The following is a 114,318-nucleotide window of genomic DNA, read 5'->3' as shown; positions in this document are numbered from 1 at the left end:
TAGTATTATTTTAAATATCAAGCCCGTGGCATGACGACTAGTTTTTGTTCTTAATTCTTTAAAGTTATTTGAATTGATGGAAAAATTGTAAATATAAAAAAATAAAATTAAAATGGTTATTATTTTATATTGCTTAATCATAATCTATGAATATGACTGTCGGAATTTTGTCAGATTACCATTATGCCCTTTCAGATTTTCAGGTCTATATATGCAGTTTTGAGCCCTAATTTCAAACCCCCTCCTCCTTGCCCTTTGAAAATCGCAGCCCAAAAGCTAGAGAGATCTCTCAATTCGTAGAGCACTTTTCAAGCATTTTTTGAGCATTCTTTAAAGAGATCATTTGTTTCTAACATCAATCCAAGTCCATAGAACTTGGAATCATGGTTTTTGGTGCAAGGTATTTCAAGATTCTCAAAAAGAAGGCTGGAATCTGAACTTCCCATATCCTCGACCCTGTGATAATTTTATAATTTTTAGCATATTTTTTATGCTGATTTTGAGATTTTATTCTACATACAATTGTTGATAATATCCATTAAAAAACCAAAAAAAATTTGAATCGCGTCATTAGGTTGAGTTTGGAAAGAGTTAAAGGGGTTTAAAGTTTGACACTGAGGAATCAAGTTGTGAACAAAGGATGATGAAAAATTGTTCTCTTGAGATTTCTCTGATTTGTTTTGGAATACCTTGTGTGAGATAACAGTCGTGAGAAATTTTGTTATGAAACCATTCCAGGTAGAATCATTGAATTTGGTGCAGGATGGAAAAAGATATTGGAGTTTTAAGCATCAAAGGTCAAACAAGAATCAAGAATTTTATCCAAATAAAAATGTGGAGGAGAAGAGGACTGAAGAAAGAACAACCACAAACAAGGGGGTACTACTGAAGGGAAGTCATAGTTATATTTATGAATCTTTATATCTGAATTAATAAAAAAATTACATAAAATGTTTCTTGTTGAAATGCGTAAAATTAGTCCTTATCTTGAATACTATTTTTAGTAGCCATCAATACTAAGTGTTGTTGAGGAGAATACATTATTCAGAACTATACTGTTATTGCTAGATCTTTGTGATCACTTAGGGTAAGGCTTTTTGGACCATAAGAAGAAGGCTTTGGGGGCTAAGTTGAAGTGGATTAAGCAACGTCATTCCGTGGGAGCCTTTGAGGGTTGAGGATGACAAAACTTCATCGACCTTTTCTTTTTTCTTGGTATCCTTGTTCAGCCCTATTTCTGAGTGATTTGCTTGGGGGGAATTCACACAAACTTGGTTAGGGCACATCATCACCTTGGGACGGATACCCCCGAACAGCATTCAGGATTAGCTTAAGCTGTCTAAAAAAAATAACTATGTCTCTCATTTTCCCTACCTCATTTTTAAGATAGAAAAAATCCTAGGCTAATTAAAACGAAAATATAATATATATAGATAACCTAATTCACCGCCCCTCTTAGGTTATTTCTTGGCCACCTAAACTAACATATATAACAGAAGATGTTGTAATTATGTGTGACTATGGAACAATTTAAGTGACCTCACAAGAGGTAGCAAGTCTTATAAAAAAAAATATTTTCACGAGATCCCGTTCTTCAATCAGGATAGAATTATTCATTTTGTTTGTAATTAAATAATCAATCCCCATTTTGTATAATACTTCCTCTTCTTCCACACCGCTTCAATCATATCATGTGTGGGGTTCCACATGGTGGGGGCATCTTCAATGTTAAAATTTGTATGTTCCATGCCCAACTCACATTGTAAGTTTGAATAGTGATGAATCTTTTAAGGTGAAGCTCCAGCTGCAATGAACAGTTTTCAAAGGCTAAAAAGAATTTCTCTAAAAAAAATTTATATGGTATTCGTGGTACTGTTACTTTCATCACCATCATCATCCTTTGATCTTATAACTACTATAAATGTGCAAAAAATGTACCTCACAGTTTAAGGAGTCAACAATCATTAATGGGTAAGTAAACATTACATATTGGATATTTCTAGTGGTTCCACATTACGAAGATAGCTGGTTGATCAATGGTAGTTAAATATACACTGTTTTTCATATTTATCAAGGTGAATAAAATATTTTATTGGGCCCAACTTCTTCCACTGTTTTCAGTTATTGTGAGGAGAAATTCTATTAACTTTTATGAACAATAACACTATATATTTTTTTTGTTAATTTTGGGAATTTTTAAGAGACATAAAAAGATTTATTAATCTCAATAAAATTGTTCATTATTTGTGGTGTATACAATCACCATATTCAGGATTTCCCTCCCATTCTTTTCTTTGACTGAGGCTGCTATATCCTAGAAAGCCGCTATCCATAATATTGTAACAAGTCATGGTGAGACACACTAAGAAGAGGGTTCAGATTAGTGTTTTTCTGAAATGTTCCTTATCCTTTTCAAATTCAGTCATTATATTCCTGGGAAATTTCTTGCTACCCTTCTCACCCACAATACAAATTTTAATAAACAGAAATTTTAGAAATGTTCTAAAATATTTGATCTAGTTGCAAAAGAAAGGAACTTTCCATTATTACTTTAAATGCAGATAGTTAAAGATTAGAATGAAGACCTTATAATGGGAAAATTTAAATTTCAATGTTGTAGAAAATGATAAGTAACATTTAAAGATTAAGGCTTAGTGTTAGTGAAAATTTCTGAAAATGTGTTTTTGGTGAATGTCCAAAGAAGGTTGGGCCAAATAAACTGTCAGTCCATGGGTTTGATATCAAATAATAAACAATTATTCGTATCAGGAAGCATACATATGAAGAGAACCAATTTCAGATGGTTCAAGTTGCAACATACACACTTACACTCGATCCTACTGTCATGTATATAAAGACATCTTGTGCCTGGCCATATGGTTAACAGGTCGAATGAACACTATAGGCCTTGAGATTTTGATGATATGTTAATAATCATGTTCTATGTTGTTTGTAAAATGAACATGTTGACCACACATCATTTCTCCAATGAAATGAAATGGCCAATGTGGACTTATTTACCTACCATATATATTTATAGCCACATTAATTGATTATTTTATAGAACTTATGTTGGGATCTAGAGGCCTTTTTTTTTTAATGGCAAAAAACACGGTGCCGGGTATGGCCAAACCCAAGGATTGTGCCCGTAGACTGATCCATCCGTGCCCTGGACGCCACCCATGGGGGTTTTATTTATAAAGTGGAGTGTTTTTCATTGTTTTTAGGTGAGGAACGAGTATATATATCCCAATTACACTCGGATCCAACTCGTCCACGCCCATTTTAAAGGAAAGAAGAGATACATGGATGATACCTCGCAGGCGCTCAGGAAAGTGTACTCGCCGTCGTCCCGCCAGAGCCGCTCCGCGATGACGATGTACTGCGGGATGTGTCCTCTCCGTCGTGGAGAGGGATCGAGAAAGTTCGTGCTGACGCGCTAGTCAAGGCGGGCACTGTCCACGCCTCTAGCTCTAGCAGTCCACGCAATCCTCCAATCCCGCGGGCCTGGTGTCACGAGGATGCGCCGTGTGGGGATGGTGGGCATGCCAAGACGATCGAGGCGATAGCAGCCGCGAGCCGTGGGGGGGAGCGCCTGCCAAGTATGAAAAAGAGAGAAGGGGATGCGTGCGTGTACCGCGTGGTTGGCGAGGGCATCGGCTGTCTGGTTGCCCTCTCTCAGCTGATGATGAAAGCAGGCTATGCGGGAGCGGCATCGCATGATGTCTTCCCACGCATGGCTGAGTCGCCACTGGGAGCATGTACCTAGACGAAGCATATCAACCAATATTTGTGAGTCCGATTCTATGACGACATTGTGAAGGTTTCGTTCCTCACAGAGGAGTAGACCATCACGAATCGCCATAGCCTCGGCTACTGTATTAGTTTGTATGCCATAAAAAGAAGAGAAAGCAAAGAGTATACTCCCCGTATGGTCTCTAAGGATACCTCCTCCCCCTGCTGCCCCGGGGTTCCCTTTAGCCGCACTGTCCACGTTCAGTTTGAGAATGCCTATTGGCGGTGTGAGCCAATAAACAACTCGATACTGGATGCGGGTGGCGGCGGGGGTCGCCGGGATGCCAATTGAGCAGAGGAGATCTCTCGCGAGTGCTCAGCGGCCATCTCGAGAGGGAAGCAGAGGTTGGATGCGCCGAAGCCACAGCTGAACTCGTCGCATGATGTCCACGGCGCGCATGGGCGAACCTGCAAAACAAGAAGAATTTCGCCCCTTCCAAATCTCCCATAGAAGATAAGCTATGGTGATGCGGAAAATGGGGCGCCGTGCAGAGCGGGTTGACGAGAGGATAAACTTGCCAAAACACTCAGACGGGGTTAGAGGACGAAGGCGATCGGTGATGAGGCGCCAGCATTCCACAGCTATCTCGCTATGGAAGAAAAGATGGTCCATCGTTTGCGTGTGTGGGAGGGTGGGACAACAATGGCAGTGGGAACTAAGAGAATGTCCGATCCGAGTCACTCGGTCATCAGTCGGGAGGCCGCGGTGTAAAAGTCTCCAAAGGAAAAAGGAGATGCGCGTATGGATCGCTGGATGCCATATGCGGCGACCCCAGTGCTGTAGGGGGGATTTCACACGGAAATGCTCCCAAGAGGAGCGGCACGTGTAGGCTCCATTGGATGTGAGTGTCCAGATAGCACTATCAGAACTAGAGTCGATTGGCGTAGTCTGGACCTCGGGTAGGGTGTCCAAGGGAAGACCGTGCTGCTCCCATAGGTGTGACGTGTTGCCTCTAAGCAACTAGGTCATAGTGAGTCTCACTCGGTGCGGTACAAACTATGGGTGGGAAGCGAGTGGAAAATCAGCATACCAGGTATCGTACCATGCACTAATGTCCCCTCGGCCGATATGCCAACGTGTGACTTGAACCATCTCAAGCCAGTGCCGCTGCCACGTTCGCCATCTCTTAGGGCCCCGAATATCTATCTCGTGACGGGCCCATTCACCGTATTTGGCTAAGATGAGACTCCCAAGAAACCCAATGGTGGCGGCTCTCTCCCTCGAGGTGACCAGACCATAGGAAGCGCGCACATAGGCGTTCCACAGAGCGGAGAACAATAAGAGAGAGTGAGTGGACGGCAAGAGTGTGTAGCGGGATACTCATGAGGACATGTCGGATAAGCTGGATCCGTCCTCCTGGGGATAGGAAACAAAGTTTCCATCCCTCTAATTTCTTTCTGAGCTTGCCTAGCACGACATCAAAGTAGTGATGACGAGTAGGGCCAAGAAAGATAGGGCATCCAAGATAGTCGAATGGGAGGTGTCCTCGTGAGTATCGTGTATAAAGTTGGAGTATCTCAAAGCGCTTTATAGTGGTGGAAGGTCCCACGATAAAGCTACTCTCCGAGGCGTTGACGAGCTGGCCCGAAGCATGCTCGTAAGCTGTAAGGACACTCATAAATTTCTTAATGGATTTTTTAGATCCATTGAGAAACAATATGACATCATCAGCGAATAGTGAGTGCGAGAGAATCAGGCAACCCCTCTTTGTAAAGTATGGTTGGATGAGGCCTTGGTCGATCGAGACCTCCTCCATCAATACTAGCACCAAGTTAATGCCTACAATATCCCAGCATGCCGTATAGAAATCAGCGGTGAATCCATCCGGTCCTAGGGCTTTGTTACGGCCCAAGGAAAGAACTATCTCTTTGATCTACGCTCGTGTTGGGGGGGCTAGCACAAGTGCGTTGTCTTGGTCGGTCACCAGGTAAGGTATAGAGGAAAGAAGATCCTCGCTCATAACTGTGGGTTGTGAGGAGAGGAGTGAGTGATAGTACTCCACTCCGGCGGCTGCTAGCTGGGCAGGGTCCTGTCGTCGCATGGCATCCTCAAGCTGCTCTCTGAAACGTAGCTGGCGCTCTCCCATATCATCTGTCCAGCACTCCTGTAGTTGGCGGTCAACATCAACTAATTCCTTCTTTAATTCTTCGACCGGTGAATGAACGTCTCCAAAGACATGACGATTCCACCATTTGAGGTGAAGCTTGAGATTCCTCAGTCGATAACTGAAGTTCTCCATAGGTGATGTAGAAATAGAACCATGCCGATGGCTACGCACATAACTATGGAATTCTCTATGTTCTAACCACATGTTCTAAAATCGGAAGGGTGGTCGACGGACCCATTGACTCAAATCTGGGAGGAGAAGGATCGGTGTGTGATCCGAATAAAATCTCGGGAGAATCTCGATCGTCAACGTGCAATGCATCAAAGCACTACTATTGGTAAAACAACGATCAAGTCATTCGTACATACGCGCATCCGTTTGACGTTCATTGCACCATGTCCACTTTTCCCCTATGGTAGGCGGCTCCACTAGTGAAGCCTCGTGGATAAAGTCGTTGAAGGCTTGCATAGAACGTAAACGAGGTGCGCGGCCCCCCTATCGCTCAATGATGTCCCGTATGCAGTTGAAGTCTTTGGCTATAAGCCAAGGTCGATCAACCGATTGTGAATGAGAACGGATATGTTGAGCGAGTTCCTCCCATAGGGCCTCTTGCTCGGTGGGTCTGTGCGGGGCATACACGACAGTAAGTAGGTAGGGCTTTGGGGGGCATGATACGTCGAAGGTGGCGTACTGTGTCCCTTCAGCAAAAAATGTAATCGGATATTCTCGCTTCCAAAGAAGTCAGAGCTTATCCGATGAATGGCAATAAACATGATCCATCCCGAGTTTCCTTGCGATGTAATGAGACTGATCCGATGTAATCATCGGCTCAAGAAGTCCCACTATACTTATGTTATGCCTATTGATAAGGGAGAGCAGATGTGTTTGAGTGAGAGGGTTGCCAATCCCTCTACAATTCCAAACGAGACTGGGAATCATAAATCTATTTGCTCTCGTGACGCACCCGAGATCGGGTGTTGTATGTGCGGCGTGGAGGTGAAGGGGAGGCATCCGAGCGGCGTCTCGGATAAGGGGAGGTATCCATATCAGAGTCCTCAGAGGAGAGACATCGTCCCTCCTCACCTATGGAATCCCGACCACTGGTACCAGCACATGTCCTCCGAAGTAGTGAATGCAGCTTGACAGTTTGTCAAGAAGTCCACATGCTCGGAGGGTATATGTGATGGGTGAAGGATGGGTGTGGAGGTGGGGGGGGGGTGCGAGGGGGTGGAGGGAGGTGGATCACGGGGTGGTGGAGATGGGAGGGGTGGCACACAGGGTAGTGCAGAAACACAGGGTAGTGGGGAGAGAAGAGGTGGGTCATGGGGTGATGGGGCGGGTGAAGGGGGTCGGGTGTGAGGTGGTGAGGGGCGGTCAGGGGGCGGGGTGTGTGAAGGTGAGTGGCTCGAGGAAGAAGGTGGGGGACGAGAAGAGCTGAGCCGGGAAGATGGGCAATGAGAGGGAGCGAGAGGAGAAACATGGGAAGGTGCACATAGGGGGGACGTGGGAGGGGGGATGGTTGGTCTAGGAGAGGCGGTAGGTCGGGTAGTGGGAGGGATGGTACTAATGGGACGATCATCCGTAGTGAGGATGCTAGCCTCAGGGTCCTCAGGTACCGCCAATAGGGCAAAAGTATTCGAGGTGAGTGTGGAGACACTGACCTCCTTGTCCTTACGGGAGAAGGCATCTCGAGCCCGTGGTGGGGTTTTGGGGCGCTTCTCAGCACCCTTCTTCACCCACTGTGAAGAAGAGGGGGCAGGCTTAGCCGTTTGAGGCTTAGCTACCCTGCTGGCTCGTGGGAGAGAAGGTGATACGACGGTGGGTTGCGCCGATGTAACCACAAGTCGCGAACTGAATGACGGTCTCGCGGTAGCTCGTCGCCCTTGGGTGACGGAGATCGTAGCAGCGATGTAGTCATCGTAAGCCAAGGGTTGGAGGTATTCCTCCTCAGTGGTAGAAGTCTGCGTCGCCTTTTGGCAACATGTGTGGAGGGTATGACCTAATACGGTGCAGTGTGTACAAAACCTCGGAAGGTTTTCGTACACCACAGTCTGACGGATCATCTCATCGCCATTTCGAATGAGTATCATACAATGTAGGGGGGCGAGTAAGTCAACCTCAACATTCACTCGTGCATAGCCGGGACGACTAAAAAGTTGGACATCCTTGTCCACATGTATGAAAGTGCCGACCGCGCTAGCAAGAGATTCCAAGGCCGTAGGTGTGAATAAATGCGGTTGTAGGCCAGGAAATCCTATCCACACTAGGACGGAGAGGGGAAAAATGTCGCGTGAGCTCCCTGTCTGTTCGGCTGTCCAGCGGTAGGTATGCATCGTGGAGTCATTGATCGTCCATGTGGTGCGGCTCCAGGCCCGTCGGAAGTCATCCTCAAGCTCAAATCGAATAAATACGCTCTTGTGATTCCTTGCTCCAATGACCACCGGTCCAAGGAAATTCCTTGGGCGCTGCATAGATTCTCGTGATGTCATCTATTAGCGCCCGCTTCGTAGCGAACCTCCCGATCAGTGTATAGGCGAATGGCGGTGCCATTCGCGTTACCTCCTCGTTGGAGAAGATAACTAAGCGTACCCCCTCAGAGTCAATGTAACCCCTACTCAGGATCGATTCATCATAGAGAGGGGGGAGTGTAGGTTTTGGAAGTGAAGTAGTGGATGGTGTATGTGTGACGCCCGCCACTCTCGCTGCCCAAGTCATCTTCGGGAGTGATCCCGCGCCGTTAGAAGATACTGTAGCCTGTTTGAGGGGGTCCTCGTTGGTGGGGTGGACATGGGCTCCCGTGTCCGGTTGATGCAAATCCCTCACGACAATGCCTGTCCATGCATCTAAATCGGTGGGGGCCGGGGCAACCAATACGGCGAGTTACTGGAGTCATTTTTGTTGACTTGGTCAAGGTTGACCAAGGCACAATGTGTGACTCGAGTAGACTCGATCAAGTCGAGGTGCGTAGGAGTGACCAAGGGGTCAATCTGTGCAGGGTTGACCGTGCCGTCAATCTGTGAATGAGTAGAGGTCAATTCTGCACTAGGATTGTCCAAGTGGGCAGTTTGGTCAACGTTGACCGTGGAGTCAACTCTGTCAGCGTTGACCTGGGGGTCAAACTGGACATGGTTGACCATGAGGTCCACCACCACATCACGACCCGAGATATCCGAGTCGGCATGGGTGACTTGGGCCAGTTTGACTGAGTCGGCTCGGTCAACATTGGCCAAGTGCTCAGTTCGTGATAGGTTGACCAAGTCAAACTGGTCAACTCGTTCAATGTTGACTTTTTGGTCAATGTGGGTCGGGGTTACTCTGTCCATCAGGTTGACTCGGTCAATATTGACCGAGTCAACCAGCTCTGTTCAGTCAGTATTGACCGAGTCGACCTGGTCGACTCGGTCTGGCTTGACCTGGTCGACCGGGTCGACTGGGTCCTTGTCGACCTGGTTGACTCCTGCGTGAATCGCCAAATCGACCGGGTCGACTGCGTCGTTCGCGACCCGAACGACTCGGCCTGTACCCACCGAGTTGCCGGGTGCTGAGTCATCTGAGTCGACAGCGTCGACTGGGATTGACTCAGCCAACGTGTCTGCCTCGTTGGCAGATCGATGCGGACGGGGTGATGTGGTTAAATCCTGGTCGTCAGTCGAGTGGTCCAACAGTTCATCTAACGGTGATGACGTCTTGGAAAGGTCAAAAATGGCGGGCGCTGGTGGCGTGGAAGGATCATTAAATGGGGGTGCTGACTCAGGCGGCGTGGAACGGTAAAAAAAGTCAGGCGTCGACGGTAAGTTCACCGCCAACAGTCCCTTTTTTTGAATATTCGGGGGGTCCATCGGTAGTCCCCCATCCGGACCGTCCTCAGCGTGACACCTGTCGTCACCGACGGTCTGGAGAAGCGGACAAAAGACGCCCGTAGTAATGATGGCGGGCGTCGGCACTAAATCTAGTTTTTTTGGGTTTTTTTAAAATTTTTGTTTTTTTTGTTTTCGAATTTTTAGGAACGTTAGATCCATCCAGGCTGTCAATTCCGACGGCCTGGATGGATCCATGCGGGAGTGCCTCTAGCTCGCCCATCGATGACGTGTCATGCACGTCAGATGGGCAGCTGTGTTGGTCCCGCTGGCTGCCTGACGTGTTGGACACGTCAGGCGGCCAGCTTGGGACCACAGCTGAGTCAGCAGCCCGCATCGGATTGCGGGCCGCGATTTATAGCTTTGTATTTTCTCGGCGAGGGCGGCTTAAAAAACAAAAATTACACAATTAAAAGACGTAAAAATAAAAAATAAATTGTACCATAATATTCTCCTCCCCAAGATGAACAGTTTAAGCCCAAATTTCGTAATATTTCCTGTTCTATATCGTTCGTATTTTAAAAAATAAAATTCGGAAATGAAAACTTACCTCCGATCTTGAGTTCTCTCTAGAACGAACTATACTGATCCGTTTGAGGCAATTTATGAATCGATTCCAATAGATTTCAGCCTTCGAAATCCAATGAAACTGGTTTCAGCTCATTCCAAGATTGGGCGCAAAAGTTATGAGCAAATCATCTAGAGGCCTAGATATGGATGAAGATTTCACAACGATTTGTAGTGGAAGACTTAAGCAAAATCGTAACGGCATCGATAAAACATTGAAACAAAGAACCTGTGCACAGATAGCATTCGTGATTTCTTGGATCCCAAAGCAAGCCGAGTCGAGCTTCTCAAGTGTGCAGCCTCTAGAAGTATCCACGCGGTCCTTTGCCCCTCGAATCTCCTCCTTCTTGCTGACGAGCCCTGTTCAATCTGTGTTGTCATCGTTACGCAGTCCCGATTGCGTCGAGAGTGGAGAGGAAGTGTGGGGACAAAGGAGAAGAAGAAAAAGACCCCTTAAAAATTCTGGCCTGGGTGAATTTTGTTCAGGGGCTTCCCCTATTTATACTAAGTGGGTATTTTTCATAAAACCCCCAAAACTTAAGTATATCTTCTGACATCCAAAATGCCATTTAAGTGTGACCTTCTAGGCTGATGTGTCAGTCTAGTTAACGACTCCAGCAGCCCAATACCTTTATTGGGCTTCCAAATTAATAAACTATATCATCATATAGATTAACTAATGTCGGATTGATTTAACCCAATAGATATGTGAAGTCTCCAACACTTGGGGTGCCAAACTACACCTCGTGCTCTAGAAGATACATAGGAATGTGCATCAACTCACTCATGGAACCTATTCATCATCTGTTACCGTGTACATATAATCCCTCATCTACTTAAGCTGCGGTCAATCAAACCCTTATCGATCATCTGACTTAGTACTGATGCGTTCAAAAATCATCGGAGAACTTTTCTTTGATATATACTACCTTTGGCCAAGGACTTCATCACATCGTCTTCCTTGAGTTGTCACCTCTTATACCGAGGTTGGAAAATCCTATCTTGACCACTCAATCATCTTCGTGAACTTCTTGATGCACCCAAACTAAGACTATTTAGAATCCCATGATTAGGGACACATAGGTCATAGTCAAAGTACTACTAGCCGTCCATAGGACGTCTTTGGTGTCTCAACTCTAAGGACCATTTACACAACCGTGACATGAATCAACCTGATTAACAGTTTGGTATAATACCAATCAGGGATTCATACACATGAATTCAGTGAAATATTTCTACTAAAGAGCACCCACTATCTATCCTTATTGTCTCCGCACTAATGGCTACGAGACCGGCCATACTCATCATATGAGTGAGGCTAGATAGTGTTATTCTATCAAGATACTTCGACGTCCTTCTCGTGTATCCTTTGAATAGGAATATATAGAATGCATGCTTAAAGATAAGAGATCTCTATATTACGATCTCATCTTGATTCACTAAGTGTGATCATGTATTCATGGACTTCATTATAAGCATCACACATGCATTATACTGGATATGTTCTATTAATGACTATAGAACGAGATGTGGAATGTGTGATTGGCTTGTTGGCTACATATATTTCCATCATCTTAAACATATACAAATTAAATTTAATATTTCTAATATTATGAAGAAGATAATTTTAGATAAGTACCAGAATTTTTGGGAAACTTTTAAAGTTAAATTCTTGGAGGAACTGCAGTGACTGGTTTTACCTTTTATGGGTTATGAGATGAACTAAAAAATTTTAATTATGCCAGCTCAAAATGAAAGCCAGTACCCTATACATTTTCTCTTTGTCATATTAAATACATTTGATTGTTTTCTATTTGTAAAAATTACACATTTCTCCCTTTCAATTTTAAAGTCTATATTGACATATTTAACCCTAATTTCAGAACACCTCTTCTCTAAAGTCATACCAAGTCCCCAAGAGTTTTTTATTATGTTTTCTGGCTTAGGTTACAAGGGAAAAATTGTAACATAAAAATTGTGGCGTCACTAACCTTGGCCATAGAATCATCACTTGTAGATTCATAAAACCAGTTATTAATTTTTTATTTAATAATAAAGTTATATTTAAAATCAAGGAAATCTATGACATCTGGACTTGTGGGATTTCATGAAGGATTAAGAATTTATTTGGAAAAAATACAACATCGAGAAATTTTAGAGAGAATAAAATAACCAACAAGAAGAATTTTTGCGATATTCAATCATTGATTAATCATGAAATGAACTTCTGCTTATTGTTCAGGTTCTCCTGAGTATGTGAATGACCTAATTGTATTCTTTATTGTAGTGGTTTGAAATTTAATGGCACAATGAAGGAGGAAACATATAGAGGTGCTCCAATGAGATTTTGGGTGAGGAATTTTGATGTATATATCTGCAAACTGGTGATGACTTTGATCATGAGGAGTAAATTTGCGTAAACATAGAAGAGGACATAGTGAAAACAAGGAAATGAGATCATTGCAAAATAGGTAAAAGGAAAGTATTTGAAATATTTCAGTCAAAATACGAAAATACTTGAGTTAATTTAAATGTTGAAATATTCTCCATTGGATGATTAATTTTCATCTATTGAGTACACTTTGCGGGCTGAATCAAAGGAGGTCAAGTGCAGTCATTTGGTGGATGACTTGGGCATGAAGATGACATGAATTCAGGAACATTTTATATTCTTGATGTCTTTGCTAGGCCTTATTTCCAAGTACTTTTCTTGGGGGTCGGATTCACACAAATATGGTTAGGGCTCATCATGACCTTAGGCTAGATGCCCATGAAAAACATCAAGGACTATACTAAGCTGTCTAAAATCTGAGCCTACCGTATCCTTTATCTTATTTACAAGATAGGTGGACCATATATCACCTATTTATCTTTATTAGAGCAAATAAAATTTAAATCATCTAATTCAGGCACCTCTTAGGTCATATACCTTAGCTACTTAAACTGACAGTCTGAATTTAGCAAAGCCAAAGGTCATAACTAATATTCAATCACAAAAAGCAAACAACTGTTATGCATATTTGAATTATATGTTTTAGGAATCAATGAATGAAACATAATCCACTTCTGGTTCATATTTATTTCTAAATTACACCAGAGTTTTAAATGTTTAGCAAGAATCTTCAGAGATCTATTTAATGTTTAGATCTGCATAAAGTTGTAGAAAGAGATTTAACTTTTTAGGGAGTAAAAAGTTGCAGAGATTCAATTTTGAAATTTAAACATTAAATAGATCACATATTCAACAATGTAAAGAATTGTGGATAAAAATCTGATTTGGTGCTATAAACAATTTTTGAACAGGGATTATGAAATCAAGAATCGGGTAATCAGAAAGGGACCTAGAATATCAACTTCTTAAATCCCGTAGATGTATTTATACTTCTGAACCCAAAAATATTTCAAATTTATGTACAGTTTTAGAGAACAGATAACTGATAAAGATGACAAGATTGTTCAAATATTTTCAGCCAAATTGTTTCGATTTTATATGCGGTTCTTAAAAATCGAGCATTCAAGGAAACTATGAGGTGTGTATGTGGTAACATGGTGTATGAACTATTTTATAATGGACTATGTAGTATTCATTTGAATGGTTATGTGCGTGGTGACTGGAGTGTATACAGATATGAGAGATAAATCACAAGTAGATATGCTTTTGTTCTTGGCTCAAAAGTTTTTCCATGAAGATCAAATAAGCATGAGACTTTGTATAGTCTTCTTCAGAAGTTGAATATGCGGTTGCAGCAATTGCCAGTCAATAGAGCATTTGACTCAGGAGAATTCTAAATGATCTCAGTATGGATGAAGAAAGATGATTTGACTTATTTCGTGACCGCAAGTAAAAAAGGATTACGGCCGAGAATCATATGTTTGATAAAAGAACACATGATATAGAGATCAAACATAATTATATCAGACAGCATTTCCATTCTGGAGTGATGGATATCCAACGTTGCTCAACTCATTATCAAGTAGCTGACGGATTCGCCAAGGCTTTGGGTCAGCGAAGATTTGCGAAATTCAGAGATCAGCTTGGAGTGGAGATCTCAACATTACTGAAGATATGTCACTGACGTTTACTTCTGGCGGTGGCGGGTCCACAACCTTAGATCTAGTCACCGAATTGAATGTCGTATAACTATGCGTTTGTTTTTCTTAATCGATTGTTTGCTTTCTTCAGTCTTAAGTCAGCCTTCTATTTGATGTGGAATGAAGTGGCTCTCGTTTAGTATTTTGTTCTGAAACTCCATGTGTAAGCAGTAATGAGGATCTTCCCGGGTTCAACAAGAGTTACAATTGCCACAACACCAACTCTGGAGTTTCACCGGTCATTTTGGAAGATCTTACAAAGGATTGATGGTCAATCTCAAGAAACTTCAAAGAGGATTTCACATAGACAAGTCAGTCGACCCAGAAACATACATTTGAGACAGGATAACACTTGTACACTAGAACTGCGAAGAAGAACAACACAGGTTTCCAACACCAGATAAAGCAAAACATCCACTGAAGTCAATGTCCCAGGGGAGACATGACTTATTCATCATCATCATCGACTTTCTTTCTCTCCGGAGTCCCGCAGATGAGATTAATCCGCCGTTTGCTCAGCCGTGGTGGCTTCTCGGCGATGGCAATGGAGAGGTCATTTGGAAAGAGGTCTCCCAGAACGAAGGCGTGGATGATGGTGGAGACCAGAAGAGCAGTCACAGTGACCGTGGAGATGGCGGAGAGACCGAGCGAGAGCACCTGGGTGAACGGGTTCTTCACTACGGCCGAATACTCGATTGTCGCGATGGCAGCCCCCGTCATCGGAAACGTGTACGCCCACCACGCCAGCGAGAACCTGCACAGTGAATAAGTTAAGTTCATCCGCTTCGACTCTCGTCTTAACCAGAAAACACTAGAGAACTCACCTGACACCCCTGAAGAAGTTGATCCGGACAACCTGCGAAGCAGAAGATATGAGGGTAGTCTACTCAAGGAAATCAAGAAGTATAGAGCGAGAGAGAGCAAAGACTCGAGTAGATGTATTGATCCGCAGGCTATGCGGATCAATACTAATCCATCGTTATTCAAGTTAAAAGTTGATGGCATTGATAGAGATAATTATCATGCCGTTTGGCTTGATCCTAGTCCAAATATAATCCAGACTGCAAGATTTAATCCTCCTCTAGACGTAATCAAGACCGCTAGATTTAATCGTATCCTCTAGAGTCGTTGTTTACCAGTTGATTGTGTCGCGAATAGAACTCCATTATAGTGGAGAAATCAAAGAGGAGAAAACTTACGAGAGAGGCGTAGAGGAACATGGCGATGAAGTAAGCGATCCTCGAGACGGTATCAAAGTGGCCATGGATAGTCGCCCAAGCAACGCCAGCGACGCTGGGGGCCGCCACGAAGAGGAAGAAGACAGGGTGCAGTTCCTTGGGTAGAGTTTCATTGGTGGGCAGCCTCTGGTAAAGAGTGACGAAGAGGACGATATAGTGGGCTAGGCCCACAGAAAAGAAGAAAATAGGCCCTTCCTTGAGACCCATTGAAGCTCCAAGTAAAGCTCCCACGAAATTACCGACAATGGCGAGGTGATTCGAAGGGTTGGCCACCTTAGATAGCCGTCGCTCGCCGCCGGACATCCACTGACCGTAGATCTTCAGCTCCAGACCGAAGATCGGCGCCATGAGAACGTACCAGAGCTCAGAAGGAAGCTTGTCAGTGATAGACGGCGGAATTCCGATGCACAAGAAGAGGCAGGCGATCCACGGGGCGAAGAAGAAGTTTACTCGTACAGGGTGATAGTATTCACGTCGAACTGCTTCGAAGTAAAAGACGACCTTCATTGCGTACGTAGTGGAGACGCAGAGCGTCAACGCTAAGGCAGTGCACCAGAGGGCGAAGTTCACGAATTGGGTAACGTGGAGGAACATGGTTGGTGGGGAGGTCGCTAGGGTTTTCCACAGAATTGCCTGGCTGCTAACCCCCAGGCATATCCCAAAGGATGAAATGGGGAAGCGGAGGAGGAACGGCCATAACTTGTCTTCAGGAAGGACAGAGTGCTCCAACGGCTGCTCGTAGAGATGAAAACAAGGAATAAGAATTACTGGTATTAGTCATGACGAAAGATAAAATCACAAGTTCTTTGGATGTCGTTTTCTTCTTGAGAAGTGATTTAACGTTAAGTTAACATTAACAGAACATGTTTTAAATGTATTAGCAATAATAAAGGATGAAATTATTCTTATAGTATTCTTTTATCATGTTAACTGAATAAGTACTATTGATATTAACGATAACGAAGTATAACATTAAGACCATTTTTGAATGTATCTTTTGTTTATAGAATTTACGGAAAAACTAGTACCGATATTAGTTATAACTAAAAGACAAAAACACAATTTTGTTAGTATAGTTCGTTATTATATCTTTGATGAAATTATGAATAAGACTATGTTGATGTGAAGAAATAAATTGGTGCACCTTCAGCTTGTCGAGTTCTGGGCCGTGCAGGGCGTCGAAGTACCGAGCCACCGGTGGAGCTGCAGTGTGTTCGCCCTTGGGCGAGTTGCGGTCCTCATCTTCTACGTCGTGGGTTCGCCCTCGAAAGCCAGATATCTGTCTTTCTAGTCTGCCAGACCAAGTTTTGAAGCTGTCAAAACGTTTGTCTCTGAACCCATGGACAGCACTCAGTCTCTCATCCCCTCCAAAGAAGCCGTTTCGCATCGCCTCCGCGTTAAGTCCCGTGGGCGTGGAGGGCATCGAAATTGTGACGTGCGGAGGCTGCATGAACATAACAAATCAGACTCCTTTACCGGATGGAAATCGACTAAGATAAGCTTAGACTTACTGAATGAGGGTGAGGGGTGGGGTCTGGGTAGTCAAAAAGGCGTTCTTGGTTCTTCTCTGCGACTGGTTCTTCCAAGCGATCCTTGACTTGAGCCCCCATGGTTAAGGGCTCCGGTTGGTTTGGTTTCGTTGAGATTATTACTCCTCCGCTTTCCATGGATACCAAACTATGCGAATAATAAATGTGCAGTTATTCAATAGCGGAAAATTTACCATGAGCATCATCATCATCATCATCATCAGAAGAAGAGGAAGAAGAAGAAGAAGAAGAAGAAGAAGAGGAAGAAGAAGAAGAAGAAGAAGAAGAAGAAGAAGAAGAAGAAGAAGAAGAAGAAGAAGAAGAAGAAGAAGAAGAAGAAGAAGAGGAAGAAGAAGAAGAAGAAGAAGAAGAAGAAGAAGAGGAAGAAGAAGAAGAAGAAGAAGAAGAAGAAGAAGAAGAAGAAGAAGAAGAAGAAGAAGAAGAAGAAGAAGAAGAAGAAGAAGAAGAAGAAGAAGAAGAAGAAGAAGAAGAAGAAGAAGAAGAGGAAGAAGAAGAAGAAGAAGAAGAAGTATAATAATAATCAGAAGAAGAACAACAACAAAAACAAGTACAATAACAGTAATAACAAAATTAATGATTAATGATAACAATAAGAACAGTAATAGTAGGAATAATACCGTCTAGAACCCAGACTAGAAAGTTTAAACTGTGGCTAAAAGGTAGATTGGATTTGTAACGATGCTGCGGACGCTGCTCCCCAAATGCAGCTTCCCCAGTTGAAACTGGAGAACGTAAAGCTACAGCACCTCCTGGGAGGAGGAGAGCAGTAGGACCTTCCTCTGATGTGTGGAGGCAGATAAGCTCTCTACACAATCATCCAGATTTATAGACTTCACAGAGAGAGAGAGAGAGAGAGAGAGAGAGAGAGAGAGAGAGAGAGAGAGAGAGAGAGAGAGAGAGAGAGAGTGGCGACACTTGGCTGGCCTTCCCACGATAGTGGACGAGACGGCGGACAAAGAGGTCGAGATATGGAAAGATAACAGAGACGATGGCTGACTCATCCACTCTTCTGGATGACTCAACCTCTTTCCTGCCTGCGCAAGCCGATAAACCTTCAGTCTTCATGATCATTCGCCCGCTGACTCGATCTCTTAGTGGGTTTGCACAAGCATGGGCAAGTGGTAGAGATGGAACGCACGATGGAGGAACTAAAGGTGGAGAAGCCATTGGGGAACGCGCATTTGATTTCAGAGAACTGTAAAAACAAGTCGGTTGACTTCGACCTGCCTGACATCTTTTGCCCATTATTGAGATCGATCCCCTCTGTTTTGATTAGAAAGGTACAGATGAATGTGTGGCGGAGGACGGCCATGGATGTACCTGCTGTACATTTCTAACTACTCCCACGACAATAGCATCGACTTCACCCATGTTAAAATTATAACTTTGGTCTTTCTCTTATCATTTTACTGTCCTCAAGAACCTTAGCGTATTGGTACTGCCCACGGCAAAGTTGTAGGAGGTTACACTGACATAACATGGAAAATAAACGTGTAAAATCGCTAAATTGCTTCCATTTTTCTAAGCTAGTCAGGCAATGGGTAGGAGGATTCAGTTTACCTTATGACCCATGTCTAAACTACATTAGACATAAGAGGGTTAAAATGGACTCTTCTTAGTATCTTGATCTCGTGATACATTTTCTTGTACAGAGGGGACTTTTCTTGAGTTAATGAACTTATATTGTACCTTTGAAATAATTATGTTAATATGCAAAATTAAAGTAGTTACGAATATGTGTTTATTAATTTCTAGATAATTGTAGTATCCTATGAGAAAGGGATCAAGCGGGCATTTTATATTTTATGTAATTAGTAAGTAAAGATGTGTACCGTGTTAATATGTTCAAGCGGGAATGATACAATTTTTTTTCCAAATTTTGACCTACTCCCAAATTTGTTCCTGGGTACTTTGTTTCTCAAGAGGTTTACTTTGTCACTATGCCCCTACCAAGTGACTAGCCCACCAGTGACTTATTCCAATTAATGAGGGAAAACTAGACGACTTAAAAAACTTAACATCGTCATTTGGACAGTTAAATTTTCTCATCCATGGCATCTAACATCTTGGTTTCTGTAGCCCTTCCTAGATCATTCTCTTTTTACTTCAGTCACAAAAATCTCCGGCTGATGCTTCTCTACCAATAGATCTAATTTTTTCCCCTCATCTAGAAACAATTTCTCAAATGTTGTTTTCTGGTAAACTTTTAGCAAAAGAGAAAAAATGATCTACTTTCAGATATAATATGTGATGTCTCCTTTTTCAGTTTCTGTAGATGAAATCAATTTTTTTGTCATGTTGTAGTCTCCTTGACTCTATATTCGTTAACTTCCCTTTCGGTCATTAATGCATGACTAAGAAAAGAAAACATCCGACATCATATCACCATAAAATTTTAATATGTTAAAAAAAATGCATAAAACTTTTGAAATATGTAAAAAAATCCATCAATCTTCACAATCCAATCACACAACTCCTCAAGAGTTAACCACATGAGTAAAAGTTCAAATGTAAAAGTTCCCTTAAATAATATGATTATAGTTCCCAAATTTTAACTTAATGAAGTATTAAATCAACATCTCATAAATCACCCTCAAGACAATGGTTAAGATATTATTCCTTCACATCTTCATCCAACATTATCTCCCAAAGTTCTTTTCTCAATGAAATCAATCCCATAGTTTATTCCAAGTATCTAATCCAACTCAAATACAGATACCAAGTATTACACGATGCATATGAAATATATTTTAAAATTCATTGTGAGTTCACCATGTCAAGATATATGAACTTCCAGAATATGGTTCAAGGTAAGTAGGGATTATAAATGATCAGTCCAAGTTAATCACATTTAGACAAGTCATATGATTTTAAGATTATATGGAATAAAAACTTTGATATCAGGATGAAATATATTTTATAATTATATAAAATAGTCACAATCTGCTACAAAGTTTTTGCTCTAAATTCAAAAGTATACCAAATATTGATATAATATAAAAATTATGCATCAATGGTATCAAAGTAACATCAATTTTGGCGATTCATTCTATAATTTTATGAATGGTAGATAAAATGTTTTTAATTCCAACTCTGGTTTGAAGTTAATCTAATTTTTTGATATATTTACCAACATTCAGAAAAAAATAGATCCTAATAAAATCAGATCCAAATATAACTTTATTTCAATTAACTATATGAAAATATGATCTGATAATAATGCATAATGAAAATATTTTTAGCATATTTGCATCACAACAGAAAACTTTAAACATATGAGAACATCACTTTTGATCACAAAATTTTAATTTTTTTCTCTAAAAGATTTATAGGCAAAATATTTGATAAACATTACTGTGTGAATTATTAATGCAGTAGATATTTAATGTAGAAAGAAGAAAATATTTTTTTTGAAAATCAACTTAATAATATGTGTAATGGATGAACTGATTTATCGAGAATTTGAAGATTACCTAACGGGATAACAGAGTTAACAGATACACTTTCAATTACTAGGCATGATTCCTTACATGAAATTGATAATTATGAATATCGATAAATGATTTGGATAGCATTTAAATTTTTTTATTTAAATTTAAGATCTGTATTTTTCAAAAGAATGAGGAATATTTGTGAAATTAATAAATTTTCTTAGATTTACTAAAAACATTATAAGGAATTTGATGAAGACCTGAATCATGGGACTCCAAAAAATCATACCTTGGATACAGTAAAAATTCTACGAAGTGATTATATGCTTAAGATGATATTGTATACCCTTAGTAGGAGTGGATACACATTGTACGAAAATGGTGCATTGATGTTTTTGCTCACAGTAGTGGAAGTTTCAAAGTACTTTTTTGAACGATTTCCTACTGCATCAGTTGAAACTTGGATGACCATTTATGGTTTGAAATTTGACAAGGACCTTAGTAGTTATAGTATTGTCAACCATATCTTGGGTTATAACATTACCGTAATGATACTAATTTTTTAACGATAGGTAGCCGGCACATTACCTTCCAAGACATTTGGTGTAATGTAGCTTGACACCTAAAATGTAAGAAGCTCAATCTATTGATTGGGTTAAATTCATCCATGATTAAATAAATCATGCATGTTATATAATTAAATATATGCACTGGAAACTGAGTAACTAGAACTATTGATCCATTAACTAGATGCATAGTTGAACAAAGAGATAAATTATAAATGAATAAGTTGGGAGTTTGATGAACAAAAACACATTATATAAGGGCCCTATGAAGGTAAGGTTTAGGGAAGCACTAAAATCCCTTACCTTTAGTCACACTTACCTTATCCTCTCTCTCCCTCAACCCCATAAAACTGGTGATAGTGCAGAGATCGCTGTGCTAGAAGGCAATATCAATTTTTGAGGCATACCACCTGTAAGGAGAACAAATTGATTGTGAAAGGGAACACATGGTTACCAATCAAGATTGAGCACATGTACAGCTTATGGGATCACACTCAATGAACCCACAAGTGATGGATCCAAAACTGAGAAAGGTAATGGCCCATTGTTTTTTCTTGTGGTTATTTTCTCATATCCCAAGATTGTTGAGATTTATTAAATTTTCTGATGTGGAAAGCATTATTATTTACTGATCATCACAAATATATCTAAGAATGGTGTTACAGAGGCCTGAAGATTGTACACCCCTGGGTAGGCATATGATAAACTCAAATTTAGGGTAAAATTACATCGTTGTGGATTTATGAGTTTAACCAATAAACATTATAAACATTTACTCATGAATAATGTGACTAGTTAGTGATGAGCAAGGGTTGTCTCCACAAGGAAAGTATATTAGGGTTTAAACACACTTTAAATGATGATTCAAAAGGAATAAGAGGAGATACATAAAAAGTAGGAGAAAGTGAGATAAGAGAAATGGTTAGTTGAGAAGGGGATAATTACTGTTGAGTAAGAATAATGAGTATTGATGTTAATGGTACATAGTGGATATGAACAAAACAAGTGAAAATAGGAGAATGAGATGGGCAAATACATGAAGGATTAATGAAAAGAGGGGATGATGAATAAGAGAAGAACGTGAAGGAGTGGATGAATTAGGGATTGTGATTTATAATGAGATGAGACAAATAGTTGAGATAGAGATGCTGGAATAGGTAGTGGTGATGATAGTGAGATGGAAAGATATGGATCTAATTAAATAATGTGTTGAAGAAGGATCAAAATATGGCTAGGGATTAACCTTAGATCCCATGTTCCACACAGATCAAGGAAATTTCCTAATTCAGATCAGCCTTCCCACTTCTCTGTTTACGTTCTTCAAACACTCACGACACCAAGAAGCCTTGATGGATCTTCAAACACCTCACTCTCTTCGAATCAGCCTCTATAGGAGGAAGCGAGTTCAAAAATGTTTTTGAAAAAGATCAGGACCCTATTTTCTAAACCCAACTGTATGGATGGAAAGAGAAGAGGAAAAAAAAGTTGCTCTAAATCAGCTTGATCACCCTTATGGATCATCAGATATCAACCCCGAAGTTGGATGATTCTGCATCATTGATTTACTTTGAATATTTCTCTCTCATTGCTGTTGCCCCCTCCCTTTACACACCGTATCTAGGGTTTTTATCTTTAAATGCTGACATTTAATGTGATGATTGGCCCAGATTTGTCCTCATCATGCTCGACTAATGGCTCTAGATGTGCCACGTATCCTTGCGCCAAATACAACAAAAGAAAATCATTAGTTAAGAGTGGACATGAAACCAAGTTAGTGTGTGCCACATTTTTGCATATTTGTTGGGGCCAATATTTATTTAGCCACATAACCACCATCCATACACGATTTCACCACATGTACCCGTTGCATTTTGCTTTTCGCGACACGTGGGCGCAGCATCATCGTTGACTTCTCCAAATCCAAGAAGAAATATAAAATAAACATTATTTAAACATCAATCCATGCACGACACTGATCACAAATTAAATCACACATTTTTCTGATTTGGCCATATCATCGCTTGCTATAAAAAATCAAAATCCGTTAATTCATCATTGGCCATTATGGCATTGTGATTTGAGATGCCATAATGGTATCTTTAAAAAATGATTAGCATCTAATAATTTTGGAAAGAAATGATTGGTCCCCATTTGATGAATCGAATGGCAACACATGGCATGGCAGTAATAAGCTCAAAAACCGTCATTAATTCACATACATTCTCATACAAGTAAAAAAATATAAAAATATATGTTTTCTGACTTTAAAAAGTTATATGTTTATAAATGTAATGCCAAATAAGTCAACAAAAATTATAATCCAAGCAAAAAATAATTTTCTTCTAGTGTATGTTGTCAGAAAAGCTATAACAATACTGAAAAATGCACAAAAATTAGAAAAATTCATTCTAAAAATGTTTTTTATTATTTTAGGCTTGAAAACAGGCATATATGATCAATTTAGTGCAAGTTAATCTGTAAAGACAGTCATATTATCTCACTAAGTATGTGTGCTATCGGCAGCCAATGTACATAAAGAGCAAGATGGTGAATTTTTTAGCAAATAAACATGGAGTGCTGGTTGAAACCATGGACTATTAGAAGTTGGTGATGTGGCGGTGAAGTGGGTTGCCAGGAAAATGGTTAAGTGGTTCTTGAATAATGGGAAAGAGGAATGAAGATTGATCCTTGTCAATATTTTATTAAAGTCAAAATTGAAGGCATTATGAAGTTGTGAAGAGGAACATCAATAAAAATGAAAAAAAAATCAATAAACTCATGTCAATCACTTGTATCAACCTGGATTCTGAAAAATGTTGTCATTATGGTCAGCTAATGATCGACAAAAAATCAGATTGAAGTGATACTTAAAGCATGATAGTATTTATACATATAACTTGATTTATACATAATTTTCTTCCCTTGTTCCTTTTCCGAAATAATTTTTTATTCGTTGAGGGCCACAAAGGTTGAATATTGTGATTCCACTTTAGGAGGGAATTCAATGTTTAGCTGTTTCAGTGATCATGTCCCATGAACTTTCTCCCTAAATAAAGAGAGGTAGCTGTACATTAAGTTGAAGAGGAACATGCGTCACTCAATTGGATGCGATTCTCAAGTTGCAAATTCATGTAACACTATAACTCATAATTCTTGAATAAAAGGACTTGTGTAGTTAAAAGTCTAATTATCGTCATTCAGAGGATAATTCACAATTATGAGTGGATTATTTCGTCATGGATATTCACAAGATTATATGGTATTTATCTAATGATTGGTTTTGGGTCCCCAAAACATTAACTTAATAATCAATATAAATAACAACTCAAAATATTAAGAATATTTTTTTTTCATTTTTATAAACCCCAATTTAATCACTTAAATTGGGGTTTTTCCAAAAAAAACTATTCAACCATGTACATATGCATCACAGTGACTTAAAAATGATATTTAATATTTATCAATTGGTTAATATATCCAAATAATAGAATGGGGGTAGAGATACTAATAAATCTAAAAAATGGTTTAGTTTATGTGAATTAAATGTGTTATTAATATTTGGATGTATGAGATAATATGTTTAATGTTACCTTTACCATTCTATAAAAGATATAGGATGAGAAAGTGGCTGGCCCAGAGGGAGGCATTTTTCAGCCAAAAATGGGGAATTTAATTTTCTTAAAAAAATATGAAAGAAATTATGGAATAAATAAACATTTATAGGAACTTTTCGGGTTTCAAAATTTTATATAAGCTTTTTTCATATTATATATTCCACAAAATTTCTGTTTATGTTTCCTGATAAGCTTTTTAAACTGTTATTAACTTGGCTGATAAGCTTTTTATACAGTAGTATTTGTAATGAACCCTCTATAATAAGATATACATGATGAGTAGAGGGGTTGTCAACAGGGAGCAGTGTTTTAAGGATTTAATTCAATCTATTCAGAACAAAGTTTAAATAGACTTAATCTTGATTATATTTGATCTCCAGGGAAAATCAAATCTTCATGATTAAATAGGGATGATCTCTATTGATTTCCCTTTTAAATAAAGGGGTATCCTTACATATAAGAAGGGAAAATAATTCATAAGAGGGAGTAGGAAATATGAGAAAATATGAAGAGAATATAGGTCCTCTCTCCATTCAACCTGATCCTCAAACGAAGATCCAGAATCATAAGTGAAATCAGATTGCAAGATTACTTAATACAGTGTTTTTAAACAATAAGGGTTGATGAATAATGTACGGATTGAAAGGGAGGTAAGGGATATATAATCTAACTAATTTTTAGGAATTTTGTATGTCTGATGATAGAATATGGTCATTAGCTCACTTCCTTCTTGAACCAAGATAAGGGCTTGTACATTTCGCCATAGCCGAGGCAATTTACAAGAACACAAAGGAAAATTAATGAAAAGAAACATCAAAAATAAAATACAATACCAGGATAAATTTTAATCCACGGGGAGCTCCCCTTTGAGTGCAGAGTGTGGTCGAGAGAGAGAAAAGTAGGAATTTTATACCAAGGGTATAGGGATAAGATAATTCCACTTTTTCCCAATGTTTTCCCTAATTTTGTATATTTGTAGGACTTTACTGTAAAATCCATCCATCCATATGGAAATAGGATAAAATGAAGAATTCTGTGTTAAAATTTGAGCTCAATCTAACGTCTAGATTTTCAGACATCAGAATTTAAATTTGGAGTAGTCAAAGATATTGGATTCTTTTTCCCTTTCCTCTCTCCACAAAATTTTCAGAAAAGTCTGTCTGCTTAAGTGATTTTTTATTTTTACTCTGGTCTTAGAAGGATATATGCCCTCTACTTCTCTATCACTTTCATTATCTCTCCCATCTTACCTGAAAATTTTTGGAAAAGCTCTCCATTCATCCAAAAATAGTTACAATATCAAAATATTTTATGAAATTGGAGATTTACGCTCACAAAAAACTATCGAGAGCAGTGTTAGAGCCCTTTCCTTCATGTTCTCCACTCAATTATTTCAATTAAAATTGAAAACAATCAGTAAAAATCATAAAATTTCAGGAGAATACACTAAAGACAAATTTAATTTAATTTTTACTATGATAACATGCAATTATAACGATTTTGTGCAAATAAAATCCAATATATATGAAATTAATACTATAAATTTCATGCTATCATTCCTCCCAATGGTTGTTAGAGGTGTGGGATGTTGGGTGTAGAACAATTGCAGGGCTCTGTTCCAATAGGACTTCATAGAGGAAGGATTTCAAGGCGTAACCAAATTTTGTCTAAGTCCAGAAACCACTTTTGAGTGTATCAGGACATGACGGGATTATAAAAAAGATCGACAGGGAGATGTTAGAATTTATGAAATGAGAACAAAAAAATATGTATTTTATGGAAATGAAAAGTTTGTTTTATCATTTTGTATGGACTGTTGAAATATTATGAAGTTTATGAAATTCAAGGGACTAATAGTAGGAACAATGAAATAAAGGACCGGGAAAGATAAAATAGAGAAACTTATCTAGAGAGAGAATGTGGATAAAATGGAGAAAATAATTGTTGATGGGAATTTCAAACTGATCTAGGAATCTAAGTTATGTATGTTGATTGGAAATATGGTAGATAATTTTTTTGGTCTTTAAATTGTGTTTTTTAATGAAATACAAGGGAGATGTTAGAATTTAAGCATGTGTGACCCCATCCCTTCACATTTTCGAGATGTCATTAAGAGGAAATATACAGTTTCACTTAAAGATTCACATAAATTTTGATCCTAAAGCAGGTTGTGTCTTTCTTGGGTCTTGGGAAACTAGATTAGGGAGAGCTTCATAGTTTTTTTCTCTGTGCTGCCCACCTCTCGAATTCAATGCAAAATTATGATTGATAGAGGGTCAAACAATAAAATTGCCATTCAGTTTGGCCCCCAATCGGATGACTAGATCTCCTGATATCACCCTATTTATTTGGAAAAATATCAACCATTGTTTTGTTACTCCCTTTAGCTGCCACCTGGATCTGATTGGTCGTTGCTCCTCTCATTTTTTCCATTGACCTATGACCTTCTCTCTCTTGTCCATCTGAAAGGAGTATAAAGTAAAGATACTACTTTGTCATTTAAATTTATTGTGACATATTGCAGATCGATAACTGCCACATATTACTTATCCCGTCTTAAAACAAGTTGCATAATGCCACATCTACAGTTGCTCAAATATTTAAAGTAAAAAATTAACCCCTCTATGGCCCCAGTTTTAGCGCCATAAAGGTGTATTTTAAAGAAACAAATGAAATCATGCCATATGCCTTGGTGTTAAACAATTTAAAATATATTAGTAAAAAATAACGCCTTAATGGCACTAATTTCAGCGCCATAAAAACTATGTTTAGGCAATTTAAATCACACCACATGGCCCCAAGGAATTCAATATTTAGTACAACCTTGTGATAAATTTATGGCACCAAAAAATGCTGAGATTTTTTCATTCATCACTGTCTATGAGCGCCTTAATTTCATTTAGTGTGAAAATACCAGATATTGAATTTTCAAGTTTATTTTTTATTATGATACTTTCCGAAGAGTATCCAAACTAATTATTAAAGGATAAAAATTAATCTCAATTATCATTAAAAGAAACTAATCATCAATACAAAAATCAGTTATTGTTCATAATAAGTAACAAAAAAATTACTGACCCAAAATTATTAAAATATATATATTGAAAAAATTAAGTTTAAGTAAACTTTGAGCACTACACATTCAAAACATTTTAATTTTTATATTTTTTATGTTATGTATCTTTTACAATGTAGTTTTGTATTCATTTCAATCAAATTTAATAATTCAATCAAATTACAAGTTCTGAAGAGATAACATTAACCAATTTCAGAACAAATGAAAATGAGAATTATTGAATAAGTATATCAAGATTTATAATGAATATATGTAACATCACTTGTTTAATAAAAATGTAATTATTATGATTGTAAACATATGTGAAGAAATGTTTACAAACACTCTTCCCTTTACCAAATTTAGTTTTTGCAAATTATTTATTTGATTCCAAATACTTTTATATTTATTTATTATATTTTACTGTAGTTTGAAAAGTATCCTCTACTAAAAGTTTCAACATTTATTCAAAACACTTCCCTCTATTCTGATCCCAAATTTGTAACTCATATAATATATATATATATATATATATTATATGTTTTGTATTTCCAATGTAAATATCAAGTTCAACTTATATTATACTACTCCTATTAAATGCACCAATTATATTTCTTATTTTTTAAAAATAAATCATCCTAATTAAGAAAATTAGAGCGGTTTAAGGTTTTTTATTTCAGGCTTCATAAAATTCAATTCCCTTATTTATATTTATCTAAAAAAATTTATCCTCTATTTAATTTTTTATTTTGCATAAACCAATGTAACCAGTTAGAAATTTTTTCCAAGTCATTTGACAGTTGACAGTTGTATTGGTCATAAAGCATCCTTGATATTTTTATTTTTACAATGTAATTTACTATTTTTATTTGTGTTTTGCAGTTAAATATAATTTAATAAAAATTATAACTTAAATTAAATATTCGTTTACTATCCTCAAATAGGTATAATTATATGGATTACACATTAACCCACCCTATAAATAGGTGCATCTATCATAATTTTACTTGAATTTCAAATATCAATCACCATAGACCTTTTAAAGTCCAAAGCCCTAAATCCAATTATTAGAATTTTAAGATTATAACCTTTATCATGATGATAAATACATAGTTATTAATTATAAAAAAATTAAAGGGGAAGGATGAAAAGATGCCATTTGAAGAATCCTGAAATACAAAAAAGAATTCCTAGTCAGCTCTTACCCTTTTATATTGTTTAGTTTATTTTACCTTAAATGTAACTGTTATTTCTTTGCTCACCACGAGAAGGTTCCGCAAGACTTCTACGACTTCGAGTGCCAAAGTATTTTAGTTTTTATTTACATTCTTCTGAATATTCATGTTTTTCGGATGTTTGATATTATGTATGACACTTTCACGATTTAATAGACCACCAGTATATGGAATATTCATCCACATATAACTGATAGTCTTTTGTTAAATTTTCATTACTTCTGTCATTTTGTATGCCCAGAGGAAAGCTTACCATTAACCACCAGTGCCAAACAGAATAATTTTGGATCGAATGGATTCTTAATTTATTTTGGAGAGGTATTCAGTAGAAAAAATATTATCACATTTGGTTTTATCATAAAATATATTTAATTAAACAGGTAAACATATAGTCCATATGAGCATTGATCAGACAATTTCAACTCGATTGAATTCAGATATTTTATAAATTTTTTCATATTAATGTCATATCACATTAATATATATATATATATATATATATATATATATATATATATATATATATATATATATATATATATATATTCATATTAATAATTTCTTGTGACGATATATGATGTTTTCCTGCTTAACCTATGATAAAAGTTAACTTTTCCTCAAGTACATAAGGATACTAAGGTTCAACATAACCCTAAATTTTATTTAGAATTTTATCTTCACTACATGATGTCTTAAAATATTATAAACATATATTTACTGATTAACTTGACTTTATGAATTTCATAAGATGGTTGTAATTATTTCTAAATATTTTAGTGCTTATTTTTTAAAATAACATTTATTGTTAACCAAATTTGTCACTTCTAAGTAAGGACACGGAATTGGTTCTTCACGAGTTTTAACTTATCTTATTTTTTAAAAATAATTTACCATATATCACTACTCATATACTTGATAATTTATTCATGCTAATAACCAATTTAGAGCTACTTATTATATAACTCTCATGATATATTTTTCTTTAGTAAATTATTTATTAATTCAATTTATCCGTGTATGTTTATTTCTGTATTATATTTCTCATTGAATAAATTATTAAACGTATAAATTACGGAAATTATGCATTTTATTTAATTTTAATAGAATTCATTAATGAATAAAAAATGACGATTCTCAATCATCCAAACCTAATCATCAATATATGTAGATTTTTTTGAAAAAATAGATATTTGACAGATTAATTCTGAAAGGTTCCTTTCAATATATGATCATAGTTTCATATAAATAAATATTACTCATTCTGAGAATAGAATCCATCATGTCATTTATATTGTATTTATCAGGAAATTTTAATATTTATAAATTATTTTTGCCATCAAATGCTCTGTGAATACGGGGAAAAGTTTTGTAAAACTCATATTCAATGTGATCTTAGAATATGTAAACTTATTTTTATTTGTGATTCTTTTTTGGATTAAAGTATTTTGGCATTGGAAAATTTGTTGGAAGTAAATATGTATATTCATTAAAAGATAAACTTTTTTAAATGTATATTAATTAAAAAAATCATCAAAACTGGTGGAAATTTGCCAATAATAAAATAAAGAACTTTATTTGTAAAGTTTTTTGTGTGGTGCAAGTGAAGTTATAGATTTATCTCTTTTAATTTTGCAAATTTTTAATGGGAAATGAACAATAATAATATAAATAATATGATATATAGAGGGTATGAATGAAAGTTTCTGAATCTCAACATTCATAGTGAGTTTGATTCAGGATACATCTGATCTCGTTCTCAATTAGATATGGGGAAGATGAAAAAATCATTAACCTTGCAAGGCATCTGACTAAAAAAATAACTTAATAGAGAATGTATCAAAATAAACTGATTCTTGCATGATGTAGAAATCATTGCATTCATCCATGATTGCATACAATTTTAATTGTGACACAGGATACAATTTTACATAATTCTATAAATTATAGATGAATTCATTTTATTTTTAGTATATTCTTTGAATAACTCTGAATTTCTCATAACATCAGTTAATGTACATTTTGGGATTTTTAACCAACCCTATTTGACTTTGATGTCAAGAAATTTTTATTACTGCTGAATCTTATTAAGTCTCATATGTGAAGAAATTCACAGGAATGAACTTGGACAATGATCAATGGGCTAGACCATCCCATGAGATTTTTAGAGCTATTTATTTGGGCTAATGGTCAAATTAGAGAAATTTTGGTTTTGGGCTTCAAAGCAGCAGTTAGAGAGGTGTAGGCCATGTCGCAGGTCCCTCCACAATTCCCTCTAACTTCTCCATTAATGAGCAGCCCAAAATTCAAATGAAGGAGCTCCACAATATCAAATTCAGCCAATGGAAAAAGATGAAAGAATTACAAGCAAAGAAAATAGGAAAAAGTAGCAGACCATTTTATATTATGTCCTATGAATAAAAAAAAATCTTACTCTCTCTATCTATCTCAACCTCATTTTGGGGGTTCTATAGTGGTGGATAGCCATCACGACAAGGCTCTCCAAGATCATAGTTCTTCATCCTGGTTGAAGTGTTTTTCCTTTGCTCATCCTTTTCTGGAGCATAGAAAAATACCTGATCCCATTGACACATTGAAATCCAATTTAAGGAAGATGTATTGGGAATCTAGACATGAGCATCAACACTTTAGGAGCCTAGATATAAATTTTGATCATCATCCCCATAGATTTCACCTAATTTTTCTCCATTTTTCATTACTCTCTCGCAATCTGCCTATTTTCTACCATTTCTCTCTCTAAAATCCAAAATGTTTTCACTACAAACTTTGAAAACTATCTCAAGTTTATTCACCAAAATTTTCTTTAAAAACTTCACCTATTTAGCCTTCCAAGTTGTATCTATTCAAATGCCATTTCATCACGTTTCATCTCTATTCGAATCTTTTTCAAAATTTACTCTGCTTTTAGAATAACATGTCCCATCCTGGTATCTACACTTGGACAATTTTTGGCTAAGTTTAGGTCACTCTAGGGGTTTCCTTGACCCAGGAGTCCATTCCTAGATAAAAAAATATAATTTATTTAGCTTTTAGCATAAAACATTGAATAAAATAGAAAATGTATAAAATCAGGCTGAATATTTCTAGCTATTTTAGTCTTCAAATAAATTATAGATTATATATAATATTTTTTTATTTCTAGTTGTTTTTTTTAATATACTTGTATGAAACTTTATCAAAATCCAAATTTTAGATATCTTGTTTCTAAAATTGATTAAATTTAGGATAAAATATAATAAATATTTTTAATCATTTTGCTAAAGTTCTACTTGGATATAAATTCTATAAAATCCAAAAAAAATTCCTAAAAACATATTTTGACTTTGAGCTTAGTTATTTCATTTCCAAGCTTAGAAAAAATTGTGAAATTGAATTACTGCTTTCCTACGGATCGTTATGTTACTTGCCTTATATTATTTTCACAGTATCATGTGGAAAATTTGTTATAAAGTATTGTTTATGGAGGCTAAATTCAAATGACATAGGGTATATGTCATAAAATCCTAAACTTGAGATTATCAGATTGATTGTTTGAAACTAAATAAAACACATACTGATGATATAACAACTTTGCACATATTATAATCTGCAACCATTTGGTTTCTCAAATTATTCATCTCAAACTGCATGGAAGTATTGATGGAAATATATCTGGCCGGCAAGCCAATCGCACATTTCGTATCTCGTTCCATGTTCATTATAGAACATATTCATTATAGTGCACGTGTGATGCTTATAATGAAGTCCATAAATATATGATCGGACTATGTGAATTATGATGAGATCATAATACGGAGATCCCAAGTCTTTAAGCATGTGTTCTAAATATTCCTATTCGAAGGATACGTGAGAAGGATATAAAAGTATCCGGCTAAAATAACACTATCTAGCCTCACTCATATGATGAGTATGGTCGGTCCGGTAGCCATTAGTGTGGAGACACTAAGGATAGATAGTGGGTGCTCCTTGGTGGAAAGAGTTCACTGAATTGATCCATACAAATCCCTAAATGGTATTATACCAAACTGTCAATCAGGTTGATTCATGTCACGGTTGTGTAAGTGATCCTTATACCTGAGACACCAAAGACGTCTTGTGGACGGGCGATTGTACTTTGACTATAACCTATGTGTCCCTAATCATGGGATTCTAAATAGTCAGTTTGGGTGCATCACAAAGTTCACGAAGATGATTGATTGGTCAAGATGGAATCATCCACCCTTGGTATAAGAGGGGACAGCTCAAGGAAGATAATGTGATGAAGTCCTTGGCCAAGGCAGTGAAATAACGGGAGAAGAGTTCTCCAATGATTTCCAAACTCAGATGACCAATTAGGGTTTGACAGTTGACCATACCCTAAGTCGTCCTACGAGCGTCAAGTGGATGAGGGATTACGTACAAGGTAACCGATGAAGAACAGGTTCCTTGAGTGAATTGATACACACTCCTTTATATCTTCTTGAGCACGAGGCATAGCTTGGCACCCCATGTGTTGGAGACTTAACCTATCAACTGGGTTAAATTGGTTTGACGTTAATTAATCTATATGATGATATAGTTAATTAATTTGAAAGGCCAATAAAGGTCATTGGGCCACTCGAGTCATTTATTAGACTGATACATGGTCCTAGAGGGTCACTCGCAAATGGTATTTTGGACGTCGGAAGATATACTTAATTTTTGGAGGTTTTTTGTAAAAAATAACCACTTAGTATAAATAGGGGAAGGCCCTAAAAGAAATTCCCCCAAGCCAGAATTGTTCAAGGGCCTTCCCTTCTTCTCCTTTCTTCCCATGACTCCTCTCCACTCCTGATGTGATCGGAACGTCGTAACGATGACCACCGAGATTGAATAGGCTCATCAACGAGAAGGAGGAGATCCATCGTGCTGATTAATGCATGGATACATCTAGAGGCTGCAGACTTGAGCAGCTCGACTCATCTCGCTCAAGGACCTAAGAAATCATGGATGCGATCCTTGTAGAGGTACTTCGTTTCAATGACCTTAATGATGCCATTTGATTCTGGTTCATGTCTTGCGCTGTGTGGAATCCTCATATTCATCTAGATCTAGGCATGTAGAACCCAACATGTATGACCTATAGTCCTTATCAAGTTGGATCTCCAATGGAAGAGCTGCCAAGGATGTGTCGAATATAAGGACATTGAACCCTGTTATACTTCAGTTTTTTTGTAAATCCCTTACACTAAAGTATATATCAAACATCAAATGAACCCTAGTTGTGTGACCTATAGGCCCATCTACCAATCTAGTAATGATTGCATTACTCTAAAAAATTTTAAATTGGTTTATCCATTATAGTAACTACATCTAACATAGTTATTAATTATTTTTGGATTGATTTACCTAATCGATAGGTTGAGTAGCCAACACATGTGGTTAGAGATGGTCCAAACGTGCAATCAAATCAGTTTTGCATGATTGTGCAGTGTGGTGCAGTGCAATTTTTGCATCGCACTTTGGACAGCATATGCGAGAACCGCACCACACACCACACAGACCTTTGTGCGGTGCGAATGTGCGATTTTTTGATGACCCATTTGGAACAGGGGATTCCCAGTCCAAACCCAAGAACGCACGCAAGAGCATTGAATGCTTGTCAACAAACCCTGAGCAATTTACTTCTCTCTTGCGTGACTGCTCATATGAACGAGTTCCAGACGAGCTACTTGTTTATAAGAGCTGGCTTTCCAGGCCTGAAACTCGGAGAAGGAAAGAGAACTGTTGAGAAAGAGAGCATGGCTTACATGGGCTCCCACAGCGGAGATTTCTACGGGATTTTTGTGTCGCTACTTGTTCTAAGGATCTCAGGAGGAAATGCCCAGCTTGTGTCGGCGATCATTTTGTTTGACGATTCGTCTGTGGACGTGGGCAACAACAACTATCTTCCCAAACTCTTCAGATACAACTTTCTGCCTTATGGAAGGGACTTCGTGATGAAGAGCCCTATCAGGAGACTCTACAACAGCAAGCTTGCCATAGATATCACCTATTGAGGTTATCGCAGAGGCTTCTCTTTAAAGAAATGCACCTTGCTCTTCGTTTCTTGAAAGATATGGTTCTTAACTTACGATGCAACCACGTTGACCCTAATAAGTCTTCATGTCAATAGTGATGCATGGCGAAACTTTTGTTATTTTAGACAAAGTTCCAGACATTTATCTCGCATTCTCGGCAGAAATACATGGTTCATCTATCTCGCCCAAGACATTAAAGCTTAATAGAATGGCGCCCATAAATTAATTAAAAAATGTGTTGCTGTCACATTAAATCTTAAAAATGACGTCGAAGACGTAAAATATCACACGTAACGCTCCTAAGGTTTTTAGTTTTATTTCGACTTGTCGTCTTTTATAATCAAAGATTTGAGTCTCGGTGCAGAACACGATTCCTTTGTCCCAGCAGCTGAGTACTACAAGGAGTACAAGTCAAGGTTGGAGCAGGTGGCTCATGAGAACACGTCTTCCATTATGACTGAAACTCTTTACATCGTGAGCACAGGGAGACCAGACTTTGTGCAGAACTACTATGTAAATCCCCTAATCAACAATGTTTACTCCCCCGAAGAATTCTCATCCTTCATCGTCAGCATCTTCTCCGTCTTCATCAGGGTGAGTTTGTTCTTCCCCTACGCAAAAGTCTCAAAGTTCATTGTCCTCTTCATAATCCTCGGTGATAAATGTGCCAAAGACCAGCCTCTACTACTACTACTACTAGTGCTCCTGCTTGGAAACATTTGCTTGTTTTTTTTAGAAAGGATAAGCCAGATACCAGTATGTGCGAATTTGTGTGATGTGCGATGTGTATTACTGCACGAATTCACACCGTCCATCGCACAATGGCTTTCATGCGATAAAAAAATTGCACAAATGGTGCGAAGTTTTGCACCGCACTGGACGGCCATCTCTGCATGTGGTTCCAACCTAGTATGTGGCATCTTGAAGGTAGAAAGGACCTTATCAATTCTTTCATGGAACATTTATATCATTGATTACCTTTTATCTATTATCCCTCATATATGATACACTCCTCAAATGACTTAGTGTATGGTTAACTATTTAAACTCTATATTAATACACCCTAGTTAGGACTGATTTATTGTGAAATGATCAAAAAACTTGTTTTCTGATATTTTCACTTCCCTGTCCAAAGACTTCATTGCACATCATGTTTGAGTTTAACTCCTCTCCTACCAAGGGTAAAATGATCCGTCTTAACCCCATAATCACCTTCATGGATTTGTTTCTGCATCCAAGCTAATAATTATTTGGAATCTCATGATTAGAAACTTGTAATTCATACTCAAAACACAACCATTCACCCATAAGAGGTTGATTTCTCAGGTCCCAGGAATGGTTAAAATTATGACATAAATCAACCTAGTTGAAAGTATTTGTACTAATAAATTCATAATAATCTTTCCCTAAAGAACACCCACTACATCTTTGTAGTGTCTTTACACAAATTTTAAGGGATAAATGATCTCTATCATATGAGAAAAAAGGAGATAAGGTTATTCCTATTAGATATTTTGATGTCATCCTTAAATATGTTATGAATATGAATGTTAGGCATACGTGTTTAAACCTAACTAATCACTAATGTACGTTACAATCATATGTAGCTTCATCATTATACATATTCTTGAACCAGATAAAATAATCTTCTGTGAGTGAAATTCCTAGGTAAATGTTTCTTCAAAATAATTAAACATTGTGACTGGGATCCAAAATCATTTTGAGCGTCTAGATTTTTGGTGTTAATTTTTCATGAATAACATTTTGTTTTTTAAAACTCAAGGAAACATCATTTTATCTTATTTATCAGTTTGAAAGTAATGTTTTTTTACCATCAAGTTAAACATGGTGGTCTAGTCAACATTAAATATTAATTAATTTCATTCATTTTCTTGTACTATTAACATTACATAAAATGAATAAAATTAGATTTCATTTTATACTAATTATTTTCAGCTTTTAAGGTACAGCCCAGACTGATCATGGTGATCATGTTTTCATATTGATAAAAATTCAGAGATGATGGCCTTGAGCAGCTCACTTATTGAATGGATGCCCAATAAGTTTATCCATGTTCACAGGGGAGTGGCCTATGATGCACTAAATAAATGGTTTTGACCAGCTCTTTAAACCCTTAGACATAAATGACAGCATTTTATCAAACCATCAGATTATGACTGGATGATGCATGCTTATTTGACCATATTATAAGATTTATGTTAGCCAGGAAACAGTCTTGAGTATTTGACCAAACTTGAGTGTATCCATGGAGATTCATAATTTGTTTGTGTCACACTACTATATGAAGAAAATATCATTGATTGGATGTTTTTTTTTCACAATTTTGTTATTCAGATTGATTTCATTAGACGATGAGGCTTAGGATTTGGAAAACAAGGCCAGGGGAAAATTATAATTCATTCATGGCGGGCCTCTTTCTTTTCTTACCTTTCTCACCTAATTGAGGATTTAATCTTCCAATTTTGTGAATTCTTCTTTTGTGACTTAAGGGTGAATTCTTATTTATCTTTTATTTTTCCTCTTCAGTGGATTTAAATTTGATATGTCTAATGTTGTTCCTTATTGCCATTTAAAAAGATCTATGATATAATTTAAACATCAAAAGTGAACAACTCTGTAAACATAGAATGGTCCCAAAACAGAGGCTAAAGAAGTTAGTGATACCAAAGGATTACAATGTTTTAAGACCATAACATAAAATGATTTATCATTAAGATCAAGCGAGTTTTTAGCAGATTCAAGCATCTGGCTCCACCTAGGTGTCAGAGATGGATCCAGAAAAGAATAACTTATGTTTGTTCAATGGAGTAAGAAAGAATTACATGTTATAATCAAATCAAGCTAAATTACAGGACTTGGAATAATGCCAAACAATCCACAAATCTTTAGCTTTTGCTTTTTTTAACTCATCCAGCATAAAGAAATATCTATTCATGGGTCTGATGAAAGCAACAGGAAGCAGGTCTTCCAGAACTAGTCTTATAAGGCAGGTCTCCCAAATACAAGAAAAAGGGGCCATATCTCTTCCAATTGCCAGTTATCATGTTTTTTACCACAGAAAATAAGACCCCATCTCAAGCGATCATAACCCAGATCACCCCGCTGACAAGGAGGATGAGATGAAGCGGGTGAGAGGGGAGAGGGATGGGAGGAAGAGAAGAAAAGAAGGGGGCTTTAGGAGCAAAGGATGGGGTATAGGTGGTCGAGTGGAGAGCAAAGACCCAGCCGTCTCCGTCCACACATCCATTTTCCCTTCTTGGGGAGGCCCTGTTCATCCTTTTTCCCCCTGTTCATCTCATCCAGCAGCGAGGATTGCAGCAAGGACTGCTGTATGAAGAAGTCCAGAAGGAAATCCTGATGAGGGCCGGCGTCATGGCGGACTGGAGGTGCTCCCTCCCCGTCCAGTCGCCTGCTCCCGCCGGTCCTTCGACCCGGCCTCTCCCTCAGTACCCACAGTCCGCTTCTCCTGGTGAGTTTTTCCCATTTTGATGAATTCCCTCTTCTCTCCTGGGCATCTCTGATCTGGGTTTCTTCAGCGAGGATGAAAGAGAGTTTCTTTGAGGCCGCCAAGGTCTCGATTTTGCGCTCGATCCCGGAAGAAGGAGGAGTCTTACACGCTCAAGTTCTGAGATCTTGCGTGGGTCAGTGCGCATCTCCGCAGAAAATTCGGCGCCTGCCCGTTCAAAAGGAAGAGGTTAGCAGGATAATTTTCGATGCGATTTTGGTTATTGTTTTGATAATTTTGATTAGATTGGGCTTTCGGGGCGATGCAGAGAGAGGAGGAGGATGATGGGTCGTCCTTGTGCAACCTGCAATTCAGCCTTTTGATGGAGAATTTGGGGGATATAGAAGAGATGCTCGTCGACTCGGCCGCGTTGAGTCTGCAGAGAGATATTCTGGCGCAAATTGAAAGACTGGGAGCCTTGGAGCTCTTCGATGACTGTCTCTCGGCTCCGAATGAAGACGACCCGGGTGAGAATTCCAAGCTTAGAGTGAGCCAGGAAGTCGTCCGATCGGGGAGGAAGGAGGAGAGGAAGTCAAGGAGACAGAGGCTCTCTGGAAAAGCTGCTGATGGGCCCGTTCTGGCGAGGACAAGTGAACGAGAAGCTCCGATTTCGCCTTCTTCTGGGAGAAAAAGACTGGTTCTTGCGAGGAACGAGTCACGGATGTCGATGGGGGTCAAGGTAATGAAGTCTTGAAAAGGATCTGATTGTGCCACTTCATTTATACAGGAATTCCTGAATCCCAGAATTAAGAGTTACAAGTTTTATGATACTCCAAAGAGATAATTGCTTAGATTAGCGAACTCGATTTTATTTGTGGATTCCTACACAAAGCTTTTATAAATGTGTCTCTGGGCTACTTCTTTATCACTTCGTCCCACAGAAATTCTCCTAATTCAATGAATTCTCTAGAGCATCCTTCTCTTGAATATCATTCAAAAAAAATTCCAGCATTGTGTTGTTTAGGCAATCATTAATCCAAGATTCCAGACCCACCCTGAAGAAAAAACACTATAGTGTGCTGAATAACGTTGATGTTCAGGAAGTTGCAAAGTTGGAGAAGATTCGGGACGAGCTGGAGCAAAGGACAGGGAGGGTGGCGAGCTTTTCGAGATGGGCGGAAGAGGCTGGCATGGCTGAAAAGACCCTTCATCAGAGATTGCACTTTGGCTGGCACTGCAAGGACAGCCTCCTGAGAAGCACTCGCTCCTTGGTCATCTATCTCGCCAGAGGCTATAGAGGCATGGGCATTGCCTTTGACGACTTAATCCAGGTCCATTCACAACTCTGCAGCTTCTAACATTTTATTAATCTTAAGTTCACTGCAAAGTAGGAAAAGGCGAAACGATCTGATTAATTGAACGATCAATTGGTTGGTCAGTCAGATGAAGAGATCTGTTTGATAATTGGATCGATTTTTGGTCAGCTAGCTCGATTGATCTACCAGGATAGATAGATCAAGTTTCCTGAATCATCTGATCAATTGCAATCGTGATCTGGATCATATGTGGAACAGTCAATTGATCATGTAATCAATCATGGGACAGATTGACCGATCCACAAATGATCCGGTTCCCAATTCTGATCAGTAAGATTGTTCAGCAGACTTGATCTGTCTATCCAGGTAGGTAGATCGAGCTAGCTGACCAAGATCAGATCTGATCATCAAACAGTTTGTCAGATCAGATAGTATAATCGGTGTGTATCATCGAGGTCTAAAATGATCATGAAGTAGGCCAAAAAACTTGGTCTGTCTTTCCACATTTTCGTCCTGCGGGACATGGCATCTCTTTATTGATATGTGGCAGCTCGCTATTGGACAAATGTGACCTTCTGTTCTAACCCTCTAAGATCGATCAAATCAAATATTTCCATGTGTTGATCATTGCAAGACCAATGGTTGTCTGGATCAGATCAGGCCATGAGCACGATCAAGATCCAGAGGAAATGATCTATTGAATCACTTGATAACGTTGATCTTGATGGTCAATGGCAACTTGATTCGATCATATTGGTAAAATTAGTAGTACTCTTCATTCCAGCAACAGCTTTTATCACAGTGGTAGGCGCATAACTCCAGCACACACTACAGGCCGGAAATGTGGGGGTCTTACGAGGCGCGGAGAGGTTTGACTCCAGCAGAGGGTACCGGTTTTCAACCTATGTTCAGTACTGGATTAGAAAGTCGATGTTAGCCATGGTGGGGCGATACTCTCGAGGGATACACATTCCTGTAAATTCCTCGTACTCTGGGTAGGTTGCTGTGTTTGTGTTGAGTAGTTGTGTTTAAAGGGGGAGTTCTGTTGTACAGGCGACGATGGAGAAGACCATCAAGGAGGTGCAGAAAGCGAGAAGGACCCTGTCTTCATCTGATCACCGGTATCCCCGTGATGCTGATGTGGCTGAGCTGACTGGCATTCCACTGGCTAAGGTTAGACTCGCTGGGCGATGTGGGCGAGTTGTGGGCTCCATTAATCAGAAGAAAGGGGACGCCTTTAACATCAAAGCCGCTGTAAGTATTAAATTTAAATGTATCCATGAAAAGAAAAATCCATATAATGGGAATATCCAACAAAAAAATATTGTGCAGGAGACTATGGCAGATGCAAGTGTCATGACTCCAGGTGAAGCCGTTATGAGGGAGCACATGAAGAATGATATATACAAGCTTCTGGAAGGACTCCATCCGAGAGAAAGACAGGTGCTGCTGCACAGATATGGCTTGGTGGATGGCCGGCGCCGGTCTTTAGAGGAGATTGGCCAGCTTTTGCGCGTGAGCAAGGAGTGGATCCGAAAGCTGGAAATTGCAGGCCTGGCCAAGATCCGAAAAGAGGACATACGGAAAGAATTAGAGTACTATGTCCATCCAAGATCTGTTTAGGTGGCTCCTTCTGCTTCCTCCTCCAGTCACTTCTACAGTGTACATAGGATATCACGCAACCAAAGAACGGGATTTTTTTTCCCATGTGAACATGGGAATGAGCATTATATCAACATATTCCAAGAGAAAAATGTTTCATCCCAAAAAAGAATTAAGTCATGGGACATTTTCTTCCATCTATGAAATTGTTTTCTGTACATGATGTGTCAGTCTATCCAGTGAGGAGATATACTTGGGTGTGTCATTTTCGGTGCAATGGGTGAAGGAGATAATGAATTACTGGGGGTGGTGGGAGAGATACCCAACAGGGGGTTGAGATTCTTAAAAGATCTCCAAAGCCACATCAGTTCCCTGTTATTCTCAAACCCTGCTGTTGCAGGTCTAGACTGGACTCCATTTTGTCTTTTGAAACCTTCAGTGGCTTGGAGTTTTGGCTGAGTTTTGTCTGTTTGATCTCTTGACTGAGGACTTCGCATCAGTTTCCATCTCATCTTGCTCCATCTCAAGGATTTCCATGTACCCAGTCATCTTTGGAGTTGTCTGATAATCTCAAATTATAATGTTTTTTACTGGTTTTTACTAGTTAGTCGTGTGAGTATTGAGACGATCAACAATTAAATTAACCTCACAGCTATAGAGTGAGTAAGGTGTCGAACCACAGGGAGCAGGTAATGAAATAGTAATTCCTTTCAGTTTAGCTTGTCGTATCAACTTCTTATAATTTATATTAACAGTAAATTCTGAGATCTTCAGTAATACTCTGTAGAATAATCTCAATGCGATTTAGAGAATTTCTTCAGAAGAGCAGATTTAGAAAATCTAATCCCTAGAAGATTATAGGCTTGCGCCCGTAGCTCTGGGCGAGAACTAGCCAAGCGCGCAGCCTCTTGGCTGCGCGCGGGGCGTGTCTGCGCGCGCCTTGCGCGCGGCCTTGCCTGCGCGCAGGGCTGCTGCGGCTTCCTGCGTGCAGGGCTGGCTTGCCTGCGCGCGGGGAGGCGCGCGGCTTGCCTGCGCGCGGTTTTGGCTGCGACAGCTTCCTGTGTGCAGGGATGCGCGCGGGTTTGCGCGCGGCTTGCGCGCTGGCTTGCCTGCGCACGGCGCTCTGTACGCAGGGGGTTGTGCGTGGCTTCTTGGCTGCGCGCGACACCCTGAGCACAGGGACTGTGCTTAAAATCTTTGGGGGTGGAAGACGGATTAGGAAAAAGATCAAAAGAGAACACGTTTTGAACAAACAAACCTGAAATTAACCTAGAACGATGAACAATTTCAGCTGGGATTGTTGGAAAGTCATTGTTGTGCTTTCCAACCCAACCTGGATTGTCTTAGAGGGAGAAGTTCACAATTACTGAAACTCAAGCAATCACACCAACCTTGTGTCACGATCCTTGCGGCAAGGTGGTGATCGTCTTGCTCAGGCTACTCCTCAGCTTGCTCTTCTCCCCAGCTCCAATGCTCATCAGCTCTTGGAGGGTCTGCAGAACTCTCCTCTTCCAAGCCCTAACCTGTTTAGGCAGAAATTCTAGACAGGCTAAAATGACTCTTTGAAGGACTGTTTATAGGTTTCCTCTCTTGGGCTTCTTGGGCCTTTTGGGCTTCTTGGGCTTTTAGGCTGGTCCAAGTGAGTGACCTTCAGTATTTTGAGAATTTGACTTCTTCTTTTGAATATTGTAAGTAAATATTGCCTTCTTTGTTGGATTTCATCTACACCTGTACTCATTTAAATGAAAGATAAGATCTAATCCACTTGATTCTCTGAACCAAGTGGGGTTAGTAAAAATCATATTTGAAATGGTAAATATGAAAATACTGCATGCAAATAATGCTTTGATTAATAGCAATTCCCTGATTATTTTATGACATAATTTAAGTCATCAAATACCCCCCAACTTGGATCATTACTAGTCCTTTAGTAATGAAATGTGAGTACGAATAAATGATGATCACTAGTTGAGTCTTTGTTTTTGATAGTTTTTATTCTCTTGCACATCTAGAAATGTCTTCGTCAATTGAACATGATCAGCTTAGGGAAATTCCCAAGAATCTATTTCCGCCTTAACCCAAAACTAAGTGCACTTCTGATCTACAGGTTACATATAAGTAAGTACATATTATATGAGGTAAGGTCGAGTTAACACCCCAAGCGCATTACTGAACAAGGCGTGGAGAGCGGTGCTAATGCGGGCTCAGTATTAATGGCTGTAATACAATTGGCTCAAACACATGGGAGACAGCTTTTCCACTTTTTTTTTTATTTCACATTTGCTGCATATTGGTCATATTTGATGACAATCAACTTTGCTTTCTAATATTCAAGCTTTTAAGCTTGTAGTACTTGATGCAGCTTCTTTGCTTTGCATTAAGTGGCACTTATCCACTACCCATATGCTGTCCTTAGAAGATCGGCAGCTTATTCCCCCGAAAAGGTTTTGTATCCCTTTTGGTTCATGGAGTTTCACTCACATCAATAAGTAATAATGCCTTTGAGCCAACACTAGCCCTACCCTCCACTAAAGCTAAAGGTTTCATGCATGTAAGTGTTAACTCAACCTGAAGTGGGTGACAAGATGAGAGAAATATGATGATAAGACTTGTGAAATTCAGCTAATATGAAAATCCGTGCACTTAGCTAGGCTTAATTCACCTCGGGTATCCTTGGCTGTCAAGTCTTTCAACTCCACTCATCCTTGAAAAGGATTTGACTGCTATATCTATCATTGCTTGAATGTCCCCTAAGATCATCAAATATCCCTGGTTTGATACAGAAAATAAAAAATTTACATTGATGTCGATAACTTTTTTATTATACCTCCTCCCCTTTGAAAAGATGGCATGTTCCTACATGCCGGTAAGTAAAGAACTTAAATGGTTAGTAAGAGAAAGCAAACCAAGGAGTGAAGGTCTTTAAAATGGCAGAGTTCAGTCCAGTTGGTTGCGACTTGTCCGATCCGTTTTGTGGTTGGCTTGGGTCTTGAACAGTTGATTCTGCAAACTTAATAAAGAAAACACAAACAAAGCACAAGGGAAAGAAAGCAATGAAACAGAAACTAACTATTTTTTAGATCATGCTACTATCATTAGGAGGTTTTTCTACAGAGATGTTCATGGGTCCATGCAAATCCTCATCCTATAAATATGGTTTGAGCCTTTGTCCATTAACTGTGAAGCATTTTTGAGATTGGGGATCTAAAATCAAGACTGCTCCATTTTCAAAGAATTCTTGCACAATGAATAGTCCATCCCACCTAGTTTTCAGCTTGCCAAGAAATAGTTTTAACATCGAATTGTAAAGCCAAACTTTTTGATTTTTTACACATATCCTTCTCCTCAGACTTTTATCATGAAATGTTTTCATTTTGGCTTTATAGATTTGTGAATTCTCATAGGCTTCATTCCTGAGTTCTTCCAACTCATGCAATTGAATGATTCTATGCTTTCCTGCTTCATCTAAAGTCAAATTGAGTTTCCTAACTGCCCATAAAGTCTTGTGTTCTAATTCTAGGGGTAGGTAGAAGGCTTTCCCAAAAATTAGTCAAAATGGGGACATTCATAAAGGGGTTTTGTAGGCTGTCCTATAGGCCCATAATGCAGAAACTAATAAAATGAAGGGGAATTAGGGGAAATTGGGAAAGAAAAAGGAAAAAGACAGGGGGGGAAGGGTTAGAGAGAGGCCCATCCCCCTCGATGGCAAAACGACGGATGGACGAACGTGTCGTAGACGCGACAAACATGCGACGAAAAAGAAACGAGCGAGAATGGGGAAAAAGACAAAAACACGAGAGAGAAGCGAAGAAAAAAAAAGATAAGTGAGCGTCTATCACCCGGTTTTCGACGTCGAGGGGGGGTGACGCGGATGACATCGTCGACGAACTTCGATGGCGTGCGCCATCAAATACTTTCTCTCATCTGGTCATACCTAATTTTGACTTGATCACTTCTGATTAATTGATTAGTTTATTCAATCATAACCTTGATTATAATCGACCAACATTATTTTTCCATCATTAAGTAACTTGAAATCGATAACATCCATTATTCTAAATTGATCACATTTAATTCTAAAGATTGATTTCAATTGATCGTATTTGATGTTATCATTGATTTAATCACAACTGATCACATCCGGTATATCTAGTTTGATTTGATCACATTGTGGTCAAAATTTAATCAATCAGTAAAATTGACTTGATTTTGACTTTATCAATTACTTTTGACCATTCATAACTGATTGAAGTAAATCGAGATTGTTATTAGATTTTGTTTGATCACACTGAGCTTATTATCTTTGACTTGTAGTCTTGAATTAAATTTGAATTTCCAACAGATTTCATTCTATGATTCTGATTTGATTGAAATTGATTATTAAGATTCCGTATTTGATCCATATTACATTAGATAATATCAACCTGAACTTGATTGGAAGTGACTTATCATTCTGCTACTCTGAACTTGATAGTCTAGTAATTTTTTGATTGATTTAGTTAGGAAATATATTTGGACTGAAATTGGTGAACCTAAGAAGTTAGTGTGTTGACCAAGGGTTAACTAGGGAAGAATGGGCATTGTTCTATTGCAAGTAGGTGGTCACCGAGGCTGAGAAGATTAGCTTGGGTCAGGACAATGAGGGTGGATGTTAGGAGCTCCGTGGTGTTGTGGAGAACATGTCTCTAGTTTCCTTATTATTGACTTAAGTGTAATTTTAAGGCGAGAGTGACGCTCACCCCGCATACAGTGAATTACAGTTTTTATAGGATTTTCACTAGGCCCTTGAGCCTGTGACTGTCCCGAGATCTAGGCAATCTCCTGCGGCTGCATTAAGGGCACTTTTGTGCCCCCAAGCAGAGTAAAATACTGTGTTAAGTTTAGAGGAGTGGTTGAGAGACAATATTAAATAACCATGGTAAAAAGACAATTAGATAACATAAATACAAAAGTAGACTAGTTCAACCCCCTCTTAGTCAACAGCTGCATTTCATAAGAAGAAAATAATTTGTAACACATAAATTGAACTTATCTAAATGAACTATAAAATGTAGATTTTGTCCCACTTCTTCTCTATCAGTTTTATCTTCTTACCATTGCACATACAGGTGAGAATCTACTGCTCTGCTCCACGAATAAGTATTGTTTTCTCTCAACCCTGGTCTTCAAAATGAATCGAAATGGATAGTGTTGGCAGAATCAAGTTTTTTATGTTTTTCCATTGTTTTGTCACTATGCCCAAAATCCTTAGTATTTATATTTATATCCTTACACCAATGGATAAGTGGAACTTATAAGTCTCAGACCTACTTTCCAATGGATAGTGGATCCGAGATCATCTTGTATAACTGAAGGCTTTAGAAGTAATAAAAAATATTGGTTTTTGGTGTTCTTTCCATTTTCCCCTCTCTGACCTGTTGTGCCCTAACAAGTATTGGGACAACTATTGTTGACGACCTTTGCGATCTCCTTGGCTTGAGTATGCATCATCCTAGAGCCAAGTGGTATCTTCTCTTCTTCCTTCATGGTATCAGAGCCAAGTGGCAGGTTCAAATCCTAGAGCCAACAAATTGCAAGCTTGGCCCATAAATAAGCCAGCAGCAAGTGTTTCAGTCAAGTATTGAAATACAATATCATGCTTAAAGATGAAAAGTGGCACCCTTACTATCAACTATAACTTTAAGCACGGGTGGTAAGGGCTTGAATCCAACATGGTATCAGAGTAGAATACCCAGATTTCCTCATTCCAAACCTATACACATTTTGTTTTCTGATGAACTCGTTGCACAATTATCATTCCTGGGTAGAGCCATAACGTACTTAAGTTGTGGAGATTTAATATCCTCCTATATAATATCCACAAGCCATGTCCCTTGGATTTTGTGGCCGTAAACCTCCTTGACAAGGAGTGCCTATCACTTGTTTGGTCATAGTTCTGAGTGATGGAAGTGCCATTTTTTCTTATGATATTTGTTGTTATGTTTTTTTTAGAAGGTATTGATGAACTCAAAATTTAGTGTGTTGATATCAGTTAATAAAAGTAACTCATAAACCTTTAATCATAAAATAAGTTGACTAGTTAGTGATGAGCAAGGATCATCTCCAAGGGAACATAGATTAGGTTTTAAATATTATTTAAATGATGAATCAAGGGGGATGAGCGGAGATATGTATAAAATAGGGATTGTGATGTGTTCAATCAAAGGTGGTGAGAGGGTCATAATATTTTTTAATAAGGATGATATGAATAATAATATGAGGAATAGGTAGGAGGACGTGGATCATCAAATCAGAGAGCAATATAGATGAAGACGTGAAGAGATGATGGATGTAGAAAATGAATAAGAAGATAGGATGATGAAATGGGTGAACGGATGTGAGTGGATGTGGATGGATGATGGTGAAATAGAAAGATTGAAGAAGAAATGACAATGATATAACAAATGGATGAGATGGAAGAATGGATCGGTGATTGTGAGATGGAGAAGACAATAATGGACTAGATGATTTAGGTTTTTTTTGGAGAAGACGGTGACAAGATAGAGATCGAGATTGAGATCTGAGATGGATATGGTAGGGTGAGATGATAGAATGTGATGATTAGAATGAGATAATGAAAATAAGGATCTAGATCTAACTAAAGGGATGTGATGTGGAGAGAAACCAATGCAGGTCAAGAGAGTAACCTTCCTATGTTTCTCCAAGATCAATGCATTCTACTGATGCAGATCAGCCTCCCCACTTCTCTGTTAGCCTTATCGAAGCACTCAAGAAACCAAAAACACTCTTGATGGACCTTTAAAAACTTCACTTTCTTTTAATTGGCCTCTCTAGGAGGAAGTGAGCTTCAAGACTATTTTCACAAAAATATGAGGCTATATTTAAAGATCAAACTACGTGGATGGAAAGATGTGGGTAAAAGAAAGCTCCACTAAAAATTTCAGCCCAAAACCATTTTGACATCACATATCGTGATTTGAATTTGGATCATTCTCAGCCCTACAATTTTCTCTCTCCTCCAATTTTGGGAGTCCAGAAAAAGCCAAAGAACCATTAAATAATTATATATATATATATTCATTCATAAACAAATATTATAAATATATATTTTTGAATGTGAAAAATGATATTTTTTTGAATGTAGATCCAAAAACTTCAGGAAAAATTATATTAACTCAAAAATTATGTTCTTTTAGAATTTGATGTCATAAAAATCATTTAAATTAGAAAATTCATAGAATTCAAATGAGTAATCTTAAAAATAAATTTAATAATTTTAGGCTTGATAACACAAATATATGACCAATATAATACAAATAATCATGTAAATATGCTCATATTAACCTACTAAAATGCATGTTAACAGGTTGATCTATTGTTTGGTCATAGTCTTTAGTGAGGGAAGGGCCATGCTTTCTCTTTCAATATCTGCTGATGTGTGCTTTGGAGTGTGTATCACTTTTTTGGTCGTAGTCCCTAATGAGGGAAATGCCTCTTTTATTTTTTCTACTATCTGCTATTCACTGATCTTGAGGCGCATGTTGGTTGTTTGGTGAAAGTCCTATCAGATCATGCTGACTATATTTTAAATTACTGATATTTTTTTTGTCTATAATGGAATCACACTTAATACCCATTCGTGTGCATTCCTTAGTAAGGGTATGTTGAATAATGTTTTGATCTGCGTAAAGTCCCTAACCCTCTAAGGCTGAAAGGATCTAACCTCTTATAATGGTATAAAGATGCTGAAATGATACTGTTTTATTAGAGGAAATTTATGAAACTGACTGAGCAACCATTAACCCCTACATAAGCGTTGGTATGAGGACAATCTCTTACTTACAAGCATGGTTGATCAAGTCGGTGGATATTTACTCTGGTGCCCATTTGTCAAGGATGCATGGGAGAAAATTTGTTAGGTTCACATTCTGCTTTTTTAGTAATCCTTTCATGCATTTTATGGGATTATTTTATTGAAATGATTATAATTCCATGTTCTTAATTGTTAAAATCATTTATTAGACTTTTAGAATGAATTTCCAATTCTTCATGATTTTATGGTATTTTAACATAGTTTTCTGACATAAATAAATAATTTTAGAATTCATAAACTATTTATTTATATTTAATTAAATATTACAGGATTACATTTTTAAAATGATATTCTGATTTTTCTGGATTTTCTAATATTCTTGGAACTTTCTAAATTTAAATTCACAAAGAAAATATAATTTTGAATTTTTAAAAATATTTTTAATGGATTAATTGACTTTTTCTGTTCGTAGAAGTTTGTACCACACCAGCAAACCACCATACAGTTCAGAGGAGAGAGGAAATCGAATGGCTCAATTTTCTCCAAATTAAAACGATGATATCAAATGATTCAGAAGGAGTTTTGAGATGAAATTTTGTGGGTAGTTCCACATTTCCCTACTATATCATTCCACTATCATGGATATATAAATAAAATCCCATCATTGTAAAAAAAGATCCTTGGATTTTGTTTCTCATTACAATTATCAGAGTGATTTGTTCATTCAAAATCTCGTTAGGGTTCATATACTCCAAGAGTGAAGGATTAAAGGAGTGACACTCAGATCAAGACACATGAAGAAAAAATACCACTTGTCCCATTGGGCAAGTGATGATGAGGCTAGTGTGATCTTCATCCTTTTCCCAAGGTAATCGTCGATAGTCTACGTTTCGACAATCATACACATCACCTCCAACGCCGCCACTCGTCGACGAGTATCTGCCATCATCTCCATCTCAACCAGCATGATATATCTTTCATCTATTCCACTCCATTCGCGTTCATCTCGGTTAATCATCAAATGGCACTGCAGAAGTGCTAGAGAAGGTATTTTTATTTCAATTAATTAATATTATTCTATTAAATTTTATTTTAAAGTTCCCACAATTATCCTATAAGATTTGAATTTATTAGGTTAAAGAGAATTAATATTAATATTCCAAGAAGTATTTTTAAATTACTTTTCACTAGTTGGCTTTCATTAGATTACTTTTTTATAAAATAAATATAAAATCCTAAAAAATAGAAATCAAAGATAAAATTCACCTATTCAATATTTTCTCTTTATGGATTGGACCCTTTCTCACCCTGTGCTCATAAGGAAACTTATTGAGATTATTGTATAAATCATAAGCCTTAAATAATTTTTTTAATCCTAACTTATGTAGGGTTAAGAGATTAGACTCACTGATTTTTATACAGGTTAGGGCTAGTGCCTTACTCTAGTCCTAGGGATACCCTAGCTTGATGTTCAATGAATAACTAACCTGAGTTCAAAGGCCCTCTAAGCCAATACCTAAAACATTATATACACGGATATCAAAGAAAAAGAAAACTTAGTGTCACTTTGATGTCCTCGGGCCCCTTTTCCTTATCGGGTGATTGAGACTTCCACCTCCTCTCCTTTACACCACATAGGGAACTTTACTTGTCCCCATTACCCATCATTAGAGGTAACCAAACCTCAATATTGACCACATAGGTCACTTAGTTGGCCCCCTTAATCAATTCTAGAAAATTATAACAACTCTCTAAAGTACTTTAATAATTTAAGTAAAGTAAATAAATAACAATGCTAACATTATACGTAATTTCAAATTATAATTTTTAATCGCATTTCCTTCTTTGTCATCGAAAGCCAACATTTGACTTTGACTAACTTTGACTCACTATTCAACTCCTTTGAATTCTTATAACTTTTCAAATTTAACCTCATAGAAAGAATTCAAATAAGATTCAAATCTTGGGCCAATAAGAACTTAATGTAGGCCAACTAAAACTATCCAACTTTAACCCCCTAAAAACTTATAACTTTGTGCAATAAAGTTCAATTAAGACAATGAAATAATTTTCCTTTATAGTGAGCCTAATGTGATACTTAAATTTATTTTATAAATATGCCCAATATAATTCCTGACATTAACTTAATTTTTTTCTTTAAAGTGAGGCCAACATGATTTGGGTGGAGGCCCACAAAGATGTATGATAGGAAACCCAAATAGATCCTTCAATTAGCCCACTTAATCCTCCCTTAAATTCATTCCTACATTCCTCTCTTAATCATTCCAATTAGATGTTTTTAAATCAAATCAATATACTTCTAATGTTTGGCCCAATAAATCAACTCCCATTCTAAAAATATCCCGCTAAGTTCTTTCCTTGATCTTCCTTGATTCCACAATCCCTCTCTTTCTAATCCAATCAAATATTTTCTAAAAATCTCTCTTCTCAGTCTATCTCTATGTAATGCCTGGATTCCCCTCTTCCCTTTCAAATATTTATTTACTTGTTCTTAAAAATATCCTCTATTCAATCGAAAGATTTCCCTATTTTCTTTTCTAAAAAATATTCCTCCTTCTCACAACTATTCTCTATTGAATCAATTAATTTCCGTATTTCCTTTCCTTTAGAATCTTCTGAAACTCCTCCCACTAGTCCCCTCTCTTTCTCTTTTTCCTATTCAATTTATAAAAATGTAAAAATGGCAACGTGCACCTTTTGAGGATTAAATCCTCAATATTTTCCTCTTCTCTTTTACCTTTAATGCACCTTCCATTTATCCTTTTCATGCCCAGATTCTTCTTAATCAACCATAAATCAATGCACAAAAAAAGGAAACCCAAACATAGCAGAAATGAGGACTGAATCCAAGATTCTTCATCATCTCTTATTTACATTATGAGAGATAATGGATGTTTGAATGCATTATTTATCTTTCTTGTAGGTGGCTGTACCTTGGATTAAAACTTTATTGAAGAGAGGTGCCCTATGACTTGCCAAGGTGGCCCATAAATGTGCCTTTTATATAAGATAGAGAGTGGGAGAGATTAAGATGATAAATTACGTAATTAATCATTTGATTTTAATGTCCAATAACTAAGCTCATTAATTTCTCACTAAGAAGTGTGTTTTTATTCTTGTCCCAGCATTAATAGCTCATTATTTTCATCAATAATCATTTGATTTCATTATTTACCTTGGGAGAAAAGTGATTGAGACGTTTTTGCATAGAAGATGTGCAGCTTCCATAAGAGTTAAGTTTTTGAATTAAAATAAAATGCCTTACCTTAATGACCATTCTGCCTCTTACCAGGTCATAATTTTCATGGCGGGGATTTTTGGTTGACCTGGAAAACCCTATGACGTCCACGGGATGATGTCATGCTATCACATCAACAATTAAAAAATAATATAAAATAATATGCACGAAATATTTAAATCATTTAAAAATAAATCAAGGTACTTTCATGTGATGTACCAAGCATGAACACCAAAATACAATTCCAAAAATCATAGAATTTTTGTAAAGATAATTAAAAAATAACAAGTTTTAGTTTTAACAGCATATACTATTTCCATCTGTATTTTTGTGCATTAATATCAATTCCATAAACCTGAAATTTTCCCGATTCATTTGACTGGTCAAATGAATCTGACAATCCAAATCTTTGGTATTTTTTCACATACTTGGTCCAGGGTTTATCCATCAAAATACGGAGTCAAAGTACACACCTTTTACTAATTGATCTACCTTCAATGTCAGGTACATCAATATATTTTCCTGGCCTTTAAAATATACGAGCATGTATTGAGTGTACTCGAGATTCTAGTTTATCTGAAACTATATGTAATTGATGTTATTTGATTTTCCATGTCCTGAGAATATGTTTCCCCTAGATTAGTCTTATGTTGACTAATATTTTTACTTTCAAATAGAGTACGGTATTTATTCCAATAGAGTCACAATTAATTGTTTACTTGTAAATTAATAAAAATCACACATAAGTTCATAATGGAGGACCATCTAGGCGATCACGTGCAGACTCGCCACCAGCCACTTTGTGGAGCCCGAGCCAACGTGAAGAACCCACACTTCCACTATCAGGTTTGAGAAGCGGCATCATCATCTTGCTTCGTGTCGTGTGTCTTTATGTTCTTTTCTTTTTTTTGTTGTCTTTGGATTGTCGGGAGGCCCCTCCTGCGTACGTGCTTGTTACTTACTTGTTCTTGAGATTGTGCCTTTTAGGGGGGAGAAGAGTCCACATAAACTCCTCTTTTCCCTCTAAAAGACCCTTTTAAGGGGAGCCCAATAAGCTCCCTCTTAAAAAGGGGCCCATTAGCCTCCCCCCAACTGCCACTATTTGATTATAAGTAGTGTGAGAAGGGTGGACGCGGAGAAGCATGCTTGTTATTTGAAACCAGATCTGAAATTCGAGTAGCAGTTATTTTTTTTTTAGAGAAGAGAGGACATCTCATTTTGCTTCAGGATTGTGTTCTTCTTCTCCTCGTTGGGTTATCTACACAATAGGTTGCATCCTTCAGGACAGAATTCCCACCGATAGGAGTCTGACTTTGACAATCTGAAGTGGAAGATCCATCTCTCAACGCCCCCAAGTCATTCCTGGCTACTTGACGACCCAAATCTTCCTCAACCGCCGTTTGTGAATCGTGACGGAAATCCACCGGTTGATCGATCAAAACCTTGTCGACGTACAGTTACTAACCAGCCATGGCCCATGAAGCAACAGAGTCCGAGTTGTTTGTAAGTCGTGGCATTTATTCCCCTCCCCGGTTGATCAGTCAACATCTTGCTGACGCAAGGATACTCATTCAAGCCCGATCATTATCGGTCATGGATAATTTCTACATCTACGACGCAAGGATAATCTGGATCCTTACTCGTGACACAAGGATAATTTCTTATCGGTTGATGCAAGGAGAATTTCTGTCATCGTGCCATGCCTTTGTATCTACGAACTTGGAGCTGCGCAGAATGTGGCCACCTGATTTGTCTAACTGCGGGTTGCCATTGGTGACTGATGGGGGGCTATCCTGCTTCGAAGACCCCATCAAACCAGTTCTTCGAGCGAGGGCTCATGCGCGAGACCAAGCCTTCAGAGTACCCGGCCTCATCAACGGGCCACAAAGGTTTGACGTTATCTTTCCTTATGTTTTCTTTATTTAGTAGGCCTTGTATGTCGGTCGCATATGTGTCTATTTTCTATTTTTTTGCGCGTGTTTAGACGGATGTATGGACCTACACATTTGCGAGTGTGTGAGCCCATGTGTGGGTGTGTTAGTGGGTTTCCCTCTCCTATTACGGGGCCCTAATTACTCTTAATTGGGCCTTCTCCCCTTTATGTCTAATGGGGAGGCCCGTTGCCGTACCTAGTCGCGTACTTGCGCCGCTGCACCTACTTGTGCTGCCGCCTACTTGCGATACCGTGCTTACTTGCACTGCCGCACCTACTTGCGCCGTCATTACGCCTACATATTTCTCGTCTTCCACTGTTGTCGAATCAGACACTGCCCGTGCCTACTGCTCCTAGTATGCTTATCAATTCCCTTTCGGCGTTATATTATTTCTTTCAGTGCCTCCGAACGTTTCTCCACCGCTGGGGTTAGATTAGTGATAGATAGGATTCACGTTCTAAGGACTAGGATTTTAATTGGTGCGTCCTTGGTTGAGACCATCCAGGGCATGCGCAAAAGCGGCAGTAACCGAGCTCACACCATCGGCCTTCAACCCGACGTCCGGATCATCAGGAGCCTAGTGTCATTTCCAGGTCACGTTTACCGTAACTGAATGGTTTTTGGTATACGTCGACACCAGATTTATACTTCTTAGTGATTTCATCATTGCATCATCACTTGCATGACGTCCACGTTAGTCAGCTTCCCTACATGACATTACTGCCCTCGCCCTCCCTGTGGTGTAACATGAGTCGTTCAATTCCAGTGACCTTGTTGACACTAGGCTCCCTGTGGTGTTACATCAGTGACCTTGTTGACTCCATAAGCTAAATGTGTCTCCGTTCGCATCTTGCCTATATCTGGATCCTTACTCGCCTTGGACCCGCCGCTGTAATCCACCACTGTTGCCTCAACTCGGCCTTATAGAATGAAAAAGGTGTTGATCCATATGAAGGGAATTATAAAAATATTTGAGATAAATCTTTTATTAAAGGTTTTTATGAGAATAGGGAAATAAAAAAATATCGATACAATAATTTTTGATGAATTTCTATAGTTCATCTGAATTTTATATATTTTAATAACCTTTCAAAAAATATGAACTGCACCGTATCAAATTTGGAATACATAATAGACTGGGATTATATCAAATTTGGAATGGGATCTACTCAAGGTTTTAAATGAAAAAAGTAGAATAAAAAATGGACATTTTTTATGGTTTTAGGAAGAGATGATAGATAAGGAATTGATTTTTTTAGCAATAAAATTCCAAATATAGATAGAGGAAGTATGGAAATTGATCTAGGGACATAAAGTGGAGAAAATAAGGGGAATTTTATTTTTCAGAGGATTTGAACTGGATCAAGGAATGTATGGATGGAGATAAGAAACTAAGTTGAATAGTTTCATGGATTTTAACCTTGATTTTTAATGCAATCCAGTGTTATTAACCTCAAAATTTTTCCTAGGGCATGTGCATTTTGTCCATGCCTTGGAATTTTGGCAACATTCACAAAGGAAATCAAATGATTAAGAAGAAACATACAATTTGAACCCAAGATGCAAGAAAATGTTTAACTCTAGAAGCAAATGTGTCCTTCCTAACTAACTAAGGTTGAGGTAAGATTCCTTAACTTTTTATCTGTCTTCCTAGAATTCTTTAATAAATCCAACCATGTGCATGAATAGAGGACAAAAAGATAACACTGCCCTCAAATTTTGGGCCAGATCACACATTTTGATCTCCAAGTATGGTGATTTTAATTTTTGAGAAATTTAGTCTGTTGGATCACATTTTTCTCCTCCATGCATGTGCTACCTGGGTTTAAGTCTGTGCTCCAATTGTTCCAAACCCATTTGGCTGTTCTTTTTGCTGAGCAACAGTCGAGTCACAAAATATGATGTAATCAATTTTTTGCTCTTTCTCCTCATTCATTGCACAATGTGTGCCTGTGATTGAGTTAAATATAATATTTCAATCATCTAACTTATAATGACATAGTGAGAATCGTGAAACAACATGTAGACTTTACTCCCTCCATCAAGCCAAATTATGCCACCAATACATGTGCTAAAGAAGTCAAGATATTAAAATATTTAAATATTTTTTAGCTATAATAATCATGCCATGTGGGCCATGGATTTCAAAATTTAATAGTAATTTGTTCATTTATATCTCTAATTTTGTCATCCATGTATGTAGGCTTGCATAGTGGTTGCATTTATTCCAAAAAAAGTAATATTATTTTAATTCATCAATGCCACCAAGACTCTTAAATATATGAAATACCAAAAGCTCATTTTGCCACCTTTCATTTGACTCAATATACCATACCAGATCCAATCATTAGGTAATTTTTGGATCTTGAGGCATAATAATTCATCTTGCAATGATTGGATTCACTAATCTTTGGCCAATTTGTGGTGAAACAGATGTTGAGAGGTGATTAAATCTTTTGAAAATTATATTAAAAACATTTATTAAATATAAAACCATTTTTTAGACATCTAAAATTAATTTATTAATAAACCTGTTGCCATAAAGTTCTGGAAGAAATGGATCACTTCTGAAAAAATAATTACAGGACTTTAGTAAATAAAAAAAATTGTATGATATTAAGAAATAATTTTTTTAATGAATCTTAAGTCAGAAAAATCTGTGAAAAATCATAAAATGTAATTAATGCCTAATCAATAGAAAAAATATTACCTAACTTTCAAAAATAAATTTACTAATGAATTCAAAACCAAACAATATATGTAAGAATATCATGGAAGCTTCAAAATCATATTTAATAAATTTGAAGTATAATAACATGAGGATATAGTCATTTTGATGCAGATACTTGAGCAATATGCATGGTACTGGACATCAGAATTCAGGGATCTATAAATAAAGAATGAAGCCTTTCATGGTCGCAAACTAAATAGAAGAAATGTCTACAAAAATAAAAAATTCTGGCTTGATAATTTTGATTTAAAATTGTGTCAAGGAAGCTTAGGAGAGATGGGATGGACCATTTGTTTTCATTAAACTGTTTAATTATGGAGCTGTTTTGACTTGAGATTCAAAGACACGTCAGTAGTTTAAAGCAAATGGACAAAGGTTGAAGCCGCACCTGCAAGTAGAACCTCAACCGATAGAAGATGTAGCAAACCTTCATCATGAGGTAGGATTTAATCTTGCATTAGTAAATTAACTTTAATAAATATACATTTTTTCTACATGTTTTGTTTATTTTAAAATTTTTTTCTATTTTCATCCAAAATAAACAGCTATTACATAGCCCATCTGATCTCATCAACTATCGTCCTTGACATTTTAGTTTACCATAAGATTAATAAGGAGGATGACATTTTAATGATCACAAGGATCCAAGGCAGGAGCAGTAACATAAGCTAAATGGGCAAAGACATCACTGTTTGGCATCTTGTCTCCTCCAATTTTATTTCTTGCATTAGTGACAATGAAGATTTTAGGTTGGGGGTGAGTATCATTAAATGATTTCTAATCGTGTATACATGCTTCCATTCAAGAAGGGGGGAAAATTGATTTTCTAAAAAAAATCACTATTTATTTTCCCAATATCTTCATAAAATGGTCCACCATTTTAAAAGGGTTCTTATATCCTTATTTTTTCTACACCCTCCCGCCATATTCTGATCATTCATCTATCATTGGGAGTAAGCCATATCTAAGTATTTCATATCCCTCTTTTATTCCTTCCCTACCCTTACCCATTCTTTTGAGCCATCCACCATTCTCTTCTTTCTTTAGCCTTAGATAGATGCTTCACCATCCTTGTCAAATTTCTTATTGATACATTTTATTATTTTTAATTTCAGATTCCACTGTTTAGAAAAATATTTTCTAGATTTCAATCAAAGCTGAAGAACCCAATAACAGTTCCCTTATTTATTTACTCTTAGATTATGTATCTTATGGGACTAAACTACATTTTCCTTATTCCTAGAGAAGGGAACAAGGTGAGCAGGATGTCAAAAAATTTTGGGAGGGAGATCACATCTTTAACATTTGTTCAAACAGAAATAAAATTTAATGAACATACCTAATAGGATTGGCCAAAAAATGGAACACTTCATGTCCAAAACCTCATCGAAAGAATGAGACCGATGTAGAAGAACTCGAGTTGAAAGTGTGCGACAAGTAAGAGCATGTGACCAAGTTTTCCCATATCGATTGAACCACCTTCATGGGAAATTAATGCTTAACAATACACGTCAGTTTGTCTATCACTTCCCCATTCTTCTCTGTGCCTCTCTTTGCATCTATATGATAATTAAAAATTATGGCTGCTCCTTATCCATAATGGATAACTTAATGACGACGGAAAAAACTCAATTTTTTCCTGTTCATTGTCTCCCTGTTATGGTTGTTTGTATTTTTGAAAGGCAATGAGACAAAGATTTGTTGACAATTCAACCTAATTGCAACACAATGGTCTATGGTGGCTAAATTTTTCACACTCCTGCTGCAAATTTTATATATTCTATATTCTCAGTATTAAGATAGTGTCCTGATGTTGTGACAGCCAATTGAAACAGTTTTCTAATGAAAACAAATTATCTGTATTATTCTGTGATTAAAAGTATTTTGATGGCCTATTATTCATCATATGAGTTCCTTGGATGTATTTCCAGAGAAGATAGAAGGAGGTTGTATCCATGGACAAAAAATTGGAGAGGAAGTAATTGAAGGCAAGAGGGAAAAAAGACAATTCTCCTATCAATCTATGAAAATGATGCATTTATGTAAGATTTGGTTTCAGCTTTATTAAATGGATTAATTTTGTATCAGTCTTAATTAAAAATGAATGATTTAAATTTAAGCTGCATTTCTCAGCTAGAGATAAAAACGAAGTGCATAATTTTACCATATTTTACTAGATTGCTCGATTATACATTTCTTCTTCATCCTTCCGCTTACAATCTATCTCTACACCCTTCATTCAATTCCAACTCCACCTTGATTTTAGAGTTTAATTCCCATTGAATGAAGATAAAATCAATATCGCGCACCCTCACTACCCTATTAGGGATATTGAGTAGTTTATTTATATTTTGGCTTAATTTTCAAACCAGACACATTCATGACAATCTTCACAAATTTGAGTTATTAATGTCCAAGTATGTTGAGATATTTAAATTAACCGTTTGAATATTTTAATTCATCAAATTGAGAAAATATTGGAACCCATCTATGATAAATAAAAATTAAATTATTTACTTTTTACACATGATGATTTTAGCATATTTTTATATAATAATCATATGACATAAATATTTAATAAGTTAATTGCCTATTACCAAATGTAATGAAAGTGATATGAGTAATGGAAATTTATTTTAAAAATTTTAGATCATTTAAAAATAGTTAATTTATATTTTATATTTCCTATTACATACTTTTGATATCACCTTGCCATTTGCTATAATACTTCATTTATAAAAGATAAGTTAAAAATGAGAGGAAGTGAACTAGTATTAAACCAATTACCTTTTAAGAGGAATTTAATATGTACTTGGTAATTTATGATGTTTGTGTAGATCTAAATAAGAGATTACATTATATTTAATGATGTCACAATTGACACAGGTTTCTGTTGATCCCTATTTTGTCCTAGGTACTATCTTCTCCCCATATCCTCGCTCATACAGTCCCCAATAAAAGAAGGAAATACAAAAATTAAAAACTAAAATGATATCATTTTTAGTAGAATGTAAGTCTCTTTGCCTCAGTCTTTGAGACGTCCATAGTACTTAGATATGCATATTTCTGTCTATCAGAAATCTATTTATCCACTGGAATGTCCATATTCTATTAGCTTAAATATCCTTAAATTTATATTGTCTATTTTTCTGAGAATTGATATTGGGGAGGAAATGTTAGTATTAAACAACCAGTGCAAGACTTTTAAGTTCTATTTTCCCTTTGCTTTCAATTTTAATCAAAATCTCAAGTGAACTTCTCAATTAAACCCTATAAACAATTCTAATTTACTTTTATTTTATAAATATCTCGGCTTTCCATCTGTCTAACATCATGAATTCTCCCAATTGCCTAATCATTAATATCTTATCTATAACATCTACATGAATACTTTTTGCTTTCATACAGATCCCAATAAATTGAATGGATTTCAAATGGATTTCAATTGGATTTTTTCAAAGCAATCTAATTTATTTAAAAGGAAAAATGTGCCAGGAGAAGCAGACATCATTTTAGAAGGAAGAGACTCAAGGAAAAATTGCATTTATAATTATTTACCTATAAACAATATTCTTCCTTGAAGTCTAGTACTTTTAAATATAAACAATACTCAAAAACAATATTATTCTTGAGTTTTAAAGACTGAAAAGACTTAGGTATATCAAATTTTAGTAAAATGAGGGATTGGTCAAGGATAAAAGAGCCATAAAATCATGTGTACGAGTCAAGATTAATATATCCGCTGACATAATTATCTTTAGATTATTATATTGATTGAGGAATAATCAGTGAATTAGTTAGGAGCCATATCCATGTTACAAGTGGCACTAGAATACTTCCAGGGGGACCCATGAAAAGTTCAAATAGGTGCCACCTTTTTACACAAATCAGATAATGTAATTACATAAGGAAATACATAACAAAATGAAATGGACAATATTCACGACATAAAATAAGGATTAATGAAATGGAACCTGCTGCTACTTTGGAAAGAATTGAGTGACTTCACATATCCAACCCCATGTTTGTTCCAAAATACTATGAGTCAACATATGAAAAATATCACACAACTCCACAATTAAAATGAAATTTAGGGGGAACAACTTAATAGTTCTTAAGAAAGTTATAAGGGCATTACAGTTTTCCACTGTCATAGTTATATCAACACTAAACATTTGATGCTAGTAATCTACTTTTCTACTATAGATGATATGTGAGAAACAAGAGATGGCATACACTAGTCCACTCACACGTAAGAGCGCGCGCGAGAGAGGGAGAGAGACATAGATAGATAGATAGATAGACAGACAGATAGATAGATAGATAGATAGATAGATAGATAGATAGATAGATAGATAGATAGATAGATAGATAGATAGATAGATAGAGAGAGAGATGGAGAGGTGGAGAGAAAGAGATGGAAAGGTGGAGAGAGAGAGAGATGGAGGGAGAGGAAGAGAGGGAGAGAGAGAGATAGAGAGGATGAGAGGGAGAGAGAGAGAGAGGAAAGATGGAGAAAGAGGGGGAGAGAGAGAAAGGGAGAGAGGGAGAGGAAGAGAGAGAGATAGATAAAGGGAGAGGGAGAGAGAGATAGAGAGGGGAAGAGAGAGATAGATAAAGGGGGAGAGGGAGAGGGAGAGAGAGATAGATAGTTAAAGGGGGTGAGGGAGAGAGAGATAGAGAGAAGGAGAGAGATAAAGGGGGAGAGGAGAGGGAGAGGGAGATAGATAGAGTGAGAGAGATAAAGGGGGAGAGGGAGAGGGAGAGGGAGATAGAGAGAGGGAGAGAGATAAAGGGGGAGAGGGAGATAGATAGATAAAGGGGAGAGGGAGAGGGGGAGAGAGAGAGATAGATAAAGGGGCAGAGAGAGGGACATAAATATAGAGAAAGAGATTGAGGGAGAGAGATGTAGAGATAGAGAAATGGAGAGAGGGAGATAGAGAGGGAGAGGGAGAGAGAGAAATTGAAAGATGAAGAGGGAGAGGGAGAGAGAGAGAGGGATATAGATATAGTGATAGAGAAAGAGGGAGAGAGAGAGAGATGGATATAGATATAGGTGTAGAGAAAGAGAGAGAGAGAATATATATATATATAGAGATAGAGAAAAGCAGAGATGGAGATAGAGATAGAGATAGAGAGGGAGAGGGAGAGAGAGAGAGGGAGATAGATATAGTGATAGAGAAAGAGGGAGAGAGAGAGAGATGGATATAGATATAGGTGTAGAGAAAGAGAGAGAGAGAGAATATATATATATATAGAGATAGAGAAAAGCAGAGATGGAGATAGAGATAGAGATAGAGAGGGAGAGGGAGAGAGAGAGAAATTGAAAGATGAAGAGGGAGAGGGAGAGAGAGAGAGGGATATAGATATAGTGATAGAGAAAGAGGGAGAGAGAGAGAGATGGATATAGATATAGGTATAGAGAAAGAGAGAGAGAGAGAGAGAATATATATATATAGAGATAGAGAAAAGGAGAGATGGAGATAGAGATAGAGAAAAGGGGAGATGGAGATAGAGAGGGAGAGAGATAGAGAGAGAGAGAGATATAGAGGTAGAGAAAGGGAGAGAAAGAGATAGAGAAGGAGAGAGATAGAGATAGATGGAGATAAAGAGAGTCAGACAGACAGAGACAGAGATAGAGAAAGAGAGACAAAGATAGAGAAAGAAAGAGATGGAGAGAGAAAATTCGTGGAGCTTAATTATTGGTCAACATCTACAGTTCACTATGAGTCACTGCCGTTAATGCACTGGATTATCAATCAGATCGAACAGTAGCCCACCACCCTTCCCCATCAAATACATTTGTCTATTTCTCAGACCAAATCCTCCCCCCACAAATAAACTCACCCCACCAGGAAGCAAACCTGCCTCCCCACCACACTCCTTGTCCTCTTCCTGCCCGATATTTCCCCCGGTCACCGCTCCCTTACGCTCACCCCCCTCCCCCTATCACGTGACCCTCTCCCCTTATCCATAAAATAAAACTAATAAACCCCCCAGTCAACCCCATTAAAGCCGTGTCAAACAACCGACCCTCCCCCCGCCACGTGGCGCCACGCGTCGGTAGCAGCACGTGCGGGACCAGCCCCCCCACACGTGTCCCGTCAGTACTAACCCCGTCAGGGGTTTAAATACGACGAACAGTCGAGAAGCGCGAGCTTACAGCTGAACCCCCCCCCCTGTCGCGAGGTTGAAGATGATGATCGGAGAAGGTCGGAGGGATTTGGAGGCGATCTCGCCGCCATGGCCGCCGTTCTTGATCAAGCGACTTCTCCCGGCGAGCGAGGCGTTCGGATCGGACGATTCGCCGGCGGAGGAGGAGTTCGATCACGCGATTTCGCCCCCGGTCGACGCCTTCTCCTGCGACGAATTCCGGATGTTCGAATTCAAGGTGAGGCGGTGCGCGAGGGGGAGATCGCACGACTGGACCGAGTGTCCCTACGCGCATCCCGGCGAGAAGGCGAGGAGGCGCGATCCCCGCAAGTACAACTACTCGGGCGCGACTTGCCCCGATTTCCGCAAGGGGAGTTGCAAGCGAGGCGACGCCTGCGAGTTCGCCCACGGCGTGTTCGAGTGTTGGCTTCACCCGACTCGGTACCGGACTCAGCCTTGCAAGGACGGCGAGGGCTGCCGGAGGAGAGTCTGCTTCTTCGCGCACCGCGCGGAGGAGCTTAGAGTTCTGTCACCGCCTCTCCAGCCGCAGAGCCCCACCACGCCGGATTCCACCGGCTTACCGTTCTCCGCCCCCGAGTCGCCGTCTGTGAACGAGGTTGTCGCCTCGCTGAGGAAGCTTCGGCTGAGTAAGAGTGGGTCTTGGGGGCTCAGCTCCCCCCCCGGGTTCAATCTCAGCCCTCCGTTGGCCTTGTTCGACGGCTGGGATGCGCTCCCCGAGCGGGTGGAGTCTGGGCGGGGCCTCCGTGCTAAGATGTATGAGAAGCTCAGCAAGGAGAATTCTCTCGACAGGGTCGAGCCTGAGGCCGAATCCGACGGCCATGGGACCGCCAAGCCTGATCTGGAGTGGGTCTCTGATCTAGTCGAATGATGGGCTGGATTTTTTTTTGGCCAAGGGAAGTTACCTCATACATACCTGGACTCGTTGCATTTCATGTATTTCTTGTATTTAATTGCTTCCTTCGGATATGTGTTCATACCTGTATTTTTTTTTTTTTTTTTTTGCCTGGGGGATTTCTCCATAAACCTGCGATGAGATCCGCTTATGTTCACGTATTGCTCGATTCTGTTCTTCAAATGTTTCCATCTTTCTCTGTGGTGAAACTTCAGGGGAAATCCATAATTTATTTTGATTAGCTCATCGCTTCCTTGATCTCCACGGATGCAGCTTTTTATTAGTTCTCCAGTAAGCTGCAATTTGAAAACCCACATCATGAGTCGATCCATATTAGTGAAGACATGATTTAGGACTTACTTATATAGGTAGGCGCCGATTCCCAGGATAATACACATGAGAATGATGTCGATGCAGAAGTTGCGGCTGCTTCTCAGCTAGTAAGGGGATCGATCATCTTAGTTTTTTTTTTGGGAGGAAATATTAAAATTTTTTAAAAAGTCTGAATAATTACCCCGTGGATAGTCTCCTTGAGCCTCACATTTGTATTTTTTAGGCCTGCGGTTGCTTTGTCCACCTGCGACGTAGGGGAGAACTCTCTTGACAATTATTGTAGTAATTCTCGAATTTAAGGGTATTTGTAATTTGGACCTTAGATTCAATCTCATCCATCAATGGAACTTGCATGTCTAGTTCCTGCACCAAAATGCATTTTTTTAATAAATAAAGCACTTCACTTACCAGAGAATCAAATCAGCTAGAAACCTCATTCATGTCGGTAGCCATGTTCTTCAGGACGTTAAGACCTTCGGATATAGCATCCAGGCCTTCATCCTGTCAATTTAGCCTTGATTAATTAATCATAAAAGTATCTTATTAATAAACGGCAGGCTTTAAAGGATAAATTTATCGTAGGAAAATTGTGATTCAGAGAAAATATCGAAAAATATTTTTTTAGTTGCCTGCTTCATTCGGCGCATCTCGTATTCCTGCCTAAATTGCCGCGATTCTTCAGTCTGCTGAAAGTATTCGCTCTCGAAATTACCATCTGAAATAAAACAATAGGAAAGTAATTGATCAAAGAGTTGAACACGAGATTTGAGTTTTTTTAATATTTCAGTAAATGAAAGTAAAACTCAAAAGAAAAGAGTATAGGGGGAATTATATATTCTCTGCTTTTGGAATGACTCAAAAAAAATTATTTATTTTTATGATTAATTAAATCCGTCAACTTAAAATTTGGATGCCCTTGTCCCGACAACAACAGAAAAAGAGTAATACAAGTAATTCCGTAACGACAAAGTTAAAAATCATCATTCTGAATTATTTATAAAGTTATATTCCCACGATCCTGAGCTTGGGGTTGACTTCATTTAACAAATGCAAACGAACCTTAAAATTTTCACGTATATATCAGCTAGTGGATGGCTTTTTACTTCCATATCTAAGATAAGAGGTATTATTAAAACCTTAGGAGCACGATGAAATTACGACAAAGAAATAATGGTCTAAACTCTTGATGGATTTTCAAGAAAATATTACCATCGGTGGAATCTATTTTGATATCTGTGGGAGAAGAAGTAGAAGCTGACCAACGAGTGGCCTGTTTTACCGCTCCTGGCATCCCATCTGGAATCTGTTTGATCCTCTCAAGAAGAGAGAGAGCCAAATCATTCCGTGTAGCGAGCTCTTCTTTTGAAATTCCCTTGACCTGAAACCCACTTAGAACATAATTTATTGAAAAAGTATGACGAAAATAAAGATGAAAAAAATTACATTACACCATCGGAATTACGCGGGGACAAGCCAAGCGGAGATGAATGTACAACAAAAAAACTTGACGAATATTCCAAAAATCAATTAGAATGACAAACGATTGGCAGTATAGGTTTCATAGCTGCGTGTATGCAGTTGCAAGATTTGGTTATGTTCTTGAATAGATGGTCCAAGTCATCCAAGGGTATTTAAGGACAATTGTAGAGTAGAAGTATGGGCAGTTCGCCTCTGTAGAATGTCTTCAACGATGACATCTTAATGGAGGTGTGTTAGGACGTGTTGTAGCTTAGCTCTGCCCAATGCAGCCAGGTGCTCCTTCACCTTGGTTGGTCCCCTACAAAGCAGCGAAGGTATGTCTTAAGAGATCGGTTGACCACTTCGGTCTCGCCGTATGTTTCAGAATGATATGCCATGCCGTGTTTCAGCTGGGTGCCTTGGAACTTGTGCAGTTCTGTCCAAAAGTTACTCAAAAAAATGTTGCTGCAGTCAGACACAATCGTGTGAGGCATGTCATGTAGCTTCACAATTTCAATTGTGAACTTGTCAGCTACACCTCGGGACGAAAATGGATGGCACAGGCAGATGAAATGACTTTACTTGCCGAGGTGATCGACAACAACTAGAACGCAGTAAATGCCGCCCGATTTGACTCGGACTTCTTTGAAGTCCACCAAAATGTCCTTCGCCGTATAGGTAGTGGTTCCAAGAACCTAGCTGAAGAGAGCAAGGATGCTGTGAATCTTTGACTCTGGGAGCATGCGTTGACATGCCAATAGAATTGTGCAGCCACTCGCTTGTAGGTTTTGAGGAAGCCTGATATCCCCAATGACACTGTCGTGCAGTTTGGCCAAGATGTGATGAATGGTCGGTGATCCTGCCGGAGAGACAAGTTGACCTGTATGCAGAAGTGTATCTTGAGCCAAAGTGTGTTTCTCCTAACTGGCCGGTGCTGCTACTAGCCCTTGGATTACACTCTACAGCCTAGGGTCTCGTCCTACTGCATATCAGACCTATGCAACGTCACCCCACTTGGATAGAGATATAGCACTCAATTGGTTTGAGTTGACACGATAGTGTGTTGCCACTTGGTTTGAGTTGCCCATCCTGTTCTGGTTGGAGGAGTGGTAACCTATTAGCTTAGTGAGTAGATGATGATTCTCACCATGGATCTTGTCACTCCGACAAGTGTTCGAGGCTTCGTTGATCTGTGCGGATGAAAAAATGCTGGAGACATTAAATAGTAGAGCCATTTTTTGACTTCTAGTACCACTGCCACCAGTTCTCTGTCGTAGGCTGAAGAGGCACGCACAGGAGGTGGAAGAGCTTGGCTGAATAAGACGATGGGCCTTTCGTGTTTGCAAATGCCTGATGTATCCATATCGATCGTGAAGGGTCATGTAAAATCTGCGAGGGCAAGCACTGGAGCCAATGATAGGGCTTGTTTTAGCCCGCCAAACCCTTGCTGGTCTTCTGTAAACCATGTGAATTTCCCCTTCTCCAATAATTGTGTCACAGGCCAAGCCTTGGCTGAAAATAACCAACGATGAATCAGCAGTAACGGGGAATCACCAGTGCGTTGGCAGACGTCTGTGCCTTGTTTTGAACTGTTACCATAACGGATGTGTTAAGGGATTATCGTTCATCTTGCCAAGTTTTGCTTGTGGCCCAGCGTGTCGTCAATGATGTCATTGGATGCGCCCGAGTCGATGAGAATGATGATATATAGGCCATGGATGCTGCCTTTGAGTTGGAGGGATTGTGGTGCGGACACGGAGGTTCAGTCGTCAGAGTTCCTTGGGGTTTTCATCAATGAGGAGTGTCTTGTCTCTCATCTCGCCTTCATCATCTGTCTGTATCCCGGTCGAGCCTTGAGTTCATAACTATGGATATGTTGAGAGTTTTGCAACAGGCATGCCCAGCGTGAACTTCCCATTACATTGGAAACACAGCCCTTGCGCTCTTCAATTGGCAAACTCTGCAGGGTTAAGTCAAAATTGGCTTGCAGGGTAGGATTTCCCTTCGTACCGTGGTTGGAGCCACTGGCGTATGATTTCTCGAGTTATCACCCATAGACCTCAGTCTTGTGCCACTTCGCCTTGTTGTTGTTGACTCTAGTTGGGACAACAGCCTCTCCACCTTAAAAATGCAGTCGATGAGTTCCTAGGTGGAGGGGGGTTGTTGTCAGCTGATTTCAACTTAGAGAGATGAGCGTAGTGCAGAATAGAAAGTGTGCATGGCCATCTCCTTTGACAGCTTCGGTAGGTAGCCCACCAGGTCCACAAAGGCAGAGATGACCTCATATACCAAACACTTGTCGTAGTTTGAATAGTTGGTGATAAGCCTCTCAAGACTGTAGCCCAAATCAGTGATACACTTGACGTTTGAAGTCGTCCCTGCTGACAGAGCCCGGTTGATCATCCTAGAAACAGAACCAGGCTGATGCCCTCCCTTCCACATAGGATGAGACGACTGAGAAGGTAGATCAGAAACTTATCCAACTGCAGTATGTGTATGCCACTCAACAAGTAGCTGATCTGCTCCATAAAAGTCTACCTGCAGGCGCCTATCAGCAGAACATTCCAATATGGGAGTCAGAAGCATCTATCTACCAGCTTGAGGGTGAGTGTTAGTTGCAGAATGTCTATTTTTAGCTTCCGTGTAACCTGATTATTTTCATATTCAAGAATTATAACATTAATGAAAAAGATGGCTAATGGATTTTTGGAAATGTATCAATTTTTGACTCATTATAACACATAGGATTGTCAACGATTGCAACTAACAACAAAACACTGAGAGAAGAAATCTCCAACGGACCCAAGTAAATTCTGGCAAGGAGCTCTCAGCAGGTTCCCTATATTTGGAAGACACGGGAACTCTTAGGTTAAGCGTGCTCTCATGTGTTACATCTTCTCATCTTCAAGGCACCGTGCGAGCAGTTATGACATTATTATCACAAACTGGACAGCTGTTTCAAAAAAGCCTCAAGCAAAAGTTTCTGACATACAACAAAACCATTGAAGAAACTTTGACCGAGGCAAGCTATTGAACCAGTCTAGCATTCCACAAATGCAATCAACAAAACGACCGTTTTCAAGCGTTTCTAGAATTTCTTTCTCTTGGTGTACAATATAGGAATGCTTATATATGCTTTCAGAGGAAGTTGATTGCGCATAATTGTCAGAAAACCATTTAGTTGGTTGGGAAATGCCATTTCCCGTGTAGAAAATACAAGGAAAATCCAGAGTAGACCCCATGGATGTTTTACCATTGAATACATGTAAGAAAACAGCACGGGAGAAAAACACTTAACCTCGGATAAAAAACACATGACATCTAAATACGAGAGTTCTTGGCAGAGATAATTCATTCCAAGTACCAGAGACCCATAAAAAATTAGAAAAACAGGCCAAGACATTGACAAGTGTCAACCTTTTTGAGAGCAAGCTTCTGTAATCTGGGAATTTCCTCCATTAGCCGTGACTTCGTCCTTCTGATTTCGGCGTTCATGGTCACGGCGGCCGCCCTGTTCTTCTCTTTCGATGCCAACTCGGCTTTCTGTAATCAGCAACATACCATCAGAAAACTAAACAAAGCGAAACACATGAAAATCAAACCAAAGCAGCACGAACCTTGAGAAATCCCTCGATCTCGTTCTCCACATTGGTGTATAGCCGAGCGAATGCATCGTTTCCCGCAACATTAAGTTCCTTTTGCCTCTCGACATCGTACTTCTCGTACTGCTTGCAGATCACATTGACTCGCGTGAGGATATCTATCATACTCATCTTCGATCAACGGAATCTCTTCTTCAAAAAACTCGATCTCTCTCTCTCTCTTTCTCTGACTCTCCTCCATGAACAATGCAACATCGCAGATGAGATCAAATTGTCGACGATCTGATCGTGGAAAATGATCGGTTCTCCCCTTTACGCGGAGAGACGGAATTGGCGGGACGATCGACACGGGAGGCTAAGAGAGAGGAGAGAAAGAGAGAGAGACTAAGAGAGAGAAGAGAGTGAACAAGAGACGAGAGAGAATGATGAAAGAGAGAGAGAGAGAGAGAGAGAGAGAGAGAGAGAGAGAGAGAGAGAGAGAGAGAGAGAGAGAGACTAAGACTGTATGGCTCCGGATCGTCCCGGACGTGGACTTAGGACGGGACGCGACGAATTTCGTCCCGTCTTATGTCTGATATTAGCGTAGGACGAAGGACGGGACAGTTTTTCCTCCACCGACAAAAAACCGTCCCGTCCAATACTCTCGGGACGGTTTTCCGTCCCGTCCTTCATCCCCCATGAAAGAAATCTCATATATTAATATCTATAATTTGAATATTTCATCTTTGAAACATAGTTTCCCGCGCACGAAACATTTAGGGCTAGTTTTGGAAGTTGGAACTCTGAAGGAAGGAGAAGGGCAACCCCTTCCCGCGCAAGGCGATCCTCCACTGCTTCCCCGACGTCGAGGTATGTTCGTAGCTTCATTTGATATCTGAATATTCTCCTCCGTCTCTCTCTTTCAATGGCTCAATTATTCCATCTGTGGATTGCATCCCGATGTTTCATAATGCGATTGATTCCGTCCCTCCACGCGATCAGGCGATTTGTGCGTTTGTTGTTCGAGAAATGGATTGACGATGAAGTTGTCACATCGAAATTGAACCCACTCCCAATGATCAGGAGTCCTAGGTTTAATCCCCTCGATTTATCTCGGGAAGATAACGATGATGACAAATGACAATTGTGTACTCGTCATTCTGGTCACAGACATGGATGAGAACAAAGATTACTCATCATCATCTCTTGTAGAGGACAAACTAGTCATCGTCGGAAAACCCACTTCATGCAGACTTTTCTGTAGGATCAAGGCCCTAGTAGCTCTTCCCTTTCCCACGAAATTATTCTAGATGCTCGTTTTCTGAAAATTTGCTTCAGAAACTAGTCATCATCCGTCTTCCCTCTCCCCTCTCGTTTTACTGAAAGTTCTGCTCTATGTTGGGGGGACACGAGTGAAGGGTTGATAATTTCCAATTCTTTTTAATTTCCAATTCTTTTGTCTCTCGTTATGCAGAGAGTTTCCGAAGAGGAAGCTGCCACATCAATATCAGCTCAGTCGCATCTGACACTTGTATCAGTTCAGTCACTTGCATTAACATCCTCACAGGAGTCGGAGAGTGCCTCTTAGAAAGAGTACGAATTTTCATAAAAATAATATTTTTCTTGGTTTATATTTTACAATGTGAATTTGACATTTGTTCCATCTCTTTTTAATGAGTGCGGGTAGTCAATTTAAAAGTTTGAAAAATGACCCAAAACATATTTTCTGTTGCTAGCATTTCTTTTTTCTCTGGCATTTTAAGAAATTAACAAAAAACCGTAGACAAAGTAGCTTTAAGAATGAAGTGAGGCAGATTGAATAAACTGATGAGACCTAGGTAAAATTGGTTTTTGAGTCACATCAACGGGACAAAAACAAGGATCATTCAGAATCATAAAAATAATTGTACACACCATTCAGAATCATGAAATGAAGAATCTTTCATTTTTAAAATCGACTGTGAGGAATGACTTTAATCTTTCATTTTTAAAATTGATGATTTAAAAATGATTGTGAGGAATGATTTAATCTTTCATTTTTAAAATCGACGATTCGAAAATGACCTTCTTCCATGGAATTTAATGTAATGGTGTTGTGCCAATTCAACTTATTAATTCATTCTCTCTTAGTTTACTTTTTTTGTGGATGAACTGATCTGGAGGACTTTAATCTTTCATTTTAAAATCGATGATTTAAAAATGAACTTCTTCCCTATGCAGTCTTCCCCTTTCGCGGGTACTGCCAGGTTGTGGTCACGCTCTTCACCTAGCTAATTGGCCTTGGCTCCCCATTCTTGTGGCCTGGTTTGGGACTGCAATTGTTTTGTAATCAGGTATGTGCATTCTTCTTCACGATCTCATTCGGCTGCTGTTATAATGGGTTCATATTTTTGGGTGGTTGATTATCTACTTTTGGTAGATTCCTTTTCTTTGGAGAATTGTATTGTTTAATTTTGATACTATTAGTTTTGTTAATGATTGGGGTGTTTTGAAATTTTGAGTTGCATGTATTATTCTACGTTAGGAATAGTAATGGTTATGAGTTTATTTATCATGAAAAGGAATCTAGAAGCCAGTATGAAGGCATATACTTAAGTAACTTAATTAAATTTGTACTAGGATTATTAAAACTATAAATTGTTTAAAAATCTGAATGGGTTTTCAACTATGTGTGAAATCATTTAGCTTTTTTGAAAGATGTTATGATTTTATAGGATTATTGTAAATTTAAGTGAACCAAGCACGGTAATCGTAAATGTAAGTTGCTAAGAGTAGTACAACAGCGTTATTTCCTGTGCTTCTTATTTGTTTCTGAACTTCTAGTTCGACGGATTTTAATTGTAAATGTAAGTCACACGTATTTTACAAATGATTGGGTCTTGTGAATGAACTTGGTACAGTGATGGATTCTACATCTGCTACCACTCCAATATTGACGGCAAGGGCTACGCCGCAAGTGTCCGCAGAGTGCATCCCAGTAGAGGTTGATGACAACATCTCAACTCGTAGGAGAAGATGCAATTGGTCTAAAGTTTTAGGTCGATTTGTTGAAGTTGCCCCGCACGAGTACCAGTGCACGCTATGTCAAGTAGAGAACCCCACCCGTAAGGTCATCATCAAGAGGAATAAAGATAAGAGCACAAATGTATATTGGAGACATTTGGAGAAGACGCAGCGTAAATTTCACTATGAAATTAGGGGAGACAAGATGAAGCAGAGAACCATTCTCCACTATGAAATATTGCCCCTCAAGTTGTACTTATACGACATCACTATGGTGTAGACAAATGAAGAGTTCGCTAGGTTCATCTGCAACATCGATCTTCCTTGGCATCTTTGTGAAGAAGAAGTCTTTGCGAAGACTATGGTTCTACTGGACACAGGTGATTGGGGACTTCCTTGGCCTGGATGCGGGCAAGGCGACGGCTAAAAGGATGTGCCGAGAAGTCCAAAGGAAGCTGGTGGAGATGTATGCCAACGTCTCTAGCGTCTCACTTATCGTGGATGCTCGGACATCCCAAAATAACCTTGCCCTTCAAGGGTCACTGCCCACTAGATCGACACTAACTGGAAGCTATGTGAGCTTCTTCTTGGTTTGCGACAGATCAAGGGACCCCATAGCAGCACGAACTTAGAGATGATCATTGTGGAAGTTGCATATCAATACGATATCAAGTCGAAGTTGTGTGCCATCACCATGGACAATGCGTCCAACAACAAAATGATGATGTCCTACATTGTGGATCAACTGAAGACAGTAAATCCCCAATTCACTATAGATCGACATGTACCATGTGTTGCCTATGTACTGAACCTCGTAGCCAGGCAGACTCAAGGTCAATTGCAATCCAGAACCTCCTGGAAGTAGTACGCTACGTGTCCGAGATCTTTGCCCAGATATACCGTTGGGCACGGACGACCCAACCAATTCACAGGTCAACGAAGATACTGCGACAACAGTTGCATCTTTGGGACTAGCAGTTTCACGTGTGAGAGCCATTGTCAATGCCATTCAGGGATCCACGCAACGTATGGAGAAATATGCTGATATGTGCAAAATGTTTGAGCTCCTGGATTCGAAAAAGATAAAGGTCGACTGTCCAACGTGTTGGAACTCCACTTTCACTATGTTAGAGCGTTCTCTTGCCAGGAGAGAGGTTCTGGACCATATGGTTTTGAGGTTCCTTTTGACGTCCACTAGAGATTACGGCCTATGTCAGGAGGATTGGATGTTGATTGATGAATAATTGTGCATCCTCGGCCTGTTGTGCCATGGTACTGACTTTGTGTGTTCGGTGAAGAAATTGCCAATAACTGAAGTAACATAATTGGTCGTAGAGCTGAAGAATCACCTTGAGCAGACTATGAACAATGCAGGGGCAGCATTGGATGCTGAGCGGCGGGATGCACTGCGGTCGGCGTGTGGTGCTATGCATAACAAGTTGATGCAATATGCACTAGTACTTTGGGGGAATAATACTGTCGCTACAGCGGCGACATTGGATCCATCTCTAAACTACAAGTTGTGCATCTGTCATGTCGTGAAAGTGTGCTTTCCTATCTCAGCGGTCTTTTGGATTATGCATCTACTACAAAAGCCCATGAATGTGACTCAGAGCAGGGAGAACTGTCAGAATGTCGTCATCGTCTGACACAATATGTTTCGTCCAAACGGCAATATACACATCCGTACAATCGTCACCGACTATGCTCAACGCCCAGGCGAGAGCTGAATAAGTATCTAAACATCCCATGCATCGAGGAGAAGGATAATCCTCTAAGTTGGTAGAAGGATATCGGGATGCGGTACTTTCCGAATTTGACAACAATTGCTTGCCAATTTCTTGCCGTGAGTCCGACCAGCGCACTAATGGGGCGGCTTTTTTCAATCAGCCGAGGCATCACCACGTATCGAAGATCACGCCTAGATGCAGAGAGCATTGAGATGCTGATGATGCTTCGAGCATGGTTCGGTCGTGTGGACCGGGACTCCTCTGCCTCCGATGATGACTCTGACGACGATGACAGCTCGGGTGCTGGTGCGTTGTGCTCTATCACTTTCCACCTTTTTGTAAGCATGTTTCTTTTTTGTGATTCTCTCTATTACATGTAATAGAGTAAGGGGGAACAACATAATCGCAGTGGATAGGTTTCATTTACTGATACACTCGAACGTTTAATGTAAGTTATGTGATGCAGGATATCGTCGGGACGTCGTCTGATCAACACCAAATATGATGGTTCGGTGTCGATGAATGATAGTGGTAGCGAACTACGGTGTGGCATCGTTCAAATTAAAAAATCCTAAATGGAAATTTGCTACAAAGCAATGCGTGACGTGACTAAATTTAGTACGTGCAAGTGCCAACTAACAGGGGGTGCCGATTCCCAGGCTTAACGGAGTCGCCCGATAGTGGAAAGGTTGACCTCTCGAGCCTTATCAGTAGGGACGAGGATGACTACGGCGCCAAACGGAGTGAATCCGTAGGGGCCCATACGTGACGGGCGGGCTTGACTCGTACTAAGGAGACACTCAAGCTTATCGTAGTTGACGCTCAGTTTGTCTATCTCACCAATGTCTATCCCAAGCGCGGTGAAGGCAATCTGAAATTGTACTGCAGGAAGTAAGAGACGGGCTGGCGGAGTGATGATGTACCTCACATGTATCTATGTGCCAGAACCTTCTACGTCATTGTGTCTGGCCCACGCGCGGTTGATGTCGGTGTCGGGAGATGCCGAAGAAGGGGGCCGGCGAGGTATGACAGCCACGGGCTGGAGCGGACTAGGGAGCGGGTTGGAGGAGTCGGCGCCAGCAGGGAGCGGGAGCTGATGCCCGTGCGGTGCTCTGGGTGGGGAATTTTGACCCGTTAGGCTCCGCCCCAGGTAGGGTTTGGTTAGGGGCGGGACACCGAATGGGTAAGCCCCGATGAACCACAATCTTGACCCAACCAACGAGACCACGCTCAATCGGTAAGCCAAGAGCAGTCAACGCCGGCCTGCTCAAGCTCGAGTGGCTGAGAATCGCCAGCGTCAGGGAGGTCCGACAAACCAAAAAGGCACCACGAACGACGGTGCGTGGCAGATGGTTACGCAACTTCAGGCGCACCAAGTAACCCGTGTGCGCGGGCTAGATTCGACGCACTCGAGGTGCTGTTGGTCACCGTCCGGTTATGAGACAACGTTCTGGGGGTCAGCGCCTGTGTTGCACCTAGCGGCGGCGGGAAAACCTCTGGCGGCAGGAGACGGAACACGTCGGGAGCCTGGGGCACTCAAACCTTCCCACCTGGGCGCAGGGTAGGTTCGGCACGTCGCGACGCTGCTGGTCACCGTCCGATGAAGAGGTGGCATCCAGGAGGCGATGTCCGAGTGCAAATGGCGACGGCGGGAATACTCTGGTGGGAGGAGAAATACGTGACGGTATCAGGGGGTATGAGCGTTCCCTCTTTCCTGCCTGATAGATCTTCTTCCTCCTGGTTTCAATCCTCCATTCCTTCACCTTCTTCTTCTGCTAGAACGGAACTTGCGTCTTTCTTCCAGAACAACAATTCTTCTAAAACAAGTTCAAACTGTAAGGGCACCCATCCTTTCCTTTTCATAGGGGAGGACGTGAATGGGCCCCTAACAACCCAAAGGAGAGGAAACAGGGAGTTTAAGGCCCATTAGGGAAAAGGGGAGGGGAAAGTCCTTATAGAATGGACTTCCCCTCACTATGACGCAAAAGGAAAGGGGAAAGAAATAAAAGACAAGAGAAGGGGGACAATGATATAAAAGACAAACGCTAACGGTGGAAAACGCGGAAAACATGGATAAAGACTCGGATGAAAACAACAGAAAAACGAAGATGAAATGCCCCTTACCCCAGATATTTGAATCCGGGCATTTGCGCCGTCGCCGTGGCTTGCGGGGCAGGCTGAATGCGAGTCAGCGGTGGTGTCGTTGGCGACGGCAACGTCTCTGAATGTGTTCCTTGAGGCTCAGGCTGCGTCGCACCATCATTATGCTTCTTCGTTACTCTCTCTATTTCATTTTCTGATTCATTCCATGTAACTGAGTACCATTTTATCCGTTGCGTTTTAGACGACTGCATACGAACGCGCACTCATTTCTCTATGAAATGATATCTTTATTTCATATCTTTTATGCTTGACAGATCTCGATCAAGGAGCCTAATGAAAACAGTCTTCATATCTTTCATGCTTGACAGCTCTCAATCAAGGAGCCTAATGAAAACAGTCTTGATTCCATGCGAGAAGATCTTGTCATATAATTTTGTTCCCTTTTTAAGCTGTCCATTTTGATTCATTTTTTTTGTTGTGCAAATCTTGAATAATTTTGGGCTGTTGTTCATGGCAGGTTTTTGAGGAGTCCTCTCGCTGCATGTGCTGCCCTCTCCCAACCTCAACTCGCCTTGTCACCAGCCCTCATTCAAACATCTTCCCATATGGTGAATAGGAGATGCTCTTTTGCTGCAACTTTTACTCAAGCAAACAAACTATTATTGCCGACTCGATTTTCCCCAATGCAGTTATTCCCTTGAGAAAGATCTAGTTTTCATTCGTACCCATTATGATTTAGGGACTTGGATTTGGTTTATTGCCGTCCTCTCTCAAGAAAGCTCTGAAATTTTATGGGAAAAGGTGATTTTCTTGCTTTATTTTTTATGAGAAAACTCAGAAACTCTATGAGAAATAACCCTTTATTTTTTTGATTTTCCACATTGCCGTTTTCTCTAATAAGTGCTTCCCTTATCTGACAGACTATTCAAAATGATTATTAATCAATGGAAGCCAAAAATATCTACATAGTTTAATTAACTTTCCCTCCAAAAACATCTGTACCCAGTATGATTTAAGGGCTTGGGTTGGGTTACTTGCAGTTCTCTCTCAAGAACAGTAAAAAAATTTGGGTTGGGATTACTTTAGGATTTTCCACATGAACATTGTGTTGTATAACTTTTTTTTTCAGATTTCATTGGTGCTCATCAACCAGATCTTCAAGAACTGGCCTGGGAAGTATAACTTTTTCAACAAGGGTTGGCGCTGACTTTCCAAATGTAGCATCTTTTTTACGAACTCTATAAAACAACCTTCTTTTTAAGGAATAATCGCCAATTACAAGTTAATGACCAGATAAAGTGCGATTAAATATGATTCAGATTACCGGTATGGATCCAGGGAGTTGTATAAATTTGTCAATTATTACATTTTTCTCCGATGAACTCTACAAAGAGAACCCATGAGATTTCTCCCCATATCTATAATTAAATTTGATTAATTAAACTCGGCAATTAAATTTGATTCATTAAATATCCAAAGGGGACTCAATTGTAATAAATAAATATTACATTGCAAGGGGAAGGAAACGACATTTTTTCACATTCTTTGAAAAATAAATCCAAATAAAAATGCCATTCTGAAAATTTTAATTTACCCTATTTATACATTAAACTATTATTTTCACGCAATGAATTTAAAAAATAAACATAATCTTTCCCTCGTTTGTTTCTTTTTGAGGGACAAAATTTTTCGTTTGTCCATCGTCTGCATCTTGTGAACGGACGAATTTTTTGTCCAATGGGACAAAAATTGTCTTGTCCCATCATCACCTGGACGATTTTTCGTCCAGAAAATTGTCCATACCCCCTGGACGGGATGAATTTTTCATCCACAGACAAAAAAACTGACCACTCCGCGTCCCTGTGCTATAACTAAGTGTTAGGCCCCTAACTAGTCGTCATTCCTTGCCCAGAGGCCTGCGTGCTTATTGGGAAGGATTGCCCTTGTATTTGGCTCACGACATTTATAAGGACTGAGTCATTATGGATAGTGATATCCAGATACCTGATCTATTAGGCCATTGCCACTGCCGGTGGTGATTCATGGCAAACTGCACACGTGCCCGTCCACGCCCAAGGTGGGACGGATCAGGTACGGTCCGTGCGTGCTGGGCGCGCGGGCTGAACGGCACAGGCACGAGCGCGCAAGCGCTGCGCGCCAATGCCAAGCGCCATGCGCAGGCACCAACGCTACCCGCCAGTGTCGAGCGTTACGCGTGGGAGCGGGAAGCGTTGCGCGCGGGTGCGGGACGCACAAGCCGGGCAGCATGCCGTTGCCGCAGCGCACGGGGTTGTGCGGGATGCTGCGCAGTGGCCGCGCGGGCGGCGCGCGCATTGCGTGTGCGGGGCGCGCGGCTGGGAGACATCCCCGCCAGGAGACTAAGGCATGTGGTGCACAGAGAGCGCCGAGACGGCACAGTGGGCGCGTGGCGCCCCTGCGGGTAATGCTGGGCGCACGACGCCCAGCTCGGGGACGTCGAATGCGGCGGCGCCGTGCAGGCTGCGCGCTAGAGTGTAGACATGGGTGTTGGCGGCGTGTGTGATCGTCAAAGCAGGGGTGGCGTGTGTGATCGCCACACCCGCAGGCGTGCGCGTGCTCGGCTTGGCGTACGGATGAGCGGCAGAGCGGGCGCGCGCATGCGGAGCGGCGGCCCTGAGGCGGTGTGGCGACATTACCTCGGTGCAAGGCGCCTCATCTCGTTCTTTGTAACACCCCTCGTCTTCCCCCATGTATTCTATGATGTACTCTTCACGATATTAATGCAATGACCCATTCACTGACGGTGCCTAGCACCAACCACTCCTCTAACCCCTTCTATGCAATCTTAAGCAATCCCAAGAGCTTCCGCTGCAAGAGATCAAGGCTGCTCAATGTGCTGCCCAAGCACTGAGGCCGTCACACGTCAATTCTGAGCCACGAGACTTAGCTCGAGATTTGACCGTGTGACACTAAGGGAGAGAAGAGAGAGAACAAGAGACCAAGAGAGAATGTTGAGTGAGAGATAGGGAACGACACATCCGGGACGTGATGGTCCAGGCATTACGGGACAGAGGACCTGTGGTGACACACAATAGCGATCAGTTCATTACGTCTCCCGTCCTATCACATGTCCCAGGATTTTGAAAACAATCCATCACTTATGGATTACAAGTGACCACATCCATCGTTCTGTCATCATCCCGTCATTAGACGGTGTCACCGTCACACACGAGGAAAATGTATGAATAGTCATAAAGACATGCTTGGAAGAGGGAGAGAGGGCGAGCATGAATGTTATGGGGAGATTTGGAGGCGAAGTTGCAGAGATGGAGTTGGGGAAGATGGTACACGGTCCGGGAGGCGGCAGAGCGCTGGAGGACAATGAAGGGCTTGGCCGAATCATGGCGGCGCTGCCGCTCTACAGTGGCAAGATGTCGCGAGTTGCCAGCAGCATGGGGCTCCCGCTGCCGTCATAGAAGGGTGAGGGATGTCACACAGATTTTCATGCTTTAAAATTTTCGTTACAAACGTCATCCGTGACGTCCTTCCCATCATGTCATCCGTCTGAGACCTTCCGTCACCATCACGTCACCCATCATGGGTATTCAGTCACTATCACAGTCACTGTCACGAGACAAAAAATGTCCCCCGTCACCGTCATGTCATCTGTCATGAATATGTCAAAGTGACAAATCTGTCACTGTGGTGAATGACATGATGGATGATGCTTCTCATTTCCTAGAGAGAGAAACTAAGAGAGAGAGGAGAGAGAACAAAATGCTGAGAGATTGTAGAAAATCGTCGATATCCAAGTTTTGTCGTAGAGACCAATAATAAGATAAGAAAAAGAAGGAGATGAAGAAGAGAGGAAGACAATGAAGTAAGATCTTATTTTTGCTTAACATTAAAGATACAGTTTTTGGGTTTATATAGAGGTATACTAAGAACGGTAGTTTATAACCATTATAACGTCTAGTTTAGACATAATTGTGAACGTCCATGTGATTTGGATATTGAGTTAATCCTAGATGTCATAAGGACTTTATAATGGCTAGTATAGAGGTAATCCCCACAGTTGATCGCCATTGGGTTAAGTAGCATCCGATTGGTGAGCAGGGTTGTAGAGGTGGCGAGCTATGGACTCCTTGGCTTCAATAGAGAGACTGAGCGAGTGAGAGAGGAGAGAGAATGACATACCAAGAGAGAATGATGATAGAGAGAAAGGAGAGAGAATGATAGACTAAGAGAGAATGCTAATAGAGAGAGGAGAGAGAATGACAGATCGAGAGAGAATGATGAGAGAGAGAGGAGAGATAATGACAGACCAAGAGAGAATGCTGAGAGAGAGAGACTAAGAGAGAGAGGAGAGAGAACAAGAGCAAAAGACTAAGAGAGAGGAGAGAGAACGAGAGACTGAGAGATAATGCTGAGAGATCGAAAATCTAAGAGAGAGAGACTAAGAGAGAGAGGAGAGAGAGATAGAAAGTCTACAAAAGAGAGGAGATAACGAGAGATCGAGAGAGAATGCTGAGAGAGAGAGACGCTAAGAGAGAGAGGAGAGAAAATGCTGAGAGATAGAAAGTATACAAGAGAGAGGAGAGAGAATGAGAGATCAAGAGAGACTAAGAGAGAGAGGAGAGAGAACGAGAGACCGAGAGAGAATGCTGAGAGAGAGAATAAGAGAGATCGCAGAGAGAACTAGAGACCGGGAGATAATTCTGAGAAAGAGATTAAGAGAGATAGGAGAGAGAACGAGAGACCGAGAGAGAATGTTGAGAGAGAGAGTCTAAGAGAGAGAGGAGAGAGAACAAGGGATCGAGAAAGAATGCTGCGAGAGAGACTAAGAGAGAGAGAGAGGAGAGAGAATGAGGGATTGAGAGAGAATGCTGCGAGAGAGAGAGAGGAGAGAGAGAGAGAGAGAGAGAGAGAGAGAGAGAGAGAGAGAGAGAGAGAGAGAGAGAGAGAGAGAGAGAACGAGGGATCGAGAGAGAATGCTGCGAGAGAGAGACTAAGAGAGAGAGAGAGCAATAGTGAGAGAGATCGAGAGGGAGAGAGAAAGACAGACCGAGAGAGAACGTTCAAAGAGAGACCATGAGGGAGGGCGAGAGAGGGAAAGAGAGAACAACAAATACTCATAAAAAATAATTTGTTCATACAACCTTACGTCTTGTTTGATGGGTGATGGAAAATATGTGGTCGGCAAGCCAATCCCACATTCCATATTTTGTTCCATGTTCATTAATATAACATATTCACTATAGTGCATGTGTGATGTTTATAACTTATTCACTAGTCTTTAAGCATGTGTTCTAAATTTTTGTTTCTGAAGGATACGCGAGAAGGACATCAAAGTGTCACGATAGAAGAGCACTATCTAGCCTCACTTATATGATGAGTATGGTCGTTCTCGTAGCATTAGTGTGAAGACACTAAGGATAGATAGTGGGTACTCTTCGTGGGATTCCAAATAGTCTTAGTTTGGGAGCATCAAGAAGTCTTTGAAGACGATTGAGTGGTCAAGATGGGACCATCCACCCTTTAGGAGGTGACAGCTCAAGGAAGATGATGCAATGAAGTCCTTGGCCAACGTAATAAAATATCAAAAGAAGTGTTCTATGATGATTTCTGAATGCATTAGTACTAACTCAAATGATTGATTAAGGTTTGTTAGTCGACCATATCCTAAGTCATCCTAGGAGAATCAAGTAGATGAGGGACTATATGTTCACAGTAACCGATGACAAAAATGTTCCATGAGTGAGTCAATACATATTCATTTTTATCTTCTAGAGCACGAGGTGTAGCTTGGCACCCCACGTGTTGGAAACTCAACCTATCGATTTGGTTAAATCGATTCGACATTATTTAATAATATACTTAATTAATTTAGAAGGCCAAAAAATATTATTGAGTTGTTGGAGTCATTAACTAGACTGATACATGGGCCTAGAGGGTCACACGCAAATGGTCTTTGGATGTCGGAAGATATACTTAAGTTTTAGGGGGTTTATGAAAAATACCCACTTAGTATAAATAGGGGCAGGCTCTGAACGAAATTCACCAAGGCCAGAATTGTTCAAGGGCCTTCTCCTTCTTCTCGCTTCCCCTCACATCTCTCCAATCCCGATGCAATCTGGACGGCGTAATGATGACGTCGGAGCATGAACGGGGCTCGTCAACGAGAAGGAGGAGATCCGACATGGCAACGACCGTTTGGATATTTCTAGAGGCTTCACACATGAGTAGCTCCATGCGACTCGTTCGAGGATCAACATAATCACGTATGCGATCCATGCATAGATTCTTGGTTTTAATATTTTATCGATTAATTACAATTTTGTTAAAGTCTTCCACTTTGAATCGTTTTGATTTTTTATCAATGTCAAGGTAATTAGAACCCAACAATGGGGACACCATTTAGTGAGGAGATATGCACATACGTGAGGGCCTGTAATGTGTGACACAAGTGTGCCAGATTTTCTCAAATCACAAGGAGGTGTGATGGGACAGGAGATGTGACAAACTATGCACACAATTTCATATTTCACCATCATCATCCATTCTATCCCATCCAGGTTGTGTTCACTAGTTGGATGGTCTTGGTTTTGGGTCCCAGTTCTAAACAAATAGCAAAACCTTACCTTAAGTTAGGTTTGATTTCAGTCAATTGTAGTTCAGTCCTGGTCTTGTTATGTTAAAGTTAAAAGTTTAAAACTCAAAAAACTAGAAAATGACATCAACCTTGCAAACAATAATGAATATAAAGCAAAAAGCTATAACATTGACAAAGCTATAAAAAGCTATAACATCTCGAAAAAAAATTCCCATTGTAAGATGTTCCACTAGATATTGTTTCCTCGCTCACCTTGGCTCGATTTGTGTGTGGCCACTGTTTCAACCTAAAAGAAACAGAGAAACATATCATGATTAGAAATGCATAAATTGGATGCAGATGTGTTTATCATATGTAATGAAACATTTATAAACAATATTTGTATAACTTTCAAAGTTTTTATTGCTTATTGGGGGTGCAGCTAGCCAGCCCCGTCCAGTCGAATTGAACTTCATTCCAAAATGTCCAACTCTATCTGTTGCCTTTGGCGAGCCAGGCAGACACAATGCTAAACTGCAGTTCCGTTCCATTTGGCTTGCCAGGCAGACACAGTGCTAAACTGCAGTTCCGTTCCGTTCCGTCCGTCACGTTATTCGTCATCCGTCACAGGCCGCATTTATTGGGCCCATTTAGAAACATATATTTATTGGATAATTTTTTAGTTCAAAATCTCGGGAGACGTATTTATTGCCACAAGCGCGGGCCCGAAGGAGTTCAAAATTTTGAACGTTGTGCTCGAGAGGGACACGTCAGATTCGGACCGTTGGAGCGGAGCGAGAACTTTAAGATCTTCAAGGGCTACTTTCCTCTATTGCGCCTTCTTCTCATTCTTCTGGCAAATTTCTTAGGAATCACCCCTCCCATCGATGGCTATCGTTGCCGAAGAACGATGTGAAAAGGTACGTCGAATACGAAGATCCAGAGTTTTCCGAATTTTTAAGCAGTTGCTTGCTTGTTTTTCTCGTTTCCGGAAGTATTTCGTGCAGAAAAATTGGTGTTCATCTTCTTGAATCGCTGTATTAGCTGGAAACAAGGATGAGCAATGCTTTCCCCATTTAGGGTTTCAGATTGAGCCAGAAATGTAGAGTTTCTTCCGGTCGATGAGAAAATTAAGAGCATCAGGGCTGACGTAATCTATTCTTGGCTTTTCAGTACTGCGTTCAACCAGATGCGTTCCTCTTTTTCAATCGGACTCTTTTTTTCGATCTTAATAAGAATATCTACGATATCTAGCGTCGTAACAAGAAACAAACGACTGAATATTCTCGCATGAATTTCAATGCAGGCCTCTGTTAAGACATCAGCATCAGAGAAGAGATGGACGCTTGCTGATTTCGACGTGGGAAAGCCTCTCGGAAGAGGGAAATTTGGGCACGTTTATCTAGCCCGAGAGAAAAAGGTCTCAGACCAAATCTTACGACGAAGTTGGAGAATTTTTTCAAATTCTGACAGAATTCTAACTCTTACGTGTTCATTGAAAATTAGAGCAACCATATTGTGGCGCTCAAGGTGCTCTTCAAGAGCCAGTTGAAGCAGTCGCAGGTCGAACACCAACTGCGTAGAGAAGTTGAGATTCAAAGCCATCTACGACACCCAAATATTCTCCGTTTATACGGATATTTTTACGACCAGGTTTGATTTTGATCGGTATTCAAGCCGCCAGAAACGAAATAAAAATTTTACCCTGCGTAATTCTTTCATGCAGTTGCGAGTTTATTTGATTCTTGAGTATGCCGCAAAGGGTGAACTCTACAAAGAGCTGCAGCGGTGCAAATTCTTCAGCGAGAGACGGGCAGCTACTGTAGGTTCTATCATCTTTTGAATCTGGTTCACTAATACGTTTGAATTATTTTTAAATTACCATGTTTTCTTGGAGGTTTAATCTTCTGAGTTTTCTGGATTCAAATTTCGCACGAAAATTTTTAATTTTGTTTGAAATTTGTTCTTCCAGTACATCGCGTCTCTTGCCAGAGCATTAATATATTGTCACGGAAAGCATGTGATTCACAGAGATATTAAGCCAGAGAATCTTCTGATAGGCTCGCAGGTATATCTTCTCCTCCTTCTAACTATTAACGATCATTTCTGCTCTCTGAAATCAATGAGCAAAATTGCCGAAAATTAGATTTCCGATGCCCAAAATCAAATATTCCGTCTTTTCCTTCATCAAATTACAATTTATACATCAAAAATATGATTTAGTTCTACTACCGGTAATTTCTCCGCTCTAACAACGATCCGATTACCAAGGAAAGAAAATACAGGAAATAAGGTTTATTTTGTCATTTTCCAGGTGTGTCAAAGATCAACTAGCACTTGAAACAATTTTGAAAATAAATTTTAATATAGTTTACATTCCCCAACTTTCAGCCATTTCGGTGCGCAGACAACAATCCAGTTCAAATACTTTCGATCATTTCTCCGATAAGACAATGATTGACTTCAGACTAGGCTCTACCAAATTACTGAAATGAAAATTTTAAAATGTGCAGGGAGAGCTCAAAATTGCGGATTTCGGCTGGGCTGTCCACACCTTCAATAAGAGGCGGACAATGTGCGGTACTCTGGATTATCTCCCTCCTGAAATGGGTATGCGCGAATATGTTCAAGTCTTTAAGGAAGAACTGGAATCCTTTAAAATACAGATTTGTGCGAATGGTAAAAATTTCTTTAACCACTGATTACTAATAGAATTTCTTATGATTTGGCAGTGGAAAGCGTAGAGCATGATGCCAGCGTGGATATTTGGAGCTTGGGAGTCTTGTGTTATGAATTCCTCTATGGCATTCCACCATTTGAGGCAAAGGAGCACACCGACACATACAGAAGGTTATTACAACCCAAGCCTTGGATGATTTAATTCGTGGGTTTTTATCAGCAATATTAAGGTTAAATATAATCCTCAGGATTGTGAAGGTGGATCTCAAGTTCCCAGCGAAGCCTGTTGTTTCCTCAGCTGCTAAGGACTTGATCAGTCAGGTGAGATGTTCTTTTACTTCATAATTCATCGTCGTCCCATCATCATTGTCATCGTTGTTATCATCGTCATCATCATTGTTGTCATCATCGTCAAAATATTGCTGTCATTGTCACTGTTGTCATGGTATCGTCATTATCATCATTGTCGCCCGTATCATCATCGCTATCATAATTATCTTTGTTGTTGGTGTCAATGTCATCATCATCGTCATCATCATTGTTATCTCCATCGTCATCAACATCATTATCATCGTCATCTTTATTATCATCGGCATCATCATTATCATCATTGTTCTTGTCATTGTTGTCATCCTTGTAGTTTTCATCCTTGTTCTGCATTATCATGGCCATCATTGTCATCATCATAGTCATCATCATAGTCATCATCATCGTCATTCTCATCATTGTGACATCCTTCTTCTACTTGTCACCATCGTTTCACTGTCATCGTCGTCATCCTTCATCATCATCATTATCATCATTGTTCTCATTGTCATTGGCATCATTATCATTATCATTATCATCATCGACAACCTTCTTCTAGTCTTCATCACCGTTGTTCTTGTCATTGTCGGCATCACCATCATCATCGTTATCATCATAATCATCGAGATCATCGTCTTGTCATCATTGGAATCCTCCAAGTTTTCAGTTTGCTGATGATAGTTGATGGATGACATAGATGTTGGTGAAGGATTCGTCGAACCGACTTCCACTGCACAGATTACTCGAACACCCGTGGATTGTTCAAAATGCAGATCCGTCTGGGATTTACAAGGGCTGATCCTTCAATCGTCGTTACTGATGAAGTTCATAATGCAAGGTAATCAGTGAAATTATGATTGTGTTCTTCCATGTTCTTGTGGACTACGCATGTGGGGGATCCTGTGTGCAGACCACTTGCCTGCCAAATAGGGGGTAAAAACTGCAGAAAGAATCTGAGGGCCCTTGATCCATATATTCTCTAGACAATTTATTGACCTCAAATCTAAGTTGTGTTCAAAACTTTGACAATTTGTCCTTGAATTTGTTTCAGCAGGAAGCTTGTACTCTGACTCTAGTAATTAATTTAAAGTCTAGTTAGAAAGACGAATATTGTCCTTGATTTAATATATAACAAATTATGTATGTTTTATGAGTTCTTTACAAGAATCAATTTAAGAAGTAGGTAGATGATGACAATCTAGTAGCCACACATGGCCTCAAAAGGTTTTGTGCATCAGACGCAGATTTTAAAATTAAAGAAAGTCTCCATATGATACACAAGAAATGCAGATAAAATATTGTTTGAGTTCCCTAATTATGCTACAATATTTGTAAAGTTTTCCATAGTGGTCGAATCCATAAACAGAGAATCAGGTAGCAATTTTTTATTCAAATATTTATATTTATACATTAATGGAGCAACCTAAATTAATCTAATGAAAATTTTATATTTTTCTTATTTATTTTGAATTATCTATTATTTTGAAAATTTATGGCAAATTTGATAAAATGAAATAGGAATGAAAAATGACTTGTGGCAGCACTTCGTGACACCGGTGGCCGGTTGGCTGAAATGGTAATGATGGTGTGGGGGCATGGGCCAATTTGTCAAGACCTCAGGGGGCCAATTCCCCCTAGTAGCTTCAAGACTACCCAATTTTCCAACATAACTACCAAGTCCAAAAAAGTTCATGAGTGGTTGGATGCTATGGGCATTTTGGGCAGCAGTCATGGGTGCTGACTGAAACGCGTAACAGAAACAATATACGATTTGTTGCATAGTTAGGGAGGTACTCATTTTTTAAAAGAAAAGAAAGGGAATGAGTGATAAACCAGCAATAACATATAATTATGTTGTTTAAGGCCTCCAATTTATACAAAAATATTTATACTTTTCCTTATGAGCATAGATTGAGTTAGGGTCAAATACCACAGGGAGCAAGTGTTGAAAAGTAAATTTAAATTTATATGTTTATAATTGTTTTAGGAATTTAATCTAAATTAGAAACACATACTAGTGAAATTAATTCACAATATCTCTAATAATCTAGGAAAATGTTTATCTTGATTACATTAAGTTATCCAATTTTATAGAATAATTTTGGAAATTTTACGGAACCTTTCTAGAGATAAATACTAAATACCTTAGCATACCGGCAACCCCAGTTGATGGTTGATAGCAGTGGCATGAATGGATTGAGAAGGTGAATTTGACTGTCACATATTGCAGCGGATATGGCTGAGCATACACGTTAGTGAGTGACGGAATGCAGCAATGAAGATTGTGGTGGATCTGGCTGTGGATACGTGCATGCGACATTCAGAGTGCTGTGGAGTCGGAGGCAGATATGCGCGAATGAGTGGCAGAGCTGGAGGTGGCATGTGTGATTGTGAAAACCTAGGTAATCAATTACAGAAACTTAGGACAAGGAGGAGAATCCTTCAATCATCTCTTGAAATGCAAGTAAAAATACTAATGAGATTTTGAATGAACAAAATCACACTCCTAACCATAATTGGGAACAAAACGCAAAATGGAGGGTCTATTTATGGATCAGAGAAACTTGAGTAATAAAAGGGATAAAAATGAAGAAACATCAAATTTTCCATCCCAAACACCTAGATATTCTTTATCACAATTTGAAGTTTAATAATTCTAGAAAGTCTTATTTTCTCTCCTCCTCGATCCATGTAGGAGAACACCAGTGTGGCAGACCAGAAACATTCAAAAAAATGCATAAACATTTTAAGAATTCAAACATTTATTTTTATGACTTATAAAAATATTATCGTTTTGAATTTAACATTAGCACTTTCCATAAAGTTGAAAGAAAATAGGGGAAAACCAGACTGTCATTTTAAAAATACAATAAACTCCTAAAAGTATTTAATGAATCCAAATATATATTATGACTTATAAATATATTTTATTTATGAATTAAATGTCACAAAAATAATTTACATTCTATCCATCTAGCAGAAAATTAAGAAAAATCAGTATTTCGTTCTACAATGATTATAACTCACAGTAACATTATTTGAATAAATCTAATTTTAATATTTTATTAAAATATCAAAAAATGAAATTAATCATGAAATATCTGTTTAATACCTTAATACTGTGAAGAATCTAAGCCTCATTCCAAAAATGTTCAAACCCTCATAAAATGAATTTATAATCATTTAATGAAAATAAACACACAAAGTACATGATATTACTGTTAAATTAGCTTTTTATTATCAGAACCCAAGTCATGTATCTCAAATAACTCCAAATAAGGATGATACTTTATCAACTTACTAGAAGGTGTCAAGCGGGCTTATTTTTATCAAAAAATGTGTAATATTAGGATACAATACATTATTCATCAGTTTTATTTTTTCAACATAAATGATGAATAATATGTGGGCATAGCTCAATTTAAAGATAAATTAGGCACACTCAAACACAATCTTTAATAAATAGTTGATGTTATCATCGCGCGTGATTGTGGATAGGTTGTTTGAATAGTTTTGTGCTCTACAACAGTTTTAGTCCATTAAGCTTCTCTAAGCTACTTTTTTTATTGAATAAACTGTTCTATGATCTGCCTCTTCTAGATTCTCAATTTCTCATAAACTTTGTGATAGAAACATATGTGTTAAGTAAGCCAATCACACATTCCATAGCTCGTTCTATGCTTATTAATATAATATATTTATTGTAGTACACATGTGATGCTTATAATGAATCCCATGAATTAATGATAAACCTTAGTGAATTATGATGATATCATAATACATAGATCACTAGTGTTCAAGCATGTGTTCTAAATATTCCTATTTGACGAACTCTTAAGAAGTACACTTAAGCATCCAGATAGAATAACACTATCTAGTCTCACTCATATTGTGAGTTGGACCAATCACATGGGCATTAGTGTGGAGATACTAAAGATATATAGTGGGTGCTCTTTAGCAAAAAGAGTTCCTTGAATTGACTCATGCAAATTCTTGAATGGTATTATATCAAAATTCCAATCAAATATTAGAAATATATGTGGTATGCAAGCCATTACATCTCACATCTCATTCTATATTAATTGATAATATATATTCATTATGAAGCACATGCGATGCTTATGATTGAGGTTTGGGAATACATGAAATAACTAAGTGATTTATGATGTAGTGATCAGTACTCTTTAAACACATGTTTTAAGCATTTCTATTCAAAGGATTCTCTAGAAGGACATCAAAATATTCAGATAGAATAACATTGTCTAGTCCCACTCATATGATTAGTATGGTCTATCATGTAACACCTAGTGTGGAGAAATTAAATATATATAGTGGGTGATCTTTCGGGAAAGATTTCACTGAATTGATCTATATAAATCCATAAATTTTATTATACCTATTGTCAATCAGGTTGATTCATGTCATGGTTGTGTAGGTGATCTTTAAACCTGAGACATCGAAGATGCTTTCTGGATGGACAATTGTATTTTGACTATGGCCTAGTGAGGAACTCAAATTTAAGGTCATGATTTGTCATTGATATGTGAGTTAATCAGTATTAATTTATAAATAATTACTCATAAAATAATTTGACTAGGGGATACATCTTAGGCTTTAAATACTATTTAAACTATGATTCAAGAGGGATGAGAAGAGATAAGTATAAAATAGGAGATTGTGATGTAATGAATATGAGGTGGTGAGGAATAGGTACAAGGACATGGATATACCAAATGGATATGAGAGAGTGAGATAGATGAAGATGTATAGTAATGATGGATGTGGAAGATGAATTAGAATATAGGAGGATGAATAACAAGACATGTTGATGAAATGGGTGAATGGATCTGAGTGGATGTGGATGCATGATGATGAAGGATAGTATTGGAAGAAGAAATGACAATGATCTAACAAAAAAGAATGGATAGGTGGTTGTGAGACAAAGAAGAGAATGATGGACTAGATGATTTAGGGTTTTTATATCAGATGAAGGTGATGAGATCAAGATTGAGACCAGAGATAGCTGTGATAGGGTGAGATGATGAAAAATGGTGATCAGAATTAGATGATAACATAAGGATGTATATATAACTAAGTGGGTGAAGAGAAACCAATGTAAGGAAAGAGACTATTCTTAGATCCCTATGTTCTGCTGGGATCGAGGCATTTTTCTGATGTAGATCAGCCCTCTCCACTACTGTGTTGCTCTTCTAAAAACACTCAAGACACCAAGATGAGAATGTCATCTTCCCGAAATACTCTTGATGGTCTTTAAAGACGTTCTATTATTTCAATCTTCCTCTCTAGGAGGAAGTGATCTTAAGGACAGTTTTTACAAAACTTTGAGGCTTTACTTATAGATCCATCCCTATGGATGGTAAGAGGCAGGAAAAATAAAACTCTGCTCCAAACTTAAGAAATATGATGTAATTAAATCCCAGCCTAGTGTAGTGGAAGTTTTGAAGAAGCCATCCTCTGATAATTTCTCCAAGCATTAGTTAAAATTAGAATGAAGAATCAGGGTTTGACAATTTATTCTACCCTCAATCATTCAAGAGTCTTGTGCGGTGGGGATCATAAATACATTCTATGAGATAATTAAAATAGTATTTTGCATCTTCTAGGGCATGATGTGTTGCTTGCAACTGCACTAGCAGGCAACTAACAAATCGATCCTTGATGAATTAAAATTTATGTGATAGAGTTAATTAATTAGGTCACCTGTTAATGCTTATTCGGCCATTGAACTTTTTTAGATTTATACATAGGTCTAGAGGGTCACATACACAAGGTTTTTTGAAAGTTTATGGATATAATAAAAGTTTGAGGACTTTTATTAATTGTTTTAGAGGACAATGACTTTATGTAATTTTTTCTGTAATGGGGGGCACCCTCATTTGATACCTCTGGGACTGGACATTGTAACAATGGCATGATAGTGGGAAATGGCTAACTAGGTTTTAAGATAGATGAGAATGAGAAATGGGATGGAATTGTAACAATGGCATGATAGGTGGGGTGAACACAAGTGGATATGGTGAATGATGTAGTGATATGGAGGTAGGATGATGAGAGGATGTAATGAGATAGTAGTGTTGGCTTAAAGGGGGAATGATAGAGGTGGGTGACGAGATTGTGATGGTGTGAGAGGGGACGTGAACTGGGTGATAGTGGATGATAAGGGATGATGATTCAGTGGATAAAAGATGGGAATGGATGAAGGTGATAGATGGTGAAGATGGTTACACTAACTAAATGTGTTAGAGACGATTCAATGTAAAGCGAAAGGATAACCTTAGACTCCTATATTCTGCCACGATCACAACATCTTCATGCTACAAATAAACCTCCCCACTTCTCTGTTGAACCTCTCCAAGCACTAGAGACACGAAGGCAAACTCGATGGACCTTCAAAACTTAACTTTATTTCAAATAGTCTCACTAGGAGGAAGTACACTTAAATATGCTTTTTTAAAATATTGGGGGCTTAATTTATATGTCCAACTGTATGGATGGATAGAGGAGAACAAGATAAAGCTGCCCTTAAAAATTTAACTCGATCCGTAACTCGGATCGTCAGATATCAAGCCTGGAAGTTGGATGATTTCTGTCTATCAATTTAATTCAAATATTTCTCTCTCCTTGTCCTCTTCAACACCATCGCGTCATTCGGTTAGGGTTTTGTCTGTTATGGGCATTAAATGTGATGATTGACTGAGATTATCCTTGTCAGTAGTGATTGACGGCTCTCGTTGCGCCACGTGTCACCCTAAGAAAAGACAAAAAAATGAATAATGATAATTTATTATTTAAATATACAGTTTAATAGTTTTTGTTGCAGCTGACATGGTGTCCCATCCATATGACATGTCAGCAATGTCCCCTTATAATCCAGTAGAGATGTGACATATGCAGCCCACGTGTACACGTGGTGCCAAGTGGCGGTGCCACATTGCCCGATCGCCAAGCGGCGGTGCCACATATGCATATAAAATTAATTTAATACAAATAAACATGGAAATATGGTCATATTAAGCAACTAAAAATGCATGCTATCAAGCACCTCATGGATTGGAGACTCGTATTAAGCACCTCATATTAAGCAACTAAAAATGCATCCTTTCAAATGAGTTAATTTGATTTGTCATTAATTAATGTATTTTATGACATAATTAATTAATTTTGAAGACACGTAAAGTTATTGGGCCTGTGGAGTCATTAATTATGTTGATACATGCGCCAAAGGGTCACACACAAATGATCTTTTGAATTTTAGAGGATATACTTGAAGTTTAGGAGTTTTTATAAAAAATCCCACTCAGTATTAATGGGAAAGGTCTGAGTGAAATTCCCTTAAGCTTGAAGTTTTTAAGACCCTTCATCCAGTTCACCCTTCTTCCCTTGGCTCCTCTCCATTTCCAATGCAATTGGGGCAATGCAATGACGACAGTAGTGAACAAATATGGCTTATTAAGATGGAGGAGGAGACTAAACGTGCCAAGGATCTCATGGATACATCTAGGGTCTAAACACTTGAACATATCAACATGTTTCACTCGAGGATCAGGAAATCACAAATTCAATGTGTCTATGATCAATCATGTTGTGAATGTTGTTTGTAATTTATTCATAGTATTTTGCTTCAGAAATCCACTTAATATCATCTAGAGCAATATCACAGAACCCAACACTTGTTTTGGCATCATAATTCTACACATTTCTCTTCAATATGGTTTAGACTAAGGGACCTTTCTATCTGGTCTTCGAGTTGTAAGATTCATACATGCCTCCATGGAAAATAAATATCCAAGAGTTGGACAAGATAATGGATGATCCTTAATAAACTTCAAAAATCTTGGCACATATTCTACATTGACCAAAAAAAATGAATTTGAATATGAAGGGATAAGTATGCCATCACCCTACAAGCAAAGAGGGAACTTCAACCTTGTTACACTCAAGTTCTTTGTCAGAGAAGGTCACCGTAGCCTGAATCAGAAGCTCTATAAAGGTAAATTAACTACATCTTCTAGGAGAAAATATCTATCATGCTTGAACAATGTAGAGCGTACAGTTCGTAAAAATCCATTTTATGACATCAAAAAAATTAATATGGTTTGTTTGCATCTTGAAGGGCAAGCATCAGAATTATTCATCTATATCAAAGAAAATTGTAGTATGTAGATATGGATAACCTTTAGATAACTCCTTAAAATTTTTTTATGGATTTTATATAAAGAGATATGTTAGAAATTATTTACATAACCATAAACTGGATTTGTAGCATATTTTCTATCTGAATCCGAAGAGCTTGTAACATATTTGGCTAACTTCTCTCTATATCTTTTAGAGTTTGTCTTTGTCAATGCACTAAAGTCTGGAATTTGAGGGAAGCTGGTAAATACCAGCCTTATGACATTGATGAGATTTTGGACATTTCTATTGAAACATAAACTAATTTTCATACATGTTCAACCGATATAATGTGCTGCACCAACGCGTACCAACTATGCAACTCCTGAAAAATGATATGTTAGATGACATGACCATGCCTAAGTGCTACGGATTTGACCAAAGCCCCACAACAATAAAGCTGTGAAATGAAGTTACAATGACCTTTGATAGCCCCTAAATAATTAGATAATCACACCACTAGGAAGAGGATTATAAGGAGATCTAATCAATATTGTTGAGAATGAAAGAAGGGATTAATTAACTGTTTTATTGAGATGTACGTCCATGGTAATAGGCAATAGTAAACTGTTATTGTATTTTTGGTGCATGAAGTGGTAAAAAAGGTCATCCATCATGTTGATCATCCAGCTGACCAGTCAATAGGGAATGACAAACATAATCTGTCATGTCATTCTTCATGGTTATGGATCCCTGATGGATGATGTGATGGTGAAGGATGACATTTTAGATCTGTGATGGATGACATGACGAAATACCCATAACATGTATGTAGGGTATCAGATGAATGACGTGATCAAACAATTGTCACAGCTGATGATGGTCATGGAATTTTAAAGGACAAAAAAGGGGGGAAAAGGAAAAAAAAGGATCATAATATTTAGAATAAAAGGATAGAGAGAGAGAAACTGAGATAGAAGGGGAGAAAGAGACGGACTGAGAAAGAGGGAGAGGGAGATAGAGATAAAGAGAGGATCAACAGAAAGAGGGAGAGGGAGTTCAATAAAAGGGGGGAGACTGAAAGAGATAGATAGATCAATAGAGAGAGATCGAAATAGGGAATGGGACTCCAAGAGAGTGGGGACCCGGAGAGAGAGAGAAAGAGGGTGAGATATAGGGAAACTGAAAGAGGGAGAGGGAGAGTAAGAGTGAGAGAGAGAGATAGATAGATAAAGAGAGAGAGGAGAGAAGAGAGAGAGAGGAAGTCAGAGACAGAGAGACCAAGAGAAACCGAGAGAGAGAATTGAAAATTCTAAAATTAAAAAATTTAAAATTTAAATTGTTGATATGTGGTTTGGTGACGGGATGAGGATGGGATGACAACTCTACTGAAGGGTAATGAAAATATGGCATAATTTTATAAAATCCAGTGATGATTGACATGAGGGGGGACGTGATGAACTCCACATCATGCTCTCGTCGGTCATCATTTGTCATCCTTCTCGCCATGTCTAAACCATCACATCTTGAACGTGCCATTCCCTAGTCAATCACAAAGAATAACTAATGAAGATTTATGCTCCATCCGTTTCCGATCGCGTTCTCTATATTATTTGAGCTCCCAAGTTCTGATGGATATTATGTGGCTGTCAAGCCAATCATAATAGATGATTTATTTTGAAATAGCTATTTATGGATTATTACTGTCGTGCAGTGTTTCTAATAGAGTCCATGGATACATGTAATGACATAGTGAATTATGATGGGATTATAATACATATATCACTATTCGTCAATCATGTAATCTGCATATTTCTATTTTTCAGATACTCGAGACAATCATCAAATTATCCAGATAGTATAACATGATATGGTCCTAATTATACGATAAGTTTGTTTGATCTTCTATCCATTATTGTAGAGATACTTAGGAGAATGGTGGATGCTCTTTAGATAAAAAATTCACTGAAGTGGTACATGTGAATCCCAGCATTAATAAGGTTGATTCATGTCACGGTTGTGTAAGTGGTCCATTGAATTAAGATGCCAAGACCATATTGTTACTGGAAGGCCATGTTTTGACATAGATGTACGAGTTTAGAACTATGGAATTTAAATAGGTCTTAGTTAAGACATAACAAGAAATACATGGAGGTGATTGATTGGTCAATAAGGGGGTCCTTTGCCCTTTTTATAAAAGGAGATTACCTTGAGGAAGAAAATGGATCAAACCCCTAGTAAGGGTAGTGAGAATATTAGAGAAGACAGCTCTCCAATGATCCCTATTACAAATCAGTACTTACTGAATGATACATTAGGGTTTGACAATTAACCATACCTTAAGTCATTTGGGAGTCTCCTATATATAAGGGATTATACATATAAGAAAATGTATGATGGTAAAGGTTCCATGAGGGACTTTATTTGATATTATGTATCTTCTAGAGTACAAGGTGTAGTTTGGAAACCCTGGGGATGGAAACTTACCTATCAGTTAGGTTAAACTAATCCTTGATTAATTTAAAGGTTAATATAATTAGTTTAATAATGTTGACTAATAATTTTTATTGGCACATTTTTATTGAATTTAATAAAGGTTAATATAATTAGTTAATCATGTTGACTAATAATTTTTATTGGCACATTGAAGTTAATAAGTAGAATGATACATGAGAGTAGAAGGTCAAACATATAATATTAAAGGGGCATAGGTAGATGTACTTAATTAAGGGAATTTTATGAAATGTTTCAAATGTAAATAGAGAAGGTGCACAGATTTTAGGCACCCAGACCAATCAGAGGTAAGTGCGCTCCTATTTATTCCTTTTCCCTTTCTCCCTCACCTGCTAAGGAATGTTGATAGTGAGAAGATCAACCCTATCTTTACAAAGGGTTACAGAGGAAGAAGTGGAGATCCAAGAGCCCCTTGATTAGGTGAATATTTCTAAAGGCTAGTCAAGTGAACAGCTTCAAAACACTCTCTTGGCAGCAAATCAAGGGTAAAACAATTTCCCGGCAAGGCATCAAAAGTTTGAATTTTTTTAGAGATTAGTTGAGAATTTATTTCAGCTTTCCACTTCTTGAAAAAGTATTTTCATAGCCTCCCTTCATGACCTAGAACCCAAGAAGTTCAAATGACACTTTCTAAGATATATACCACTAAACTCAGTTGTACAATTAATGGAGAGGTTTCTTACAAGTTTGTTCTACCAACATTATTCACGAATCATATAATCCCAATTGAGTCATAGTATCATGGTACCATCATCTTGGGAGACGGATCACCTAAGCACACCTCTGATAGTTGTATTAATAAACCTGTAAGTATGCAAGGCCTCATGGTATCATCATCTTGGGAGACGGATCACCTAAGCACACCTCAGATAGTTGTATTAATAAACCTGTAAGTATGCAAGGCCTCAAAGTCATCCAAAATTATGTTCCATTTTAGAAAGGGATGTCAGTATGATCCTTGTAATATAGTGGTTGTGAACTCAGGGATGGTTCTATTACAACTATGATCTCATCATGTTAAAATTATTGCATGGAAATAAAACACAGTACTCTTTATGCTGAAAAGTCTATAACCCACCACATTTTATTGGTGTGATCATCATGAATCTCTTCAGGTTTGGTTAGCATCAATAGAAAAGGCACATGAACTTTGTGGTCATTAACGTATGCTTCATTAGAGCTAAATTAGAATACGACAAACCTTTTGATTGATAAAACTGTAAAATGTGTCCTTTTTTATACTCCACACTCATTACCACTGTACTGATATTTCAATAATAAATCCACTTGATCCTGGAATAACATTCAATTATTCTTCATCATCGTAAAATATTATTACATGCAAAAGAATGTTCAAGCGGAGTCATTGCAAGATTTACTATCCTTAATATTATACATCCTTTTGTTAGCTCATTTCATGTCCTTCCTTATTGGTTCATAAGATTTAAATGGGCTATAGAATGTATTGAATGAATAGAACCAAAAAAAATATTGTACTTGATTGTCACCCCATCCCAACGGTTGATGAATTAATTGAAGAGTTGTGAGATATGGATGCATTTTAAAAAATTATAACTGAAGGCTTGTTAGATCTGAAAACCATGCACAACAAATATCGAACGACACCCCAAATTCAATGTGATGCCTTCCCACTTAAGGAATCGTCCATATATTTTGCAAGCTTTGATGAACTCCATTCTCAAGCCCAATCTACATAAATGTGTCTTCATATTCCTTGACGATTTCATGATCTACACTATAAATTATATAACTATTTTAGTAAGTATTTCCTGTCCTCAATCCAGCATGATCCCTGGACAACTGGTCCACCCCAAAATGGCGGACCAGCAGCCCCAGTTTGGTCCAGTTCGACTCCACTTTTCAACCAGCATGTGAGAATTCATCAAATGGAGTAACTATGCATATTGAAATACTTATACATGTACACCTGCATGCTGAAACACAGCTGGTTATTTTGATGTGTCTGGGAAAATAAGATTAATCAGAAGCCTGGTGAGACAAAATAACATAACCAGGGGAAAGCACACCCAATCAGACACTACCATTCTCGGCGACTGGGCTACTCATATCATCTGCTGTGTAGCTGTCAACGGGCTCAGTCTCGTCATGCTCCACTGCAAGCTCATCATTGAGGAAGCTCGGCTGGTGAGTGGAGGAGAGCAGTCTGGCCCACATCCTGTCCGTTATCACCACCTTTCTCTGTGACTCTGTGGCCCTCTGAGATAACCATCAAGAAGAACATCAAGTCAATGATTATCATGCATAAAAGTATGATAGTGGGGTTATGCATCAAATTTTTATGAACCATAAACATACATAGAATGGGATGTAGGATTGTCTCCCATTTACGAGCCCCACGGTGAAGCCTGTGAAGCCTGCCATGGCTCCATGAACTGCACTCTGGGCCAGAAGTGTGCAGTACACGTTGTCTGCTGCATTTGCTGGAACCGCCCTTATCATATAGGTGGGATCTGCCATGCACAGCCAGCCTCTCAGTGAAACACATGCACAAAGAAAGAGGAGAGAGAGGGATAGATAGAGTGAAAAAGAGAGAGGGAGTGAGAGAGTGGGAGAGAGAGATGGAGGGAGAGATTGAGTGACAGAGTGAGACAGAGACAGAATGAGAGCGCGATGAGAGAGAGATAGAGTGAGAAAGAGAGATGGAGTGAGACAGTGGTAGATGAAGGGAGAGTGAGGCAAAGACAGAATGTGAGAGGGAGAGATAGAGTAAGAGAGAGAGAGATATGGAGGAGAGATTAAGTCAGAGAAAGTGAGGCAGAGGAAGAGTGAGTGAGAGAGAGATAGCATAAGAGAGAGACAGAGGGAGAGAGCAGGAGAGATAGAGTGAGAGAGGGAAAGGGAGCGCAAGATCAAGAAAAGACCTATGTACTTCAGATTGATCACCATCTTTTTCTTGGCAAAATGCTCCTATGAGAGATAAAACAAGGGCCTCAGATAATGTGACTATTAATTAGAGAATTATGTTGAGACTTGAGCAGTAGAAGCAGACGGATTCTTGAGAAATGACTCAAGAAAGAGAAAGAAACTACCACACACTTTCTCACTATGATTGGAAGAAGCCCATCTTACAAGTTGATTACAGAGGCTATTTAAAGAGCCCAGAAGGCACTTTTCCTATGCGACAATTGGACTCCAAAAATAACATAATAATTGGTAAAAAGGAGATAGGATTCAGTAATTAGAACCTTAATTTTCTGGGACAGCCACAAGCCAACATCTAGCAGGAGCTTATTTCCGGAGGCGTCTTTGGAGTCGGATGATCTAAGGGTCTCTTGGATGAGCTCTTGACCAGCGCCCTCTGCTACAACGATGACCATATGACCATTTTCTTTGAGCCGTTTCTCCATGAACTCGAAGAGCCCACCATGGCCCTCCAAGTAAAAGGGTGACTCTGGGATTAAGCAACAGTCCTGCCATTACATGCAAAAAAATATTATCGAGTCAGCCAAGGAATCAGGAGTAACTCTCTCTATCTCTATCGATCTATTCATCTATCCATCTCTCTTGATCTCTCTCTCGCACACATATCAGGTGAAAGGTAGAGAGACTCACCACATCTCGGTTTGCAAGAGTTGCGTACATTGCAATGAACCCTAAATTGAGTTGACGAAACAATTTTGTGAGTCAATGTACGTCATATGGCAAAATATGGGAGATGAAGAGAGACTGACCGCTGTTACGGCCCATCAGTTTAACTACGCCGATGCCATTTTCAAAACTTTCGGCCTCGACATGAGCAGCGTTGATGGCTCGCTGGGCCTCTTCCACAGCAGTGTCAAAGCCAAATGACCGGTCAATAACCTGAAAAATACGACACCAAAAGATGAACATTCAACCACATGGAGAAAAACAGGCGCATATAGTGTTGGAAAATAGAGAATTTACCCACCGCAATGTCATTATCAATAGTTTTAGGTATTCCAACAACCGAAACCTTGAGACCGCGCTTGACAAGTTCCTGTATGAACATGAAGCGAAAATTTAGATAGATAGATAGAGAAAGTGAGAGAGAGATAGATTGACAGATGGATGATAGAGAGAGAAAGAGAGAGATCTTGGGGGCATGATACCTCAAAAATTACAAATGCGCCCTTCTGTGTTCCATCACCACCAATTATGTACACCTAAGATAGATTAAAGTCGCTAATTAGGTGGATACCGAGAACATGTATGTTACAAGGAAAACATGTTCTAAATGGAAATTTACCTGGTTGATTCCCCTGTCTTGAATGCTGTCCACGATCTTGGCAGTGTCATGGCCACCTCGAGAAGTGCCTAGAATTGTACCTCCTCTCTTGTGGATGTCATTGACGTATTTCGGAGTCAATGCAATGGTATTTCGAGCGTAAAATCCCTTGTATCCTCCCTGATAATTCGATGACATGGAAGAAACATATATTGATAAATACTGCATCGTATAATACTTAATTGCCAAAAATTCACCTCGATTCCCAAAATCCTTGTCACACCATACATGTAAGACAATCCGCAGACTATTTCTCTGATCACAGTGTTCAGTCCAGGACACAGGCCGCCACATGTCACAATGCAAGCGTGCACCTCGTCTGACTCAAAATAAACCTGAGGAAAACTCAAGAAAATGCTAATCAAATTTCTGAAATTGATGCCCGTTTATCCCCCAACAGGTTCAAGATCAAAGAAAAGTACCTGTTGACGTGGCCCTGCGCGTCTGAAGTGAGTTCCTCTTGGGCTGTTCTTACGAACTAAAACCTGAAAATGTACAGTTCGCCACCAAAAACCCCCTCAGACTTTGGTTTGATGCGACTCAATTTTGAAAGAAACTTACCCTTTGGGCCACCGTATCGTCCATATCAACGAAGTACTGCCTGTCAAAACATCGCAGCAGAAAATTAGTAATCAAGAACAGAAAAAAATAAATATACAAAACGGCCAGAAAGGACCCACTTCACAACAGAGTAAGCCGGGTTGTCTTGCAAAGGATTCGTATGGCTCTGTCGAATCCAAAAAACAATGTAAGTGATTAAAATTATGGCCAACGGAGAGAAATCGCAAAGTACAGAATCTCCTCACCACATGTCCCACAAAACGAACGCCCGATCAAACCGAGTTCCGATCACAAACCCATCAAACAATCCCAAAAATCCCAACCCAATGATAAGAAGAGACAAAGAACGAAAACTCACAGTGAGGTTAGGGATGAAATCGGTCAAATGAGGGATGTCTTCCAGCACGTATCCCCCATCCCCTTTGATGACTTTCGCGAAGAACTTCCGACCCAGATCCATCTTCTTACCGGAGGGGCTATGCCGGACCCTGATAGAAGAAGAAGACGAAGAAGAAGATAGAAATCCTCGCGGGTCTTTCTCCTGATTCCCGTTGCTCAAACAATCTGCCATGGCGGGCAATCAGCCGGGTTCCTGGCAAGCAGTAGAAAGCGGAGAAATCGACCAGAGTCTAACCCAAGATCCTCCCTTGTTTCAGCAGCCCTCTCGGCGCATATTTATAATTAGAGAGGAAGGAGCCACGGAAGGAAGTCTCGCGGACCGACCCACCACACAACGTCACCATAAAATCTTATTTGAGAGAAATTCAACTTCGATGGCGGAGAAATCGCTCTGCTGCGGGTTCGCTCACCAGTTTTTTCGACGTTCGCCGCAGAGAAACGAAGGAAAAACCCCCCCTTTTCTTCCGAGAAGCGCGCTTCTGATTGCCAGCTTTGAGAGGGAGCTCTTCCCCGCCTCTTACCCGCCATACCGATCCTTCTTCCACTAATGCCCTTTGATTTTAGCTTAATTACCCGTCTGCCACTCCGTAACGTTCGGTGGACGGATCGCGGCTCGTCATCCGTTTTAATCTCCGGACGGGGTCTCGGATCGTCACCCGTCCAGTCATCTGATGCCCGTTTAGCAGTTCATCTTTCTGGGAAGGGATAGCGGATCATCACCCGTCCCGTCATCTATTTGTCGGTTTAGCAGTTCATCTTTCTGAGGACGGATTAAGGATCGTCATCCATCCCGTCGTCTGATATCCGTTTAGCAGTCCATCTTTCTGGGACGGATTGCGGATCGTCACCTGTCCCACCATCTGTTTTCCATTTAGCAGTTCATCTTTCTGAGGACGGATTGCGGATCGTCAAACGTCCCGTCATCTATTACCCATTTAATCGTGTATCATCACTTTGGGGACGGATCACGGGTCGTCATCCATCCCGTCATCTACTGTTCTTTTTTAGTCTTTCAATTGGGGGAACAGGCTGCGGATCGTCATCCATCCCGTCAAGTAATTTTCTTTCCAAGTATTTCACTTGAGAGACGGGTCGTGGATCGTCATCCGTCTCGTCGTCTAAAGTTCTTTTCCAGTCTTTCGCTTGGGAGATGGATTATGGGTCGGTATCCGTCCCGTCATTTGTTATTTTTCTAGTCTTTCTCAAGGAACGACTGTCCTGTTATCCATTATCCGTTGACTAGTCTTTCGCTTGGGACGGATCCCCGATTCGTCATCCGCTCCGTCATTGAGGGGACCCATAATTCGTCATCCCCGATTCCGTCGTATAATGTCCGCTCGGCTGTTTTTTGCCAGGGGACGGGGTGCATTTTCGTCATCCGTCCCGTCATCTATCATCCGGCCGGTTATCCTTCGCTCAGGGGACGGGTGCTGGTCCGATATCCGTTCCGTCGAGTCGGTAGGACGGGAACGGAACGGGAATACCATTTTGTCTTCGACTGTCGTCCGTCATTGAGGGGTATTTTGGTCAATTGTAAATGCATGGCTCACTCAGTTGACAGCGAGGTTGGGGCGTTACCGTCACCTGTTACGGTGGTGTCCGGGTCCATCAAATCAACGGCGATTAACTCGTCTATGGACTTTAGGCGGCGAGAGATGACCCTTTTTAGCGTTACACGTGTCAAACTCTCGACTGTTCCTGTTTTATTGAAAAGCAATTATTCGTATCTACAATTACTTAGCCGGTTTGACGGGGAGAGGTATTTTAGAATATTCGCTGTATCTGGGCCGTTATTCATAAAGTCGAATACGATCTGGGCCAGTAATAATATTACTCTGATGAGAGAACATTACTTTTTATTTAACATTTAAAAATATTTTGATAAGTTTTTTAAATTGCCCATTTGATGGCGATGAGCAAAGCCTGACTCTGATCACTCAAGAGGCTCAACACGCATGCTCTCTCAATGAAAGTGAGAGAAAACAATATTTAATATTCCCCAGTATCGTGTGTATAAGGAATCTGAAATAATTTTGATTAAAAAATTAGGAGTAATTGAATATTGGATTCTGTCCAGAATCTGGTCAGTTGTCTATCTGTAGGCCTCAAATCTTCTTTATTCACAAGAATAATGGAGGTCAGAGGGGTTGCAAAGAGATACCCCTTCCTGATGTTATTGCTTAAAAAAAGTTCCAAAGACTCAGATTGTGGTTGGGATTCAATATTTGGTCACATCAAGCTTAGATCAGTAAATTGATCACGGGCTCATCTGTTACACTAATGAAGACCATCTCATTATTTCATAGTTATGTGTGTTGATTTCCAAATCATCCTCTCCCTTTGGCTTTTTTGTTATTAGCCTTCTAAATATAGGTTATCCTAATTTTCCAATTTGTGATTAAATTCGACTGCACATGCCCACAAAGCACTTTCTGCTTCCAACAAAGGGTACATTTTAAGATGGACGTAACCAATGACGTGGATTTGTTATGCAAAATGTTTTCAAATATAAGCAAAGACTAATTGTAACCTTGATCATCATTTCTAATTGACATCTCACATTGGGTGGTGAATATAGGATGGCAACTCTCCATCTTCACACATACATTTATTGTTTTCACTCTATATGGTAAAAATCTCATTCGTTTAACAATCATTCATTGACTTAGTCATTGAGTATCATAACGTTAGAACTTTCATAATGATAGACACCTCACAACTGGAAGATCAAATATACTTGGGGTAAGAGACAATAAAACTCTATGTAAAAAACAGATAAATCATCCTTGATAACATGTAGATTCCGTAGAAATTACTTTGCGATAGAAAATAGAGATAACTAAAGGCCAAGTTACCAAGAGAACCTTTATAAAGACACAATCTAAACTTTCTTTCATAACGTTCTGAGGAAAGGAATGGCTTTAAGTTAAGCCATTGAAATCCTGATTGGAGATAAACTGATGTATGGAGAACATAAATTATTTTACTTGGTTAATCCTAAGTCATATCATTGAATATTTAATTAAATGTTTATAAGTTGACTCTAAGGAAAGTACTAAATGGAGCTAGTATTATTGGACCATAGAGAATGAATTGAGTGTTGATTTTAAAATGATTAACCAAATTATTTATTTCAATAAGAGAGAGAAAGAGAGAAATATTACCCACTCTGTAGTGTTGTTGTGTATTCTATTACTTTGTAATGATTGGTCTTAAAAAATAGGACACAACTTTTAAGTCTCATGAAATTCATTATGGATGATCAATTGTGTGATGAGCACTCTTAATCAAAGGATATTTGTATACATACCCCTAGATAGTTAGAACTTTCCTTTGACAACTCACGTTGCATTCCCTCACTCCATTGCATCTATATAGGCCAAATAATCTATTGGGTGTACATTCCGAGATGGATAAAATAGCTTCTTACCCTTATTTTCATGTAAAGTATATATTAAAGGTTGGGTAGCTTTTGCTATCTTTTTTTCCATTTGGATTTTTTATGCTCCTAATTTTTTAGTGCATCCCCAGAATTATATGCCTGCTAATCTGATGTCCACCTGCCTCATATTATGCTAGAATGGTATTTCCTATCGATCTACGGCATTCGTTGCAGTATACCTGACAAATCGGGAGGTGCAGCCATAATAGCTCAAGTTTCTATATGTCTGTTGGCTTTACCTTTTTAAAAAAAATTTCATGAACATAGTTCAAGTTTTCACCCCATTCATCAAGGAATATTTTGGTTGCTTTTGGCGGATTGCTTACTACTAGGTTGGATAGGATGTCGATGCATCTTTTGCTACTATTGTACAAATTTCTCATTTAGTTTTCTTCTTGTTCTTTGCCAGCCTATTCTGGGACGAGTTGGAAGAGGAATTTTTAATTCTTACATGGATGAGAATACCTAATCCATTATATTTTTACACAAATTTGGCGAGTCAGTATTGCACGAAGACATGCTGATGAGTTTTTCATTTAATATTGCTTAGATAGGGAAAATAACTAAACTAAAAAAGAATATGGGTAGCCTCTACTAGATAGTTAGAATTTTCCTTTGCCTACTTACATATCATCACCTCGCTCCATTTTGTATCGCAAAATCCATCATACTAAGTCAATTCATAATATAGTTCTTTCAATCATAAATTTCATTGTCAATTATAAATATCCCTTGAAATGACTACATGATTTAACCCTAAATTTAAAAAAATGTCATTTTGCCTCCTTGACAGACGAAATGATTGAATATTTCTTTTAGGATGATAAAAACATTATGGGTTCTCTATCAAAGAACAAGTCTTAAGAAATATATCATTTCACTGTGTGTGTGCGCGCAAAAAGTTGATCTTCACCATGAATTACATTTTAAATTTTAAGAAACATGAAATATTTTTATACATCCCCTTATCTTCCTGTTTCTTCAAATTTAATTCTCAACTGTGTTTAATTTTTTTCTAATTTTATTAATGAAATGTGACATCGTATTTCTTGATTTTCTAAAATCAAATATGCAATCTTATTCCATCTTTTTACGATTATGATCCTTCTTCTATTATCCTATCACAATTTTCTATCCATATGCCCTTTATTTTACTTATCAAAGCAGAGAAGTATCTCTCTATCTTTCTCTCTCTCTCTGTGTCTCTTTCTCTCTTTCATCTTATTTCATCATGCCATGTTACTTCTAATTTTTTCTGAAAACAAATGATTTTTTCTTGATCATCTAAAATTGGATGCATAATACTAAAACAATTTCATGAAGTTTTTGTCTGTTTTATATGTGATCATTTGTGATCCTATCTTCAATAGTTAGTTTTTGAAATCAATTCATTGATATTATAGTCAACTTATGATCTTATGTCTGTGGTTTTGGTAATTTTAATAGTTTTTTAGTTATATGGAAGCTGTAATACTACATTGATGTGTGTTTCAATAAGAGTCTTTGATTAGTTTGATTCTTTATTTAAAATTTCTCTTAATGGTTTGGTATCTGGTGTTAGCAAATCTGAACCAAAGTTTAACACACAATTCATTAATAACATCTGAAAAGTTTGATACTTGATTCAAACTTTATCTATTAACAATTTGGTGTCTATTTAGATCTAATATGAAAAAAATTTCCTTGACTCTATTATCAAATATGAAAGATTTTATTTCTATTTCAAACTGAATGTCTGAATACTTTTCATTGATGACGTTATATTAATCTATGCATCATTATAGATCTTCAGTTCAATATTAACCTCATAAAAGATTGAATTTAATTATGAACTCTGCTCATGAAAGTTTAATTTCTTCTACTTCTGATCCATCATCGATCATTAATCCATTAGTGTTACAATTTGTTCCAGTTATGTAAGATAATTTTATGATTGTAGAAATACACTTCTTGGATTCAAACTGATATACAATTGCCTCATATTCTGATTTAATAAACCAAATTTGATTGATACTTGATATCTGACTGTTGATTCAAAATATAAAGCAAAATGAATTTCTTGAAATAGGTGACATTTGACTTTCCATGATTTAATGATCATTAGTTGACAAGACCAAGTTGAGTGAGTTCATTTTTAAATATTAGTGTCTGATTTTTTAAATAAAAATTCTTGATATTACTGACACAAATCTTTTAAAGTGTTCAATATTTCCTGGGCTAGTTTGACTTAAAGTGATTAATATATTTTGAAGAGAATAGATGATGGAAAAAACGTATGCTTGAAGTTTGAAGTCAATACTTTTATATTTTACGAAGTCAAAGGAAGTTCTCCTTATGTATTACTAGGTTTAGGAATCAACTGAGATTGCAAGAGATACTCCATGAAAAATTTTCAATTGCTTGGTGAGATTTTTATAATTTATATGTGGGCAGCATGCGATCCACACATTTCACATCTAGTTTAGTATTAATAACTACCATGTAGAATGCACTTATACAGTTGATAATAAAGTCCATGAAAACATTTTATGACTAAATGCATTATGATGAGATTATAATATGTTGATCCTTTTTCCTTGTTAATATATTTTAAAGACATCAAATGGATATTGGATAAGGATGTAGTATTATCATAAAAAATATCATTGTCTAGTCTCAACCAATGACAAGTATGATGTTGGGTTCTTGAGGCCTTGATATGGATGAAGGTAAGGATTACACACAGCGGAAGACACATAAAAACATCATTAAAATCATGAAACAAAGCATCTGTGCATGGATCGCATTTGTGATTTCTTAGATCTCAAAGCGAGATGAGTCGATATGCACAATTGTGCAGCCTTTAGACGTATCCATGCGATCCTCGACATGTTGAGTCTCCTCTTCACTCTTGCAAAATTTTTTCACCCTCCATTGTCGTTGTTATGTCGTCCCAATCACATCGGGAGTGGAGAGGAGGCATGGGGAGAAGGGAGAAAAAGGGGACAGCTCCTGAACAATTCTGGCCTGGGTGAATTTTGTTCCCGACCTTCCCCTATTTATACTAAGTAAGTATTTTTCATTAATCCCCCAAAACTTAATTATATTTTCCAACGTCCAAAGACCATTTGTGTGTGACACTCTAGGCCAATGTACCAATCTAGTTAAAAACTCCAATAGCCCAATAACCTTTATTGGCCTTCTAAATTCATTAAATATATCATCATATAGATTAATTAAAGTCGAATCAATTTAACCAATTTGATAGGTTGAGTCTCCAACATGTGGGGTACCAAGCTACACCTCATTATCTACAAGATACAAAGGAGTGTGTATCGACTCACTCATGGAAGATTTCCATCATCAGTTATCGTGTACGTTTAGTCCCTCATCCACTTGATGCTCCTAGGATGACTTTGGGTATGGTCAACTACCAAACCCTAATCAGTCATCCGAGTTAGTACTCATGCGTTTGGAAATCATCAAAGAACTTGTCTCCCAGTGTTTCATTGCCTTGGCCAAGGACTTCATCGCATCATCTTCCTTGAGTTGTCACCTCTTATATCGAGGGTGGACGATCCCATCTTGACCACTCAATTGTCTTCGTGAGCTTCTTGATGCACCCGCACTAAGACTATTTAGAATCCCATGATTAGGGACACATTGGTCATAGTCAAAATAAAACTGTCTATCCATAAGACGTCTTTGGTTTCTAAAGCCTAAGGACCACTTACACAACCATGATGTGAATCAACCTGATTGACAATTTGGTATAATACTATTTAGGGATTTGTATGTATCAATTCAGTTAACTCTTTCCACAAAAGAGCACCCACAATCTATCCTTATTGTCTCCACACTAATGCCTACGGGAACGACCATACTCATCATATGAGTGAGGCTAGATAGTACTATTCTATCCGGATACTTTGATGTCCTTCTTGAGTATCCTTCGAATTGGAATATTTAGAACACATGATTAAAGACTAGTGATCTCTGTATTACGATCTCAACATAATTCACTAAGTCCGATCATGTATTCATGGACTTCATTAAAAGAGTAACATCTGCACTATAATGAATATATTTCATTAATGAAAATGGGACGAGACATGGAATGTGTGATTGGCTTGTCAGCCGCATATATTTGCATCATATGGTCGAACCCATAGCCATTATTATCTAGTCATAAATGATAAATGTTGGGTGCTCTTTAGGGAAAATTTTCATTGAATTGATATGTATGAATTCCTGAATATGATAATATCAAACTATAAATATCATTCACACTCGAGAACCCAAATACATCTCATTAATAGTTGGTCATGTTATAACCATGATAGAAGAGCTTCTAACCATGAGATTAAAATCAATCTTAACTTGGATGCAGCAACAATTCCACGAAGGTGATTGTGCGTTTTAGATGGGCCCATCTAGACTGTGTGGTTAAGACGAAAAAACTCAAGGAAGATGATGCACTGGTGTCTGTTGCCAAGGTATTGTAATGTCAAAGGAGGGTTCTCCAATAATTTCCAAACATAACAGTACCAAATAGGACACTAAATTAGGGTTTGAAATTTTATCATACCATAAATAATCATGGGATAGATGATGGAGGCAAATTACGTATTAATTTGAATTTGTCGTCGTAATTAATTTTCCTACAATCAAATAAATTTAATAAAGTATAGAAACTTACTCAAGTGTATAGTATGAGTAAGGTCATCTCCGTAGGGACTGGCCTTTAGGTTTATATTCAATAAATGAGTTGTTATTTATTAAGATATAATGAAAATACTAAAGCTAATAAGAATGAGAAGAGATAAGTAATTAATAAGTAGAGGGATATTAGTTTAGTAAGAAAAGTATAGAAGATAAAATATCTAAGATTATATATATGTACTATAGATACTAAGAATAATAAAGAATTGAAGAGGTTAGATATTATATGTAGGAAGGATAATAATATAGGTAGTGAAAAGGTAGATAAGCATTTAATAAGACTGAGTGGTTTAATAAGAGCAAATTATAAGTAGAAGAAGTGAGATAGATAGGGAAAGACTACTTAAGTTAGGCGAGCATGAGAAGTATATATATATATTAAGAAGATAGATAAGAAGAGCATAAGTAAATATCTAATATAAGATACTGAGTGATCAGATAAATATATAAAAATATTAAGAGTAAAGAATGAGAATAAGTAGAAGAAGATAGTGAAATATATTAAGAGAGAATAAAAGGGTTAGAGTCATATTTATAAATATTAGGAAGATAAATAAAGAGAGATTTAAAGACTATCTGGTCTTAATATACTAAGTAGTTATAGAGGTATATAGATATTAGAATAGGATTGACATATTAGTACTAGTAAATAAGAATGTACATTATTATAGTTCGTTTATAATAGTATAATATTATTTATTTCAGTATGATATTTGTTCTATAGTTAGTATATATCTTCTAATAGTTTTTATAGTTATATATATATTTTTATAGTTTTTGTAATCGATTCAATGCAATAATGGGTCGATTTAGTCAAACACCCGAGAGGTGTTTGACCAAATGCTTGTTAGGAAATTAAAGAAAATATATATATGTAGTATTTACTTAATAGTGAATTCTTTATATATTTTATGTAGATTTTATAAGGGAATATCAATTATAGAAGGGTGTTTCTGTCGAATGCCCGTGAGGTGTTCAACAAAATGCTCGTAAGAGGTCGGGAAAGAAGGATGTTTTAAAATTTTATTATTTTTATAAGATAGTTATGGAGCGAACTTACGTAAATCAAGATGTATTCGTCGAACACGTGAAGTGTTTGATGAAATGCTTAAGCAAAGTTGCGGTGATAAAACTCTACAAAACTCGATTGGTCTCAGATCGTGAACAAAATCATGCATTAAGAGGATCAAGGAACATAAAAATCAACCAAATAAAACCGTGATAGCACCTGAATCGCCCTGATTCGACGAGCAAAGGTGGCGATGCCGATCGCTGTCGCCTAACTTCGGTATGCAGTCCCCTTGCTCGTCTCCTCGATGCTGGTGCGAATCCAAGGTGACTCAGCTTCTCTTCGTCGCTGTCCGGAGCTCCAAGAGTGGTTAGAGGGTTGTCACACCCTTCTTTCTGCTCTTGCCTCTGTCGGATGGGATCTCCGCCGCTGTGTGGACAATCATCAAAAGATATGTAATTAGGGGCTCTCGGCTCCTTTTAACGGCCTAGAAGGGATCTCAGAGGCTGTCCAATGGCGGGGGATGGCCCTGGTGGCCCTCCCCAGCCATTGGATCATGGCTGGTCCCCCCTCGTCAGCGGAGAACGGCCTCTGGCCGGCGGAGTTGATGGTCAGGGGCGAGAGGGGACGTAAATGCCCTTGGCCGTTGGATCGTTCTTATAAAATGCCAACGACTATGATTAAATCATAGCCATGGACCTTATGGTCCAGTGTACCCCACGTCAGGTCAGCATTCCTCATCACCGCCTCGTCAGCACTACACGTCCCCTTTGCCTCTTTTGATTCGTCCGTCGATGGGTCCCACGACCGTGTCAGCCTAAAAGAAAAGAAATAAAATAGTTAAATTTGGCGAGAAAGATCTCCACCGTTTGATCTTCTTAAAGAAGATCAAACGGCTGAGATCATATCCGCCTCTTTAAATAAGCCCGAAAAGGGGCAGGCTTTGGGCCGGGTTGGCTCGAAGCCCGGTCTAAATTGCCTTTACGTTTCTTTTGGTCGCGGTCCATCGGGCCGCAATCATGATCTTATTCTGTGACCTGGCCCACGGTGATTCTAAAACTTGTTGTTGGATTAGAATCCCATATTGAAAACTTTTAAAAAATGAGAGTGTATATAATTTCCCATGTATACCATTAAATGAATTAAAATAAAAGCCATACCTATGCCAAGCGAATATATGTGACTATGAGTTGGACTCGCTGTGGACCTGTCTCTTCAGCGCTTACCTAGTGCGATGGGCTTTGCTGGCTGCTGGCCGGCTTTGAATGTTTGTGCTCGCTGGCCTGGGTGCTGTCTAGAGGCTCGCCGCTTGGTCTGCTCCTTAACCACCCAATAGTGCCCCCTTTTTTTATCTCTTTCTTTTTCATTATATTTTCTCTATTTTTTTCTTCAAATTCAGTACAGACTTCACCCCTGCACTTTCATAAACAACATACTAAATAGCACATTAGAAAATTAAACAAGTCTTTAATGTATATTTTAACTAAAAAATATTTCAAGTGTATAACATGTATAAAAAATGATGTTAAAATGCACTTTTTTATCATTTTCTCTATTTAGTGCATGGAGTGCAATATTTCATAAAATTAGGTAAAATGCACATGAAATAATCCCAAAATGCCCTTAAAAATATATACAATGACATCACATATTTCGGGTCTATCAATAGTCAGATGGGAGGTTATATGTCCTGTTGGAAGCTAAGAGGGGGGGTGAATTAGCTTATCTTCTTTTTGTTTACCTAGTTAGCTTTTAAGATTCCTTGATTTGACACTCACCTTCTTTCTCTCGAACACTTAGATTTACTTGGTTCCTCGATCCGCTTAGTGATCGAGTCAATCCAAGGCCCCCCTTCGAGTCCAAATTAGGACTCAGGATAATCTTACTAAGGATCCTCCCTTGTAAGGTACCCTAACCCAACTTACAGAGTTGCTTCTGCAGAGGAGTCTTCCGATGGCACGTCACGTTCTTTGGTGCACGAGCTTCAACCCCGAACCGCCTTCGGGTAGACCGTCACGAACTCTTCCTCGTACGTCCACTTCCCTCGTCACCGTCACGTCCTTGGTGCCACCAACGTCACCTCCCTGCCTTCTTGATCTTCGTCACCTGTTCAGATTAGTGGAAGAAACGATATACCGCGCCCCGTGATTGATCAAAGGTCAATCACCGCTCTCAATGATGTATGAATGATCAAACAAACTAAGATTAAAATGTAATATCAAGATAAATTCTGAAAACCTATTTCATAAGTACTTTCAAGATCAACAAATCAATTCCTCTTAATCACTTTCAAAAATAATATCGATCCCTTCACTATCCTTCACAAAATCTCATAAAAATCACCACTAACTCAATGATTGTGGAGGAAACTATCACCCTATTCAGTAAATAAATGAATGATGAAAATTAAAAACTTCCCTTATCAATGGAGAAGCAAAGCCACACTGATTGCAGGGGAGAAACTTCACAAGAAGCAGCACTTTCTTTTTCAAGAGTAGCACAAGAGAGATGTTTTTCAAAAGGGATACCTCAACCCTTGCTCTGAAGGGGTATTTATAGGGGTAGAGGGGTAGATTGTAATTTTCTGAGAATTTCGAAAAAAATTCAAGCTCAAAAGGAGCTGTAATTAATTTTTTATGATTTTTCAAAGTTTTATAGAAAGTTTCCTTAATTACAAAATTAATTATAGTAGTTAATACTAATTAAAGTAGTTAGGTTTAATATAGGAATTTCAAAAGTCAGAAAAAATACGATTTTTAGAAATAAGAAATGATTTTGGAAAGTCAACCGTCGGACCCGACCTTTCGAATAAATCGAATTTCCTAATTCGATTTTTCGGGTCCAAAGTACATTATATATAAATAATTTATTTCTACACTAAGAGATGACTTCTGGCGCAGTGGTAAATCGCTTCATTACTGAGGCGGAGGTCTTGGGTTCAAATATCGTTCTCCCCATATATATATATATTTTTTTAATTCAATCTTTATCAGCGGATCCGACCTCGGATTTAACTGGTTAAATCCGCTCGTCGGGTCCGCCACTAAGGCTAATGGGCTCTGCCCATTTAGATATTTTTTATAAATGGGGACCCGACCTTTAAAAAATATTATAAATATACAATTAAATATTTTTTATAATGATTATAATTTATTT

At 38.7% G+C, this 114,318-nt stretch overlaps 5 protein-coding genes, 1 long non-coding RNA gene and 1 pseudogene across 7 annotated transcripts; 4 read left to right on the top strand and 3 right to left on the bottom strand.

The window, feature by feature from the left end:
* Positions 1-14,696: 14,696 nt before the first annotated feature.
* On the bottom strand, positions 14,697-17,995 carry LOC144701199 (S-type anion channel SLAH3-like). Its single transcript, XM_078572940.1, has 6 exons — positions 17,825-17,995; positions 17,169-17,334; positions 16,802-17,101; positions 15,619-16,389; positions 15,244-15,275; positions 14,697-15,173 (listed from the first exon to the last, which is right to left on the bottom strand). Exons 2-6 carry the CDS (start codon positions 17,322-17,324, stop codon positions 14,867-14,869), a joined length of 1,566 nt encoding a protein of 521 aa, XP_078429066.1. The 5' UTR covers positions 17,325-17,334; positions 17,825-17,995; the 3' UTR covers positions 14,697-14,866.
* Positions 17,996-38,313: 20,318 nt separating this feature from the next.
* Positions 38,314-41,766, top strand: SIGC (RNApolymerase sigma-subunit C). Its single transcript, XM_078572939.1, has 7 exons — positions 38,314-38,654; positions 38,722-38,879; positions 38,959-39,369; positions 39,731-39,961; positions 40,781-40,921; positions 41,000-41,200; positions 41,279-41,766. Exons 1-7 carry the CDS (start codon positions 38,543-38,545, stop codon positions 41,567-41,569), a joined length of 1,545 nt encoding a protein of 514 aa, XP_078429065.1. The 5' UTR covers positions 38,314-38,542; the 3' UTR covers positions 41,570-41,766.
* Positions 41,767-63,445: 21,679 nt separating this feature from the next.
* Positions 63,446-64,512, top strand: LOC144701195 (zinc finger CCCH domain-containing protein 20 pseudogene; annotated as a pseudogene).
* On the bottom strand, positions 64,507-70,168 carry LOC144701196 (syntaxin-71-like). 2 transcript variants are annotated; one of them, XM_078572936.1, is made up of 9 exons: positions 69,760-70,168; positions 69,560-69,685; positions 65,894-66,062; positions 65,314-65,399; positions 65,117-65,185; positions 65,003-65,047; positions 64,866-64,950; positions 64,712-64,788; positions 64,507-64,647 (listed from the first exon to the last, which is right to left on the bottom strand). In XM_078572936.1, the coding sequence occupies exons 1-8, from the start codon at positions 69,913-69,915 to the stop codon at positions 64,712-64,714; spliced, it is 813 nt and encodes a 270-aa protein (XP_078429062.1). In that variant the 5' UTR covers positions 69,916-70,168; the 3' UTR covers positions 64,507-64,647. The 2 variants fall into 2 exon arrangements, with proteins under 2 accessions (XP_078429062.1, XP_078429064.1); XM_078572938.1 differs by having other exon boundaries at positions 64,866-64,928; positions 69,760-70,165.
* Positions 70,169-70,459: 291 nt separating this feature from the next.
* On the top strand, positions 70,460-77,320 carry LOC144701197 (uncharacterized). The gene is made up of 4 exons (XR_013580942.1): positions 70,460-70,593; positions 71,198-71,316; positions 71,944-72,056; positions 77,077-77,320. It is a non-coding gene; the product is annotated as an uncharacterized LOC144701197 (long non-coding RNA).
* A 6,549-nt stretch (positions 77,321-83,869) lies between these two features.
* On the top strand, positions 83,870-87,175 carry LOC144701194 (serine/threonine-protein kinase Aurora-2). Its single transcript, XM_078572935.1, has 9 exons — positions 83,870-84,050; positions 84,437-84,550; positions 84,637-84,783; positions 84,857-84,952; positions 85,103-85,198; positions 85,644-85,740; positions 85,863-85,980; positions 86,058-86,130; positions 86,813-87,175. Exons 1-9 carry the CDS (start codon positions 84,018-84,020, stop codon positions 86,912-86,914), a joined length of 876 nt encoding a protein of 291 aa, XP_078429061.1. The 5' UTR covers positions 83,870-84,017; the 3' UTR covers positions 86,915-87,175.
* An 11,480-nt stretch (positions 87,176-98,655) lies between these two features.
* LOC144701192 (ATP-dependent 6-phosphofructokinase 3-like) lies at positions 98,656-102,502 on the bottom strand. Its single transcript, XM_078572934.1, has 15 exons — positions 102,246-102,502; positions 101,970-102,175; positions 101,731-101,777; positions 101,612-101,651; positions 101,473-101,535; positions 101,248-101,385; positions 101,012-101,170; positions 100,875-100,928; positions 100,694-100,762; positions 100,476-100,605; positions 100,357-100,397; positions 99,990-100,214; positions 99,666-99,711; positions 99,100-99,254; positions 98,656-99,000 (listed from the first exon to the last, which is right to left on the bottom strand). The coding sequence occupies exons 1-15, from the start codon at positions 102,352-102,354 to the stop codon at positions 98,815-98,817; spliced, it is 1,668 nt and encodes a 555-aa protein (XP_078429060.1). The 5' UTR covers positions 102,355-102,502; the 3' UTR covers positions 98,656-98,814.
* Between the last annotated feature and the right edge of the window lie 11,816 nt (positions 102,503-114,318).

Source organism: Wolffia australiana, chromosome 3, assembly GCF_029677425.1.
Source record: "Wolffia australiana isolate 7733 chromosome 3, ASM2967742v1".
NCBI lineage: Eukaryota > Viridiplantae > Streptophyta > Magnoliopsida > Alismatales > Araceae > Wolffia > Wolffia australiana.
The sequence above is the reverse complement of the archived record's forward strand: the minus strand, read 5'-3'. Positions and strand labels throughout refer to the sequence as shown.

Excerpts from the sequence above, each read along its gene's own strand:
- LOC144701199 (XM_078572940.1), bottom strand. The coding sequence starts at position 17,324 with ATGGAAAGCGGAGGAGTAATAATCTCAACGAAACCAAACCAACCGGAG. Across the intron at positions 17,102-17,168 it reads CCACCCCTCACCCTCATTCA|CCTCCGCACGTCACAATTTC; the intron begins GTAAGTCTAAGC and ends ATGTTCATGCAG. Across the intron at positions 15,174-15,243 it reads AACTTCTTCAGGGGTGTCAG|GTTCTCGCTGGCGTGGTGGG; the intron begins GTGAGTTCTCTA and ends TTCACTGTGCAG.
- SIGC (XM_078572939.1), top strand. The coding sequence starts at position 38,543 with ATGAGGGCCGGCGTCATGGCGGACTGGAGGTGCTCCCTCCCCGTCCAG. Across the intron at positions 38,655-38,721 it reads CCCACAGTCCGCTTCTCCTG|CGAGGATGAAAGAGAGTTTC; the intron begins GTGAGTTTTTCC and ends GGGTTTCTTCAG. Across the intron at positions 38,880-38,958 it reads TGCCCGTTCAAAAGGAAGAG|AGAGAGGAGGAGGATGATGG; the intron begins GTTAGCAGGATA and ends GGGGCGATGCAG.
- LOC144701196 (XM_078572936.1), bottom strand. The coding sequence starts at position 69,915 with ATGAGTATGATAGATATCCTCACGCGAGTCAATGTGATCTGCAAGCAG. Across the intron at positions 65,400-65,893 it reads CAAAATAGATTCCACCGATG|ATGGTAATTTCGAGAGCGAA; the intron begins GTAATATTTTCT and ends GTTTTATTTCAG. Across the intron at positions 65,186-65,313 it reads AGATGCGCCGAATGAAGCAG|GATGAAGGCCTGGATGCTAT; the intron begins GCAACTAAAAAA and ends CTAAATTGACAG.
- LOC144701194 (XM_078572935.1), top strand. The coding sequence starts at position 84,018 with ATGGCTATCGTTGCCGAAGAACGATGTGAAAAG. Across the intron at positions 84,051-84,436 it reads CCGAAGAACGATGTGAAAAG|GCCTCTGTTAAGACATCAGC; the intron begins GTACGTCGAATA and ends ATTTCAATGCAG. Across the intron at positions 84,551-84,636 it reads ATCTAGCCCGAGAGAAAAAG|AGCAACCATATTGTGGCGCT; the intron begins GTCTCAGACCAA and ends ATTGAAAATTAG.
- LOC144701192 (XM_078572934.1), bottom strand. The coding sequence starts at position 102,354 with ATGGTGACGTTGTGTGGTGGGTCGGTCCGCGAGACTTCCTTCCGTGGC. Across the intron at positions 101,536-101,611 it reads ACGATACGGTGGCCCAAAGG|GTTTTAGTTCGTAAGAACAG; the intron begins GTAAGTTTCTTT and ends GTACATTTTCAG. Across the intron at positions 100,763-100,874 it reads GCGCATTTGTAATTTTTGAG|GAACTTGTCAAGCGCGGTCT; the intron begins GTATCATGCCCC and ends ATGTTCATACAG.